The 103459-nt window shown below is 41.5% G+C and overlaps 3 protein-coding genes and 3 pseudogenes across 6 annotated transcripts; 3 read left to right on the top strand and 3 right to left on the bottom strand.

Annotated features, from left to right (window-relative positions):
* Positions 1 to 8400: 8400 nt before the first annotated feature.
* On the bottom strand, positions 8401 to 59194 carry EXD1 (exonuclease 3'-5' domain containing 1). 4 transcript variants are annotated; one of them, XM_028147499.2, is made up of 12 exons: positions 58767 to 59194; positions 55156 to 55341; positions 46034 to 46102; positions 40814 to 40871; positions 40115 to 40239; positions 34579 to 34637; positions 29719 to 29805; positions 21227 to 21331; positions 21064 to 21144; positions 17786 to 17929; positions 16830 to 17021; positions 8401 to 9740 (listed from the first exon to the last, which is right to left on the bottom strand). In XM_028147499.2, exons 2-12 carry the CDS (start codon positions 55286 to 55288, stop codon positions 9084 to 9086), a joined length of 1710 nt encoding a protein of 569 aa, XP_028003300.2. In that variant the 5' UTR covers positions 55289 to 55341; positions 58767 to 59194; the 3' UTR covers positions 8401 to 9083. The 4 variants fall into 4 exon arrangements, with proteins under 4 accessions (XP_028003300.2, XP_054572313.1, XP_054572314.1 ...); XM_054716338.1 differs by lacking the exon at positions 58767 to 59194 and adding an exon at positions 57825 to 57839; XM_054716339.1 differs by lacking the exon at positions 46034 to 46102.
* On the top strand, positions 26371 to 26486 carry LOC114232064 (U2 spliceosomal RNA; annotated as a pseudogene).
* RRP36 (ribosomal RNA processing 36) lies at positions 41640 to 42343 on the bottom strand. Its single transcript, XM_054715384.1, is given in 2 exon segments — positions 41640 to 42160; positions 42163 to 42343. Coding segments are annotated over 2 exon segments (702 nt in total).
* LOC103287331 (39S ribosomal protein L42, mitochondrial-like) lies at positions 46583 to 47013 on the top strand (annotated as a pseudogene).
* LOC114232056 (U6 spliceosomal RNA) lies at positions 49420 to 49515 on the bottom strand (annotated as a pseudogene).
* Positions 59195 to 59229: 35 nt separating the features above from the next.
* On the top strand, positions 59230 to 103239 carry CHP1 (calcineurin like EF-hand protein 1). Its single transcript, XM_008143021.3, has 7 exons — positions 59230 to 59511; positions 75541 to 75613; positions 84647 to 84727; positions 90066 to 90193; positions 98261 to 98322; positions 101284 to 101406; positions 101550 to 103239. Exons 1-7 carry the CDS (start codon positions 59445 to 59447, stop codon positions 101601 to 101603), a joined length of 588 nt encoding a protein of 195 aa, XP_008141243.1. The 5' UTR covers positions 59230 to 59444; the 3' UTR covers positions 101604 to 103239.
* Positions 103240 to 103459: the final 220 nt, after the last annotated feature.

Genomic DNA, 103459 nt, shown 5'->3' with positions numbered 1-103459 from the left:
CCACTGGGGATGTGCCCGCAACCAAGGTACATGCCCTTGACCGGAATCGAACCCGGGACCCTTCAGTCCGCAGGCCTGACGCTCTATCCACTGAGCCAAACAGGTTTTGGCTCTTCATCTACTTTTAATTTTGTTTCCATTCTTATCATTATTCAATTCACCTCCTACTTACTCCAAGTTTAATTTACTCTTCTTTTTCTACCTTAAGGTACAGGTGAGATCACTGGTTTTAGATCTTATTTTATTGTATCAGTATTTAAAGATATAAATTTCCTTCTATGCTTATCTTTTTTGTTGTTGTTGTTGAATATCACCCGAGGATATTCTTTCCACTGATTTTCAGAGAGAATGGAAGGGAGGGGAAGAGACAGACAGAAACACTTCAATTCACCAATTGGTTGCCTTCAGCATGCTCCCAGGCTGGGGTTTGTACCCTTGACTGGAATGGAACCATTGACCCTTTAGTCTGAGGGCCAATGCTCTAACCACTGACCCAAACTGCCTAGGGCCTTCTATGCTTATCTTGAGCTGATTTTACTGCAACCAACAGTAAAAGCACACATGCCCCAGGCATACAAATGAGAAGGAAAAGTTTCATAGAACAATACTTTTTCTTAATATGTGCAATGTATTCTGATATTTTCTGTTCTGTTGTTTAAGAAATGCTGTTCATGACTGATTAAATTAAAGCATAGTTTAGACTTTTTTTTTTTTTGCAATGACATGTTATTTTATTTTAAATGTATTTTTATTGATTTCAGAGAGGAAGGGAGAGGAAGAGAGAGATAGAAACATCAATGATGAAAAGGAATCATTGATTGGCTGCCTCCTGCACGCCCCCCAGTGGGGACCGAGCCCACAACCTGGGCATGTGCCCCTGATGGGAATCAAGCCCAGGACCCTTGAGTTCACTCTACACTGAGCCAAACCAGCTATAGCGACATGTTATTTTAATTTGGTTGCTCATTATGACCTCATTACAATTTAACAGCACTTCCTGTTTGAAGAGGTCTATTAAATTGTAGAGCCAAAAGCTCAAATCCTATGAATATGTAGAATAAAATATATATTAAACTTTATCTTAGAGTGAACCTAGCAATTTAGCTAAGATTCTTATTTTATATAACAATATAATTTTCTATGCTATTCCTGATGAGAGCTCTGAAGATATTTATCATGAGTATATTAGACTTTGGTTTTATTTTAGTGTTTCTATGGTTAAATATGTTACCCATAGAATTGTCCTTAACTTAGATATCAAATATTTTACCCATAGTATTGTCCTTAACTTAGATATCAAAGATTCAAATGTTCCCAATATTTATATTCTTATTAATCACCATAGTATTCAATGCAGGTAAGCTACAGAAAATGATAAGAAATCTTCAGATTTATGGATGAAGATTTTTGAAAGTCAAAAAAGCATGCCATCACGCGCCCCTGGGTCCGGGTGAGGCCATGTGTCCCTGGATCCAGGTGAGGCCTTGCGCACCTAGGTCCGGGTGAGGCCACGCGCCCCTGGGTCTGGGAGAGGCCACGTGCCCCTGGGTCCGGGTGAGGCCACGCGCCCCTGGGTCTAGGTGAGGCCTTGCTCCCCTGGTCCCGGGTGAGGCTGGGTCCCTGGGCCCAGGTAAGGCCACGCGCCCCTGGGTCCGGGTGAGGCCATGTGTCCCTGGATCCAGGTGAGGCTGGGTCCCGGGTCCGGGTGAGGCCTCGCGCACCCAGGTCCGGGTGAGGCCACGCGCCCCTGGGTCTGGGAGAGGCCACGCGCCCCTGGGTCCGGGTGAGGCCATGTGTCCCTGGATCCGGGTGAGACCTCGCGCACCTAGGCCCGAGTGAGGCCACGCGCCCCTGGGTCTGGGAGAGGCCACTCGCCCCCGGGTCCGGGTGAGGCCATGTGTCCCTGGATCCGGGTGAGGCTGGGTCCCAGGTCCGGGTGAGGCCACGCGCCCCTGGGTCTGGGAGAGGCCACGCGCCCCTGGGTCTGGGTGAGGCCATGTGTCCCTGGATCCGGGTGAGGCCTCGCGCACCTAGGTCCTGGTGAGGCCACGCGCCCCTGGGTCTGGGAGAGGCCACGCGCCCCTGGGTCCGGGTGAGGCCACGCGCCTGGACCCGGGTGTGGCTGGGTCCCTGGGCCCGGGTGAGGCCACGCGCCCCTGGGTCCAGGTGAGGCCTTGCGCCCCTGGTCTCGGGTGAGGCTGGGTCCCTGGGCCCGGGTAAGGCCACGCGCCCCTGGGTCCGGGTGAGACCACGCGCCACTGGACCTGGATGAGGCTGGGTCCCTGGGCCCGGGTGAGGCCATGTGCCCCTGGGTCCGGGTGAGGCCTTGCGCCCCTGGGTACGGGTGAAGCCGGATCCTGGGTCCAGGTGAGGCCGTGTGCCCCTGGATCCATCCGGGTGAGGCTGGGTCCCGGGCCCGGGTGAGGCCACACGCCCCTTGGGTCTGGGTGAGGCCACGTTCCCCTTAGTCCGGGTGAAGCCGTGCCCCTGGGTCCGGCCGAGACCAAACCAGAGGGAGTCGGACCTCCGTTACCACCATTTGTCCACCATCCAGAGCTGAGGGGTCAGTGCTGACATGTACACATAAGGAACTGGTGGACATTGAAATTGGGTCTCAAAAGAACTGTTGGTCCAGAAAGAAACTCACTACAGACTGATTCATTTGCCTGTCAGCATAACTATTATTGCTCGTCTCACATTCAGTTCTTATAAGTATATATCTAGTGACATATGATCTCGCCCATCTAGGGGAAATGATGAACAACATAGACTAGGAACAAGAACAGAACCAGAAACAAGGAGGCATCGATCGGACTATCGGGCCTCAGAGGGAGGATAGGGGAGGTTGGGGGGAGGGGGGAGAGATCAACCAAAGGACTTGTGTGCATGCATATGAGCCTATCCAACGGTTAAGTTCAACAGGGGGTTGGGGCATCCGTGGGGAGGGGTGTGGGATGGGAATGGGGGGATGAGGACAAATATGTGACACCTTAATCAATAAAGAAATTTTAAAAAAATTAAAAAAAAAAAAGCATGCCATGCCACTCAAGAAAAAAATTTAATGCTCTCAGTGGTGCATCATTACCACAAAAATTAGTGGTAGGCATATAATTTACTAACTTTCTTGTAAAGTAACTTAGCAAGAGCTATAAAACTTTTATAGAAACCAAAACAAGAAAACTTCTTTGACCTGCTATTTCTATTTCTGGAATTTCATTCTAAGGAAATGATTTAAAACATGGGAAAAAAACTTTTAAATAAGCTTTGAAGAAAGCATAAAGTAAGGAATTGAAAACAATTTCAAAATGCCAAAATACAGTTACATAAACTGTACTGCATCCTCTAAGAAATATTTTGTAGTCGTTAAAAAATCTTTACAAAGATTGTGTAACAGTATAAGAAAATATTCATAAGGCAGGATATATACATGAATGTATGATTACAACCATGTAGGGGAAAAAGCACGTATGCATAAACACTGGAATTAACAAAATGTTACCTTTTTCTCAGGTTAGAGAAATAAAAGTAATTTTTCTTATTGTTCATATTTTCCAAATTCTACTTAATAGCATATGAATTTTAAAATAAAACATCTAGCCCTAGCTGGGTTGGCTCAGTGGACAGAGTGTCAGCCTGCAGACTGAAGGGTCCCAGGTTGGATTCTGGTCAAGGGCATGTTAACGTAAAAAAAACATTGAAACCTGTAAAGAATTTTGTGAGTTTATTTGAACCTCAATGAACTGAGATAATGCTCCGGAGAAAGGCAGGTTACATTTATATTTATACATTGTAATCAAAGGAAAGCGGGGGTGGGAGGGATGGGAGGGTGTGGGGTGTGGGGGTGGAGAGGGAGAAACCCCGGGATTGGATAAAAAGTAAAATGATGGACACATACTTAGGTGGGTGCAGGAACAATTAACATGATAATGAAGGAGTTTGTGGTATCTGTCCTGGCACCCAGCACATTAGGTTGTGCCCCAAGGGGTCCAGAAAAAGGGAAGTTACAAGTTACCCAGACATTTCAAAGGGTATGTTATCATAGATGCAAAAGGACAGATAGGCTCAGTTAAGATAAAGGTTGACCTTGTCAGTGAAGATACCGGCCTAGGATGTAGCTACCCACCATAACTGCTTTTAGTTAAAGTTTAATTTCAGACCATCCTTGGTTAGGTTTCTGAGTTTGCAAGATTGCCATGCAGGCCTCCCCTGAGCAAATGGTCCCTTTCGTCAACAGGCACATGCCTGGGTTTGGGGCTCTATTCCCAGTAAGGGGCATGCAGAAGGCAGTCAATCAATGATTCTCTCTCATCATTGATGTTTCTGTCTCTCTCTCCCTTGCCCTTCCTCTCTGAAATCAATAAAAATATATATATATTAAATCTATTAAATATGCTAAGTGTTAGGATTATAAAAAGAAAAAATACATGATATAAACAGCACTTTTAAGTGTATTTACTGTATAGTAGTGATTATATTTCAGATATGTGTTGTATGTGGAGAGAGAGAGAATGAGAAAATTGAAAGAAAATATCAAAATGCTAGGAAGGATTGTATAATGTGGGATGATAGTTAAGTCGTTTTTCTCGTTATTTTCTAAATTTTATTTTTATAACAGTACAAATGCCTTTTTTAAAAAAATATATTTTATTGATTTTTTCACAGAGAGGAAGAGAGAGGGATAGAGAGTTAGAAACATCGATGAGAGAGAAACATTGATCAGCTGCCTCTTGCACATCCCCTACTGGGGATGTGCCCGCAACCAAGGTACATGCCCTAGACCGGAATCGAACCTGGGACCCTTGAGTCCACAGGCCGACACTCTAGCCACTGAGCCAAACCGGTTTTGGCACAAATGCCTTTTAAAAATGTTTTTACGAGCTTTTGAAGCCTTCGTAATGGTATAATGACCTAACAATTAGGGGAGAAATGCACTGTTAACTCATTACATCTCATGAAAATTTTTGCTAGTAACCTGAATTATAATCTTTAATTAGAGGTATGATTAAACTATATATTTAAGGAAATTTAAAAATGTTTTTATTTCAGAGAGAGGAAGGGAGAGGAAGAGTCAGAAACATCAATGATGAGAATCATCTATCTGCTGCCTCCTACAAACCCCCTCCTAGGGATCAAACTGCAACTCAGCCAAGTGCCCTGACTAGGAATCAAATCGTGACCTCCTGGTTCATGGGTGGACGCTCAACCATTGAGCACACCAGTGGAGCTATAAATGTCTTTTTGATAAGTGTACATAGCTATAAACCCCCAAGCGCTCTAGGTTTGCCCTAGGCCTCTTCTCAGTTTGCCGTTGGCACTTACCTTGTGTCAAAACAATGAGACACCAATAGTGAGTTAAAATTCTATTGTGTTAAGATTTATCAAGCCCACAGCCAGTTTGGAGGCAAAGCTGCTGCAGTGATTTTTCTTACTATAGTTGAAAGAACATTTAATGAACCAAGTAGCAAGAAACACTGGTTCTATTCTCAGTGGTGCATTTTTGTTCAGGGAAGTCATTTATCTCTGTTTTCTAAATCCCAAACTAAAAAGGTCAGATTATTTGTAAGAATTTCTAATTGTAGTTCATGTATGGAAAGGTCAGACTTGAGTAGGATTCAGGAAAATTTTATAGACTAAAGCAAAACCCCAAGAGTTTGAGTGTGCTGTGCCAACACGGCCAAGGGTGAACCTGAGTGGGGTCGGTGAAGGAGTTAGAAAAGACAGACAAGAGAAGAAAGCTGGGTCTGGGTGGGACGCTGCGCTCTCTGATGGAGACAGACAGTGCCACAGCCTGTGAGCTGTCTCTTTATTTTATAGCCAGATTCCACAAGGCAAAGGAAGGGCGTGGTTACAACGTTCTCGTGGGTTTCGAATCTACTCAATTACATGCACCTGAACTCTTGGCTATAACTTTGGCTATAATTGTGCTGGGAGGGATTTGCCCTCCAAGCTGGGACTTGCACATGACTTTGCCATGTGAGAACCGTGCCCTCTCATTAGTCTGAGGCTTGAACCTGTCCAAACACTGTAGCCACTCTCCACATTTGAGAAAGCAAGCAGTATGGTTTATGAGCTCTCAAGTAGAAAAATACAGTCAGTAAAGAACTTGACCATGGGTTGGGATAAGAACCCAGCGTTTCCCCAAATTCTGGGCAAATTTTAGATATCTGAGTAATGGTACAGAGTATTAGCAACAGGGCTTGAACACCTAGAGAGTAGGATCTGACAGTACACATGGAATTTAGGTAGGCACTTCACACTAGATGAGGATGTGGAGAAAAATGCAATTTCAGGACTATGAGTGTTTCTCTGACAAAATACTGTAATGAAACCCAAAGATTCATTTAGTCTGGGAGTCAAAATACTGTGTTGCCTCCCGCATGAGCCCTTACTGACAACACAGGTACATGCCCTTGACTGGGAATTGAACCCATGACCCTTCGGTTTGAGGGCTGATGCCATAACTACTGACCAACACTAGCATTCCTTCATCTTAACCTTAGACTAGATCTGGGCTCTGGAGTTTGGAAGGGCACAGCTCTGCTCTCAGTGAAATGCATAATTGAATCAGCTGATGCAGACAAGGAGGTTCCTAATCATAGATTGTCCCTAAGTTTTCCCTAAGCGAAATAAATAATAGAGCCCTGTAAAAATCTAATTACATATTTCTAAACTGGACTTGGAACCTATAAATCCAGACATATCCCAATTTATTTACCCTGACCCAATTAAGAAATGTAAGAGATAACTTAATGTAAAAACAGGTTTACTGGTTATTGTACACAAAAGAATGTGAGCAACTTGCAAGTATCCTATATAATAAAGAGCTAATATGCTAATGGTCGTGACGCCCTCATGCCGTAATGACCACTCAGCAGGAGGCTGCATGCACAGTGGGGTGGAGCCACCGTGTTGCTCTGGAGACAGGGCAGAAGCTGGGAGGCACCCAGAGGAGGCGGGACCATCCGTGGCGGGGAGGGTGGAGGTGAGAGCCCATAGCACCCTCCTCACTAGTCCTTCTCCACCCATCGCTTGCACTCAAGAGTGCTCCACCACCCACCTGCCAGGGGAAGGAGTGCAGCATGCGCGCCGCCAGGAAGCGGGCACTCCAAACTCTGCAGCAGGCGCGAGGCTTCCATGCTCTCCTCTGGCGCCATGATGGGGCAGAGCCGCCATGTTGCTCTGGAGACGGAGAGGAACTGGAAGGTGCCTGGAGGAGGCAGGACCAGCCCGAGGCAACTCGCAGGACCAGCCCGCCGAGGTGACTCGCAGGACCGAGGGCAGGGCTTGAAGCGGCCAGAGAAGGCCGGAGGGGTTGGGGGCGGGGCCAGGCACACACAAGCTCTGGGTGAAGAGGTTAGGGTGTCAAGGCGGGGCGGCAGGTGGGTGGGCAGGGTGTGCACGGGTGGGCGGGGTGGTGCAATTTCGCACGCTGGGCCTCTAGTCTATATAATAAAAGCCTAAGTAACTGTTATGGTGGAACAAGCAGAACGACTGGTCACTATGATGCACACTGACCACCAGGGGGCAGATGCTCAACGCAGGAGCTGACCCCTGGTGGTCAGTGCGCTCCCACAGAGGGAGTGCCACTCAGCCAGAAGCCAGGCTCATGGTTGGCTGGCGAGTGCAGCGGCGGTGATGGGAGCCTCTCCCGCCTCCACGGCAGCACTAAGGAGCAGCGAGCTAACCGGTAAGAAGCCTGCCGCTGCCAAAGCCGGTTTGGCTCAGTGGATGGAGCATCAGTCTGCGGACTGAGGGGTCCCAGGTTCGATTCCGGTCAGGGGCATGTACATTGGTTGTGGGCGCATCCCCAGTGGGGGGGGGGGTTGCAGGAGGCGGCTGGTCGATGTTTCTCTCTCATCGATGTTTCTGGCTCTCTATCTCTCTCCCTTCCTCTCTGTAAAAAATCAATAAAATATATTTTAAAAAAACAAAAAAGAAGCCTGCTGCTAAGGAGCAGCAAGCCGAGCAGTAAGGAGTGAGCAGGCAGGCGGTAAGGAGCGAGGGATCCCAGATTGAAAGAGGGATGTCCGACTGCCCCCCAGGGGGATCGGGCCTAAGCCAGCAGTCAGACATCCCCCGAGGGGTCCTGGACTTCGAGAGGGCACAGGTAGGGCTGAGGGGTCCCCCACCCCAAGTGTATGAATTTCATGCACTGGGCCTCTAGTCAATATAATAAAAAGCTGCCTTCCTTTTAGCCTAGAAAGTATACCAATTCCAAGCTAATAGAGTAGAACCAAACTTCAAGTTTACATAACAGACATACGAAGCCCTAGCTTTATTAGAAAATAGACAAAATCTTCTAAAAGTAAATGGGCCGAAATTAAAACTGGAATAGTGCTTCCGATAATAACATTAACTATTGTTTGTTTATGACATAAAGACAGACAAAACTTTCAAAATTCAAAAACAGTTAATATTTTTTCATCTTTATTGACGTATAATTGACAACGTAAATATTTTGAAAAGGTAAAAAGAGCCCTGGCCAGGTAGGTAGCTCAGTTGGTTAGAGCGTTGTCCTGATATACCAAGGTCTAGGGTTCAATCCCTCATCAGGGCACATACAGGAATCAACCGATGCATGCGTAAATTTGAATAACAAAATGATGTTTTTCTCTCTCTAAAATAAATTAATAATTTTTAAAAAGAATTATGAGGCATAAAAAAAAAAGGCAAAAAGAACTAATAAAGTTGTCAGGTACCAATTATTTTTAAACTTATAGCTAAGAGTTTTACCAACACTCTTCAAACCAAAAAACACAACAAAATTTTAAAAGTGTAGATTCTTCAAGATATTAAGCCCAAGATTTTTCCCTTCTTCAAATCCTCTAAATTCAAATTGTGAGAAATAATTCACTCTAGCCACTGGGAACATTTCTTCTGCCCAGTGATATAATCAGAAAATTTACTTCTTCTATTATTTAACTTATTTACTCCCAGGAATAAGCAAGAGGATATAATTTCCCCTGAAGCCTATGAATGAGGCATAACTAAATTTATAACATGAGAAATTTAAGCACTGAGGGAAGCCCTGATGGTAGGGAGAAATGAGCCACTTTTTGGCCTAAAGAACAAACTGTAGCTCTCTAAGGCAGATTTGAAGAAGAATTTATCCAGGAATCAGTCTCCTCCAAAGCTGGACAGGGAGGAAGTGTGGGAAACACAGCTTTTCTACAAGGATGAAAGGTGCCACTTGGAGACATTCTGGCTTCCTGAGGAAGGGAAGGAGACACTGGGACACCTTGTTTTGTGCGTTTTAGATCTTCCTTGTTTTTCACCATCAGTAACTGTTCTATCTCCTCTTTCAAAGATAAACCTGCTTGAAATTCCTGTTTGGGTATCTTAAGGTGTTCTTTCTGGTTTATTCTCTTGTCCTCCAATCCCTCTGATTCAGGGCAAATGACTTTGTTACTGGAATCCTCACGGACTTCCTGCTTTATGTGAGGTAAATGTGGAGGTTCTGTTGTAATTTGTTTACTCTTAGCTGCTTCTTTCAGCAAATTTACATCCTCATGAGATGTAAAACTTTGAGCTTTATCTAGCCTAGCTTTTTCACAAAGTAAGACACCTCTTAATTTTTCCTCTTTCTTCGTTGTCTCTGTCACGGATTTCTTTGGATGTAGCAGTGTCCTTATAAGGAGTCCCTGTGCATTCATCCTGTATTCTTTTGTGGCTTTCTCTCTGCGCTGTTTCTGGAAGTCCCTGAGTTGAAGCAGTTCCTCTGGAAGTTCCATACATGTAGGCTAAGAAAAGAAATTAAACACAAATCTCCTATAATTAAACTTCTGATCTTGCCTTAAAATCACTTCTGCTATACTGAACAGTATTTGGCAAGAGAAGTTCTATTCAAATGTATTCTTATAGTACCCTCTAGTGTCTTTAACTGTAGTAGTACTACTTTTCAAGTAACATATTTTGAATCCAGTTTTGTGTGTGTCTTTGTGTGTGTATGTATCAAGATTATACAGTGAGCCCGGCTGGTGTGGCTCATCGACATATGAACCAGGTGGTCAAGGTTTGATTCTCGGTCAGGGCACATACCTGGGTTGCGGGCTTGATCCCCAGTAAGGAGTGTGCAGGAGGCAACCAATCAATGATTCTCTCTCATCATTGATGTCTCTCTCTCTCTCTCTCTCAATCCCTCCTCCTTCTGCTCTCTGAAATAAATAAAAATATATTTTTTTAAAAGAAAAAGAAAATGCCCTCTTTGTTGCAGGAGGTAAATAATTTTCCCAGGTTGCCTGCCTTTGCTTTTGTTCACTATCTTTTTGCCATACAAAAAAAAAAATTTAAGTCTAATTTATTAATTTTTTAAGAACTCTTGAGTATTTCTTTGTTGCATAGAAAAACACATACACCTATAACTCCATAGCAAAAGAGCAAATAATCCAAATAAAAAATGAGCAAAGACCCTAGCCAGGTGGCTCAGTTGGTTGGGGCATCGTCCCGTACACCAGAAGGTTGTAGGTTTCATTCCAGGTCAGGGCACATACCTTGGTTTCAGGTTCAATCCCAGTCAGGGAGTGTATGGGAAGCAACAGATCAATGTCTTTCTCTCACATCTCTCTCTCTCTCTCTCTCATCAACAAAACAATAAAACATATCCTTGGATGAGGATTAAAAAAAAAAAAGAACAAAAGACCTGAATTGACATTTTCCCAAAGAAGGCATTCAAATGGCCAGTAAGTATATGAAAAGATGCTCTGATAACACTAATCATCAGGAAAATGCAAATCAAAACCACAATAAGATATCACCTCATACCAACTGAGCCACGTGGCCAGGGTTTTTGCTCATTTTTAATTTGGATTATTTGTTCTTTTGCTATGGAGTTGTAGGTGTATGTGTTTTTCTATGCAACAAAGAAATACTCAGAACTCTTAAAAGATAAGAAATAATAGTGCTTGGGGGGCGAGTATGTGGAGAAAAGGGAACTCTCATATAGTGTTCATGGGAATGTAAATTGGTATAGCCATGATCAAAAGCAGTATGGCAGTTCCTCAAAAAATTAAAACTAAAACTACCATATGGTCCAGCAAGCCCATATCCGGTATATATCTAAAGGAAATAAAATCACTGTCTTGAAGAGATATCAGCAATCTTGTTTACAATGCATTATTCACAATAGCTAAGAGTCTATCAAGGGATGAATGAATTAAGATGATGTGTCTATATGTACATACAATGAAAAGAAGGAAATCCTGCCGTTTGTGACAATATGGATGAACATGGAGGGTATTATGCTAAGTAAAATAAGCCAGACAGAGAAAGACAAATATTGTATGCTATTACTTATATGTGTGGAATCTTTAAAAAAAGCTAAATTTTATAGAAACAGAGGATAGAATGGTGGTTGCCAGGAGTTGGGGGAAATGGAGAGATATAGTTCAAAGGGTACAACTTTCAGTTATAAGTAATTTCTAATTAATGGATAGCATGGTTATTTATTATAGTTAATAATTCGGTATTGTATACTTGAAATTTGCTGAGAGTAGATCTTAAGCATTCTCAGCATACACACACACTAAGTAACAATGTGAAATGAAGGATGTGTTAATTATCTTGGTCTCAGAAACATTCAACCAATGTATATGTATACTTTAAATATATACAATTAATTTTTTCAATTATTCCTCAGTAAAATTGAGGGGAAAGAAAGAAAAGCATTCCCTACTGTGAGATCATTTTTTAAATTGTTTCCCCCCCGCACTAATTTTATAATTCCATTTTTTACAAAAATACTTGATCCATGGAGTTTGTTTCAATGTAATGAAAGAGATAGCGGGAGGATCCAAGATGGCGGCGTAGGTAAACACCTAAACTGCTGCCTTGCACAACAATTTCAAAACTACCGTATTTTCCGGCGTATAAGACGACTTTTTAACCCAGAAAAATCTTCTATACGCACAGTCATCTTATATGCCGGAAAATACGGTACAACTAAAAGACAAAACGTCTATCACCCAGAACCACGGGAAAGCTGGCTGAGTGGAAGTTCTACAACTAGAAGGAAAGAGAAAAGAGCATTCAGTGCACAAGCGCTGAAAAGCTGAGGTACGGAGGCGCGCGCGATCCGGGCTGGCGGCAGGTGTTGCTTTCTTCAACCCGAAGGGAGACAAGCTCCAGATTTCTCTGAAATCCACTTTCTAGGGAGACGGGGGGGACCCAAAATCCTATGGGAAGAAGCTGGACTGTCTGCCATTGGGTCGGAAAGTGAAGGTGGCTTGCTTGCAGAGCTGCGCGCAGGAATAATTGCTTGCTGCGCTGGGGCATGGGACACGGGGACGAGGTCTAAGGCGCGGGGACGGCTGGCTGGCAGCCATCGCAGTTTGCCACGCCCTAGCCTGGTGACGCCCTGAGACCCCACCCCACACAACCTACAAACCAACCTAAGCTCCAAGCAGCAGCTTTTGCATATGAATGGCCTTCCCTATCGCAGCTTAACCTAGCAAACTTGCAACCCGGTTCAGACAGCTCCAAAACCTCCAAACCCCAAGCAAAGAGGAGAAAACTGTAGTTCTCGCTGTATCTCCTGCAGGGTGGCCTCAGACAGTAGCTGACCTGCACCCCATTGGAGATCCAGAAGCCAGTGTACCTAGTGGCCAGTGTGAGACACAAGATTTCAACTCCTCACATCCATAAGTGACACATTCAAGAGGCAGACACAGTGAGCACCAAACCCCACTGAAACAAGTCCTGGACCATAAGAGTGTCTCCAGCGCAGCAGTTCTTCCATTATAAACATAGCGGGTCCTCACAGCCAATTGGCCTGGAGGAAAATTCCTCCCAGTGTACCAACAGCAATCAAGGCTTAACTACACCAAGACTTTGCACTCAGCCCACAAAGGGGTGTACCAAGAGCGTCCACCTCAGGTGATTGGGGAGGCTGAGCTACTGGCCCCTATAGGTCACCTACCACACAAAGCCACTCCATCAACACAGGAAAGCAGCCAAAATGCGGAGACAAAGAAACATGTCACGAATGAAAGAAATGGAGGAAAGCAAACTACTGGACAACATAGAGTTCAAAACCACATTTATAAGGTTACTCAAGAATCTTCTAAAAACTGCTGAAAAACTTGACGAGACCTTCAAGGACCTTAATGAGAATGCCAAAAAAAATGGAAAAGGACCAGTCAGAAATTAAGCATACATTGTTGAAATAAAGAATATACAGAAACTCAACTGTAGATCAACGTACCCCAAGAATAAAACCAAAGATCTGAAATATGAGGAAACAAAAAACACCCAATCAAAAAAAAAAAAGAAAAAAGAATCCAAAAATATGAAGATAGTGTAAGGAACCTCTGGGACTACTTTAGGCGTACCAACATCCAAATTTTTGGGGTGCCAGAAGAAGAGAGAGAGCAGAATATTGAAAACCTATTAGAAGAAATAATGACAGAAAACTTTCCCTACCTGGTGAAAGAAATAGACTTACAAGTTCAGGAAGCATACAGAACCCCAAACAAGAGGAATCCAAAGAGGACCACACCAGGACACATCATAATTAAAATGACAAGGGCAAAAGACAAAGAGAGAATCTTGAAAGCAGCAAGAGAAAAAGTTAGTTACCTACAAGGGAGTACCCATTCGACTGTCAGCTGATTTCTCAACAGAAACTATGCAGGCCAGAAGGGAGTGGCAAGAAATATTCAAAGTGATGAACAGCAAGAACCTACAACCAAGATTACTCTACCCAGCAAAGCTATCATTCAGAAGTGAAGGTCAGATAAAGAGCTTCACAGACAAGAAAAAGCTAAAGGAGTTCATCACCACCAAACCAGGATTGCATGAAATGCTGAAGGGTATTCTTTAAGAAGAGCAAGAAGAAGAAAAAGGTAAAGAAAAAAATTATGAACAACAAAAAGACATCAAACACATACCTACCAACAAGTGAATCTAAAAATCAAGTGAATAAAAAATCTGAAGAACAGAATGGACTGGTGAATATAATAGAATCAGGGACATAGAAAGGGAGTGGACTGACAATTCTCAGGGGGAAGGGGGTCTGAGGGGTGCAGGAAGAGATTGGACAAAAATCTTACACCTATGGATGAAGACAGTGGTTGGGGGTAAGGGCATGGGGTAGGGTGGGGTGGGGAATCAGGTGGAGGGGGGCTATGGGGGGGAAAAAAGAGGAACACCTATAATAATCTGAACAATAAAGATTTATTTAAAAAAAAAAAGAGATAGCAATTCAACTCTGAATTCTCCTCCCCCACAATGGTTAATCAATTGCCTAAGGTCATTTTTGGAATCATTATCTTTTATCTCATGGATTGAAAAGTCTACCTTTATTACAACCATCTTGGCAAATATATATTGGATCTATTTTTGGGTTTTCTACTCTTTTTCATTGGTCTTCCTACACTGGTACCAGTCGCAAACTGTTTTATTTATTGTAGACCTATATGTTTTACTATGGTTATTGATCTCTATAAACTCTATAATCACAGTTTGCCTAAATAATGCTGGTGTTAATATTTTTATTGGAATAGAGTTAAATTTATAAGTTAATTTAGATAGCTAAAAATATTTAGTGTCCCCGTTGAAGTTCTCTTTTATGTCATTCAGTAATATTTTAACATTTTCTTCATCTCTATATTCCATATTTCTTGTTAGACTTATTTCTAGGTAATCTTTTTTTGTTACAATTACAAATTGATGTTTTCTTTCATTTTCTATGGGTATAGGAAAGCTATTAATTTTTATGTATATTTTTCCCCACTTTACTAAATTCTCTTTTTGTTTGGGGTATTGATTCTCTTCAGTTTTCCTATGTAACATAGGCATGTCATAATTCTAATTCCTCCTATTCAATTTTTATAGTTCATCTTTTTTTAAAAATTCAATTGCCTAATAACTTCAAAAAATATTAAAGTAGTCTTGCTGGCGTAGCTCAGGGTTGAGCATCAACCTATGAACCTGGAGGTCATTGTTTAATTCACGGTTTGATTCCTGGTCAGGGCACATGCCCGGGTTTAGGGCTCAATCCCCAGTAGGGGGCATTCAGGAGGCATCCAATCAAAGACACTTCTCATTATTGATATTTCTCTCTCTCTCTCTCTCTTCTCTCTCTCTCTCTCTCTCTCCCTTCCTCTAAAATCAATAAAAAAATGTATTTTAAAAAAGCTTTAAAAAATATTAAAGTAGTGGTAATATTCACCATTTAAATTTTTTCTTTATATTAATGTGAATGCTTTTAGTGTTCTTAAACATTATGTAGTCTTCTTGCTTGAGAAATATTTTATCATGTTGACATATCTATTCAAACTTTGATTAATATTGTATGTAAAATAATATGTTTCTAGCATTGCCCTAACCGGTTTGGCTCAGTGGATAGAGCGTCAGCCTGCGGACTGAAAGGTCCCAGGTTCAGTTCTGGTCAAGGGCAAATGCCTGGGTTGTGGGCTCGATCTCCAGTGGGGGGCATGCAGAAGGCAGCCGATCAATGATTCTCTCTCATCATTGATGTTTCTATCTCTTTATCCCTCTCTCTTCCTCTCTGAAATCAATAAAAATATATTAAAAATAAATAAATAAATAAATAAATAAATGTTTCTAGCATTAAACAGTGAGAGCAAAATACAAAAAAGTTATAAAACTGTCATTGGTTTTACAATGATAAATAAAAAAACATTAAAATTCTCTAGTCAAATAAGGTATGCAAGGATTTTTATGTTTTGTTGCTGTTGTTGTTGCTGTTAAACAGTGAGAGCAAAATACAAAAAAGTTATAATTTTTTTTTTTTACATTTATGAGATAAACATGAGAGTTTCTTGGCTCTAGTAAAATGGAGACTTTCCTAACATTAAACTATGCTTGCAAATAGAATACTGCAACACATTAGAAGAAAAGTGAAATACATCTAGTGGGGTTCGTACCCAAAATGATAATATTGTATTTAAGATTCTGCATCAGAATTTCTAATTGAGAATCCAACAACCTGCAAACTTTTTATGTAAGGAGCCAAATAATAAATATTTTAGCCTTTCTAAGCCACAAACCACCAAACCATCTCCACTGCATACTTTTTTTTTTTTTTTTTTATATAATCCCTTAAAACTGTAAAAACCATCCTTAGTTTGTGAGCTATACCAAAATAGGCCAGGGGACAGGTTAGGCCTTAAGGACAATAGTTTCATTTTTTTTTTTTTTTTTAATGTGGGAATGGGGTAGGGTTGGTCCTGTGTGGATGGGTTTTTTTGTGTGTATGTTTTTATTTTTATTTTTATTGATTTTTTACAGAGAGGAAAGGAGAGGGACAGAAACATCGATGAGAGAGAAACATCGACCAGCTGCCTCCTGCACACCCCCTACCGGGGATGTGCCCGCAATCAAGGCACATGCCCTTGACCGGAATCGAACCTGGGACCCCTCAGTCCACAGACCGACGCTCTATCCACTGAGCCAAACCGGTCCTGGTGTGGGGCAATAGTTTCTTAACTCCTGGTCTATAATTTTTCTTATATTGTACTGGCATCATAAAAATAACTAATGAGCCCTAGCCAGTTTGGCTCAGTGGATCGAGCATTGGCCTGCGGACTGACTAGTCTCAGGTTCAATTCTGGTCAAGGGCACATGCCCAGGTTGCGGGCTCAATCCCCAGTGTGGGGCATGCAGGAAGTAGCTGATCAGTGACTCTCTCTCATCATTGATGTTTCTATCTCTCTCTCCCTTCCTTTCTGAAATCAATAAAAATATATTTTAAAAAAATATTTATCACCAAGTCTGCCTCCTGAAATTTGCTGTGGCTGTGGATATCACTCCATGAGGAATAAGGCAGAAGCATAAGTCCTCAAGACACAGCCACAGACAGCTGCACCTACCTCCATGCCTCCCAGCCAGTCTGCAGACCCTTCTCGGTAGGTGTTTAGGTACCCATCCACCAGGGTGGTTAGGTCAGACATCATCTCATCCAGGAGTACCAAGCGAAGGGGTAGCAGGTAGGTGGCTTCTAGGGCCAAAATTTTCAGCAAGGAGGGTGAAAGAGGTCGTGTGAACCACACTTCTGTATTTTCCTATAGACACCAAAACAATTTTCTCTGAATAGTAAGCAAAACATTAAAGGAAATAACTGTAAAAAAGAAAATAACTGTTTATGTAAGTGCTGTTTAACTTAAAACACTATTACTGTCATTTTCCTCAATTATTATTACCTTCTACTTTCACACTATGGCTAGCCTTCTGAGAAAACACACACATACATACACACTTTATGATTCAGGGAAGACAGGGAAAAGGAGGGAGAGGGAGAGAGGAAAGAAGGGTGAGAAAGAAAGAGAGAGGAGAGAGGAGAGAGGAGAGAAGAAGGAAGAGAAGACAAGAAGGAAGGAGGGAGGGGGAGAGAAAGATAAATCAGGATTTATTTAAAACTGAAGGCAGCAGATTTGGTTATATGACCAAAATTATAGCCAAATGATCTAGATCCCAGTTTATCATGAGAGACTATCAGGAGCTAAATAAAATCTACCTTACTTTGGGATAAATAATTGGAATTATTTTTGTTCTATCGCTTAGTCCAAATTTCCAACCTAATCACCCTCTTGTCCCCACTTAACAATGTATTTCAGAATGCTTTTAAATTGACAGACAACAAATCTGGATTCTGGCTCTTATCCACTTGAGCCCACAAACAAACTGTTGCCATTTGGAACAACTAAGATTTTAGCAATGCTCAAATGCTTACATGGCATCTGTCACTTCTCTATAGAATATGCTAATAACCTCACTCAGAAAGCACTTGAAAAAAACTAATATCATATGGGACATCCTTTATACTCACCTGAATCAGTTTTTGTTTCTCTTCCAGAAAGGAGAGATATTTAGGGGCTACTTTAAGGTGTCTGATTAAACTCTCCTGTAAAGTACTGATGCAGTTTGGAAGAAAGCCGCCTGTTTCCATGGAAAATTGAAGGACATCTGCCACCTATGGCATTAAAAAAAGACACACAGACCAGTCTGTAGAATATATACACAGAGCTATCACCTGGCAGAAATAGCAGAAGTATATTTAGATAATGTCTTTAAATACCATTTTCCCCAATGACCCATATGAAAACTTAAAAGTTGTACAATCAACTTATTCTGAAAAATAGGAAAAAAGAAATAGAAAAATGATCACCCAATTTTAATGTGTACTTGTCTACTTTCTTTTCTACTTCTTTTATTTGCCTGCCTTATGGTTATTATTTTTTGGTGCCTTTAGGAAATGGGGAAAGGAAGATAAAATTCAAGAATTATTTTGCCAGGCCACAGTGGCTCAGTTGGTTGAATGTCCTCCTATGCACCAAAAAGTTGCTGGTTCTATTCCTGATCAGGGCATATACCTGGGTTGCGGGTTTGGTCCCATGTTGGGGAACATATGGAAGGCAATCTCTTGGTAACCTCTCTCTCTCTCTCTCTCTCTCTCTCTCTCTCTCTCTCTCTCTCTCTTCTCTCTCTCTCTCTCTCTATCTCCCTCTCTCCCTACCTCCCTCTCTCTAAGCATGTCCTCAGGTGAGGATTTCAAAAAACAGAATTATTTTTATTACATAATAGAGGCCTGGTGCACGGATTCGTGCACTGGTGGGGTCCTTCGGCCTGGCCTGTGGGATTGGGCCAAAACCAGCTCTCTAACATCCCCCAAGGGGTCCTGGATTACGAGAGGGTGATTCTCAGGTGATGCACCCCGGAATTGGGCTCCCTCCTCTCTGGTTCCAGGTGCATAACCCAAGAACTGCAGCTGCCAAGTCACCGCAGCTTGGCAGCTCCTGTGTTGAGTGTCTGCTCCCTGGTGATCATTGCGCATTTTAGCTACCAGTTGGTGAGTCAAACGGTCAGATGGTCACTTAGGCTTTTATATATATATATAGATTAGCAACTGTGGTAAAGTTTTGGTAAGGAAAGCTAATAAAATTAAGAATTAAGCCCTGCCGGTGTGACTCAGTGGTTGAGCGTCAACTCATGAACCAGTAGGTCACAGTTCAATGCCTAGTCAGGGCACATGCCTGGGCGTGCAGGCGGCAGCCAATAGATGATTCTCTCTCATTATTGATGCTTCTAATTCTCTCTCCCTCTCTCTGAAATCAAGTAAAAAAAAACCCATATTTTTTAAAATGTGAAATAATTATTTACCTATATGTGATAGACTAGATAATGGCCACCTAAGATATCTACATCCTAATTCCTGGAACATATGAATGTTATTTTATAGAACAAATGGACTTTGAAGCTGTAATAAGTTAAGGATCTTGAGATGGGAATATTATCTTGAATTATCAGGATGGGCTCTAAATGTAATCACATGTTCTTATGAGAGGGAAGCTGAGGGAGATTTTACTATGGCAGCAGACTTTGGAGTGATGCACTTTGAAGATGGAATAAGAATAATCCAAAGAATATAAGTGAAAACTGAAAAAGCAAGAAATCAGACTCTTTTCCCATCAGTCTTCCGAAGAAACCAGCCGTGCTGACACCTTGACTTATAGCCCAATAAAATGATTTCAGACGTCTAACCTCCAGAATTGTAAGAGAGAAAATTAATGTTGTTGTGTTTTTTCAAGATTTTAAAAAATTGATTTTTAAAGAGAGAAAGGGAGAGGGAGAGAAACAATGTGAGAGCATAACATCTATCTACTGCCTCCCGAATGCCCCCCCACTGGGGACCTAACCCTAATCCTAAACTCTAACCCACAACCCAGGCATGTGCCCTGACTGGGAATCAAACTGGCAACTCTTCATGCAAGGGACAACACCCATCCAATTGAGCCACACTGGCCAGGGCAAATTAATGTTGTTTTAAGCCACTAAATTTGTGATTTCTTACAACGGCAACAGGAAACTAATACATTGTGCTAGTGCTAAGGAAAACAAATTAGAAAACTCTCAATACCTGCTTCTTTCACTATGAAAATCTGAGGAGAAAAAATGGAAAGATATGCCAGTGTCTTCATTACACAATACATAATCAAGAATCCTGATGGCCTCAAGGGAACAATGAGCAATTCTCTTATGTTTTGGAATAAGCACAAAAGCAATCTCTCTAGAGTGAAAGATCCTGAAAGAAGGCCCAGAGGACATGTAAATGGGGAGATAAATACAGGGCAAACTGAATCACACAAATATAATAATAAAAATAAACTTTTAGGAATTTGTTAAGAAGTAATTGGCCAGCTCATTAGTTTCACCCCTATCCAAAGGCTCTAGGACTTATATATTCAATATTTTACTTTCACTGGCATAAACCTAGAAGAACCTAAGAAAGCATAATGAGCCCTGACCGGTTTGGCTCAGTGGATAGAGCGTCGGCCTGCGGACTGGGGGGTCCCAGGTTCGATTCCGGTTAAGGGCATGTACATTGGTTGCGGGCACATCCCCAGTGGGGAGTGTGCAGGAGGCAGCTGATCGATGTTTCTCTCTCATCGATGTCTCTAGCTCTCTGTCCCTCTCCCTTCCTCTCTGTAAAAATCAATAAAATATATTTAAAAAAAAAAAAAAAGAAAGGACTTTAAAAAAAAAAGAAAGCATAATGAAAACTAATGGTTTTCTTGCTCTCACAGCCAAACCAACTCTAAGAGGTAGTATTGCCTAACAATTTCTCATTTCTCTAGGGTCCTTTACAGCAGAGAAAAATCATATATCTTCAGGTTATGTTGGGCCAAAAGAGGCTTTTTGGACATATCTAGGATGACCTGCATCCCTGAGCTAGATGCCAACTAGCCACTAGCCTTAACTGGTACATATGTGGGTAAAGGCAGAGATGTGATTGTTCACCTCATAATAAGGTCTCATTTCAGACTTCTGAATGACCCCCAAATTGTTTGTTTCTGAATATTATATACTAGAGTACAGAGCAAATTCTGGAGCAGAATGAGAGGAAAATACTAAATACTTTTAAGTAACTTTTTTGCAGTGATTTTACAGTTCACCAAACGATCTCACATATTGTACAAACATCTTACATGAGAAATGAGCAGGAATGGGGCACACACACATAAAGACTTTCAGCAACTCATCAGACAAGGCCTATTTTCTACAGGAGCTATGTACAGTAGATTAAACCCAATATTTCCCTTCATGTACCTGTGTGTCAAAGACATTATTCAGCAAAATTCCATACTGATGAGAGAGGCAATCAGAAAGCCAACGACAATCATGGATAACCTAAGGCATCAGAAGACAGGGACAGAGTAATTAGAACCGGGCTACTAGTTTTATTAGCAGAGGAATCAGCTTACACACTCACCTTCAAAATTTTCTTGTCTTCTAATACCATCTGGAGTCCATTGTTGAAAGCACGATTTCCGAGAAGGAAAATGTCAAATAAGTAGACACGGCTGTTTGTGGCCACCTATAATAAATCATCCAGTCACACATGTTACAGAATAAGGAAGAACTAGGGAAAGGGATCTGAAGATCAAGAAAGACGTGATAAAATATTTAACATCCTCACTTTTAAAGTAAACAATAGGCATTCAATATTCTTAGAGAAAAATGGGTTTACATTGATCTTAAGTTAAAAAAAAAAGAAGACACTACAACTGTGATTTTTCAAAAGAAAAGAAACAGACTATCTGGTAATTTAGCTTTTCACTTTTTACTGTCCCAACTTCAATTTTTACCAGTCTCACCTATGGCATTCTAATATCCCAGGGATTCCAGGTTTAAGGGGAATATGAACAATATATTTTGTTGTTAACAACACAAAATGTATTTTATTTTTTTAGTTCCATAGTAAGCATGAATGTGTTAGGTATCACATGAAATTACTCATAAGAGGATCCCTGTTCCTCATCAGTATAAAACAGGCAATAAATACACTGGCACAAATGGCAGGATATGAAACACTGTTTTATAGATCAATTTTATACAATCATAAGAATTCTAGATAGTTTTTGTTCATAAAAGCCACAAAAGCTGTACAGCTGGATAATCTACTGAGTCAGAGAGTACAAGGCCAAAAAGGATCTAAGGAGATCTAGAGAGGCAGCCACGTGACATTCTGATGCCATCTTTGTCATTTCAGGAGCTAACGGTTGTTACGGCTACAATTGTCAGGCCTACCTGTACCCATTCTCAGATCCTTCATGATTATTTGCTAGAATTTGACACATAAATAATCAATCCCTGCTCTTTCCCCCTACATCTTTAAACATAAAAATTGAATAGACACTAAAAGTTTGGAAAATAATTCTCTGCTAGACTTTAAGCTCTATGAGAGAAGAGATTAGGTCAAATTCAACACTATACATGCAGCTAGAACAGAGTCAGGCACATGGATGGCTGTTACACATTTCTTCAGCGAATCAACGCATGCCATACAATTCTCCTTTCCATTTTTTTCATATGCAAAATATGTACATGGCTCCAATAATATGCATTCAAATCTATATCCTGCTTTTTCCATTTATGAACTTCAAATATTTTTCTATATTGCATTTGTCATCAGTTTCTGGCATCCATAAAGGAGTTATAAAATATACTGTAACTTCTATTATTAACTATTTAAGTAGTTTCTGACTTTTCTTTTAATATATTTTATTGATTTTTCACAGAGAGCAAGAGAGAGGGACAGAGAGTCAGAAACACCGATGTGAGAGAAACATCGATCAGCTGCCTCCTGCACACCCCCCACTGGGGACGTGCCCGCAACCAAGGCACATGCCCCCGACCGGAATCGAACCTGGGACCCTTGAGTCCGCAGGCTGACGCTCCATCCACTGAGCCAAACCGGTTCCGGCAGTTTCTGACTTTTCATTGTCATAAATGATGCCAGGATGAACAGATCCTCACATATTTTTTCTTCATATTTTGAAGATAGATTCCTAGAAGTGGCCCTGAGAAGTAGGCCAAAGGATATAAATAATCTTTGCATCTCAACAAAGATTTGCTACTTTCATCTTATTATTTTTTAAATTTTAAATAAATTTATATTTTCAATTACAGTTGATATATATTAATTTCACATGTACAACTCAGTGATTAGACATTTATATAACTTATGAAGTGATTACCCTGATAAAACTAGTACCCATCTGACAACATACATAGCTATTACTTGACTAGTATATTCTCTATACTATACTTTACATCCCCATAGTTACTATTCTGTAACTATTTTGTACATATTTTTTTATTGATTGATTTTTAGAGAGAGAGAAGAGAAATATTGATTTGTTGTTCCACTTATTTATATATTCATTATTGTATGTGCCCTGACCAGGTAGGTACCTACCCGCAACATTGGCATATTAGGATGACGCTCTAACCAACTGAACTACCTAGTCAGGGCCCAATTTGTACTTCTTAATCCCTTCACCTTTTTCACCCATTCCCTCAACCCCTCTCCCATCTGACAGCTGTCAAAATGTTCTCTTTATGAGTCTATTTCTATTTTGCTTGTTCATTTCTTTTGTTTTTTAGATTCCACATATAAATAAAATCATAGGCATTTGTCTTTCTCTGACTTATTTCACTCAGCACAATACCCTCCATGTTGTTGCAATATCCATGTTGTTGCAGATGGCAGATGGCAAGATTTTTTGTTTTGTTTTGTTTTGCTAATCCTTACCCAAGGATATTTTTCCATTGATCTTTTAGAGAGAGTTGATGAGAGAGGGGAAGACAGAGAGAAACATCGATGGGACAGAAACACATCAATTGGTTGCCCCCTGCACACACCCTGACCAGGGCCTGGGCTAGGGAGGAGCCTGTAAACAAGGTATGTGCGCTTGAACAGAATTGAACCCAGCACCCTTTGGTCCACAAGCCAACCCTCTATCCAGAGCCAAACCAGCTAGGGCTATATTTTTTTTAATGGATGAGTTATATCACATTGTATATATGTACCACTTCTTTTTTATCCATTCAATTATTGATGGACACTTCAAGTTGGTTCCATATCTTGGCTATCCTCTATAATAAAACCCTAATATGCAAATTGACCGAACGGAGGAATAACAGGCTGCTATGATGCACACTGACCACCAGGGGGCAAACGCTCAATGCAGGAACAGCCCCCTAGTGGTCAGTGCACTCCCACAGGGGGAGTGCCACTCAGTCAGAAGCCGGGCTCACGGCTGGTGAGAGCAGCGGTGGTGGCAGGAGCCTCTCCCACCTCCAAGGCAGCCCTAAGGACCCCTTAGGGGATGTCCGACTGCTGGCTTAGGCCCATGGGGAGCAGACCTAAGTCAGCAGTCAGAGATACCCCAAGGGGTCCCAGACTACGAGAGGGTGCAGGCCGGGCGGAGGGGACCCCCCCCCCTCAGTGCATGAATGTCGTGCACCGGGCCTCTAGTTGTAAATAATGCTACAATGAGCATATGGATGCATATGTCTTTTCGTTTTAGTGTTTTGGGTTTCTTCAGTAAACACCCTGAAGTGGGATGGTTGGGTCCTTCTTTGTCTCTTGTTGTAGGCTTTGTTTAAAAGTCTATTTTGTCTGGTATAAGTATTGCTACCCCAGCTTTTTTTTTTTTCCATGAAATATTTTTCCATCCCTTTACTTTCAGTCTCTGTATGTCTTCATTCTGAAGTAAGTCTCTTGTAGACAGTATATGTAAGGATTTTGTTTTCTTTTCCATGTGGCCACCCTATGTATTTTGATTGGAGCATTTAATCCATTTGCATTTACAGTAATTGTTGTACTAGCCAGTTTGGGAAGAATGGACAAATACAATGAGAATTTTAGCAAAAAGATGGGAGATATAAGAAAGTACTAAATAGCAACAACAACAAAAAAGGAAGTACCAAATAGGTCCTGGCCAGATAACTCAGTTGGTTAGAGTGTCATCCCAAACACCAAGGGTGCGGGTTCAATCCCCAGTCAGGGCACATACAAGAATCAACCAATGAATGCTTAAATAAGTGAAACAACAAATCTCTCTCTCTTTCTTTCCTCTCTCTGTCTAAAATCAATAAATAAAAACAAGAAAGAAAAATAACCCTGCCGAAACCGGTTTGGCTCAGTGGATGGAGCGTCGGTCTGCGGACTGGGGGGTCCCGGGTTCGATTCCGGTCGGGGGCATGTGCATTGGTTGCGGGCACATCCCGGGTGGAGGGTGTGCAGGAGGCAGCTGGTAGATGTTTCTCTCTCATCGATGTTTCTAGCTCTCTATCCCTCTCCCTTCCTCTCTGTGAAAAAATCAATAAAATATATTTTAAAAAAGAAAGAAAGAAAGAAAGAAAAATAGCCCTAGCTGGTTAGGCTCAGTGGATAGAGCATCGGCTTGTGGACTGAAGGGTCCCAGGTTCAATTCCGGTCAAGGATACATGCCCAGGTTGCGGGCTCAATCCCAGTAGGGGGTATGCAGGAGGCAGCTGATCAATGATTCTCTCTCATTGATGTTTCTATCTCTTCCTCCCTCTCCCTTCTTCTCTGAAATCAATAAACAAGTATTTATTTAAAAAAACAAGAAAGGAAAATATACTAGTAAGTTTAGTAATAACAGACAAGATGAAGCAGAAGAAAGGAACAGTCAGGCAATGGAACAGGCAATGGAACTCAACCAATCACAGCAGCAAAAAGAAAAAAGTATGAAAAAAAGTAAAGATAACTTAATGGTCTTATGAGACAATATCAAACAGACTAACATTTGCATAAAAGACACTCTGAAGAAGAATGAAATTAAAAATGTAAATGTTTGTCAAATTGCTTTGTAAACTGTACAGAGCTATATAAATGTACTTTGTTTTAATAAGCCTGTTACTAGATTCTAAAAAAAACAAAACAAACAAAAACAGCCCACATCTCTGAAGTAGCAGGTGGAATTCTCATAAGCCTTTACCATTATTTGATATTTTGCCTTTAAGATAATGTGATACTTTGATTTTAAAATTAAATACACAAAGAGGGTGTAGAAAGGATAAATGGTGATGGAAAAAATAAAAATTAAACACACAAGCTCAAGGACTTGGTTAGAGAAAATGTGCCTAATTTGCCTTCAGAGGACAATTTAACTAATTGGATGGTCCCTTCTAATACCTAGACAACCAAAGGGGGCAAATTAAGAAATAACCTATAGCTTCCCAGGCCCCTGTTACCATGAAGTCCACCCTTTTATTTTGGTAGAGAGGTTTTGGGTTGGTTTCTTCCTACTAACACCCCCAGCTTTATTGAGATTAAATCTTATATAATAAAAGCCTAACATGCAAATCGACCAAACGGTGAAATGACTGGTCGCTATGACATGCACAGACCACCAGAGGGCAGATGCTCAATGCAGGAGCTGACCCCAGCCCACAGGCCCCAGGCCAGCCAAGGCAGGTGCCAGCAGGGACCCCCCCAATCACCCCACCAGTAGCCCTACAGATCGGCCCTGATTGCTGGCCAGGCCTAGGGACCCTACCCGTGCATGAATTTTGTGCACCAGGCCTCTAGTTAACATATATATTGCTTTTCAGCCTTTTGGTTAAGATCAAATGTAGTATCTGTTCTTATCAGTTTAATATCTGATATATCCTCTATCTAAGGATATAAAAAAATAACATAACTTTGTGTAAGTTTAAAGTATACAATGTGATGATTTGATGTAAGTATACTGTGAAATGATTACATAAGCTCACAGTTAACTGTGTGTGTGTGTGTTGAGAACTTTTAAGATCTACTCTCTTAACAACTTCCAAGTATTCAAAACAGTATTATCTATAATCACCATTATGTACATTAGATTCCCAGAATTTTTTATTTTTATTTTAAAAAAAATATTTTTATTGATTTCAGAGAGGAAGAGAGAGATAGAAACACCAATGATGAGAGAGAATCATTGATCAATTGCCTCCTACTAGGGGTCAAACCCACAACCTGGGCATGTGCCCTGACTGGGAATTGAACCATGACCTCCTGGTTCATAGATTGACACTCAACCACTGAGCCACGGTGACTGGGCTTCCAGAATTTATCTTATAACTGGAAGTTTGTACCTTTTGACCATCTTCATACATTGTCCCCATTCCCCCAATTCCTAGCAACCACCAATCTACTCTGTTTCTGTTAGTTCCATTTTTTTTAGGTTCCACATATATGTATTTTTTCTCTCTGTCTGATTTCTCTTACCATAATGCCCTCCAGGTTCATTCATGTTGTCACAAATGGCAGGATTTCATTCTTTTTATGGCTGAATAATATTCCACTTATACATTTACCACATTTTCCTTATCTATTCATCCATCTATAAATCGTTTATTTCCACATCTTGGCTATTGAAAATAATGCTGTAATATGAACATGGGGAGGCAGGTATCTCTTTGAGAGCCTGTTTTTGATTCCTTCAGAAATATAACCAGAAGTGAAATTGCTGGATTATAGGGTAGTTCAATTGTTAATTTTTTTTGAGAAATCACCATACTGCTTTCCATAGTAGATCCACCAATTTACATTCCCAGAAACAGTGCAAAGAATTTCCTTTTTTCCATATCCTCTCCAGTACTTGCTATTTTTTGTCTTTTTTATAACAGCCATCCTAACAGGTGTGAGGTCATATGGTAGTTTTGATTTGCATTTCCCTGATGATTATTGATGCTGAGAATCTTTTAATGTATCTGTTGGCATTTTGTATACCTTCTTTGGGAAAATTTCTATTCAGGCCCTTTGCCCAATATTAAATTGGAATTTTTTTTTTTTGCTATTAAATTGTATGAATTCCTTATATATTGTGGATATTAACCCCTTATCACATATATAGCTTGCAAATATTTTCTCTCATTCCATGAGTTGCCTTTTCATTTTGTTGATCTTTTCTTTTGCTGTGCAGAAGCTTTTTAGTTTGATATAGTCCCCTTTGTTTATTTTTGGTTTTGTTGCTTATGTAATTTTATTTTAAGAAATTTGGATTTGTGCCCCAGGTGGTTTGGCTCAGTGGATAGAGAGTTGGCCTGCGAACTGAAGGTCCCGGGTTTGATTCTGATCCAGGGCACATGCCTGGGTTATGGGCTCAATCCCCAGTAGGGGTCATGCTGAGATTTTCTCTCATCATTGATGTTTCTATCTTTCTCTCCTTCTCCCTTTCTCTCTGAAATCAATAAAAATATATGTAGCCCGCCGAGACCGGTTTGGCTCAGTGGATAGAGCGTCGGCCTGTGGACTCAAGGGTCCCAGGTTCGATTCCGGTCAAGGGCATGTGCCTTGGTTGTGGGCACATCCCCAGTGGGGGGTGTGCAAGAGGCAGCTGATCGATGTTTCTCTCTCATCGATGTTTCTAACTCTCTATCCCTCTCTCTTCTTCTCTGTAGAAAATCAATAAAATATATTTAAAAATATATATATAAATATATATATATATATATATATATATGTAGCCCTAGCCGGTTTGACTCGGTTGATAGAGCGTCACCCTGCGGACTGAAGGGTCCCTGGTTCAATTCTGGTCAAGGGCATGTACCTTGGTTGTGGGCACATCCCCAGTGGGGGGGGTGTAGGAAGCAGCTGATTGATGTTTCTCTCTCATCGATGTTTCTAACTCTCTATCCCTCTCCCTTCCTCTCTGTAAAAAATCAATAAAATATATTAAAAAATATATATTTGTAAAAAAAGAAAGAAATTTGCATTTGTGCGGCTAACTCAAACTTAGTCGCCTAAAAACTAAGGTTTGCCATGAAAGTGCATGAAATGAGAGAGGCAATCTGATCCCAGAGCAAAACTGGGCTTGATATCTCCATTTCTTTTCCTTTGAGAAGATGAATACTTCAGAGAGAGAAGTTCAAGACAGCAGACTGCCAATCCTAATAAAAAATATCTTTTCAGTAGCTGGAGGTAGGTGTCTACTCAAAGGATAGAAGACATTGTTTGGGTATTCAGCCCTTTAAATGCTGATGCTGCTGAGTGTGATCCAAAGGTGGCTACCCAACCTAGCTATGCAAAGCTCATTATAAAGTTCTTTGGATATAGTGGGGACCCTCACCTGACATCTCTCAGGTCTAGGAAAATAAAAATGATATGGTAGAAACCTGCTGTGGAAAGCTAGCAAACAATAGGAAAGATGAGAAACTCTTCATAGAGCTAAGGCAAGAAAATAGAGCTGGGAAAGAAGACCTCAAGCAGAATCTGTAAGACAGCAGTCTGTAATAATAAAAGCATAATATGTTAATTAGACCAGACAGCTGAAAGACCTTCCGGACGAAGCCACAGCAGCGGGGGCCAAGGCAGAGGCGGTTAGGGGTGATCAGACAGGCAGGCAAGTAGTTAGGGGCAATCAGGCAGGCAGGCAAGTAGTTAGGGGCGATCAGGCAGGCAGGGGAGCAGTTAGGGGTGATCAGGCAGGCAGACAGAGTGGTTAGGGGTGATCAGGCAAGCAGGCGAGCTGTTAGGGGCAATCAGGCAGGAAGGCGAGCAGTTAGGGGTGATCAGGCAGGCAGGGGAGTGGTTAGGGGCCATCAGGCAGGCAGGCAGAGTGGTTAGGGGTGATCAGGCAGGCAGGCGAGTGGTTTAGGGGAGATCAGGCAGGCAGGCAGGCCAGTGGTTAGGAGCCAGCGGTCCTGGATTGCGAGAGGGTGCAGGCCAGGCTGAGGCCCAGTGAATTTCATGCACTGGGCCTCTAGTAATGATTATAAAAGTGAATCTATAAAGAGACAGAAGCTCTTTTCTTTTGAAAATAATAAACTGAGTAGTAAAGAGAATGAAAGACATTCCAAACAAGTTCTAGTACAGTGACACTTGGGTGATACAATGACGACAATTATTATAAATTTCCAAGTGATCTATAATTATTTTCAAAATAAAAAGTTTTTATAACTATGTTTTACCTGAAGCCAACATAGTTTCCCGTGACGACACACATTAGCTCCTTCTGCAGCCACACTCAAAACACTCTGCTTCTTGATGTGGAGCATCTGGTAACAAAAGAAGAAAACAGAATTCTCCAGGGAGTTAATTTTGCAATTATAACCTCATGAATGACACAAGTAAAATAGCTAACAGTGAACAAAGTGGATCATATTTTTTAAACTCATAAAATCTGACTGATCCAAAACAGGTGTCTGCTACACACACACACACACACACACACACACACACACACACACCATCACTGAACACTTCTGATCCTCTTTTTAGCTTTCACAAAATTATTCCACAATTGGAAAATAAATCACTCATTTGCCAAATACTAGTAAGAATTAAAAACTCAGATACCTTATGTTACCAATGATGTTACAGAGAAATATTTCTAGTCTTTATGGCCAAACTCCACATCAAAGAATAGCACCCTAACACAGAGCAATTTATTGTTCCTGACGGAAATTCACATGGTGGCTGAGTTTCACAGTACCTACTGTTCAGAATCAGAGAAACAAGGACTCAACAGGTCCCTTTAAGTTCTGGATTCATTAATTTCTCAAAATTGAAAAGTGGCATGTCTGGTACATATGCTAGTCCTTTGACTATCTATAATATTACCCTATTCCAAAACATTACATAATTCTAAGATACTTAATCCACAATATGAAAATATCTACATGATACAACATTCTCTCCATTTTATAGGTAGGTAAATTACTCAAGAATACAAGGGCATTGGTAACTACTATACACTAAGCACAATATCTTCCTTTAGAGAGCATAGTGTTCTACATGCTGAGTATCTTTTATCACTGATGAAAAAAGGGGAATGAAGGTTAATTCCATCCTCAAACAACAAGAAGGCTGCAGAACTGAGAACAAAAACTGTATTTCCCTATTGATAAGAATTTCCAACTACCTCTTCAAATCTCCAAAGCAAAAGTTCTTATCCCATTTTTGTTGTTGTCATAGACCCTTTAAAGAATCTTTTGACTATAAAGAATTCTTATAATTAATTTAAAAGTGGGCAAGAGGCCGAAACCGGTTTGGCTCAGTGGATAGAGTGTCAGCCTGCGGACTCAAAGGTCCCAGGTTCGATTCCGGTCAAGGGCATGTACCTTGGTTGCAGGCACATCCCCAGTGGGGGGCGTGCAGGAGGCAGCTGATCGATGTTTCTCTCTCATCGATGTTTCTAACTCTCTATCCCTCTCCCTTCCTCTCTGTAAAAAATCAATAAAATATATTTAAAAAAAAAAGTGGGCAAGAGAATAGATACTTCTCTGAAGAAGATATACAAGTAGCCAAAAAGGACCTGAAAACGCAGTCAACATTATTAGCTATCAGAGAAATGTAAATCAAAACCACCGGATACCATTTTATACTACTAGGATGGCTATACAGGCAGTCCTTGGGCTATGTCGGACTCGAAGTACCTCGTTTCATGGTTACATCACCATCTCCCATTTATTTATTTAAAAAAAAAGTTCCGTCATTTTGAGGTATGTACGTATGTACATATGTGCTTTATGTTTTTTATCATTTATTTACCATAAGTAAAGGTCAGGAATTGTTGTCTTTCTTTTAAATTTTTTTTACTGTTTCACTTCATAACTGCTATGCATGTGCTCCATGTGAGTGACCTAGGTGCTTATGTGCTTGGGTTCCGGAAAATCGCTGTAAGTCGCACCATAAGAAGGATCTCTGACGTAACCCGAGGACCTACTGTAATTAAAGTGACAAATAACATAGTCTCAAGGCTTTAAATATCATTAGAAGCTAACTTGAATTTATATCTCCATCTCAAACCTTTCTCCTCATCTCTAGACTTAGGTTGACAGAAACTAAACTCCTAATTATCTCCCCCAATACTTTTCTACCCATAGTCTTTCCCATCTCAGTTTAATAGCCACACCACATTTCAGTGGAGAATGTGGAGAAATTGGAACCCTCATATCCTGTCGGTGGGAATATAACTTTGGAAAACAGTATGATCAATCAAAAATTAAACATAGAGCCCGGCTGTTGTGGCTCAGTGGTTGAGAGTCAATCCATGCACCAAGAGGTCACCAGTTCGATTCCCAAGCAGTGCACATGCTCTGGTTGTGGCTTGATCCCCAGAAGGGGGCATGCAGGAAGCAGCCATTCGATGTTGATGTTTCTCTTTCATCAATGTTTCTATCTTTCTCTCCCTTCCTCTCTCTCTAAAATCAATAAAAACATATTTAAAAAGAAAATTAAACATAGTTACAATATGACCCATCAATTCCACTCCCAAGAAAAATGAAAACGTATGTCCACACAAAAACCTGTATGTGAATGTTCATAGCATTATTTATAATAGCCAAAAAGTAGAAACAACCCAAATGCCCATCAAATATCTAAAGGATAAATGAAATGTGGTATATCCACACAAAGGAATATTTGGCAATAAAAATAAGTGAAATACTGATACAAGCTATTACATAGATGAAAATATTATGCTAAGCAAAATAAACCAGTCACAAATGTCAATATAATGTGTAATCCCATTTATATGAAATGTTCTAAACAGGTAAAACCACAGAGGCAGGAAATAGATTAGTGGTTTCCAAGGGCTAGTGAGGGGTTAAAGGTGATGGCTAAGGAGTATGGGGTTTCTTTTGGGGGTACTGAAAATGTTCTAAAATTATTTCTGGTGATAGATGTGCAATTCTGTGAATATGCTAAAAGCCAGGGAATTGTACATTTTAAATAGGTAAATTTTTTGGCATGTGGATTAGATCTCAATAAAGCTGTGTGTTTTTTTTTAAAAAAAGAGAATTTGTTGAAAGTTTATGCTCCCTCTCTGGCCAATAATGGCTGTTGGTTGGAGTGTCGTCCCTTACACCCAAAAGTCATGGGCTCAATTACTGGTCAGGGAACATACCCAGAATACAGGTTTGATCCTCTCCTCAGTCAGGGTACGAGCAGGAGGCAACCGATCGATATTTCTCTTTCTCACATGGATGTTTCTCTCTATTACTCTCTCTCCCTCTCCCTTCCTCTCTCTAAAATCAATAAAAAAAACATACCCGTGCAGGAGACAGCTGATCAATGATTCTCTCTCATCACTGATGTTTCTGTCTCTCTCTTCCCTCTCCCATACTCTCTGAAATCAATAAAAATATATTTAAAAACAAACAAACATATCCTCGGGTGAGGATTAAAAAAATATATATATATATATATAATAGCATATATATATATATATGAAAGCTAACTCTTCCTTAAAAAATGCATCCATGCAGATAAAAGCATAACCTTACACCTAAATAGAAAGTGTAACCCTGGAAGTCCATCTGAGAACAGTATCCTCAGCTAAATAATTAGTTACTGCCATGTCTCAAATTAATAAGTGCTTATAGAGAAATTGCCTAAACAGACCATCTAGAATTGTCTTTTTAAAATATGAGTAAAAACGAATTTCTTATTCTCTTCTAAAAGTGCCAATGGTGCCCAGGCACAATAGCTCAGTCAGAGCGTCATCCAACACACCAAGGCTGCAGGTTTGATCCCCAACCAGTCAGGACACATACAAGTAGCAACCAATGAATGCATAAATAAATGGAACAACAAATAGATGTCTCTGTCTCCCTTCCTCTCTCTAAAATCAGTAAATAAAATGTAAATCCTACCTAATAAAATAGTAATATGCAAATTGACCACACCTTCGCTACGCCCAAGCCACGCCCACCCGCCAATCCGGGCGAGTATGCAAATTACCCAACAAAGATGGCGGTTAATTTGCATACGCGGAGGGAGGAAGGAGTGAAGACTGAAGACAACTTAGAAGGAAGACGGAGGAAAAGCGGAAAGCAAGATGGCTGCTAGAGGGAAAGTCCGGGCAGGGCGGGGCAGGGCAGAGTGGGGTGGAGCGGAGCGGGGCGGGTGGCAGAGGCGCGCGGGTGCAGGCACGGCAGCCGCAACAGCGGTGGCAGCGGCCGCTTGCAGGATTTTTCCTGCAAATGGGCTACTAGTAAGTAAATAATTAAATGTACAAATGGCCCTGGCTGGTTTGGCTCAGTAGATAGAGCATCAGCCTGTGGACTGAAGGGTCCCAGGTTCAATTCCCAGTCAGGGCACAAGCCTGGGGTTGCGGGCTCAATCCCCAGTTGGGGGTGTGCAGGAGGCGACCATTCCATGATTCTCTCTCATCATTGATGTTTCTATCTCTCTCTCCCTCTCCATTCCTGAAATCAATAAAAAATATTAAGAAAAAAGTATGAATGGCTATCCATCTCACTCAAGTCAAACTTAAAATTCTTATAATGTCTATAAAAGCCCTAACTGATATACTTCCTGTCTTCTCTCATTTCCTATCACTCTTCTTCATTGTGATTCCTGCTGTTTCTTCACACAAGCCAAGTGTGCCTTAGTCTCAGTGTCTTGGCACTTGCTAATTACACCTTTTTTAAGTTTCTTACCTAGATAGCCACATCACTGGCTCCCGTCTTTCAGGTCTGTGTCCCCAACTCACCTCTTCATAGAGATTTTCTCTGTCTAAAACTAGGAATTGCCTGTCATTCTATTTACTACATTACATGTTATTTTTCTTCATAAAACTTATCACCAGATTATATACAATTATTTGTTTATTTCCTTACACTAAAATGTAAGCTTCTTGAGGGCTGGGAATTGAAGACTGTTTTACCCCACACTTCAGAACAGTGCCTGGCATACAGCAGGAACTCAAATATTTTGTTGAATTATTAGAGAAAACATCAATGATCTTATAAGAGAAAAATTTATGAGACACAGACATGATACTCTTATGGAGACAATACTGGGAATGATTGAAGGCAACTTACTGCAGCACCAAACTTCTGCTGGAATTGATCAATGACTGTGTATGTCACCTCTTCTTCCTCTACAGGGAAATGATGGTATTAGATATATTTGTCTTTCTTGGAAATAAAATAGTTCTCCCACTAATTTTAGCCATATTAATAGAATCCTACTCTATTGCAACTCAAATGTTTAATGTTATTTCATTATCACCTGTGGCATCAGCCCATCACACAGTGAGCACTATTAGCATCCTGTTTATCAACTGAGAATAAACAAAAGCCTCACTAGTGATAATCTTATTAATTGGACAATTTAGTCACTTTTTGTAATAACCCAGTAATGTTTCCCTCCTCATAGGTTTATGTCTTAAATACTTAAAGACACACACTTTTTAAAAGCATGTTCATAATTTTAAAAAATAACAGTTTAAATAAATTAGTCCTGGAGATGGGCCAATGTCCACACTTTTGGGATTCTCTGGGTTCTGAAAGTTAATTACTTTTTAATTATGTAATTTAAAAGATTATTTGGATAGCCCAGCCAGTGTGGCTCAGTGGTTGAGTGTTGACTTATGAACCAGGAGGTCAGGGTTGGATTCCTGGTCAGTGTACATGCTCGGGTTGTGGGCTCCATCCCCAGGAGGGGGCATGCAGGAGGCAGCCGATCAATGATTCTCTCATCATTGATGTTTCTATCTCTCTCTCCCTCTCCCTTCCTCTCTGAATTCAATAAAAATCTATTTTAAAAATGTTTAAAATATTATAGGTATAGTATAACATATAGTTCTTCATCTCTCAGCCTCTGAATCTTTGGGGTGACATAGGATACAGTCCATGCATCTCTTTCTTTTTTCTATCTATACTCACTCCCTTGGTGACTTATCTCATCTAGTCTCAAGGCTTTAAATATCATTTATAGGCTAACTCTTAAATATGTACCTCCATCTCAGACCTTCCTCCTCATCTCTAGACTTATATTCAAACTTAGGTAAACAGAAACTAAACTCTTAATTATTTTCCCCAAACCTTTTCCATCCAGTCTTTCCCATCTCAGTTTCAGCAATACCATACTTTAGGATACTCAGGCCCAAACCCCTGAAATCATCCTTGATTCTTCCCTTTCTTTCACATCCATATCTGATCTACCAGTAAATCGTGTATGCTTCACCTCAACATACACCCAGAATTCCACCACTTCTTACCAATCATACTGCCACCACTAGGATCCAAGTTTCACCATACTCACTCATTATAAAATTATTTCAATAGCCTCCTAAGGGGTATTCATGCTTTCACCCTTGTCTTCCTTTTAGTATCTATCCTACATAATAAAAGCCTAATATGCAAATAGACCAAATGGCGGGAACGATTGGTGTTTCAACTGGTCAATATGACACGCAATGACCACCAGGGGGCAGATGCTCAACACAGGAGCTGCCCCCAGCCACAGGCCCCAGGCCAGCCAAGGCAGGTGCAGTGAGCACGCCCCCACCACCACCATCGATTGCCCCGCCAGTTGCCCCACAGATCGACCCTGATTACCAGCCAGGCCTAGGGACTCTACCCATGCACGAATTTCATGCATTGGGCCTCTAGTATATATATAAAAGACTAATATGCTAAGTGTCCTTCCCACCATCCAACCTGTCGCTATGATGTGCACTGACCATCAGGGGACAGACGCTCAATGCAGGAGCTGCAGTGACTTGGCAGTTGTGGTTCTCGGGTGACACACCCCAAAACCAGAGAGGAGGGAGCCCAATTTCTCAAAGGGCCACATGGTTCCACCTTTGGCCATGGGTTATGTTGTTGCTGGAGCACTGTCAGCCCCGAATCTGGTTTACTGCACACTTGTGTTTTCGTTCCACACCCTGTACGACAGCAACTTTGCAGAGTGCCCTCTTGCACTCCAGGACCCCTCAGGGGATGCTAGAGAGAGCTGGTTTTGGCCCAATCTCCACAGGCCAGGCTGGGGAACCACACCTCCGCTCACTCCACAGACACTGGGGAGAGACTGCAGGAGGTTGGCTCCAGGGCGTGTCCAGCTCATCCCGCCCAGTCCCGCCCTGCCAGCCACCTTCTAATTAATTTCCTTTCAATGTGCACTAATCTGTGCACTGGGACACTAGTCTCTCTATAAAGCATTTAGACTGATCTTGTTAAAAGAGAACTCAGATCATGTTACTTTTCTGCTCAAAACTCTCCAATGGGGCCCTGCTAGTGTTGCTCAGTGGTTAAGCGTTGAGCTATGAACCAGAAGGTCATGGTTCGATTCCTGGTCAGAACATATCCCAGGATACGGGCTCAATCCCCAGTGTGGGTTGTGCAGGAGGCAGTCGATCAATGATTCTCTCTCATTATTGATGTTTCTATCTCTCTTGCCCTCTCCCTTCATCTCTGAAATCAATAAAAATATACATTTTTTTAAAAAAAACATAAACCACACACAAAAAAACTCTCCAATGGAAAATAAAAGCTTTAAAATAGTAACAACAGTATAAAAACATGAAATACTTAGGGATAATTATGGCTAAAGATATGTAAGACATACTGAGAACTACAAAACTTTGCTGAGAAATTAAAGATCTAAATAAATGGAAAGATATACTAGGTTAATAGATTGGAATATTCAATATTGTTAAGATGCCAATATTCTCCAATCTAGCAATTCAATGTAATCCCAATAAAAATTCTAGCAAGAGTTGTTTTTGGAGTGTGGTGGTTCTTTTTTTTTGGTAGAAATTAACAAGCTGATTCTAAAGTTCATAGGGAAATGTAAAAGACATAAAATAGCCAAAACAACTTTGAAAAAGAACTAATACCACCTTATTTCAAGAATAAATCAATAGTAAACAAAACAGTCTATTATTGGTATAAAGATAGAAAATTAAATCAATGAAACAAAATTGAGTGTCAAGAAAAAAACCTACACATTTATAGACAACTGATACTTGACAAAAGTACAAAAGTAACTGAGTGGAGAATATAGTCTTTTCAACAAACGGTTATTCACATGCAAAAAAAAAAAAAAGAACTTTGATCCATACCTCAATCTTATATAAAAATTAACTGAAAATGAACCATAGACCTAAATGTAAACCTAAAACTATGAAACATCAAGGAGAAAACATGTGACTTTGAGTTGGGATAAAATTTCTTAGGTATAATATCAAAAAGCATAATCCATAAAAGAAAATATGGAAAAATTGTAGTTCATCAAAATTTTTAGTCTGCTCTTTGAAAGTTACTTTAAGAGAATGAAAAGCCAATCCATAGTCTTAAAGGAAATACTTGCAAAGCATTTATCTAAGAAAAAACTTGTATTCAGAATATACAAAGAACTTCTAACATTGAAAAATAAAATTCTATATAATAAAAGGCTAATATGCAAATAGACCGAACGGCGGAACAACCGAACAACCAGTCACTATGACTTGCGCTGACCAGCAGGGGGCGTGTGCAGAACATGGGGGCATTGGCTGCAGCGGGATGGTGGAGCAGGTGAGCGAGGGCGCCAGACCAAGGTGGGGCGCTGGTTGCTGTCATCAGGGCCAACCTCTGGTGGTTACTGAAAATTCTTTGCTCTTGCTCACTGCACTCCCACCCAGCGCTTGCACCTGCTGCTGGCGCTGGCCCCACTTGCACCTACAGCCGGCACCAGAGCTGCTGCTCGCACCCGCTGCCGTTGCCTGGCACCAGTCCCAATCGCTTGGCACCATTAGCAGGTGCGAGCAGCAGCTGCCAGCCCTGATCGCCCTTGAGGGCTTCTCCACCTCCTCCTGCTCCTGAGGGGCGAGTGGGGCAGCAGCTGCCGCTCGCACCTGCTGACGGTGCTAGCCCAGTTCGCACCCGCTGCTGGTGCTGACCCCAATCACTCCATGCCATCAGCGGGTACGAGCGGGGCCGGCACTGTCAGCTTGTGGGAGCAGCAGGCAGCGCAGATAGGGGACCAGGGGCCATGGTGCAAGAGGCCGGGCGGAGGCACAGAGGATGGGCTGAGACCTGCCCCTGTGTCCATTGCAGCCTCACGGCCCACAGTTCCTTTCAAGGTACACAAATTCGTGCACTGAAGCCCTAGTACTTCAATAAGAAGATGAGCAAAAGATATGAACATACATTTTACCAAAGATATTCAATGGCAAATAAGCATATTAAAAATCCTCTACATCCTTACTCATTAGGGAAATGATAAATTTAAGAAATCCTTCAGTGGCTTCTCACTTCAGAGTACAAGTCCCTCCAGTGACCTACAACTTCCTCCATGATCCACTGACCCTACTTCATCTCCTACTACTCTCCTTGCTCCAGCTAGACTGATCTCTGCTGTTAATATCCTGCCATGTTTTTTTCTCAGGGCCTTTGTATTTGTTCTTTATTCTGCCTAAAAAATATTTTCTATAGATATCTATACAGCTCCATCCCTCACCTCCAGGCCATTACTCAAATGTCACCATTTCGATAAGGCCTGTTCTGGACACCCTAAATTGTAAAACCACCCTCTCCACAGACTCTTTTTTTTTTTAAAAAATATATTTAATTGATTTTTTACAGAGAGGAAGGGAGAGGGATAGAGAGTTAGAAACATTGATGGGAGAGAAACATCGATCAGCTACCTCTTGCACACCTCCTACTGGGAATGTGCCCACAAACAAGGTAATGTGCTTGACTGGAATCGAACCTGGGACCCTTCAGTCCGCAAGCAGACGCTCTATCCACTGAGCCAAACCAGTCAGGGCTACTCTCTTTTTTTAAAATATATTTTTATTGATCTCAGAGATGAAGAAGGGGAGAGAGAGAGAGAGAGAAACATCAATGATGAAAGAGAGTCATTGATCAGCTGCCTCCTGCACACTCCACACTGAGGACTGAGCCTGCAAGTCAGGCATATGCCCTAACCAGGAATCGAACCGTGACCTCGTGTTTCATAGGTCGATGCTCAACCACTGAGCCACACTGGCCAGGCCAGACTTCTACTCTTTCTTCTGTTTTTTCTCTCTATCATTTGGCACTGGCATACTATACATTAAACTATTTATCTTAATTATTTAGTGTCTATTTCCTCCACCAGGGTTCAATGAGGTAACAGTATACCCAATGTCTGAATATAATGTGCACTCCAATATTAAATAAACAACTGAATCATGATATTTTATCTTAATTCAGGACCAAGAACCAATGGCTTAGCTGAGCATTCCATATGGAACCCTGACTTAGGATTATGCCAACTCTGAAGAGTGCTGAACCACAATAAAGAAAGCCCAGCCCTGGCCAGTTTTGCTCAGTGTTTAGAGCATCGGCCCTGGGACCAAAAGGTCTTAGGTTTGATTCCTGGTCAAGGGCATGTACCTGCGTTGCAGGTATGATCCCTGGCCCCGGTCTGGGCATGTTCAGGAGGCAACCAATCCATGTGTCTCTCTCACAGCGGTGTTTTTCTCTCTCTTTCTCTCTTTTCCCCTTCCCTCATTACCTCCCTCCACTCTCTCTAAAAAATCAATGGAAAAAATATTCTTGGGGGAAGATTAACAAAAAGCAAACAAATAGAAAGCCCAGTACTCACCTGATGGGCTGTACTTGAGGTCACTCAGAAGAGAGGTGGTTGGTGCCTCAGGGGCAGGAGGAGGCTCACATACATTTAAGTCTTCATCTTTCATTTTATCCAAACTGGTTCTTTCTGTATTTAGACTATGCTTACAAAAAACAATACTCAGGTGAATTGTTCTTCGTTGCTAATGCCATACACAGATTTTGCCACACTTCAATGATAAGAACTCTAGATCTCCATTTCATAGAGGCCCCATTCATCCACTGCTTACACTGATTTGAATGGAAGAAGCCCTAGCCAGCATTGCTCGGTGGTTAGAACGTCAGCCTGGGCACCGGAGGGTTGCCGGTTCTATTCTCAATCAAGGGCATGTACCTGGCTGGGTAACAACAGGTCCCATCCCCACCCCTGGATGTGGTGTGTGCAGGAGGCAACCAATCAATGTGACACATCGACGTTCGTCTCTCTTTCTCTCTCTTCCTCTTCCTCTCCCCACTCCCTTCCACTCTCTCTCTTAAAAAAAAAATCAATGGAAAAAATATCCTCACTCCTTAGGTGAGTATTTAAAAAAAAAGATTTTAAAAATAATAAAATACATATGGAAGAAAATATCCATCTATTTTTTTCTCATTTCTATTACCCAACTAGTGAATTAGAGTCAAGGCATTCTACTCTAATGTGTACATAATAATTAAGAAAAGTATTCCATCATACCTAACAGAGGATGCTTTTTCTCCCACTGTACCTTGTTCCACTTCATCCAGTAGTTCCACTGTAAAAGAAACAAATGGCTTCCAACCGTTTCCAATCTAAAAGCAATTAACACCCCCATCTGCACTTGTCCACAGTTTGTCCGTGTACCACAAACAGTAATTGGAAATGAAATATTAGTCCCCAGAGGCCTTTATATACTAGCAACAGAGTAGAAAAGACTATCCAAAGTACTGATGACTCCTAATATTTTTATTTTTCAATTACAGTTGACATTCAATATTACATTAGTTTCAGATGTACAATATAGTGGTTAGATATTTATATCTTATGAAGTGTTTACCCCAATTAGTCTAGTACCCACCTAGTACCATACATAATCCTATATAATAAAAGGCTAATATGCAAATTGTCCCTGTGGGAGTTCAACCAACCAGGAGTTTGACTGCCCACTATGACATGCACTGACCACCAGGGGGCAGTGAGGAATAAAGGAAGGCCCTGGCTGGCAGCTGGCAGCCAGCAGCCAGGGGAAGGAAGACCCCGATAGGCCCTGATCACCGGCCAGGCCTAGGGACCCTACCCATGCACAAACTTCACGCACCGGGCCTCTAGTTATTACAATATTATTGACTATATTTTATATGCTGTAATTTACATCCCCATGACTATTTTGTAACTGCCCTTGAACTAGATTGGCTCTGCTCGCCTGCCTGCCTTCCTGATCCTTGTCCTTGAATGGGAAAGATCCAGAACAGGCCAAGCCCAAGTCTGTCCCCACAGATCCATTTCCCACTGGGGCAGTGGCAGAGTTGAGGTCAGTGTCTTACTAGTCTTTATTTAAAGGAAGATGTCGCCTGTCTTTGCCTGCGTTTCGGCGCCTTTTTCGACTCAAGAAGCTGTCTAGCTTCTTGCTGCATTTCAGCTCCTTGAACTTCTAGGCTAGGACCAACTGGTGCTGTTCAGATTCCTTCAGGAAGTATGGACGATGGCCCTGCTGGGCCTGAGCCTGCCGCTCCTGCTTCAGAGCCAGGTGCAGCTCCTGCTGCCACTTTCGTTCCTGCTGTGCCATTTCTTGCTGCTCCATTCGCTGAAGCAGCTGCTGCAGCTTCTCATGCTTCTCCCCTGAACGGTGCTTCTTCAACTGCTTTTTCACAAGCTCTTTCTCTTTAACTCGGATGTCATTCAGGAATTGATACGTTTTGTCAAACACTTCAGGATTATATTCCCCTGACAAATCGTCAAAGCGGGGGTCCCGGGCTACCTTCTTACTGATGGGGACAACTTGACGCAAAAATGGCACTCAGACCTTGGCTGGCATTTCCAGAGGCCTGTGCTTATCTGCAACAATGCATTTTGGACAGGTGGTCTAGAGCCTTGCTTCTTAGTGCTGCTTCCAGCTACCAATTGTTTGTATGTCTTAGTCCCCACTTGGCTCTGCAATTCCAACAGCTCCTCAAATGACATGTTAGATGTGTCCTTCCGCAGGCCCCCACCGTCATCGCCGCTATCCCCAGCCCTCACTCTCGGCATCAGCTCGCATGGCACAGACCAACGGCGTGGTTCCTGTTTGGGGTTTTCTATGAAATCACTTACAAACTCTCACAGGCTAGTACATTAATATTTCAGTGACATGAAAAGTAATAAAAGCTAGATTCAAAATAAAAAAATATATATGAGAAAAAACATTCCATGAGATTCTGAAACCACTTATTTTTAACCTAGCAGTGCAGGAACGTAGGGAAATATTATAGACTAGAGGCCCAGTGCACAAAATTCGCGCACGGGGGCAGGGGGTGTCCCTCAGCCCAGCCTGCACCCTCTCCAATCTCCTGGTGGAATCGGGCCTAAACGGGCAGTCGGACATCCCTCTTACAATCCAGGACTGCAGGCTCCCAACTGCTCGCCTGCCTGCCTTCCTGATTGCCCCTAACCGCTTCTGCATGCCAGCCTGATCACCCCCTAACCACTCCCCTGCCAGCCTGACTGATGTCTAACTGCTCCCCTGCCAGCCTGTTTGCCCCCAACTTCCCTCCTCTGCCGGCCTGGTCACCCCTAACTGCCCTCCCCTGCAGGCTTGATCGCCCCCAACTGCCCTCCCTTGCAGGCCTGGTCCCTACCAACTGCCCTCCCCTGCTGGCCTGATCGCCCACAACTGCCCTCCCTTGCAGGCCTGGTCCCTCCTAACTGCCCTCCCCTGCTGGCCATCTTGTGTCCACATGGAGCAGGAACTTTGACCACATGGGGGCAGCCATCTTGTGTGTTGGAGTGATGGTCAATCTGCATATTACTCTTTTATTAGATAGGAATCCAGAGGCCTGGTGCTTGGGTGGGGGCCAGCTGGTTTGCCCTGAAGGGTGTCCCGGATTAGGGTGGGGGTTCCCTTGGGGCGTGGGGTGGCCTGGGCGAGGGGCCTGTGGTGGTTTGCAGGCTGGCCACGCCCCCTGGCTACCCAAGTGGAGGTCCTGGTATCTGGGATTTATTTATCTTCTACAACTGAAACTTTGTAGCCTGGAGCAGAGCCAAGCCTTCTGCTCGCTCTGGGTAGGCAGCTATTTCTGTTGGGATCTATTTATCTTCTATAATTGAAACTTTGTAGCCTTAAACAGAGGCCTGGGCCGGCCAGGGTGTGCCGAAAGCGTGGCTTCCTCCATCGCCGGGGAAACCCAAGCCTCTCTCCTGCTCTCTCCGTGGCCACAGCCATCTTGGGTGGGTTAATTTGCATACTTGCTCCTGATTGGCTGGTGGGTGTGGCAGAGTGATGGTTAATTTGCATATTACTCTTTTATTAGATAGGATCATTGATTCTAAGATGCACATTTTAAACAGCTCTGAAATTGGATATGACTGACAATTGAAAGCCTTTATTTTTTTTTCTTAGGGTGGGAAAATAATAGTGTACCTTACAATTAATGGCATCTTAGATTCAATTGTGTATACTTAGTTACTTTTGAGGGACAAAGGCTCTCAAGGGCCACTCTCAAATGTCTCTTTCCCCTAAACTACCTACAAGTGTGGAGTCTTGGGCAGAGAAAGTGCAATTCACTAAAAACACTGAAATCAATTATTATCCTTCATCATGACAATTTCTATTCAAGGTTCTTTTCAGGGAGACCCCTTCATGTCTGATTGAGCTACAGGACAAAGAAGGAGAAGGCCAGCTTTTGCATTTAAAAGTTATGAACAAAGACTAAGTCCTGAGAAAGAATTTAGGAGGAGATGAAATCCATGTGTACAGATCACAAAGTTGATCAGTGGTTAGTATTCTCCTGAGTTAGGAGATGGTAGTAGTGATTCCTTCACTTCCCTTTATAAACCCATCCATAGCCTAGCTTTGTGCCAGATCAGAGCTCTGCTTTTCTTCAAAGGCTAATACTTAAAACACACTTAAGAAGCCCAGCTGGTGTGGCTCAGTGATTGAGCATTGACCTATGAACCAGGAGTTCACAGTTAGATTCCCAGTCAGGGCACATGCCCGGGGTTGTGGGTTTGGTCTCCAGTGTAGGGCAATCCATCAATCATTCTCTCTCATCATCAATGTTTCTACCTCTCCCTTCCTCTCTGAAATCAATTATATTAAAAAAAAAATTTTTTTTTCAGAAACCCACTATTGCCCTAGTCAGTTTGTCTCAGTGGTTACAGCATCAGCCCATGGACTGAAAGATCATGGGCTCAATTCCAGTGAAGGGCATATATAGGAGGCAACCAATTGATGTGTCTCTCTCACATCAAAGTTTCTCTCTGTCCTTATCCCTCCCTTCCACTCTCTAAAATTCAATGGAAAAAATATCCCTGGGTGAGGATTAACAAAAAAAAAAAAAAAAAGAAAAGAAAAGAAAGAATCCCACTACTGCCACCACCATCACTGACACTGTAAAAAGTTGTTCAAGGGACAGAGTTTTACAGTAGCATACTCAGTGACAAAGGACAGTTAGATAGCTGGCTAGAAATGGATCTGGATTGGCAGTCATTGGATTGGTGAGATTTTCATCTCTCCCTAAATTCTACTTCTCTCACAAAACAAAGTAAATTTTCAAGCAGCAGCAATTTCTCATTTACAAAAGTCCTTTCCTTGCCCTAACTGGTTTGGCTCAGTGGATAGAGCGTTGGCCTGCGGACTCAAGGGTCCCAGGTTCGATTCCAGTCAAGGGCATGTACCTTGGTTGCGGGCACATACCCAGTAGGGAGTGTGCAGGAGGCAGCTGATTGATGTTTCTCTCTCATCAATGTTTCTAACTCTCTATCCCTCTCCCTTCCTCTCTGTAAAAAATCAATAAAATATATTTTTTTAAAAAGTCCTTTCCTTTACTCATATTTGCCCCAATGGTAAGAAATGCAGAGCTCTGTGCAGTCCCAGATCTCCAACTCCACCACCTTCTCTTCCCTGCACTGAACTTTATTCCTCCTTGGAGGGATTTCTGCTTTTGAGTTCTTGAAAGCAAAAACAGTTCTTGCTCCCAGCCCTTTTCTTAGCCCATATTGCTTGTTTGAGACACACTGACCAGATGAGCTTCTATACTATTTTAGGCAAACAATTGGACCTACTCTTGCTAAATGGCTTTTGTTGGCAGAAATAAAGAACAGAGCTGCTTCCTGTGATTCCAAAACCCAAAAAGCTCTGAAAAATTTTTTTCTGTGATTCTTTTGGCAGCAAAACATAAACTGACATACTACTTATAGTCCTATTTTATTCCACTTAGTATGATTATCCACCCATTTCTCTGTAGAAATGTGTTTTATTACAGAGTGCTGCCTAGATCCGTTTGAAGTGCTATGTAATATGAACAGTATATACTCTGTGTTAGGTTTTCCAAATGCCCAGTACAATTCTGGATTCTGAAAAATTTGGCCCCAAGGTTTCAGAAAAGAGACTGTGAATGTACTGTGTGAACCTGTAGTGTTAAACTCGCTTGCAGAGCAAGACAATTCCTTTCTGTTCAGATTCCTAACTCTGCCTCTGGCTGAGTTTCTAGTAATGAGCACTAGCAATCCTCACATTATAAAAACCAGGATAACTAAAATTCTCTAAGACTATTTTTGCTCATAATATCCATTGAAACAGTAAGGTAAGGATCAATTCTCAAATACTAACTTTAAGAGTTCATAAATACAATCTTAAAGGCAAGATAACAATCATTTTTTTCAAATATTGGAATGCTGCAGTGCAGTGAGTTTACCCCTGCAAATCCCAATACCAGCATTCAAGGACAATGAAGCTCTCACCATTCACAATCTCATGTCCAAAAAACATCTTCACTCCTGGGACACTTCGACCAGTCTCCACATTCTTCACTGTTATAGAAAATAATTCAAATGGTTAATAAAAAATAATACTCCCTAAAACTGTAAGAAAATATGATACCTCTCAAAAGTGCTCAATCTGAGTTTTATAAAAATCCCCAAGTTATTTTCCCCCAAAGTATGAAGAGTCAGTAACAAATTGCAAAGCTATAGCCTTGAAACAAGCAGAATAAAGAACAAGGGGAACCCCAGAGAAACTAAAAGGGCCACGGTAGTACACTGAATTTAAACTTCTCCAAAGAAGCCCTGACTAGGTAGCTCAGTTGGTTAGAGCATCATCCTGACACACCAAGGTTCTGGGTTCAATCTCCCGTCGGGGCACATACAAGAATCAAACAGTGGGAGGCAAGATGGCAGGCTTGTAGTGAGCAGCTGTCAAGGGATCAAAATAGGTATGCTTAGAAGCAAATTTTAAAAGCATTTCCTCTTCAAATCTTTTTCCATACCACCTGATAAGCATCTTGATTCACTATGGCCATATCAGCAGTGAAATGGGCAGTATCAAGCAGAACTATCTTGAAATATTTATTTCCAATTCAAAATGGAGCTTTATACTGTGTTTGTCATGAATCCACATACTCTTCTCTTCCAGATGACTATAATTGCCAAATAGAACTTGCTTTGACATCTGATGGCAGGACGATAGTTTGCTACCATCCTTCTGTGGATATTCCATATGAACACACCAAGCCTATCCCTCAGCCAGATCCTGTGCATATAACTATGAAGAAACACAGGATCAAATACTGAAAACCAGATTAGAAGAAAAAGATAAACACTTTGAGCAAGGACCCATGATAGAACAACTTAGCAAAATGTTCTTTACTACTAAGCACCGTTGGTATCCTCATGGACAGTATCATACATGTCATAAGAAACTGAATCCTCCAAAAGACAGATGATATTGAGGTTTTCAGTATTCAAAGAGAAATGCTGTCATGTGTCTCATTTGCCATTTGAGAAAATGCAATCAGGTATATTCACTACTATGTTATACAGTAAAATAATAATGTCTTTTCATCTAAAAAAAAAAAAGAAACAATGAATGCATAAATAAGTGGAACAACAAATCGATGTTTCTCTCTCCCCTTTCCCTTCTCTCTCTAAAAATCAATAATAAGCCCTGGCTGGTTTGGCTCAATGGATAGAGCGTCTGCCTGCGGACTGAGGGGTTCTGGGTTTGATTCCGGCCAAGGGCACATCCCTGGGTTGCAGGCTCCATCCCCAGTAGGGGGCATGAGGGAGGCAGCTGATCAATGATTCTCTCTCATCATTGATGTTTCTATCTCTCTCTCCCTCTCTAAAATCAATAAAATATTAAAAAAATAAATATCAATAATAAGTAAAAACTTAAACTTGTACCAAGAATACGCAAGGGCCTTTAGGGTTAAGAATTATATCTATTTACTATATTTCCATTGAATTTTAGTCCACCTAACTCCAGAAAAATTTTCAGGTAGCTATTTCTAGAGTCCACACTCTGTTTCATGCTACATGCTCAAAAATACTAATTGTCAGGGATAACAATAAAATTCCTGGCCCAAATACAGGGCTCTTCTCTGAGCAGATAAGGGAATTAGGAGAAGAGATCTCATGTCTACAGTATGGTGTTATTTTTCTAGAAGGAAGTGCTCACAGCAGTTGTATATTTCCACATTTCTCAGCAATCCAAAATAATTGAGTTTCACCCTCATGATTCCACTGAATATATTTTTACTGAGGTCAAAGATCACCAGCTGCCTATTTCTCAAATCCAAAAAAAAAGTTTACAGTATTAACATGCTTGGCTGCCACACATCCTTTGATACTGTTCTCTCCTTTCTTCTTGGCCTTACAGGACACTCTTTGTTTAGTTCTTTCCTACTAGTGACCTAGAACTACCATACTGAGCACCCACTCCACGCCAGGCACCATGCTAATTATTTGCCTACATTTAATTATCCAGTAACATAATAAGACAGGCATTTCATTATCTCTATTATGGAGGAATCTAAGGCTCAGAAAGGTTGAATAATTTGCTTCAAGTCACACTGCTAGTAAGAGACAGAGTCAGAATTCAAACCCAGGTCTCAATGATTTTAATATGCATCTCATAACCAGTGTTGCACTGTCACCCTGGTTTGCTTCCAGTCTCCTTAGCTGCCTCTACCATCTCTGCTTGCATGTTATAGTCTCCAGGGTTATGTGCTTCATCCTTTCTCCTTCTCCTTGAATGATCACATCAACTTCCTAGCTGTAGCTGTCCTCACATGCATTATTTCTCCAATATGGAATATTTCTCTGAATTCCACTCACATTTTCAACTGACTAATAATAGTTACTTAAGATTTTCAAACTGAATCGTATTTTCTCCTAGTAACCAATAAACCTGCTCTTCTTCCCATTTCTATCAATTAATAACTACTATACACCTAATTTTCTGTGTCATAAAAGTAGGAGTCATTTTCCATTGCTCTTTACCTAATGATCACTCGGCATTTATAGAATTTGTCTTCTCTTTTCCATTCCTTGCCAAGCCCCATCATTTCTCCTGCATTGGGTCCCTTGATTGTCTGAATAGTTCCTGTCTATTCCCTTTGTGTCTAGTTTCTCCCTGCTTCAATCATTCCTTCACACTGCTGACACAGTGATGTCACATGCTAACTTTGTTCAAATAGTACATAAAATCAGGAAACAAGTGTAAAGAAATATGTTCAACCTCTCTAGAAATATTTTAAAACATGCCAAAATGAAATATCACTTGTCTATAAAACTAGCAAAAATCAAGGAAAGATACACGAGCATTTTTTAAAAACCCAATGCTAGATTATTTACTGTAATTTACTCATACGTTACTAGAAGCAAAATAATACACAACCCTTTTGAAAAACTATTTGGAAATATGCATCAAAAACATTTAAACTGCCCTAGCTGGTTTGGCTCAATGGATAGAGCATCAGCCTGCAGACTAAAGGGTCCCAGGTTTAATTCCGGTCAACGGCACATGTTCAGGATGTGGGCTCGATACCCAGTATGGGGTGTGCAGGAGGCAACCCATCAATGATTCTCTCTCATCATTGATGTTTCCATCTCTCTCTCCCTCTCGCTTCCTCTCTGAAATCAATAAAAAAAAAAATTTAATCTCAAAAAAAAAAATTTAAACTCTCCCCGGCCAGTGTGGCTCAATGGTTGAGCTTCGACTTATGAACCAGGATGTCATGGTTCCATTTCCGTTCAGGGTACATGCCCAGGTTGTGGACTCAGTCCCCAGTGTGGGGTGTGCAGGAGACAGCCAGTCAATGACTCTTACTCATCTTTTTTCTTTTTTTTAAAATATGGAACGCTTCATGTTATCCTTGTGCAGGGGCATGCTAATCTTCTCTGTATTGTTCCCATTTTAGTATATGTGCTGCCGAAGGGAGCACTCTTTCTCATCATTGATGTTTCTATCACTCTTTCCTTCTCCCTTCCTCTCTGAAATCAATAAAAAATATACTTTAAAAAAACCATTTAAAATATCCATAATTTTCACCCAGTAATTTCACTTCTACAACTATTCCTAAGAAAATGATTATGAAACATATTAAATTTTATTTTATAAAGTGTAATAATATGTAACTATAAAATGTCCAAATGTAAAATTGTATAAGTAAAATTTATTATAATTATAAAATATAACAAATATTTTGAAAGTTTTTAAGCTTTTTGCTTTAAAATATTTAGCCTTATTAAATGGAAATTTTAAAACATGAGAAAATGCTTGTTAGTGTTAACTAAAAAATTGTATATGTGATATGCTACAAGATTTATGTCACCTATATAAATCTGTGTTATTAAAGACTAGAAAAAAAAAAACCCAAAATATATCATCAGGACTGAAGGCTTTATTGAACAAGCATGAAACATTTACTGATAGTTGTCTATTCAATGCCATTTATTCAGGCTAGAAACGTGCTCAATCTCCCCACAGAGAGTGGTGATCTACTGGGCTTCCAGGGCATTTCTTTAAGGGGGGTGATTCAGCTGGATAGAACACCGGTTTCCCCATCTTCCCTCTTCCTCCTGTCTGTAACTCCAATTATTCTGAGATTTGAAGCCATGTGCTAAAAAGATGGCAGAGCAGAAAAATGAAAAACCCTGGGTCCTTGCCAACTTTGGACAGTATGCCTGGGATGTCTACCTTCTTTAATATGAGAATAAACTCGTAATGTATTTAAGCCCCTGGAAACAAATCTGTTTCTAGCACCTGGTCAAGGTTCCTAATAACACAGCATTAAAAATTTCAAGCAACTAATTTGAAAACTTATATGCCTTCCACTTAAAATTCTTTAAGATTGTTCCTCATTGCTTTCAGAAGTGTCCAAATGCTATAACATGTAAGGTCCTTCTCATCTGTCTATGCCTATTTCTCCAGCCTTATTTCTCACATCTTCATACTGAAATTTACTTAGGTATTCCAAATGCACCAAATTTTCATGTCTATATTTTTGTACATACTGCATGTTCTGCTTAAAACAATAGTTCTCTCCATGTTCTCCAGCATCAGCATCACCTGGAAATGTCAGAAATGCAAATTCTTGATCCCCACCCCAGACCTAAGAATTGGAAACTCTTGGAGGGGGGTCAAGCAATCTGTGTTTTAACAAGTCTTCCATGTGATCCTGATGCACAGATAAAGTTTGAGAACCACCAACTTAAAACAGCCTCCCTTTCTTCCCATCCAGTTAATCCCTATTCACCTGAATGAAGTTCTGCATCAATTCTGCCATTAGGGAAGCCTTCCCCACTGTACTAATCCCACCACCCTCAGATCTAAGTTAGCTGAACTTTTGTTTTTCCATAGCATCTTACATTTCTCTCTATAAGAAAGGATATAACACTACATTACTGTATATTTTTCTACTTGTTTATGTCTCCTTACCAGACTAAGTTTTTTGAGAATAGAGGCTATGTCATTCTTTTTTTTTTTTTTTTTTTGGTGATTTTTTTACCAAGAGGAAGGGAGAGGGATAGAGAGTTAGAAACATCGATGAGAGAGAAACACCCATCAGCTGCCTCCTGCACACCGACTACTGGGGATATATCCGCAACCAAGGTACATGCCCTTGACAAGAATTGAACCTGGGACCCTTCAGTCCACAGGGCGATGCTCTATCCACTGAGCCAAACTGGTCAGGGCAGGACTACGTCATTCTTATCTATATCCCTGGTACCTTGCACAGTGCCTGGGATATACAATTATCAATAAACTAGAGGCCCGGTACACGAAATTCGTGCACAGGGGAGAGGGGTGTGTCCCTCAGCCCAGCCTACACCTTATCCAATATGGGACCCCTCTGGGACATCTCTCTCACAATCCAGGACTGTTGGCTCCCAACCACTCGCCTGCCTGCCTGCCTGATTGCCTCTAACCGCTTCTGCCTGCCAGCCTGATCACCCCCTAACCACTCCCCTACCAGCCTGATCAACACCTAACTGCTCCCCTGCTGGCCTAATTGCCCCTAACTGTCCTCCCTTGCAGGCCTGGTTGCCCCTAACTGTCCTCCCCTGCAGGCCTGGTCGCCCCTAACTGTCCTCCCCTGCTGGTCATCTTGTGGTGGCCACCTTGTGTCCACATGGGGGTGGCCATCTTTGACCACATGGGGGTGGCCATCTTGTGTTGGAGTGATGGTCAATTTGCATATTACCTCTTTATTATATAGGATGGTTACTGAATGAATTATTCCTAGGCCACAAAAGTCATAATATGGCTTAACAATAACACTAATCTCAAATGCCGTTTATGTATTATTATTTTTTTTTAATCCTCACCTGAAGATATTTTCCATTGATTTTTAGGGAGAGTGGAAGAGAGGGAAAGATGGAGAGAAACATCCATGTGAAAGAAACACATCAATGGGTTGCCTCCTGCAGGGGCCCCGACCAGGGACCAGGCCAGGGAGGAGCCTGCAACCAAGATACATGCCACTGACCAGAATCACACCCGGGACCCTTTGGACCACAGGCCAACGCTCTATCTACTGAGCAAATGGCAAGGCCATTTATGTATGTTTTAATTATGAACTTGAAATTTAATCACGCCAGGAAAACAACTATCCTAGCAAGTCAATATTTTGTCTTAATAAAAAACATGTTGGGCCCAGCTGGTGTGGTTCAATGGTTGAGCATCACCACATGAACCAGGAGGTCAGGAATCGATTCCCTGTCAGGGCACATGCCCAGTAGGGGGTGTGCAGGAGTCAGCCAATTAATGTTCCTATCTCTCTATCCCTCTCCCTTCCTCTCTCTAAAATCAATTTAAAAAATATTTTTTTAATCTACATATTGTAGTTTCAAGGTGAACACATGGAGGAGCTAGGAGGATGGCACACCCAGAGAAGGCAGGGAAACTCTGAGCCTCTTTCATTGGCTGTTCCTGAGTTGTATCCTTTATAATAAACCAGAAATGAAGCTGGGAGAGAGAGAAGTTATTTTATGACAAAGGATAATAGATAATCACTGAGGTTGCAGAGCAGGAGCACAAGACCTCTGGTCCCTCCTGGTATCTTTGAGCCTTTGCACTATTCCTAAGCAGCCTACCTCTGACTTCTTTTTTGCATGGGAAAAATAACTGTCTTGGTGAATTTGTCTGTTAAAGCCAAAAGCAACCCACTCTCACCACTCCTGTTCGACATAGTACTGGAAGTACTAACCATTGCGATCAGACAAGAAGAAGAAAGGCATCCAAATTGGAAAAGAAGAAGTAAAACTGTCCTTATTCACAAATGACATGATACTATACAAAGAAAACCCTAAAGACTCCATCAAAAAATTATTAGACTTAATAAATGAATTCAGCAATGTAGCAGGATACAAAATTAACGCCAAGAAATCTATGGCATTTCTATACACCAATAATGAACTTACAGAAAGAGAGACTAAAAAAGCAATCCCATTTACCATCGCACCAAAAAAATTAAGATACCTAGGAATAAACTTAACCAAGGACGTAAAAGACCTATACGTGGAAAACTACAGGACACTGAAAAAAGAGATAGAGGAAGACGTAAACAGATGGAAGAACATTCCGTGTTCATGGATTGGTAGAATCAACATCATTAAAATGTCCATACTACCCAAAGCAATCTATAGATTCAATGCACTCCCCATTAAAATACCAACGGCATATTTTGCAGACCTAGAACGAACTTTCCTAAAATTCATCTGGAATAAAAAAAGACCCTGAATAGCCTCAGCAATCCTGAGAAGGAAGAACAAAGTAGGTGGGATCTCAATATAGATATCAAGCTGTATTACAAAGCCACTGTTCTCAAAACAGCCTGGTAACTGGCACAAGAACAGACATATAGATCAATGGAATAGAACAGAGAACCAAGAAGTCGACCCAAGCCACTATGCTCAATTAATATTCGGCAAAGGAGGCATGAACATACAATGGAGTCAAGACAGTGTCTTCAATAAATGGTGCTGGGAAAATTGGACAGATACATGTAAAAAAATGAAACTAGACCACCAACTTACACCTTACACAAAAATAAACACAAAATGGATAAAGGACTTAAACATAAGACGGAAAACCATAAAAATACTAGAGGAATCCACAAGCAGCAAAATCTCAGACATATGCCGAAGCAATTTCTTCACTGATACTGCTCCTAGGGCAATGGAAACTAAAGAGAAAATAAACAAATGGAACTACATCAAAATAAAAAGCTTTTTCACAGCAAAAGAAACCATCAACAAAACAACAAGAAAGCCCACTGCATGGGAGAACATATTTGCCAATGTTATCACCAATAAGGGTTTAATCTCCAACATTTACAGGGAACTCACACAACTTAACAAAAGGAAGATAAATAACCCAATCAAAAAATGGGCAACGGACCTAAATAGATACTTTTCAAAAGAAGACAGAAGGAAGGCCAAGAGGCATATGAAAACCTGCTCCAAGTCACTAATTATCCGAGAGATGCAAATCAAACAATAATGCGGTACCATCTCACACCTGTCAGAATGGCTATCATCAACAAATCAACAAAGGACAAGTGCTGGCCAGGATGCGGAGAAAAAGGAACCCTCGTGCACTGCTGGTGGGAATGCAGACTGGTGCAGCCACTGTGGAGAACAGTATGGAGTTTCCTCAAAAAACTAAAAATGGAACTCCCATTTGACCCAGTGATCCCACTTCTAGGAATATATCCCAAGAAACTAGAAACACCAATCAGAAAAGATATATGCACCCCTATGTTCATAGCAGCACAATTCACCATAGCTAAGATTTGGAAACAGCCTAAATGCCCATCAGCAGATGAGTGGATTAAATAACTGTGGTACATCTACACAATGGAATACTACGCTGTATAAAAAAGGAGTTCTTACCATTTGCAACAGCATGGATGGAACGGGAGAGCATTATGCTAAGTGAAATAAGCCAGTCAGAGAAAGATAAATATCACATGATCTCACTCATTTATGGAATATAATGAACAACATAAACTGATGAACGAAAACAGATCCAGAGACAGAGAAACATCGATCAGACCATCAAACCTCAGAATGAAGGTAGGGGAGGGTGGAGGTAAGGGGGAGAGATCAACCAAAGGACTGTATGCATGCATATAAGCCTAACCAATGGACACAGACAACAAGGGGGTGAGGGCATGAGTGTGGGGGATGAAAGGGGGGGGTAATGGGGGAATAAGGACACATATGTAACACCTTAATCAATAAAGAAATTTTAAAAAATAAAATAAAGCCAAAAGCAATTCTATCTAATAGAGCAGTTATTTTAAATTTCAAGATGCATATGGAGAAAAATTAAAAGAACTACCCAATTAAATAAATATATTAAAATTTTCTACTATCATGTCAATAAATGAACAGAAGTGGGACAAGCTAGCATATGCAGCCATGTTGCTGTTAGGGAAAATAGCATTCTAATCTTCCTACCCTTTCCTAAAATAGGAACGATGCCTAGTAATAATCCTAGTGGAGCCCAGAGTCATCATCCAAACTAAGCTATGAATTTCTTAAAAGGCAGAAGATTATGAGAAATAAAAAGAGACCTTTCTTCAAGATAACAATCTTGTTAGGGTCCACATGCTGGAGCACTCCCTCAAAGATGCCACAAACCAATGTGAGTTTCACCCTTCTCCACAAAATCTGATTGAGGTAATGGTAGTCACTGCTGGGATCCATGCTTTTTTACTCCAAAAGCAGTCTTCAAGAAATCTTCTTTAAGTATCTAAGCACTTGAAAATAAAAGAGATCTATGACTTTAAAAATATTTTGCGGGGGAGTGAGGTTATTTTTTCTTTCTCTATACCTGTAAGAGACAAGAAAAATAAAAATGTAACAGTAATTCAGTTTTGTTTATCTTTTTAGAATGATAATGAGAAAAAGATCATTGTAAGCACCAACTCTAATATATACCTGGGGAAATGAAAACCATAGGACTTAAGGCAAGGTAGGCTTGATGACTTCATCTATTAAATGGGGTAATACCACATTTCCCTCCTTAGCTAAATGAATAAGCAGAATATTTAGAAACTGTTTAATGGCAGATACATATATTTTTCTAATATCAACCATAAAAACTAAAAAAACAAATGAAAAAAATTGATATTGGCAAAACATTTGCAATACAAACTGTTTACCCAGAAATGTCTCTAATCTATCCTCTTCTAGGTTAGTAACATTTGCAGAGTTTGACGTTTCATAAAAAATCTATTTTTATTGATTTCAGAAGGAGGGGAGAGGGAGAGAGAGAGAAACATCAATGATGAGGGAGAATCATTGATTGGCTGCTTCCGGCACACCCCACACTGGGGATCGAGCCCACAGCCCAGGCATGTGCCCTAACTGGGAATCGACCCATGACCTCCTGGTTCATAGGTCAGTGCTCAACCACTGAGCCACACTTGTCAGGCCAGAGTTTAACATTTTAACCAACCAAAGTATAAGTGAGGGGGGATGAGGACAAATATGTGATACTTTAATCAATAAAGAAATTTAAAAAAAAAAGTATAAGTGATTTAAAACTATCACAATTTATTCATTACCACTCCAGCTGCCATTTCACTGCAAGGGCCATTCGATCCCACTCTGGCCACAGCTCAGGCACTGGGCTGCTGTAGTATCACCAACCAGTCATTTGCAACCTAACAGATTAAACTGCCATATACCACACACTAGTTTTGTAAAATTCAACATTTTTTGTGAAAATGATGCATGCTCATTATAAAAAACTAGAGGCCTGATGCACGAAGATTTGTGCAAGAATGGACCTTCCTTCCCCTGGCTGCCGGCACAGCCTTCGCTCTGGCTGGAGCCGCCTTTCTGCCTTCCCATGCTGCTCAGAGGCCCGGAGCAGCCGAGGCGGTGCGGAACGCCTGCATCCCACCCCCCGCCGCTTGGAGCCTGTGTATGCAAATTAACCCACCAGCTTTGTTGGGTTAATTTGCATACTCACTCCTGATTGGCTGGTGGGTGTTGCAAAGGTATGGTCAATTTGCATCTTTCTCTTTTATTAGTGTAGAGATGATAATGCAGAAATGTACAAAAATACTTTACCAGTAAGACTGGTTACTATGATGTGCACTGACCACCAGGGGGCAGACGCTCAATGCAGGAGCTGCCCCCTGGTGGTCAGTGCACTCCCACAGCTAACCTCCTCTGGCCAGCCCGGATCAGCCCCCATCGGCCCTGATCTCCGGCCAGGCCGAGGAGTCCCACCCATGTATGAATTTGTGCACCAGGCCTCTAGTCTCTCTATAGAAAAGCCTAATATCCAAACTGTCCCCTCAAGAGTTAAACTGGGAGTTCAATCGCTCACTATGAAATGCACTGACTACCAGGGGGCGGCATGGAACGAAGGAAGGCACTAGCTGGCAGCTGGAAGGTTCTGATTGGCCTTGATCGCCGGCCAGGCCTAGAGACCCTACCCGTGCACAAATTTCGTGCACCAGGCCTCTAGTTTAACTATAAAATAAGACATTGATGGAATTTTTAAGGCATACTTCAACTAGGAAGGAGAGAAGATACATAGAAATTTTAGTCAGATAAATTACCTATATTTTAAAATTTTAAGGTCTAGCAAGTACTTTCACAAATGTTATTTGTTGCCTACAACAAGGGTTGCCTAATTTACACATGCAGAAACTGAGGCTTAAACATTTAAAACACCTGCCCGAAGGCACACATTTAGAAGATAATGGAACCTGAACTACCAGTAAAACCAGGCCCTTAGTGAAGAGCATATGTAGGGCAAGACCAGGTGTTAAGCATCTAGAGAAAACATGTCACCAGAGTGTCTGAGAAAATCATCTTTCATTGTTCAAGTCAATCCAAAGAGGCAAAAGGGGAATTTTTACAGACACAAAAAAGGGCATGAAACTGGATAAAACAGCCCTTCATAGAGGTAAAAAATAAAAATAAAAAATTATATTTTAAAATGATACATAAGAAATAAAAGTTTGTGAAATGCTTGGAGTGTAAGGAAGCTTAAGAAACATTAAAGTAAGAAAAAAACATTAACACAAAGCAAGTTTTCACAGAGGACAGCTGCAAACGGTAGATTCAAGATTAGGAAGGAAAAACTAAGGTCAAAAATCCAGAAATGGGCTTCGGGGCAGACTCAGAAAAGGGACCTTCACTTGGCTGACAACAAGTCTTTTCTACCACACCTACACCTGCAAGACAGACCGGCATATCCGAAAGATCACACTCTGCATACCAAGGCAGACATCACTACCGACAGGAGCGAATCAGTCCTGAAAGCCATTCGGTGAGAGTAGGACCTCCCTGGGCCTCACGCTGAGCCGTCAGAGCCTCGGCTGAAGCTTAAAGCCAGGACGCCCAGCTGCCGCGGGCAGCGCGCCGAGTCCCCTCGGGCTCCGGCGCTGAGGGATGGAGGCGGAATTGGTTCCAACCGCCTCACCGGTTCCGTACGAAACCACACCGGAGGGGCGGGGAGGAGGGGCGAAGGCACGGAAGCCACGGGCAGAGCACTACACTCGTTCACCCGCGAGGGTGTACTCATTTACCGAGGGCGTCTGTTTCCAAGGAAACAAAAATACGCCGTAAGAATAAATTGCAGCCCCGGCCGACGTGGCTCAGTTGTTCGGCTCGCGGTCCCCGGCGGAAAGGTGGAGTCACAGACCCGGGCCGGGGCCGTCCCCTCAGGGCACGCACCCCGCGTTCCGCTGCAGTCCCCCGTGCGGCGCGCGCGGGAGGCGACGGATAGGTGTTTCTGTCTCTCCCTTCCTCTCTCTAAAATCAATTTAAAAAATATAATACAGGGTGTCCCCCCCCAAAAAAAAAAATGTACACACACTTTAAGAGCTGACAGCTCAATTTTGAAAATGAAAAGTACTTTAATAAACACTGCCTTTGTAATTATTCCAAATGTGCATACATTTTTTAGGATGTGTGTGTGTGTATCTTCGGGTGAGGGTTACAGACAAGAATTAAATCCAAAATTCCTCGTTTTTAAGGTAAATACGCTAGGAATTCACTCTTCTCTGTCGGTAGGGGTTTTTATCCAAAGGAAGTTTGGGAAATTCTGTCCCAATTTTCGCCAAATGGTGAGTTCCTGGAGCCTCCGTCTTGAACTGTGAGAAGGGACTGCTGTCACGGGAGAACTCCCGGCCGCTTCCCAGCCCGCGGCGCCAGTTACCTGAGGACCCGAGGCCACGACGCTGCCGGCGGCCTCCGGCCCGAGCCAACGAGAGGCCCAGCTGCTCCTCCGGAGTCCATCAGCGCGCGGCCCCGAGGCCGATTTCAGAGCGCCCCCAGCGGCCAGGAGGAGAGAGGGCCGCCCTGGAAAAGGGGGAAGTGCAACTCCCGGCAAGCCGTTCTCAGGAGACACCCTAGAGGTCCCCAAGCGCGCCTTTGTCTATCTATCTTTATTGTTTCTCTGTGCCATCCGTAGGGTGGGGATTTCTGTTAGAAACCTGTCGCGGGTTAGCTTGTCAAGTGAGTAAAATGGCGTTGCCCTTTTAATTGCAGTCACTAGAGCCAGAGTGGCATTGCCCTTTTAAGGCCCGTTGCGTCACAATTCCGGGGGCGGGTCCGTTTCCAGCGAGACGCGGCTGGGTGCTGAGGTGATTCATTCGGGGGCTGGAGCCGGCAGCGCCGACGTCGTCTCCTGCGCCCGGCGCAGCCCCGCTCCTCATTGGCCGCCCTCGGGGACGCCCTCGCCCGCGCACCACCCTCGGGTACCTTTCCCCAGTCCGCTGTGGAAACACTGCCCTCTTCCTTCTTGACCCCTGGCCCTGCCTCTCTTCCCTCTTTCCCTCCCGCTTCCGCCGTCGCTTCAGGAGCTCCTGCTCGCGGAGGAGCTTCCGGCTCGGCGATGGGGTCTCGGGCTTCCACGTTACTGCGGGACGAAGAGCTGGAAGAGATTAAGAAGGAGACTGGCTGTGAGTTGGGGCAGCGGGTGGGGACGCGGCCGGGCGCCTCCGGCTGGCTTCGGGACGACCGAGGGCAGATGTCGCCGAAGTCTGGGGCTGGGGTGCCCGGAGGTTGCGGGGATCCCGGGCAGCCTCCAGCATTAGCTTGGGGCTCGGTAGCTAGAGGACCTGTTCTTCCAGCCACGGCTCCCCGGTCGGGGTCCTGGCTCTTGGGGGGACTGTTCTTCGCCTCAAAGGCGGGAGTCGCGATTACCGAAGAACACAGACACCGCTCGTTTCTCCTCTCCCTGCTAAGGAGAGCTCCCGAACTCCTTTATCTTTTCTCTCATCAGCCTCAAGTTCAGGAACTCTGGGTAGATAGACCCTGTAGAAGATATAATCCCTTACCGTGACGTTTCTGGGCAAGGACTTTAAAACCACTTACATCTTTGGGAAATCACAAATACTTGCCACAACTGGAAAAAGAAACGCAGAAAGCCAAATTATATAGTAAGACTTTGAAATACGTGAACTGGTGATAGGAGACCATGAAATAATCAGGGGTCTGAGGGTGTAAGACTTATTCTGAACTTGTGGAGGAAAAGCATGGGTACTGTGACCACCAGTTTTTACTTACACTGGGGATGCTTGCAATCCCGATTTCAGATGTATTGATTTCTACTGTGCTGGTACACTTCATGCAGTCACTGTGGAAACTGGATGTGCTCCCAAAATCTCAGTGTGAATTTGAATTAAGAACTGATTTTTTATAGTCCAGTCTCTTCTTCATTAACCTGAACAAAGGGCAATAGGCCTTTGGAGATTCAGAAGCTCTGTAAAACACCATCACATACATTTATATAGTCCTTAATAATACATATACTATTTTCTCTTCTCAGTAATGCATTATGACTCGTATTTTACACGAGTTATATAAGCATCTGAGTGTTGTCTCTTCTTGCTACTTGTTTTTGATAGACGTGGCCAGTAAGTAATTCAGTGGCCTATATGCAGGTAATATTGGAGCATGCTGGGGGAAACTACAGAATTTCTCAGGCAGTGGTGACCTGAGGTAAATTAAATGCTGTCCAGTGCTTTCTGACAAATTCAACTTTCTAGAACCTTCAATTTGGAAGGAATGTTACATGGTCCCAGCCCTTGTCTGAGTGGTTTACTGCTTTCATTGTCCCCTAATACACTGAGTGGCCAGATTATTATGATCTCTGAATGCATAGTAATCTGGCCACTCATTGTCTATCCTATATAATAAAAGGCTGATATGCAAATTGTCCCTTCGACCAGCAGGCAGGCCGGCCAACCGCCCATGTTCCCTCCCCCTGGCCAGGCTGGCTGGATCCCACCCATCACGAATTCATGCACCGGGCCTCTAATATATCTACACACACACACACACACACACACACACACACACACACATACACATACATATATATACATACACATTGAGTGGCCAGATTATTATGTGTTCAGATATCATCATAATCTGGCCACTCAGTGTATATTGGCCATTATGCTTCTCCATAAAGGCTAATGATGATGAGTGCTGTCCTTTTCATGATTTTGGATGAATGATGGAAAGTAGTTATTTATAATGTGCAGTATGTGTTTGGCCACTTTACCTTATAGTCTGTTTATGACACTCTTAACTTCAAGAGTAGAAATATAAGCAGTTTGTATTTAGCAAGCATTTTATTACATTTTGGGCCATGACCCCTATGTTAGGACTAAGGTGACACCAGGGTTAAAGCATTTGTGCTTAAAATAAAAAGTCACATTAGTGAGGAAGTGTAAAGCATATTGAGGATTGGAAAAAGCTAGTTTTGCCTCAAGATAAAGGGAGCAGTAATCCCATTCTGGTTTATTTGCATTTGACCAATGATAGGGGCCTGGATGCTATAGGACTCTGGGTTATTTTACTGTGTAACTTGTGAACACACAGAACTAAGTACTCCTGGAAAAGCTGTTTTCCTAGTTGACAAAAAATGAAGCAAGCTTAAAGGAGAGTCTTAACCACAACCAGTACAAATGTATGAAAGCCTAATGAAACAAGTACTTACTGAATTTTTTCAATGTCTATATTCAGTACTGTGCTAGGTACTCAAAGCAGATGGTGACAAAAGATGCCCACAACTTGGTGGTAGAGATAAATCCACAAGAGTTAGGATTATCATCAGGACATAAGGTAACTGAAATTGTGTAACACCCACCTGCAGGACTCAGCGAGCCTTGTGGGCTGGCCTTGTAGAGGACAGGAATTGGGCCTTTATACATGCATGAATAGATTACATTTGGGTAAATTAACAAGGCATTTTTGATAATTCCAGGAGCATTATTCCCCAGCTTGCTCTACAGTTATTCCTCCTCCATGGGAGTTAAGCCGTCAGTTTATTCAGTTAGTGCCCCTCAGCAGAGTTGATTTTTATTTTATTTTTTAAAATATTTTTTTAATTTTCCAATTATAGTTGACATACAATATTAGTTTCAGGTATATAACAGACTAGACAGTTATTAAGTTATGGTACAATTACCCCAATAAGTCTAGTGACACCATGCATAATTATTACAATATTATTGCAGAGTTGACTTTTAAAGCAATAATTTTAGCATGATATAAAAGTTTAGAAGAATAAAAACTGGTATCTGAGGGCGGGGTAAAGAGGTTGAATTTATCTTTTTTTCACCTGCTTCTTAGTTTGGGGAACTATCAGAAACACTTTAAGTGTAAGTGTTTTATTGTTCTCTTTGCCTATAAGAAAATGTATTATAATTGAGAAAAACTGACTTTATATATATTTTGAATATATATTTTTATTGATTTTTTTTTTTTTTTTTTTTTTTTTTTGAGAAAGAGAGAGAAACGTCTATCAATTGCCTCCTGTACTCACCATGAAAGGGGACCAAACCTGAAACCTGGGCATGTGCCCTGACCAGGAATCAAACTGGCGACACTTTGGTGCACGGGAAGACATTCAACCCCTGAGTCACACCAGCCAGGGCAAAATTGACTTTATTTTTCATATGAAAGCTTTGCGTTGCAATCATTGAAAAATTTAAACAATTTTTCCTAAGTGTAAATTGATTAGAATTCATGTATCACTAGTTTAGCCAGTGTTTGAAATTTAATCTGAGTGATTCTAGGGAAATAATTCTAGGGAAGAATTACCTGTAAGTCTTAGTTTCATCATCTGTAAATGGGAATAATAATAGCACCTATTGCCCTAACCGGTTTGGCTCAGTGGATAGAGCGTCGGCCTGTGGACTCAAGGGTCCCAGGTTCGATTCCGGTCAAGGGCATGTACCTTGGTTGCGGGCATATACCCAGTGGGGAGTGTGCAGGAGGTAGCTGATCGATGTTTTTCTCTCATCGATGTTTCTGGCTCTCTATCCCTCTCTGTAAAAAATCAATAAAATAAAAAAGAATAATAATAATAATAGCACCTACTTTATAGGAGTATTGTGAGGATTAAACTACTTAGAATAGTGCTTCGTCTATAATAAGTACCAGGTTTTAGCATGTATTATTTTGAACCATCGTATATAATAAAAGCCTAATATGGTAAGTGTCCAACTGTTTGTTCGACCAGTCGCTATGACATGCACTGACAACCAGGTGGCAGTCGCTCTGATCAGTAGCTGCTGGGGTCCCTCCGATTGGGACTAGGCTAGATGGGCCGGAAACGCCCTGGAGCCCTCCCACGGTCCCTTCCTGGCCTTTGCAATCCAGGACCCCTTGGTAGATGTCCACAGGCCACACCTAGGGACCCCACTGGTGCACGAATCCGTGCCCCAGGCCTCTAGTAGATAATAATCATCTTATAGGGAAGATACCGTTTGCATGTGCTAGTTATACAAACCATGTCTAGGACTATATAATTGGGGAAATTACAGCATTTTATACATTTCCTAATTTCAGGGGGGCATTGGATTAGGAATCAAGTACAAATGTTTTCCCAATTCTAAGGAAATGTAACTTTTAAAGGAGTAGAAATCCCAGTGTTTTTAACAGTTTAAAAAGCAGTGATAAGCCTGGCTGGTGTGGCTCAGTGGTTGAGTGTCGACATATGAACCAAGAGGTCACAGTTCGATTTCCAGTCAGGGCATATGCCTGGGTTGGGGGCTCGATCCCCAGTGTGGGCCATGCTGGAGGTAGCTGATCAGTGATTCTCTCTCATCATTGGTGTTTCCATCTCTCTCTTCCTCTCCCTCCCTGTCTGAAATCAACAAAAATATATTTAAAACAAAAAACAAAACACTTTGTGTTGGCATAAAAATTTTCTATTATCTTTTTTCTTTTACCTTTTTTCACACGTTAGCATTCCATAAATTTAAGCTCATTTGAATAAAAGTTGTCATTAGGGGAAAGGCCACAAGTGTCTTGGGAGTTTCTGTAATCTCCACCCTTCGTTCACCTAACCATAGCAATAATCTAGCTGTGAGTTATTTAAAACTTCTTTTTTAATAGCCATTTATATTATATATGAACTACTATGTTCATTGCAGCATTATTCACAACTAGAGGCCCGATTCACGAAGATTCGTGCAAGAATAGGCCTTCCTTCCTCTGGCTGCCGGCATCACCTTCACTCGGGCCGGAGCCGCCTTCCGCCTCTCGCCTTGTCATGTCAATTTGCATATTCCTTCCTTATTGGCTGTGGGTGCCACCATCTTTGTTGCGGAGTTACAGTCAATTTGCATATTCCATCTTTATTATATAGGATAGCCAAAATATGCAAACTGTGTCCATCAATTGAGCAGTGGATAAAAAAAGTTGTGGTACAGCCCTGGCTTATGTTGCTCAGTGATTAGAGTGTTGGCCTGTGCACCAAAGGGTCTCTGGTTCAATTCCCTGTCAAGGCATGTACATGGGTTGCACGTTTGATCCCTGGCCTTGGTCAGAGTACCTGCAGAGGCAATCAATCAATGTGTCTTTGTCACATCAGTGTTTCTCTCTCTTTCCCCCTCCCTCACTCCCACTCTCTCAAAAATATCAATGGAAAAAATATCCTCGGGTGAGGATTAACAACAATAAAAGTGGTGGTGGTGGTGGTGTGTGTGTGTGTCTGTGTATAAAATAAAAGCGTAATATGCTAATTAGACCAGACAGCTGAACGACCTTCTGGACAAAGTTGGGGCTGCGAGGGCCGAGCCCCTTGCATGAATTTCGTCCCTCAGCCTGGCCTGCACCCTGTCCAATCTGGGACCCCTTGGGGGATGTCCAACTGCCGGTTTAGGGCTGATCCCGCAGGATTGAGCCTAAACTGGCAGTCGGACATCCCTCTCACAATCCAGGACTGCTGGCTCTCCTAAACGCTCGCCTGCCTGCCTGTCTGCCTGATTGTCCCTAACCACTTGTGCCTGCCAGCCTGATTGCCCCCTAACCGCTCCCTGCTGGCCTGATTGACGCCTAACTGCTCCCCTGCCGGCCCGGTCACCCACAACTGCCCTCCCCTGCCGCGAGCCACCTTCTCCTCCGGGACTCGCCTCCTCTGCAGGAGGTGGCGGAGATGCTGGGACCAGCCTCCTCTGGGCTGCAGGACCCCCAGGCCTCACTGTGCGGAGCAGCTGCTTTGCCCCGCCTCTGCTGTGAGTGTGGCCATCTTGTGACGACGTCGTCGTGCGCGAGGGCCACCTAGGCTTTTATTAGTATAGATATGATGGAATATTACTCAGCCATAAAAAAAAGAATGAACTCTTACCATTTGCTCTACAGCATGGATGGACCTAGAGGGTATTATGCTGCTAAGTGAAATAAGTCAGACAGAAATACAAATACCATATGATTTCACTTATATGTGGAGTCTAAAGGGCAAAATAAATGAAAAAAAAAAAACAAATAGAAACAGAGTCATAGATACAGAGAACAGACTAATGGTTGCCAGAGAGGGAGGGGGTTATGGGGCTGGATGAAAAAGGCGAAAGGATTAAGAAATACAAATTGGTAGTTACAAAATAGTCACGGGGATATAAAGTACAGCATGGGGAACATAGTAAATAATATTGTAATAACTATGTAGGGTGCCAGTTGGGTAATTGAAATATCAAGGGGAATATTTTGTAAAGTATATGATTGTTTAATCACTATGCTATATGCCTGAAATTAATATAGCATGATATTTGATGTCAACTGTAATTGAAACAAAATAAAAAGGGAAAACAATTAGATTCAAGTAAGGAAAAATTTGAATTCCCAAATCACTTTAGACAAATTGTGTAAATAAGTAGAGGATATTTTTTTTATATAAATCTTTATTGTTCAGATTATTACAGTTGTTCCTCCTTTTTTCCCCCATAGCTCCCCTCCACCTGGTTCCCACCCAACCCTCTGCCCTTACCTCCCCCCCACTGTCCTCATCCATAGGTGTACGATTTTTGTCCAGTCTCTTCCCGCACCCCCCACACCCCTTCCCCCCTGAGAATTGTCAGTCCACTCCCTTTCTATGCCCCTGATTCTATTATATTCACCAGTTTATTCTGTTCATCACATTTTTAATTCATTTGATTTTTTAGATTCACTTGTTGATAGCTATGTATTTGTTGTTCATAATTTTTATCTTTACCTTTTTCTTCTTCTTCCTCTTCTAAAAGAATACCTTTCAGCCTTTCATATAATACTGGTTTGGTGGTGATGAACTCCTTTAGCTTTTTCTTATCTGTGAAGCTCTTTATCTGCCCTTCAATTCTGAATGATAGCTTTGCTGGGTAGAGTAATCTTGGTTGTAGGTTCTTGCTATTCATCACTTTGAATATTTCTTGCCATTCCCGTCTGGCCTGCATAGTTTCTGTTGAGAAATCAGCTGACAGTCGTATGGGTGCTCCCTTGTAGGTAATTAACTGTTTTTCTCTTGCTGCTTTTAATATTCTCTCTTTGTCTTTTGCTCTTGGCATTTTAATTATGATGTGTCTTGGTGTGGTCCTCTTTGGATTCCTTTTGTTTGGGGTTCTGTGCACTTCCTGGACTTGTAAGTCTATTTCTTTCACTAGGTGGGGGAAGTTTTCAATCATTATTTCTTCAAATAGGTTTTTAGTATCTTGCTCTCTCTCTTCTTCTGGCACCCCCATAATTCGGATGTTGGTACGCTTGAAGTTGTCCCAGAGGCTCCTTACACTATCTTCAAATTTTTGGATTCTTTTTTCTTTTTGCTTTCCCGGTTGAGTGTTTTTTGCTTCTTTGTATTTCAGATCTTTGACTTGATTCTTGCAATCCTCTAGTCTGCTCTTAGGTCTCTGTATAATTTTTTTTATTTCAGTCAGTGTATGTTTAATTTCTAGTTGGTCCTTTTTCATATCCTCAAGGGTCTCGCTAAATTTGTCGGCATTTTCTAGGAAATTTTTGAAAAACCTTATAACTGTGGTTTTGAACTCTATATCCAGTTGTTTGCTTTCCTCCATTTCTTTAGTTTGTGATCTGTTTCTTTGTCTCCGCATTTTCGCTGCTTCCCTGAGTTGGTAGAGTAACTTTGTGTGCTAGGTGTCCTATATGGCCCAGTGGCTCAGCCTCCCTAGTTACCTGAGGTGGACACTCTTGGTGCACCCCTTTGTGGACTGTATATACAGCCTTGTTGTAGTTAAGTCTTGATTGTTGTTGGTATCACTGGAAGGAATTGACCTCGAGGCCAATTGGCTATGAGGATCAGCTGTGTCTACGGTGGGAGAACTTCTGTGCTGGAGACAGCCTTATTCGACTAGACTTGCAAAATTGCAAAAGCCTCTGTGGTCAGCTTGGATGGGGCGGAGTCTCGGGGCGGAGTCTCAGGGCTGAGCAGACAGTCTTGGCTTCTTGTCAACCCTGCCCTATGAGGCCCCTGGGTCTCAGTGTCCCTCGGTAATTGCTGCAAGCACCTCTGAGAGAAATCCGCCCTCGAGTTTCGCCCACTGCCAGACAGTCCAGTTTCTCACCCAATGAATTTGAATTCCCAGATTCTCGCCCAGAACTGGGGTTCAGCGCAGTCGGGAGCTTCCGTCTCTCTCCTGCTAGAGAAAGCCAGCAGCACACTCAGCAGTCAGTCCTCTCTGCATGCACTCGCGCGCGCCTCCAGACCCCTGCCTTCCACAGCTCTCCCGAGTTTCCGTGTGCTCTCTCTCTTCCTGTCAGTCCAGACGCCCCCCATATGAGCCTGGGTCCCCAGGGTCTCGCCCGGAATTGGGGTTCGGTGTAGTCGGAACTGGGGTTCAGTACATTCGGGAGCTTCTTTCTCCCTCCAGCCAGAGAAAGCCAGCCAGGCACTCAGCCGCCCTTCCTCTCTGCACGCGTGTCTCCGTACCTCAGCCTTTTGCAGCTCTTCTGATTCTCCGTGAGCTTTTCTCTTTCCTCTAGTTGTAGAATTTTCACTCAGCCAGCTTTCATGTGGTTCTGGATGATGTCGGGTTTGTCTTTTAGTTGTAGTTTTGAAATTGTTGTGCGAGGCAGCAGTTTAGGTGTTTACGTATGCCACCATCTTGGTTTCTCCAGAAGTAGAGGATATTAATACAAAGTCTGAATATCAGAATACATACATCCACAAGAAAAAAATAGCCATTTAATCTGTGAAAATTAATTTATGCCAACTGAGTGCTAATGAAGAGTTCGATTCTTTCTTTTTGTGTATGTCTGTTCATCCTCACCCAAGGATATTTTTTCATTGATTTCTAGAGAGAGTGGAGGGAGAGAGACAGAAACATCAATGTGAGAGAGACACATCGATTGGTTGCCTCCACACTGCAACCAAGGTCCAGCCCTTGACACCAGTCTGCAGGGCCGATGCTCTATCCACTGAGCCAAACCAGTTAGGGCTCATTTTTTTTTTTAGTCCCTAGCTTCTGTTGTGTCATTGGTATGGGGAAAGTGTTGAACAGGTTTAGGAAGTAAGCTGAGGTTTGTGTATGTTTGATGGGTGTAGTGATAGAACTAGTATGGGTTTCTGGATAGTTGCAACAAAGAACACAAGCCTGGGAAAGGCAATTGTTTGAGAATGACTTCTTAGGCTAGAATATAAGTGGAAGTTCAACTTCAGGCTGCAGATGCTACTACTTTCTAATGCAAGACCCTTTCGTGGCCCTCACCTGTCATGCCATAGTCCCTGAAGGTTCTGTCACAACGGAGACTCTTCTGTCTTCTGACTTTAATAGAAATGGAAATGTAGATGGTATAACTTAGCATCTGTAGCTGGTTTGGGATTACTAGGTGTACTGGTTAATAATGGCGGATTTTGTAATCAAAGAAAACATGGTAATTTCAAGAGAAACATCAAAAGTGCTTTATTCAAAGTAATGTCCATCGCTAGCTACACATTTCCCCCATCTTTCAGGTAATTTGTGGATACCATCCCAATAGAACTTTTCTTGTTTTGAGGCAAACCATTCAGAGACCCAATTTTCCACTTCTTTGTACGTTTTGAAGTGCTGCTCAGAAAGTGTGTGTTCCATTGATCGGAACAAGTGGTAATCTGAAGGAGCAAGGTCTGGTGAATACAGTGGGTGGGTTAATACTTCCCAGGTGAGATCTTTTAACATGTCTTTAACTGGTTTTGAAGTGTGTGATGGTGCATTATCATGAAGCAAAATTACTTTGCCGTGTCTTCTTACAAATTCTGGTCGTTTCACGATCAAAGCATGGTTCAAATTGATTATTTGTTGTTGGTAGCAATCAGTATTAACGGTTTCACCTGGTTTTAGAAGCTCATAATACACCACACCTTCCTGATCCCACCAAACACAGAGCATTGTCTTCTTTCCGAAGCTATTTGGCTTTGCAGTCGATGTTGATGGTTGACCTGGATCAACCCATGTTTTTGTGCATTTGGAATTCTCAAAATAAATCCACTTTTCATTGCCAGTCACAATTGGATGCAAAAAAGACTTTCTTTTGTGCCATTAAAGCAACATTTTACTGATGACTTTTCGGTTTTCCATTTGTCTTTCGTTCAGTTGATGTGCCACCCATTTTCCTTCCTATAAAATCTTTCCCATTGCTTGTAAACAATTGGAAATTGTTTGCTGAGCAACGTTTAATCTTTCTGCAAGTTGTTTTTGAGTTTGACACGCATCTTCGTCCAATAATGCTTGTAATCGTTGGTCTTCCAACTTTTTTGGTTGACCTGGATGTTCTTTGTCTTTCACATCGAAATCATCACTTTTAAAGCATTTAAACCAGCGTTCACAAGTATCTTGAGTTGGAGCATGTTCACCATAAGCTTCCCGAAGTATATGATAGCTTTTTCTTCAAAATAAAGTAATGAATTAAAACTTCCTGCAGATATTCTTTTTTTGGCAGTGGTGATAGAAAGGTCTGGAATATTAGCAAGGTCTTCTAAGTAATCTTTCAATAATATAAAGTAATTATTTGCCCATCTTTGGAGAAAAATATAGCTTCATTAAAGACGTCCATGTGCACAGTTTTTTTTTAGAGTAATTGGCAACTTCTGAGACTTCCTTTGAGTTACCAGACTTGTGCAAGTTTGGGGTACCTGTCCTGCCTGCTGGTTTAGTGCCTCGTGGTGAGAATAGTTTACTGAAAACTTGTCCTGCCTTCATTTGTGGTAGTTCCAAGACCTTTCTGCTTCTTGAAGTTGCTCTGAGCACTATGTCTTGAAGATTGCTTTATATTCTTGGTCATGGTGGATTTCACACCTAAATTAAAGCTTTAAAGTCCTCCCTCCTTTTTTCTTCCCTCCCCTCTGTTTTTTTTCTCATTTCTCCTCCTCCTCCTCCTTTTTCCTCTCCTTCTTCTCACCCGTGCTTCTCCTCCTCTCATCCTGATGTTCTCCTCTTCCTCCTCCTCCTCCTTATAAAAGCCCTTTGTAACAATATCTTTATAACACTGAGATGTATTAAATAACATTTGGTTGTACGTTTCTCCACTGATTTCCATATAGCCCAGTTTGTCCTGGAAGAGAGCAGTTTTGTGGGGTTCTGGCTACTTATTTACATGTTTATTTTTAACACATTGGTAAATTATGAACTCTAGCAGCCATAAACTGATCTTTTAGTCTGAAATATGGGTGTAAGTGCCATAGTGGTACTTACTTAAGGGCATTTTAAAAATCATACTAAGAGGTTTCAGTGCCAGTTCTTTTTTGTTGTTGTCAGTTCTCACCCAAGAATATTTTTCATTGATTTTAGATAGAATGGGAGGGAGGGAGGGAGAGAGGGAGGGAGAGACATAGATGTGAGAAGATGTGAGAGAAACATCTATTTGTTGACCCTTTGGTGCACAGGCCTATGCTCTAACCGCTGAGTCACACCGGCCAGGGCAAGTGCCCAGTTCTTTCAGATAGTGATCTGTATTAGAAGGATATCTGATGGTTTATTTATTAGTTGAAGGGGTTGGACTAGATGATAACATTGCTTCCCATTTAAAAATTGTATAAATCATTATACAGTAATTGCTTGTATATACACATGTGGAATTTGTAGAAGGATTCACAAGTAACTGGTAATAGTGTTTGCCTCTGGCAAGGAAGACGGGGAACTGAGTAGTTACGGAGACATTTCAATTTGAATGTTTTCCTTGTTAAAGAAAAGTAACCTGAAATATATAATACTCTACTAAAAAACTGATCCAGTGGACTAAATATTATGCAATTATTAAAAAGGACTCCAAAGCAGTATAGGAAAATTATGAATTAATAAATGAAAAGTAGCCGAAACCGGTTTAGCTCAGTGGATAGAGCGTCAGCCTGCAGACTGAAAGGTCCCAGGTTCGATTCCGATTAAGGGCATGTACCTTGGTTGCGGGCACATCCCCAGTAGGGGGTGTGCAAGTGGCAGCTGATGGATGTTTCTCTCTCATCGATGTTTCTAGCTCTCTATTCCCTCTCCCTCTCTGTAAAAAATCAATAAAATATATTTTAAAATAAATAAATAAATGAAAAGTAAGCTATCAGAACTAGGTAAAGTATACAAGAAACTGATATTAGATGATATATGAAGAAATTAAAACAGTGTTGTTGAGATTGTGAACAATTTTGGCTTAAAAAATCTTTTGGGAAAGTTAGTCATTCATTAACTAATTTTGTTAAACTAAAAGGAACTTGAGTTTTAGAGCAGTCTTTGAGGCCCGAAGCCAATGCTAGGGTAAACTCCTCAGCCTCCTGAAGAATATGGCTGTGGCTGGCAGAGTCAGGAGAAAGGTGGAGATTAACTAGTGCATCAGTAAAACTGTACCTTCAGGCTCATAATGTAAGGATGATGATAAGACTTGGAGTGCTTACCATGTGCCAGACACTTTGCCAAGCACTCTCATGGACTCCGTTAATTCTGTTGTAGGCGGCTGGAACAGCACTGGCTGTTAGACCCATGGGGGTCAGACTGGACCTGGGTTCAGCAACTTCAGTACTTGGGTTCTGGCTAGGAAAGAATTGAGAGCCAAGATCCAAACTGTAAGAGAACATTTATTGGGTAAATGACAGCGGTAGAAGAAGTAATTCCTAGAAGAAATGGGCTTAGGAAACAGGTTATAAAGGTAAAGGAAGGGCCCTTGGAACTTGGGAGTGAGGAAGCTAATGGTAATGCACCTGGGAGATAGAGACAGAGACGGGGAAGGGAAAAGACTGTGCATGGCCCCAGGAGGGAAAGTGCGCTAGGTCCTCTGTGTCCTCGATCCTAAGGGTTTTAAGGGTGGAAATGTTAGGGGAGGTCCCAGGAGAAGATCTCAAAAGAGTATTCAGCAGTTTTTCAGGTGTGTCCTTTCAGGTTTGTAGTCTCCACTGATTGATTGGCTGGCACCAGGGCATGGAGTCATTATTCAATGCAGTTGGTCCTGTGGTCAGCTGTGGTTGGTTTGGTTGTTCTTTGGCCCTAGAGCTGAAATACAACTGAAGCCTAGATGTTATCTCTAGGGAGGAAAGGTCAGGGGGTCCAAACTGCATGACCAGCGATATGCTAGGGGAGGAAAGGTCACCCTGGTGGCAAGGTCCCACCCTACATTTTGTCCTTTGCTAGGCACCGACAGCCTTCCACTCGGATGACCTTTTGTACCTAGCCCATTGTCCTCGCTCTGCTCATGTCTGTCTAACTGCCTACCATAGTTCACTCCACAGCCCTCCTGTTCATGCACCCCTCACTGGTAAGCTTTGGTGCCATGAACGGAATCATTCTGTCAGCCTGCTCCTCCCAAGAGTGTACTGTTGACACCAAGCTGTTCACATCTGCCTGGTTGGCAGAAAGGTCCACAGTGCTTCCTCAGTGCCTGAAATCCCACTGGCTTTGCCCTGGCTGGGGTAGGTAATTCCGCCTCCTCTGCTCTCCTTAGAGAACAGAACAGAGCCCAGTTTGGGGATGAAACCTGATGCTGAAGCATTCACAGCTGCACCTAGTGTGTCCTCCCAGCCTAGCTCTGCACCACTCACTTCCTGCTTCTCCTGCTGTGCCCCTGTTTACTTTTGTCCTATTGTTTCTAAAACTGCAAGTAAATTTTTGTTTCTAGAGCAGAGGTGAGGAGGACAACTATCAGAACTCTTTCAGCCTCTCCTTTAAACCCTGGAAAATAGCCTGGGACAAAGTCCACACTTGCCACACCTTCTTTGGCTGCCGTCTTTTTCTTTTGATAACTTTTTTCCCTTCTACCTCCAGTCTGCCAGGAGACTATTTCCCAGAAATTCCTTTTATCATTTTTTATTACCTCATTTTACTTGTCAGTTTATGCCTGGGTTATTCCCAAATGATGAGCAAAATAGGTTCTTTGTAAATGTCAGCTGATGAGAACATGCCAGTTTTACAAATTGCCTAATTTGTTTCCTTGGAGCCCATTCCTTTGAAACTGGACAACCAATGCGTCCGGGCTGCCTGTCACACTTGAGTCAATTAGGCAGAGACAGGGTTATATCATATATGAGCGTTTATTCCAATAGTGTCAGCAGTATGGGAGAGCAGCAAGTAGGTCATCCACGAAAATCTGCTCGACCCCACCTCCCACCCTCAAGCCAGCTGCTTATATTGGGTAGGGCAAAGATTACATAGGGAAGTAGGCAAAAGGAATAAGAATGGGTATGCAACCTGGCCAGCATAGCTCAGTGGTTGAGTATCAACCTATGAACCAGGAGGTCATAGTTCGATTCCTGGTCATGGCACATGCCTGGGTTGTGGGCTCAATCCCCAGTGTGGGGCATGCAGGAGGCAGCTATCAATAATTCTCATCATTGATGTTTCTCTCCCTTTCCCTTCTCTGAAATCAGTAAAAATATATTTTAAAAAATAATGGGTATGCAAAATGGGTATTATTACAGGCATGGGGAAGTAGGCTATTTGGGCTGGGGAGGGACTCTATTGTTTGAGCAACTAGGCCAGGTCAAAGTTAACAGAGCATGATTAATGTTCCTTATAACCATAGCTAGTTCCCATTATGCTATTTCTGCCCCTAACACCTATACTGAGAACTCAGTGGAGATCATGCAATCACAGAAAAGAGGCTGATCCGAGGCTCTGGTGTTCTTTTACTGAAGGAAATGGTAAAGCCACTAATGCTTGGTGCAGGGGTGAACCAGATTTTAAAGATAAAATCTGTTTGCCCTGGCCAGTGTTGCTTATTGGTTATGTTTTAGGTGGTAGGAATGGCACCATGTGTCTGACTTGCCACAAGCAACCTCGGTACTTGGGTTCTGGTTAGGAAAGAATACAGAGCCAAGACCCAAACTGTAAGAGAACACTTATTTGGTAAATTATAGAGGTAGAAGAAGTAATTCGTAGAAGAAATGGGCTTAGAAAACAAGTTATAGAGGTAAAGAAAGGGTCCTTGGAACTTGGGAGTGAGGAAGCTAATGGTAACGTCCCTGGGGAGGAGGAAGGAAAAGGGAAATGGAGAGGGAAGGGAACAGCAGGGTGTCCTTTCAGGTTTGTGGTCTCCACTGATTGATTGGCCAGCACCAGGGCAGGGGTCATTATCAATGCAGTTGGTCCTGTGGTCAGCTGTGGCTAATTTTGTTGCTTATCTGGGCCTGGAATTGAAATACAACTGAAGCCTAGATGTTATCTCTAAGGAGGAAAGGTCAGGGTGTCCAAACCTCATGGCCAGCAATTGCTAGGGGAGAAAAAGTCACCCTGGGGACAAGGTCCTATCCTACTCCATTGCTAGGCACCTGGGGCTTTCCATCCTGGTGACCTTCTGTACCTGGCCCCTTGTCCTTGCTCTGCTCATGGCTAACTGCTGACAGCAGTTAGAGCATCGGCCCGTGCACTGAAGAGCCTTGGGTTCCATTCCTGGTCTGGGGCAAGTTAGATCCCTGCCTCCATCTGAATGAGGGAGGCAACCAACCAGTCAATGAATCTCTCTCACATCAATGTTTCTCTCTCCCTCCCTTCTACTCTCTCTAAAAATCAATGGGAAAAATATCCTCAGGTGAGGAGTAACAAAAAATAAAATCTGTTTGAGTGCCCAGCCTTAAATTCAGTACAAGTTCCCTACCCTACAGTGCCAGCCTGAAACCTCAAACTGATTAATAAGTATGTGTTTTTAATCAAAGTATGCATTTTCATAGCCTATAAGGTAGAGCAGTGGTCGGCAAACTCATTAGTCAACAGAGCCAAATATCAACAGTACAACGATTAAAATTTCTTTTGAGAGCCAAATATTTTAAACTTAAACTTCTTCTAACGCCACTTCTTCAAAATAGACTCGCCCAGGCCGTGGTATTTTGTGGAAGAGCCACACTCAAGGGGCCAAAGAGCCGTATGTGGCTTGCGAGCCGCAGTTTGCCGACCACGGAGTTAGAGGACTGAAAGGAAAATTTCACAATTTCCTTTTCAACTAAAATTGGTTTTGTGTTGTTGTAACTACCTGCCATTTAACACATAGTTTTAATTAAGCATAGACTTCATTCCCAAGAGTCTATTTTGATTGCTCTTGATTTAGTTTGCATACTAATTCCTTTCATTTTTTTAGCTGTTAAATTTTCTCCTTTGACACTCTAGAGATGAGTTAGAGTTGAGACATCTCCCCATTTTGTTCACTTTGAAGCATTCAGTGGTGGGCTCAGATCAAAGGGTCAACTGGCTTCCTAAGGCCACAGGAATGCTGTTTGAGTGGAGGGCAACTTCTCCAATTGGGACTAATTTTGTGTTCTTTAGTTTCCCACAGTCAGATCACCCGCCTCTACAGCCGGTTCACCAGCCTGGACAAAGGCGAGAATGGGACTCTCAGGTAGGCAGTTCCTTTCTTTATTTTCTGGCAGTGTCTGAATAAATGCTTTTATCCCGAGATAGGCATCTAGCATGCAGAGCAGGGACCATTTCTTCAGTTGTCTTTGAGCATCATTGATCCAAAAGGGAATTAAATAAGCAGAACACCAGCATTACATTTATCACTAGGTGCTTGCTGCTTTGCTCCAACTCCCCTTAGTTTGGGTGGCCATTGTTCTGGTCCTAAGAATGTATGTACATTTGAGAATTGCAGCTCTCTCTGCTTGAGTTTTCCCAGTCCTTTCCCAAACAATATTAGCTTTATGAGGTTGACCCATAGCAATCCAAGTTGGTCAGTTCATTTTGTATTTCCCAATACAACCCATAATGGGCAGTGATTCTCAACTGAGAGCTGTTTTGCCCTTGGGTGGCAAAATGTCTGGAGACATTTTTAATTGTCATGACTGAGAAATGCTGCTCTTGTCTAGTGAGTAGAGGCCAGGAATGCTGTTAAACATCCTACAGTGCACAAGACATCCTCCCACAACGAATAAGTATTCTGCCCTAAATGTCAAAAGTGCCACTGGTCTAGAGCAAGTATATGATCTCAGAGTAATGTAATGTGTATCATTTCATATTTGTAATTGTCTTATCAGAGTCAAATGAAAAAAAATACCTCCTTACCACCACCTCCCAACCTAACTCTCAGTACAGTACAACCTTTTGTTACTGTTGTTCCTCAGTTTTGATTGACTGTATAGAATGAAGCTGCTTGCCTTTCTGGTGGCTGGCAGAAAGCAGTTTAGTACTTCTTTGGAAGGCTTCTCGTATGGATGTGGGATATAGCATAAAAGGGGAAGGAATATAGTTGCTAAGCCTTTGTATATATCCTCAGGCAGAAGAGCTAGAGAATTCAGTAAATCCCTAGGGCTATGTTCAAGGCAAAATCTGCCTTTACTAAAAGCTGGGATTGACCAAAACCATGCTGCACAGTCATTAAAATCCATGACTATGGAATACCTACCATATGCAAAGACCACACTAGGTGCTTTTTCTTAATTTAGGCAAAATACATATAAAATTTACCATTCTAAAGTGTACAATCCAGTGGCATTAAGTATGTTCACAATGTTGTGTAACCATAACCATTATCTAGTTCTAGAACATTTTCATCACAGATGGAAACCCCTTACCTATTAAGCAGTCTCTGGACATTTTATATAATATATGGAATCATACAGTATGTGGCCTTTTGTAACTGCTTTCAATTAACATGATGTTTTTAAAGTTCTTCCATATTATAGCATGTGTCAGTACTTCATTCCTTTTTATGGCTAATATTCTATTGTATGTATATATCACATTTTGTTTATTCATTCATCAGTTGGTGGACAGGTGGGTTGTGTACACCTTTAGGCTAGCTATTGTGAGTAGTAGTAATATGAACATTTTGATGTGGGCATATGTTTTAATTCTTTTGGGCATATCCCTAGGAGTAGAATTTGCGTCTATGGTAATTTTATGCCTAATTTACTGAGGAACCGCCAAACTGTTTCCCAAGCAGCTGTATCATTTTACATTTCCACCAGCAATGTATGTGGGTTCAAACTTCCCTACATCCTCACCAATGCTTATTATGTCATTCGATTGTGTGAGTGGTATATCATTGTGGTTTTGATTTTTTTTAAATTTCTTTATTGATTAAGGTGTTACATATGTGTCCTTATCCCCCCTTTGCCCCCACCCCACCCCCACTCATGTCCTCACCCCCCTGTTGTCTGTGTCCATTGGTTAGGCTTGTATGCTTGCATATAAGTCCTTTGGTTGATCTCTCCCCCGTGGTTTTGATTTTTATTTCCCTAGTGGCTAATGATGTTGAGCATCTTTTCATGTGCTGGTTGATCATTTGTATATCTTCTTTGGAGAAATTCCTATGTATGTCCTTTGCCTATTTAATTGAATTGTTTATCTTTTTGTTGTTGAGTTGCAGGAGTTCTTTTTATAGATATTAGAACATTTTCAGATATATGATTTGCAAATATTTTCTCTGTGTAGATTATCTTTTTACTCTTTATAGTGTTCTTTGAAGCACAAAAGTTTTAAATTTTGGTGAGTCCAGTTTATCTGATTTTTCTTTTGGTGCATGTGCTTTTGGTGTCATATCTAAGTAATCATTGCAATATCTAAGGTCATAAAGATTTACCCCTCTGTGGTCTTCTAAGAGTTTTATAGTTTCAGTTCTTATATTTAACTCTGATTCATTTTGACTTATTATATATATATGTGTATATATATATATGTACATATATATACACAAAAAATGTACTTTATATATATACAATATATATATGTGTATATGTGTGTGTGTGTGTATGTATATATATATATATATATATAATGTATATATGGTGTGAGGTAAGAGTGAAACATTTTTTTGTGGTTGGATGTCCACCTGGCCCAGCACCATTTGTTGAAGAGACTATATAAATTTGCACTTGAAAAATAATCCGGACTAGAAATCTCTACTTTTTTTCCATTCAGCTCTAATACTTGAATAATTCACTTGGGATTACATCTTCCTCATAAATTTAGATTTAACCACTAAGATATAGATTCAAATTAGTTCTGAATCACCCTGGACAGCGTCGCTCAATGGTTGGAGTGTCGGCCCGAGCACCTCAGATTGGTATTTCACAGGATATAAATATACACTGTAACCTCACAAATCTTACTTTCTTCAGATGCCATTATATTGGGTGACATATACTGCTATTGAAATTGGTCTTTCTGAAAAGGCATTGGAGTCTGGTAAGAGATCCTGAAATGATCTTTTGTAGGACAGATCAAGATGAGAGCTCAGTCAGCATCTGAATATAAAGATATTTTCTTGCCATAGCCGGTTTGGCTCAGTGGATAGAGTGTTGGCCTTTGGACTGAAGGGTCCTGAGTTGAACCCTTGTTCAATATCCTCTACATTGAACAATTTTAATATTGGGTCTTTGTCAGATAATACTTTTTCTAAAATAATACGTTGATGAAAAATGTTCCTGAATATTAAAGCCTACAGGTTAAGTTGACTATAGGGGCTTCAGTATAGACCAGCTAAACTCTGCAATGAAGTTATTACTGGGAATTGCTAGTTGGCTGTGTTGTTACATATTGCTTAACGATTACCTGTAAATTTTAGGAGATAGTGTCCTGAATGGTAGCCATTTATCTGCTTACACACTAAGCCTTTTTGAGATTCATTTTCTTGTTTGACTTTATCCAGAGGACAGATGATTTCAACATTTTGGACAAGCACAAGCACAGTGGTATCACAGATGAGAACCATGATGCCAATCTAATTCTTTTGGTAGATAGTCTTTTTTTTTTTCTTCTCAAAGCTTCAGATATCTCCTGTTGATGTTTTAAAATTTCACAGTGATGCACCTTTTTGTGGGTTATTTTCTGTTATTCATTGCTCAGTATTAGGAGAACCTTCACAATCTAAAAATATGTTCTTTCCTGGGAAGTTTTCGTCTTTTCTGGGAAGTTTTCTTCTAGTGTCTTTGAGTATTTCCATTCCTCTCCTTTTTTTTTCTTTTTATTAAATTAATCTTTATGGCATTTCTCTTTATTGAACTGCGATGACTTGGCTTTTCTCTCATGTTTTCTGGTTGTTTGACTTTTTCCTTTGCTTCCTGAAAGATATCCTTGAATCTATTTTTTAGTCCTTTTATGAACTTTTATAGTCCACAATCATGTTTTTAATTTCTAAGAATCTTTTTGTTCTCTGCCCTCTGCTCTTTCACAGTAGTCTATTTCTGTTTTACCATTGCAAAAGTTATCAAATGTCTATTGGGTTACTTATTAGAATCTTTCATTCTAGTAATTCTTTCATTCCCTGAATTATTATTTCTATTCATCTTAATTCTACTCTTTTGTGCTAGTAATTTTCCTAAGGTACCTGGTGAGCCTGGTTATCCATTCAGATTTATGAAAAGGCCTGGCTGGATTACTGTAGAAAACTGTTATGGGTTTGTTTCTCTACAGGTCTTTCCCTTCTGTACTCTGAGAAGGACCCTTAAGTTGATAGGCCTCACTCTACGGCAGGGGTCCTCAAACTTTTTAAACAGGGGGCCAGTTCACTGTCCCTCAGACAGTTGGAGGGCCGGACTACAGTTTAAAAAAAACTATGAACAAGTTCTTATGCACACTGCACATTTCTTATTTTGAAGTAAAAAAACAAAACGGCAAAAACACCCGCATGTGGCCTGCGGGCCGTAGTTTGAGGATGCCTGCTCTGTGGTATGTGGTCAGGGAGTAAGGGGACAGATTTGCAACCCACTTCCCCAAATAAAAGGATTGTGTTTCTGGGTGGCCAATCTCCCATACGTGGTTGAACTTTTGCCCAGGTAGATCGTTCAGTTTCTTTCCATAGCAGTGCTCTGTTTGTGTATTTTATTTGGAGAAATACCTATTCAAGTCCTTTGCCCATTTTTTTAATTTTAATTTTTATTACAGTTTAAAATTTTATTTAGCCTTATCAAAACTTGTTTTTTCAACTTAAATTGAGGTGGTATCAGTGTGTGTTTGTTAAGATAATTTTTAAATTTTCAGTTATAGTTGATATACAATATTATATTAGTTTCAGATGTACAACCCAGTGATTAGACATTTATATAACTTACAAAGTGATTATTCCAATAAATCTAGTATCCATCTGACACCATATATAGTTATCACAATATTATTGACTATATTCCCTATGATGTAGTTTATAACCCAGGACTATTCTGTAACAATTTGTACTTCTTAATTTGTATGTCAAAAAGTTTTCTGTATCTATGAATCTATTTCTCTTCTGCTTGTTTATTTTGCTTTTTATTTATTTATTTTAAATAAATCTTTATTGTTCAGATTATTACAGGTGTTCCTCTTTCCCCCCCCCCCATACTTCCCCTCCACCTGATTCCCCACCCCACCCATGCCCTCACCCCCCACCACTCTTTATCCATCGGTGTAAGACCTTTGTCCAATCTCTTCTCACACCCTTCAGACCCCCTTCCCCCTAAGAGTTGTCAGTCCACTCCCTTTCTATGTCCCTGATTCCATTATATTCACCAGTCCATTCTGTTCTTCAGACTTTTTATTCACTTGCTTTTTAGATTCACTCATTGGTAGGTATGTATTTGATGTCTTTTTGTTGTTCATAATTTTTATCTTTACCCCCTTCCTCTTCTTGCTCTTCTTAAAGAATACCATTCAGCATTTCATGCAATCCTGGTTTGGTGGTGATGAACTCCTTTAGCTTTTTCTTATCTGTGAAGCTCTTTATCTGACCTTCAATTCTGAATGATAGCTTTGCTGGGTAGAGTAATCTTGATTGTAGGTTCTTGCTGTTCATCACTTTGAATATTTCTTGCCACTCCCTTCTGGTCTGCATAGTTTCTGTTGAGAAATCAGCTGATAGTCGTATGGGTACTCCCTTGTAGGTAACTAACTTTTTCTCTTGCTGCTTTCAAGATTCTCTCTTTGTCTTTTGCCCTTGGCATTTTAATTATGATGTGTCTTGGTGTGGTCCTCTTTGGATTCCTCTTGTTTGAGGTTCTATGCGCTTCCTGAACCTGTAAGTCTATTTCTTTCACCAGGTGGGGAAAGTTTTCTGTCATTATTTCTTCTAATAGGTTTTCAATATTCTGCTTCTCTCTTCTTCTGGCACCCCAAAAATTCGGATGTTGGTACGCTTAAAGTGTTCCCAGAGGCTCCTTACATTATCTTCATATTTTTGGATCTTTTTTCTTTTTGGTTGGGTGTTTTTGGTTTCCTCATATTTTTTGTTTCCTCTGGTTGGGTGTTTTTTGTTTCCTCATATTTCAGATCTTTGGTTTGTTTCTTGGGGTACGTTGATCTACAGTTGAGTTTCTGTATATTCTTTATTTCAGACAGTGTATGCTTAATTTCTGACTGGTCCTTTTCCATTATTTTGACATTCTCATTGAGGTCCTTGAAGTCCTCATCAAGTTTCTCCACAGTTTTTAGAAGATTCTTGAGTAACCTTATAAATGTGGTTTTGAACTCTATATCATCCCATAGTTTACTTTCCTCCATTTCTTTCATTCGTGACATGTTTCTGTGCCTCTGCATTTTGGCTGCTTCCCTGTGTTGATGGAGCGGCTTTGTGTGGTAGGTGACCTATAGAGGCCGGTAGCTCAGCCTCCCCAATCACCTGAAGTGGACGGTCTTGGTGCACCCCTTTATGAGCTGAGTGCAAAGTCTTGGTGTAGTTAAGCCTTGGTTGCTATTGGTACCCTGGAAGGAATTGTCCTCCAGGCCAATTGGCTGTAGGGACCTGCTGTGTTTATAACTGCTGCGCTGGAGACATGCTTCTGGTGCAGGACTTGTTTCACTGGGGCTTTGGTGCTCTCTGAGTCCGCCTCCTGACTGTGTCACTTATGGATGTGAGGAGTTGAGGTCTGTGTCTCACACTGACCACAAGGTTCACTGGCTTTTGGATCTCCAATGGGGTGCAGGTCAGCTACTGTCTGAGGCCACCCTGTAGGAGCTACAGGAGAATTCCAGTCTTCTCCTCCCTGCTTGGGATTTGGAGATTTTGGAGCTGTCTGAACTGGTTGCTAGGTTAGGCGGCACTCCATTCATATGCAAAAGCCGCTGCTTGGAGCTTGGGTGAGTTTGTAGGTTGTGCGGGGCAGGGTCTCAGGGCGTCACTAGGCTAGGGCATTGCAAACAGCAATGGCTGGGAGCCAGCCTTCCCACGTCTCTGACCGCGACCCCGCATCTCGCGCCCCAGCGCCGCAAACAACCACTCCTCCGCACAGCTCTGCAAGCAAGCCACCCTCATTTTCCGACCCGATGGCAAACAGTCCAGAGACAGAGAGGCATCGAGGATGCTTCTCCCCGTAGGAGTCTGGGTCCCAAGCGCTTCCCCTTTGGTTTGAAGAAAGCAATGCCCGCTGCCAGCTGGGATCTGCCTCCAGCCCCTATCTCGTGCGCACGCGCCCGGTACCTCAGTTTTTCAGCGTTTGTGTCCTGAACGCTCCTCTCCTTTTCCGTCTAGTTGTGGTGCCTCCTTTCAGCCAGCCCTCCCGTGGCTCTGGGTGATAGAGGCTCTGTTCTTTAGTTGTAGCTCTGAAATTGTTGGGCACGGCCGCAGATTAGGTGTTCACCTACGCCGCCATTTTGGGTTCTCGCCTCTATTTTGCTTTTTAGATTCCACGTATAAGTAAAATCATATGGCATTTGTCTTTCTCTGTCTGACTTATTTTATTCAGCACACTACCCTGTAGGTCCATCTTAAGCACCAAGTTATATTATGAATGACTTCTTTGGGTTCATTCATTGCTATAAAAAATATTATCCTAAGTGGTCAAGGAAGATTAGAATCCAGATTATTGTTCCAAAGAGCTTTGTGCTCAATTTCCTTTTCTACCTTTGTCACCATCAGATGTGCTGGAGATGAGCTTGTTGAATTAAGCACTGTAAATGTTAAACCACAAGAGGAACAACGTATTAAAGGCTCCTGGGTAAACAGAAACACTAGCATTTAGTACAGAGAAGGTGGAAGAGTAACTTTTATCTCTTCTGTTAGTAAACATCTTAAAGGCAGGAATCAGATTTCTTGAGTTTATATTTCTTTATATACTTATTACCCAGATTTACCAGTTAACATTTTGCCACATAATTTGGTGTTTATTTCCTATAACAAGGACCTTCCCATACCAAAATCAAGAAATTTAGCATTTTGATACAGTACCATTTTATAATATTTTATATTCTGTATGGTCATATTTCATTTTTACCTATTGGTTCCGTAATGTCCTTCATAGCAATTTTTCTTCTAGTCTAGGATCATGCATTGAGTTTAGTTATATGGCTCATTAGTCTCCTTGGATCTGAAACAATCATGACTTTCTCTGTCCTTCATGACATTGGTAATTTTGAAAAGTATAGCACAGTTATATTGTAGACAACTTTACATTGGCACAGAATATCAAGAAGTTTTCTTTTTGAAATACTTATTGAACATTTTTGGGAGAAAACCTTGCTTTCAAAATGTTTAATATTGGAGCCCTGGCTGGTTTGGCTTAGTGGATAGAGCATCAGTCTGCGGACTGAAGGTTCCCAGGTTTGACTCCGGTCAAGGGCACATGCCTGGGTTGCAGGCTCAATCCTCAGTAGGAGGAGTGTAGGAGGCAGCGAATCAGTGATTCTCTCTCATCATTGATGTTTTTATCTCTCTTTCCCTCCCTTCCTCTCTGAAATCAATAAAGATTTTTTTTTAAAGTTTAATATTGGAAATAAATGTGCTTTTAGAAAAAGACATGCTTTGACTTACAGACTTAGATTTAAATCACAGTTCTGCTACTCAGTAGCTTTGTAGCATTGGGCAAGTTACTTTATCTCACTGACTCAACTTCCTCAGTTCTAGAAGGATATAGGTAAAATGTTAGAATTAAGAAATGAGATAATGTATATAAACAGAGCAGCATATAATGTGTATAAAGTGAGAGGTAATTAATAATACTCCAATATAACTTCCAAGTTGTGAGTAGATAGCTACTCTTGCCATGTTTGAAGGTTAAATAGACCTCTAACTCTAGTCTGTAGAAGATAATGGAGAAAAAAACAGACTCAGAGCAAGGAAGTCTGGAAATCAGTTTGTTACATTTTATTCTTTCCTTGGACTTAAGCATTGCCTAAGAGTTATTTGTATGTCATAGTGCTGTAGATCTTCCTGTTCATTCTCCAAACTTAATAACTAAGTACAAAATGGTAATGTTCAAGGAATCATTTACAGGGACAACTGAGTATTTGCTCGTTGGTGGTTTATTGACGTAACCTGTGTGCTGAATTCACTGGAATGTGGCAAAGTTAAATCTGGCTTCTTCCACTCCTAACTTGGTGCAAGAAACACTTGGCAGCTATTAAAGTGCTATTCTTTGCAGTTATTTAATATAATTTGCCACAGAAGTAAATTCCAGAAGGTAATATCCTTGCTAGGAGTTCATGCCAAGGGCTAATGGTCTCTAACTCAAGGTGATTCTCTTGGCAGCCGGGAAGATTTCCAGCGGATTCCAGAACTTGCCATCAACCCATTGGGGGACCGGATCATCAATGCCTTCTTTCCAGAGGGGTGAGTCCCTGCAGTTATTTGGCTTACTTTCTGAGGTTGATCTGGAATAATGATGTTGGTTGTGTCATCTCAGACCACAATCCTCCTGATTATATTGAACATCCCTAATTTGGTCATATCTAGAATATGCCTTTTCTTCTACCCTCCTCCCTTTTTAAACTTTAAACAGGTATATGGGCCCATCTTTAAAATTCTGTTTTTAATCCCTGTTTATATATTTTTTAAATTATTTTTTAAATCCTCACCTGAGGATGTTTGCTTTTTATTGATTTTTAGAGAGAGATGAAAGGGGAGAAAGAGAAACATTGATGTGAGAGAAACATTGATCAGTTGCCTCCCATACATGCCCCAACCGAGGATCAAACCAGAAACCTATGTATGTGCCCTGACTTGGAATCAAACCTCCAACCTTTTTAGTATACAGGACAACACTCCAACCAACTGAGCCACCCTGCCAGGACTAATCCTGTTTATCTTCGATATAAAACTAAACTCTTTAAAAATGTTATTTGGAAATTATTTCAAATATACAGAAAAGTTGCAAAAATTGAAAATAGTGCAAAGGACACCTGATCTTTTACCCAGACACATCTATTGTTATATTGTTGTTAACATGTTGCCTCATTTGCATGTACTTTCCGTCTTTCAGTCCAAACCAATAAAAATATAATCAAGCTGAAACCGGTTTGGCTCAGTGGATAGAGCGTTGGCCTGCGGACTGAAGGGTCCCGGGTTCGATTCTGGTCAAGGGCATGTACCTTGGTTGTGGGCACATCCCCTTTGGGGGGGGTGCAGGAGGCAGCTGATCGATGTTTCTCTCTCATCGATGTTTCTAGCTCTCTATCCCTCTTCCTTCCTCTCTGTAAAAAATCAATAAAATTTATTTTAAAAAATATATATATATATGTATATAAAACCAAGACACAGACATAATTATGCGTTTTCTAGTAGCCACATTTAAAAAATAAAAATTAACAAGTTAAATGAACTTCAGCAATATATATTTTATTTAATGTAATATATTCAGAGTATCATTCAATATGTAATTAGTATTTTAAAATTATTAATATATTTTAACAATCTTTTTTAAAATATGTTTTTCAAATTCAGTGTGTAATTTACACTTACAGCACCTACCAAATGCTATCTATAATAATAAAAGCGTAATATGCCAATTAGACCGAACAGCCAAACGACCTTCCGGATGTCATTTCAGACGAATCTGCCACGGCGGGGGCCGAAGCAGAGGTGGTTAGGGGCAATCAGGCAGGCAGGCGAGCAGTTAGGGGCGATAAGGCAGGCAGGCAGAGTGGTTAGGAACAATCAGGCAGGCAGGCAAGCAATTGGGGCAATCAGGCAGGCAGGCGAGCAGTTAGGAGCCAGTGGTCCTGGATTGCGAGAGGGATGTCTGACTGCCGGTTAAGGCCCAATCCCACAGGTATCCCTGAGGGATTGGGCCTAAACCGGCAGTCAGACATCCCCTGAGTGGTCCCAGATTGCGAGAGGGTGCAGGCCGGGCTGAGGGAACCCCACCACCACCACCACTACCCCTCCATCCATGAATTTCGTGCACCAGGCCTCTAGTTTTAATGTATTATTTATATTCCAATTTTATCAGTTCATCCAATAATCTCCTTTATAGCACTTTTCCCCCCTTTAATAACAGAATGCAGTCTGGGTCAGTTGTCATGTATCTTTAACCTTCTTTAATTTGGATCATTTGCACAACCTTTGTTTCTTTTTGTGGGTTTTATTTTGTTTTGTTAGTATTTTTTTACAACTAAGAATTCAGTCTTTGACTAAGAATACAGTCGTCCCCACCACATACGCACTTACTTTCTCAAATAGATTTGGGTTTGTTTAATGTAAAACTAGGCTGTTGATATGCTTCACTACTAATAGACTGCCTTCAAAGTACTGAGTCAATATTTATTGATTTGATTAGGTACCTTTTCATGAATAAAGTTAATCACATAATCTTGTTTTAGGTAATCGTTAACAGTCTCTTCCTGGTTCCTTGTGGCTTGTCTATATGACCCAAAGGACTTTAAGAAGTTATATGAAAAAAAAAAAAAAAGAAGTTTTATGGTTGCCAGTTCTTAGTCTCATACTTAATGAGACTAAGTATCAGTGAGGACACTATCACATAAAATGCCTGGAGAAATTTTAGAACTCTGAATTGAGAGTAAAGGAATTTGCAAAAGTTGAGAAGTTGGATACTCAGTAAATCTAGTAAATAGAGGAACACTAGCAGCCAATTTACATGAAGGCAGGAATATGAAGACAGACCTGCTCTTTCAGATTCATGTTGACCGTGAGTAATCTGCTACCCTTCCTCATTTCCCCCCATTTCTCTCCCTGAACTGCCCTGTTTGTTTTAGGTGTGGTTTTTCCACTTCTTCTTTTAGCTCTTGCAGAGCAATGAACTTCTCCAGAGAGAGCTTTCACAGCTATGTTTCATATTCAGATATTTTGCAATGAAAAGTAAACCCTATAGAGTCATTTTGCCAACTTTTTTTCAGAGTTCCTCAGTCACCCTTGATTATTTGAAGAAGCAGCTTGTGGAAAGCTGTTTTGTAAGGCCAAATCACCTTTGTTGTAACTACAGTATCGCCCGCCATCCTACCCAGGGATCTACTGCTAAGGACAATAGGCAGATGTACATGAGGAAGCTGAGGCCCACACTGGGGTGCACTGCTAAGCTGTTAGCAAGCTGCACCTCTGCTTCTTGCTCTTTCTAGTAAGATATAAATATCTGGCTTACAAGGTATGTTTTTTGTCTAGTCTTTTGCATGTTTTATTGATTTTTAGAGAGAGGGGAAGGGATGGGGGAGAGAGAGAAACATTGATGCAAGAGAGACATCAATCGGTTGCCTCCCATTACACACCCCACCCAGGGATCTAACCTGCAACCCAGGTATGTGCCCTGACTGGGAATCAGTGTACAGGATTATGCTCCAACCAACTGAGCCACACCAGCCAGGGCTGGAATCCTTTTTTTTAAACTATGAGATTTGAGCTCTGGCTGGTGTGGCTCAGTTGGTTGAGCGTCATCCTGTGCACTGAAAAGTCACCAGGTCAATTGGTCAGGGCACATGTCTGGGTTACAGGTTGGAGACCTGGTCAGGGTATGTGTAAGAGGCATTTGATAGATGTTTCTCTCTTTTCCTCTCTCAAAAAATATCAATTAAAAAATTGTATTTAAAGAATGAGATTTGCCCCATCGGTGTGGCTCAGTTGGTTGAATGTCATCCAATGCACACACCGGGAGGTCACTGGTTTGATTCCCGGTCAGGGCACATACCAGGGTTGCGGATTTGATCCCCAGAGGGAGCCATATAGGAGGCAGCAAATCAGTGTTTCTGTTTGAAAGTGGAACATTGGTATATAGTCAATGTTTTATTGTTGTTATTAATCTTCACCTGAGGATATTTTTCCATTGATTTTTAGAGAAAGTGGAAGGGATGGGGAGAGACAGAGAGAAAGAAACATCGATGTGAGAGAGACACATTGATTGGTTGCCTCCTGCATGCGCCCCAACCAGGGCCAGGGATGGAGCCTGCAACCAAGGTAGGTACCCTTGACCAGAATCAAACCCAAGACTCTTCAGTCTGAGAGCCGACACTCTATCCACTGAGCCTAACTGGCTATGGTCATATTTAGTTACTTTTAACTCAGAGACATTATGGCAGTAAAATATGTACTTATTAACCTGTTTGTTCTGGCATATAACTCAAATCTTTATTTCATATTTCTTGATTTCTCAGATCTTATTTTTTTAAATATATTTTTTATTGATTTTAGAGAGGAAGGAAGAGGGGAGGGAGAGAGAGAAACATCAATGAGAGAAAATCATTGATTGGCTGCCTCATGCAAGCCCTCCACTGGGGATCAAGCCCAAAACTCCAGCATGTACCCTTGAATGGAATCGAACCCAGGACCCTTCAGTCTGCATGCTGATGCTCTATCCACTGAGCCAAACTAGTTAGGGCAGATCTTACATTTTTTACAAGATACTGCTCCATTAGTAGTATAGCTACCTTTAAGAACTAAAGGTTATTCTTTAGAACAGTGGTCGCCAATCGGTGGTCTATGAGGTCCAAAAGGTTGGCGACCGCTGCTTTAGAAGGTTGTACCTTTAGAAGGTCTATAAAGACCTGCCATACTTCATCTGATCAATGAGACACACAAAGACTGGGATTTTTTCTTAGGAACGAGGCAACTGTTCTTTCCAGTACTGCCCTAGACCCGTGGTCGGCAAACTGCGGCTCGCGAGCCACATGCGGCTCTTTGGGCCCTTGAGTGTGGCTCTTCCACAAAATACCATGGCCTGGGCGAGTCTATTTTGAAGAAGTGGCGTTAGAAGAAGTTCAAGTTTAAAAAATTTGGCTCTCAAAAGAAATTTTAATCCTTGTACTGTTGATATTTGGCTCTGTTGACTAATGAGTTTGCCGACCACTGCCCTAGATAAATAACTATGTCACATGGAACATTCTTTTATTTATTTATTTATTTTTATTGATTTTGTACAGAGAGGAAGGGAGAGGAATAGAGAGTTAGAAACATCGATGAGAGAGACACTGATTCACCTGCCTCCTGCACACCTCCTACTGGGGATGTGCCCGCAACCAAGGTACATGCCCCTGACCAGAATCGAACCTGGGACCTTTCAGTCCGCAGGCCGACGCTCTATCCACTGAGCCAAACCGGTTAGGGCTCTTTTTTAATATTAAAGAACATTCTTTATTTATTCAAATTTTAGAATTATTTCTTAAAGGATTATTGAGTGGCCTGCAGTACATTAAAAATTTTTTTCTCAGCCGAAACCGGTTTGGCTCAGTGGATAGAGTGTCGGCCTGTGGACTGAAAGGTCCCAGGTTCGATTCCGGTCAGGGGCATGTACCTTAAAAAATATTATTAAGAAAAAGATTTTCCATAGTATGCTTTAACCTTAAAATATTACTAGGTATATGTGACTGCAGGGGAGACATAGGTGATGGTTGGAATTCATTCAGTTGAAATGATTACCTTGCTGCTGCTGCTGCTGCTGCTGCTGCAGATTCCAAAGCAGTGAGTTTGTTTTTAAAAATACTTTTTTTAAAATTGATTTCAGAGAGGAAGAGTGAGGGAGTGAGAGATAGAAACATCAATGCTTACCTCACAAGGTTGAGGTGAGGTTTAAATGTAGATATTTATGAAAACTGAAGTACTAGTACTGTGCATATTGTTGGATGGACTTCCATGCCATTTTAGCTTAAGCTATTGCTAATAAATTGAATTCATAAGAAATTATCACCCTGTTTGACATGGTGTTCTGTTTGTTATATTTCCCAATCAGAGAGGACCAGGTAAACTTTCGTGGATTCATGAGAACTTTGGCTCATTTCCGACCCATTGAGGATAATGAAAAGAGTAAAGATGTGAATGGACCAGAACCACTCAACAGCCGAAGCAACAAACTACACTGTAAGGAGCTAAAGTCTTCTGGTTTAAAACATTTGCTTTTCATTTCTTACAGATTACTTACTCATTCATTTATTCAACAAACAAGAGTATGGTGGTTAAGAGCTCAGACCCTGGAGCTAAACTGGCTGGGTTTGAATCCCAGCTCTGCCATTTTGGACCATGTGACTTTGGGCAAATTATTCAAACTCTTTGGGCCTCGGTTTCCTCTTTTGTAAAGTGGAAGATTAAAGGATTTCACCTAGTGATGTTTGTGAGGATTAAATGAGTTAACATATGTCAGGTACTTCAAATAGTGCCTGGCAATGAGTTGGCTACTAATATTACTCATAAGTCATAGAATGCCTACTGTGTACCAGGAACTGTAGTAAGTGCTAGAATGACAGCAATGAAAAAGATCCAGCCCCGTCTACGGCCATACCACCGTGAACATATCCGATCTCTGATCTTGGAAGCTAAGCAGTGTCAAGCCTGGCTAGTGCTTGGATGGGAAAAAGACCCAGGCCCACCTGTAAGGAATGACAATCCTCAGCTCATCTTAGAATTTGATAGGTATTAGATATGACTCAAGTGGGAGTGGACAGCTGGGTTTGTGCAAGATTAAATTTTGTCCCCATGCCTTTTGCCTCCTTTCCTTGGATGTTTGTTAGATTTCCCTCTGTCCTTGTTGGTTCATGTATAATATTGCCCAATCTCTTACAAAACTTCTCTAAGAAATTAAAATGTAATTTCTCTTTTCATTTAACACAGTCACAGTTGGGATTGAAATTATGTTGAATTGATTGAATTCAAGCTTCTCTTCAAGGATTCACAGTGGTATACAGAGAGGTCTGTGAAAAGACTTTTTAATATTGAAACAAATATAGATGAATTATAGACTATTGTAGACTATCATGCCAAATGTACATATATTTCTTAAATGGTGCATAAGACTTAAAATAAACTTTTTATTTGTGGCCCTTGGCCCATACCCCGGTTTCCCTGTCTATAGGATAGGAGTATGAGTTCACTCCTTTATTCAGGAAAAGGGTTTAAGAAGCACTGAAATAAGTATTGTTGTGTAGGGTAGGGAAGATTTTTTAACCAAAATAATGAAATACTTCTCTTCTCTGTACATAAGATCTTGTACCTAAATGAAGAGCAGAGCACTTAAATATAAACAAACCTAGATATAGAAGAAAATAGAACTCTAATGATTTGTGATCAAATTCACTAGATGCTATATTGGTGAATTCTAATTGCTTCTTTCAAGACTAAATACTGTTTGAGACAAAATGAAGCCCCCATGCACTGCAACTGTCTGGCCTGTAGCACCCCTACCCGCCTCCCCAAACCTCCAACCCCCACCGTCAAAGTAATATAATATTAGGCTTTGAGTAGAGAAATGTATCATAATGGGACTAGTGATAATCCCACTGTTTGCTAAAGAGAACACATCTTGGGAACCATATTTTAGTTTGGATTCTGGAGATATACTAAAGCCGTGGTCGGCAAACTGTGGCTCACGAGCCACATGCGGCTCTTTGGCCCCTTGAGTGTGGCTCTTCCACAAAATACCACGGCCTGGGAGAGTCTATTTTGAAGAAGTGGTGTTAGAAGAAGTTTAAGTTTAAAAAATTTGGCTCTCAAAAGAAATTTCAGTCGTTGTACTGTTGATATTTGGCTCTGTTGACTACTGAGTTTGCCGACCACTGTACTAGAGGATATATATAGAAAGCAACTAGAAGTTTGAAGGCACTGACGACCACATGAATCATTATCATAAGGAAGAGTTCTTTTATTGTGGTAAAAAACACATGACATAAAATTTACCATCTTAAATATTTTTAAGTGTACAGCTTAGTAATGTTAAGAATACTCACATTATTGTGAAACTTATCTCCAGAACTTTTCATTTTGCAAAGCTGAAATTCTGTGCTCACTAAATTCCCCTTTTCCCCCCATAAAAAGATTTTGAAAGAAGTGGGCATAAAGTCAGAAGAAGATAAGACTGGGTTAGAGATTTTTCTTCAAATATATGAAAGTTTATGGTGTGGAGAAGAACTTATGCAATGAGGACATGGATATATTTCAGTTCAACAGAAGGAAGAATTTTTAAGAGAGATACTCATGTAAGGATAGGACTGTCTCAGAAAAAGTAGTAATTCCCTGTTCAAGGAAAAAAGGGAATGGCCCTATCTGGGTAGCTCAGTTGGTTAGAACATCATCCAGATAAGCCAAGGTTGTGGGTTCCCTGGTCAGGGCATACATAAGAATCAACCAGTGAATGCATAAATAAGTGGAACAACACACCAGTCTCTCTCTCTGCCCCTTTCTCTCTCTCAAATCTTACCTAATAATAGACAAACATGTAAATTGACTGTACCTCTGCTACACCCACAGCCAATCAGGCGTGAGTATGCAAATTAACCCGACAAAGATGGTGGGTTAATTTGCATATGCAGGCGCAGAGTGGTTGGGCCCGGCGGGACGCCTGCTATGAAGGGGAGAGAGGGGGGCAGAGGGAGCTACAGGAGCGGTGCTTTAAAAATTAAAATAAGCCAGACACTAAAGGATAAATATTGTTTGAATACTCTTATATGAGGTTCCTAGAATAGTCAAATCCATAGAGAGAAAGTGGCCAGGGGCTGGGGGGTTGGGGGAGATGGGAGTCATAGTTTAATGGGTCAGAGTTTCAGTTGGGAGAGCTGAAAAAGTTCTAGAGATGGATCATGGTGATGGTTATACCAAAATGTGAAAATACTTAACTAATCTTACAAAGGGTCAAAATGGTAAATTTTATGTATATTTTATTTAAAAGAATAAACAGTGATTAAAAGGTAAAGGTTTGACTGAGATCATTAGTTTGGTCTCTCATTAAGCAAATGTATGAGTAATTACTAGGTACAAAGCACTATTTTAGGCCCAGGATATAATGATGCATAAATCAGATTAGGTTTTTGCTTTCATAGAGCTTATGATCTAATATGGGAGACAGACTATGGAAAAAGACAAATGAATAAACAAGATTAAGAGCATGGCAAGTTCTATGAAGGAACTGAATAAGGTGAGATTAGAAAGAGTTAGGAGGCTGTCAAATTTAGAATGAGTGGTCAGTGAACTCTATTAGGAATTGAAATATGAGTTAAGAATGAGCCTATCATGTGAAGGACAGGAGAGCTCTAGGCAAAGGGAACAACTGGTTTAAAGGCCTTTGGGTGTAATTAGTACTTGGTGTATTCAGAGAACAAAGAAGCATTATCAAGAAAGAAGTGAGTGGTATGGGAGGAGGGTAGAGAGGTGATGGCAAGTAAATGGCATTGATTGAGCTCTTATTGTGTGCCAGACACTAGTTAAAGTGTCTTTCATGGCTCTCCTCCCAGGAGCTCACGCCTTTCCCTTTCCTCTCCCCTTCCTGCCCCAGGCACATTACGCTAGCTAAACAACAACAATAAAGTGCCTTTCATATGCTAACTCTTCAGTCCTCAGAACCCTATGAGGTGGATTCTGTTCTTACTTTGCACCCTTCAGGCAACTGAGTCACAATGCTAGTAAGCTTCAGAGCCAGGATTCAGCAGAGCCAGACAGAGTCTTAACCTCTGGATTGTATTGGGCTGAGGAGCTCAAGCAAGAGGTCTGAGCTGGAGCTACATGTTTGGTGGGAGTATTCAGAATTAGGTGGCATTTGAAGCCATGGAACTGGAAATTCCAGAAGGCTGCTTTGGAGACGAAAGTCCAAGTCATAGGACGAAGAATCAGGAAAGGGAGAGTAGAAAAGGAAAGAGAAGACCTCACAAAATGGCTCAGTCATTTGTGCATTTGACCGTTCATTATCTTGGGAAAAGTGTTTCTTCTGGTTCAGGGCCAGAGCTGACTGACAGGAATCCAAGTCAGTTGAAAAATAACTACTGTTGCTGCAGTTTTTTCTAAAATGTCCTGCTGAGTGATCTCTTCAGTTACTCTGCTGGTGTCTTAGTCTGCTCAGGCTGCTGTAACAAGACACCATTGCTGGGTGACAAAAATAACAGACATTTCTCACAGTTCTGGAGTTTGGGAAGTCTGAGATCAGGGTGCCACATGGTCAGTTTCCCGATGAAGGCCCTCTACTGGTTCACAAACAGTCATCATCTTACTGTATCCTCACATGGAGAGGGTGGTAGAGACAGAGGGAGAAAGAGATCTCCTGTCTCCTTCCATCATGAGGGCTCCACCCTCATGACATAATCTAACCCTAATTACCCCCAAAGGCTCTACTCCTAATAGGATTGCATTGGAGGTTAAGACTTCAACATGAATTTGGGGACACACAAATCTTCACTCCATGGCACCTGGGTTTCAGAATAAGCAGTTCAATACAAAAACCAACAGATTTATAAAATCTGCTCAACCTGCCTGACTGGTGTGGCTCAGAGATTGAGCGTCGACCCATAAGCCAGGAGGTCAAGGTTCAATTACCAGTCAGGGCACATGCCCTGATTGTGGGCTCTATCCCCAATAGGGGTCATGCAGGAGGCCGCCAATCAGTGATTCTCCCTCATCATTGATGTTTCTGTCTCTCTCCCTCTCTCTTCCTCTCTCTGAAAGCAATAAAAACATTTTTAAAAGATGCTCAACTTCACTGGCTATAAGGGAAATGCAAACAAAACTACAAGATACCATCTCATACTTGTTAGAATGGTTGTTATCAATAAGACAAGAAATAACAAGTGTTAGGTCGTGGAGAAGGGGAACCCTCATACACTGCTGGTGGGAAAGTAAACTGGTACAGCCACTATGGAAAACAGTTTGAAGGTTCCTCAAAAAAATAAGAATAGACCACATAGGTGTCCTTTGATGGATCATTGGATAAAGATGTACATATATACAATGGAATACTACTCAGCTATAAGAAAGGATGAAATACTACCATTTGCAACAACATGAATGGATATTGAAAGTATGCTAAGCAAATTAAAGTCAGATGGAAAAGGATAAGAACCACATGAGTTCACTCATATGTGGGATATAAAACAGAAAGCAATAAGCAAACAAACAATTCATAGATACAGGCAGCAATATGGTGGTTACCAGAAAAGGAGAAGGATGGGGAAGAATGAAGAGAGTCAAGTAAATGGTCACAGAAGGAGACTAGGCTTTGGGTGGTAAGCACATAATGCAATATGCAGATGATATAGTACAGAATTGCATGCCTGAAACTTATGTAATGTTATTAATCAGTCATCCTGATTATTTTTAAAAAGAATTAGCAGTTCAGTCTTCTGTAAATACTTCAACAGAAAGGCATGTGTATTCCAGTTACCTAATTAAGAAATGCAGAAATAGATATTAACGGGTTATATAGCAAACAGATTTCCATCCCAAAATCATCCTGAAGATAGCTTAGTAGATAACACATTTTATCCTATTTCTGAAATGTGACAACATATGCAGAATTGTGTGTGTGTGTTCAGTTTAGGGAATATATTAAACATATATTCCTGCAGGAACACTTATGATCTTTGTCTCTTTTCCCTTAAACTCTAAACCATCTAAGCATATATATTTTCAAATTTGGTAAAGGTAGTTACTCAACTAACCAAATTAAGAACAGAAAACATTAGAGAAAATCTTCCCCCTCCAGAATTCTAATATGTACCTTACAAAGAGTAAATTAGATTTTTTTTTTAAATTTTTACTTTTTTTATTTTTAAATTTTATTTTTATTGATTTCTGAGGGAGAGATAGAAACATCAGTGATGAGAGAGAATCATTGATCAGCTGCCTCCTGCACTGCACCCACCAGGAATCGATCCCACAACCCAGGCATGTGCCCTGACTGGGAATTGAACTGTGACCTACTGGTTCACAGGTCGACGCTCAACCACTGAGCAACACTGGCCGGAGTACTTTGACTTTTAGAAAACGCACTCCTTTAGGGGTGTGTGATATTTAACTTTTTAAAACATATTTTTTATTGATTTCAGAGAGTGGAAGGGAGAGGGAGAAAGAGATAGAAACATCAATGGGAGGGAATCACCTCCTGCATGCCCCTACGGGATCGAGCCCACAACCCTTGGAATTGAACTGTGACTGCATGGTTCATGGGTCAGTGCTCAACCATGTGCTCATGTATTTGTACCTAGTGCTAGCTCTGCCTGGAATGCCACTCTTTGTCAGACTTGTTCAAATGTTATTGAATCAGAAAGACATATCTGCTACTTGCTTTGTCTCCCTGAATTTCAGATATATGATAGCACTTAGCATATATTAAAGTAAGTAATGTGGCCCCGCCTGTGTGGCTCAGTGCTTGAGCAGCCACCTTTGAACCGGGAGGTCACAGTTTGATTCCCCGTCAGGGCATATGCAGGCTCAATCCCCAGTAGGGGGTGTGCAGGATCAATGATTCTCTTTCATCATTGATGTTTCATCTCTCCCTCTCCTTCACCCTTCCTCTCTGAAATCAATAAAAATATATTTTTAAAAAATAAAGTAAGAAATGCATGTTGCTCTCCACTACATCATGAGCTCCTAAAGACAAACTCTACCTTAATGACTGGAGCATTGGATTTTGGCCTTTTAGTATTCACAGCACTGTATTGAAAACCAAAAATCTTAGTGGCATACTTGAAGTGATTCAAAGCCTCAAAACGGAGGCAGTCACTTCCTCAGTGTGAGGATTTCTCACAGTGCCTATGAAATCATCCACTGTTGGCACTCTCCCTCCCAGGAGCATGCCCTTGGCTTTCCCTGCCCCTCCCCCCCTCACATTACCGTTAGCTTCCACACTTCCAATCTCCAAGTGCCATTCCTTTACCTCTATAAATTTGTTTCCTAACCCATTTCTTCTAGGAACCCAATAAATGTTCTCTTTTGGTAAAAACAAACAAAAAAATCCATCATTATCACACTACTAGAGGCCTGATGCACAAAAATTCGTTCAAGAGTAGACCTTCCTTCCCTCCTCTGGCCGCTGGCAGGCACCCAAGACCCGGGCTGCCTCCCTCCAATATTCACTTGGTAGCCCTTCAGCACTATGGCTGAATGATTTTTGCTCTTCTGAATTCTCTTATATAGCCTACTTTCTAGAATACTTATATATTATTAAAAAGAAACATGATAAGGTCAGAAGACCATCAAATTCTTGGCATTTCTATTTGAAACTGAAGCTCTTTACCTACAGAACTCCCAAGTAGTAGAAAATTATTTGAAACTTGCTCAAATTTACCAAAGTGACCATTTTCCCAGGGCAGTACTTGGTGTAGTCAGCCATTTGGTAGCTCTATGGCTCTGATTGTTGGCTTCCCCTGAGCAGTGCACAGTAGACTTGATGGATTGTGTGAGATGACCTAATTTACAGAAGCACTTATGGGTGGTGGTTTGTTTTATGTGTTTTTTAAAATATTTTTATTGATTTCCAAGAGGAAGGGTGAAGGAGAGAGAGATAGAAACATCAATGATGAGAGAGAATCATCAATCCTGCACTCTCCCTACTGGGGATTGAGCCTGCAACCCAGGGCATGTGCCCTGACCAGGAATGGAACCGTGATCTCCTGCTTCATAGGTGGACGCTCAGCCACTGAGCCACACTGGCCAGGCTGGGTGGTGGTTTTTGTTTTTTTAATTCTAAGATAAGAAAAAGGACATTTGCCCCTGGCCGGTAGCTCAGTGGTTAGAGTGTCAACCCTCGCACCTAAGGGTTGTAGGTTTAATCGGTGCATGTGGGAGGCAACCAATCAACGTGTGTCTCTCACATTGATGTTTCTCTCTCGCCCTCCCTCCCTCCCACTCTCTTTAAAAAGCGATGGAAAACATATTTTCCAGTGAGGATTAACAACAAAAGAAAAAGGACATTGGACTTTTTATTAAGTTTTCTGTTTTGTTCCAGGAGGGTCCCATATTTCATCAAAGCTAAGATGCCATCAATTATGAGATGTATCTCAATTTCTTAAGTGTTACAATTTCTTTAAAAGCTCTACAAGTAATGGCAATGGTTCTTGGAAAAACTATTAATTCACTTTTAGTTTTCTGTCTAGTGTCCTTTACATATTTAGTTTCTTGAGAAGGGGCAAAACACTACTGAATTTCCACTAACTTCTTATTTTTCCCTACCAGTTGCTTTTCGACTATATGATTTGGATAAAGATGACAAGATCTCCCGAGATGAGCTGTTACAGGTATGTGGAGAGCTCCCATGCACATGGAGAACTTGTATTTGGGCCCTGCCTGCTTATTCATGTGGGCAGGAACTGTACTTTCCTTCAAGAAGCATTTACTTAACTCCTGCTGTGTGCAGAGTTCTATCCCATATATAAGGAAGAGCACATAATTTGGGGAAACTTGAAATGGCTCATTAATTTCTCAAAGACAAATGTCTCTATTTAAAAGGTAACCCAGTTTGCCCTGGCCACTGTTGCTCAGTGGTGGAATGTAGCCCCACACCTAAGGTTCTCGGGTTCGATTCCCTGTCAAGGGCCTGCACCTGGGTGGCAGGTTCGATCCCTGGCCCCAATCGATGTGTCTCTCTCATATTGATGTTCTCTCTTTCTCTCTCTCTCTCCCCCTCTCTTTTCCCTCTCCCTCCCTTCTCCCTCCTCCCTCCTCCTTGCTCTAAAAATCAATGAAAAAAAATATCACCGGATGAGGATTATCTCCCTCCCTCACCCCCACCCTCCAAAAAAGGGTAAACTAAATGTCTTTTAGGTGCTGACTGGCAGAACTAAAATATGTGAGATGATTAAATTAAAATGTTCTGTTAGTGTCCAGTCAGTTCATTGGCAGCTGGGTAATTCTGATGACACTGGGTAATTACCACTGTTTCGTCTGTCCTTGGGCTTGACATAAGAGTCAAGGACCTGCTGCTGAGCTGGTTACACCAAGCTGATTGCTCATTGTCCTTTGTTGCTCCCCTGTCCTTTACCAGCAGTGACTGGCATTTCATCCTATTAGTCATTGCCCTTCTATTCTTACCCTCTCCCTTTCTCGAAATACGTACAAGTTTAGAAGGGGAGAAAATTCTTCCCTTTTTCATTTTTATTTATTTATTTTTAATATATTTTTATTGATTTCAAAGAGGAAGGGAGAGGGAGAGATAGAAACATCAGTGATGAGAGAGGATCATTGATTGGCTGCCTCCTGCACGCCCCACACTGGGGATCAAGCCTGCAGCCTAGGCATGTGCCCTTGACTGAGATCTGATCTGTTAGAGAGGTTTGAGGATAGATTGATTTGTCTAGTCAGCCATACACAATCAGGAAAGATGGCAAATGGATTGGCTATTTTTTGTTTGCTAGCATTGCCTCTTGTTATTAATCCTTCAATTTGTGTACATTTATCCCCAAAATGTACAACTTCTAATTTTCTACAGTTGATTTGCTGGGGGGCAGGGGGTAGAATGACTAGTGTTGATACACATCATTATTTTAACTCTTCAGAGAAACTGTAATTTACTTTTTAAAAATCATTTCATGAGATAGGAGAAGGTTGTAAAGGAGTGGGGAAAGGAAGGCCTGTGAACAGCTGGGCTAGAAGGCCTTGCTTTCTTGTAGAAAAGCTATGCTCTTACCTTTTAAAGACAGAATGGCTGACTACAGTGATGTGAGGCATCACAAACATCCTTTCCCCCATTTCATACTAAGGTTCATATGATTAAAGTTGTTTATTTTGCTTAAGGTAGCAATTTTCAAAGTATATTCACATCTAAAAATGTTAGCAGAATTGGGAGGGGGTGGATTTTTTTTTGTTTGAGACAAATTTTGTGAAATAGTGTTAAATTTACTTTACTGCACTTCTCATAGCACTTAGAATGTTATTTTTCTAAAAGGGGGGATTTAGGCCAGGCCAGCATGGCTCAGTGGTTGAGTGTCAACCTATGAACCAGGAGGTCAAGGTTCAATATGCCTGGATGCCTGGATCGTGGCTCGAGTCCCTTCCCCAGTGTGGGGCTTGCAGGAGGCAGCCGATCAATGATTCTCTCCCATCATTGATGTCTCTTTCTCTTTCTCTCTTTCTCTTCTCTCTCTCTCTCTCTCTCTCTCTCTCTCTCCCCCTTCCTCTCTGAAATCAGTAAAAAAAAAAAAAGTTTTTAAAAAGGGGAGGGGTTGGATTTAGTATTTAACCCTTCAAGGATCTTTATGTTTCTTGGCCATACTTTAGGGATAGTGGGTCAGCGCACCACCTCAAAGAGGACTGCATTTGGGTGGGATTCCAGAAAGCCCTTTCAAACTTAATAAATCCAATAAGAATCTAGTTTGCTCCCTGGCTGAGCTGAAACACTGATGATGTCTCGCCGGAGTATAGCAGAACAGCACAGTGCAACACAGACCAGCATGGTGCAGAGCCAAGCAGACCATGGAGGAGCAGAGCAGAGCTGTCTGGCTGGAGAGGGCCTGGCCCCAGGGCTCCCTCACAGCTGTGCTATATCATAATTGAGCTGTTTTGTAGCTAATAAAGTTTTCTCCTTCACTGCAAAAAAGAAATTAGTTTGCCTCATGAAGTAAGAAGTCTGGGCATAGATTGTCCAGGTTGATACAGCAACTAAATGATGTCCAGGAACCAGGCTTCTTCTGTATTACTCTGGCATTCACAGCACATATGACTTTTCACCTCATGGTCCCAGGATGGCTGCTACAGCACCAGGCATCATCTCTATGTTCCAGGCAGCAAGAATGGGCAAAGCAAAATGCAAAGGGCTCTCCCTCAGTGAGGTTTGCTTTCCTATTCTGTGAACTTGCCGGAGAGTTCTGTTCATGTCATTGTCTAGGATGGCCTAAATGATCCAGGCCCATGTCACTCAGTGTTCAGTGGTTGAACGATGACCTATGAACCAGGAGGTCACAGTTCGATTTCCCATCAGGGATTGATCCCCTATAGGGGGTTTGCAGGAGGCAGCCAATAGACGATTCTCACTCATCATTGATGTTTCTTACCTCTCTCTCTCCCCCTTCCTCTCTGAAGTCAATAAAAATGTATTTTTTAAAAATAGAATGGCCTACATAAGAAGATAAGGGTTTCAGCTTTCTGGCTGTTACATTTAAGGACATCAGAGGAAAAGAAGGTTGGGGTGGTTTTATCTTTAATCTTGGTAAAGTGTCCCCCTGACCCCAAGTCTCCTGTAAGCGTGGCTCTTGGTCCTGCAGGTGCTACGCATGATGGTCGGAGTGAATATCTCAGATGAACAGCTGGGCAGCATCGCAGACAGGACCATCCAGGAGGCTGATCAAGATGGGGACAGCGCTATATCTTTCACAGAATTTGTTAAGGTCAGTTAGTCATCTCATGGTTTGAAAACTTAAATCCTGTGCAGGAGGGAGGGAGAAAAACATTGAGATAAGAGCATGGGACAGTGTCTCCTGTTGTGACCTTCATAATAACTGTAATTGCTTCCCCCACCCCCACCCCCCAGGTTTTGGAGAAAGTGGACGTAGAACAGAAAATGAGCATCCGATTTCTTCACTAAAGGACTGAGACTACTAAACGGTTCCTTGCTTTCTAGTATTTAAGAACTGGAACTTGGGAGTCCTCCTGTCCACCAGCCCCACCTCCACCCCATCATTCGTCTTCTCCCAAAGTACTACTACTGTTGCATGACAACCCCCAATATGTCTGCCAACATAAACCTGCCTGTGGTGTATAAACAGGGCATTACAGAATGGTACACCCGGTCTATATTTGTTCCATAACATTTGCCGATTATCTCCATTTCTCAATATTCTCCCCACTCCCCTTCGACTGCTGAATGCCACATGTGCATCTCGTCTGACAGAGAAGGAATCATGTCAAGAACCAGCCAGCATAGCTCTTTCATTGGATGTAGACTATAGCCATGCTGTCTTCCCTCCCACAAGGCTTTGGCATGCTCCTCCATCCTTTTTTATATGTCGTTTGCTTTCTACTTGTTGTTTTTACCCAACACATCATTAATCTTTCAGTCTCCCTGCTTTTTATTAAGTTTCAATCTCTTCTGTTCTACGTAGCATCCCAAGCTATGCCTGTTCAATGTATTTCTGACTTGGCAGGATAGTTCAGTGGTCTGGCAGTTTTGAACTACCTTTGCTCTTAAATAGGTCTCTAGGATGTTGCCTCCCTAGGAGCTTTTCAATACTGAACACTTCTCTCAGAAGAATGTGATCCCCTCTTGGTTCCCTGTACTCTGCTTTGTCGCCAAAGGGCTGTGTATTAGAGATGTTCTTCTTGAGAGGTGGTGGCCGTGGTGAGGTGTAGAGCAAAGTCTTTCAGGTGACTTGCCCAGGTCACTCTACCTCTGGTCTCTGATTCTCAACATGCATGCATGCCTATGTAGCTGTTCCTGTTAGTACAGTGTTGACTTTCAGAAAACAGCCATATGCTGGCAGGTTTGCTTAGTTTTGGGACACTGTCACCACCAGAATGGCTGCTCTGACAATATGCTTGGGGACTTTCCCATGGCTTTTTGAGCAAGGAGGCTGGCACCCTAAAAGCCACATGTAGCCCCACTGATGCAGCATGGTTTGTTTATGCCATTGTTTTTCACTTCACACTTCCAAATAGAAAGGTTAGTGTTACAGAAGTGCCTATTTATTCCCATCCAAGATATTTAAAAATTGTCCTCAGTGTCTTGAAGTTTTGCACAAAATTCTCTATGAATTTTACGCTTGGCAAATGTTAATGCTGGAAGCCATAGTCAGCTCCTAATAAAGGTCCAAAGTTTTGAGTGTATTGTATCATAAGCAGCCTGCTTACATTTATTTCCCAGCTCCTCTCTTAGACCATTGCTAATCCCTTAGAAACAAGGGGTCTGGTACTGGTGGCAAACCTGAGGTGGTATTACAGCCCTTTGCATAAGCCAGAGCAACTTTTCTGCCTAAGTCAGCTTAGTATAGACCTCATTGAATCAGCCTGTTATCATCCTAACATCTCTCTTAACAGTCTATCTGTCTGCTCATCCTTATAACTGCCCTTGGCTGATTTTGTCTGACTCATTGCATGCTTGTTTCCTTGCTTTGGAAGTCTATCCAAGATGGGTACATAATACTTTAGGAAGGAAATTGCTTTAAAAAAAAAAAAATGCAAAGAGATTGGGCAGAGTGGGGAACAGGAGTGTCCAGGCTGAATAACTCAAGTATAAATGACTGAGAAATACTTGGTGAAGTATCAGTCTGACTTTGTGATCAAGTGAGGTAGTTACAGGAATCATATAAAAGGGAAGGACAGACACTGATCTGTTAAAGAGGTACTTCAAAGGCTCCTTGATTTGCATATTTAAAGTTCCTAAGATTATGGCTTTTTCCTCCCTTTGGCTGTATAGCAAACTGTTTTCATCCACAGCTGTGCCTT

This window comes from Eptesicus fuscus, chromosome 5 (assembly GCF_027574615.1).
Source record: "Eptesicus fuscus isolate TK198812 chromosome 5, DD_ASM_mEF_20220401, whole genome shotgun sequence".
NCBI classification, from domain to species: Eukaryota; Metazoa; Chordata; class Mammalia; order Chiroptera; family Vespertilionidae; genus Eptesicus; species Eptesicus fuscus.
The sequence above is the reverse complement of the archived record's forward strand: the minus strand, read 5'-3'. Positions and strand labels throughout refer to the sequence as shown.

What these genes read in the sequence shown, in the direction of transcription:
- EXD1 (XM_028147499.2), bottom strand. Translation starts at nt 55,288, where the DNA reads ATGGATCCCAGCAGTGACTACCATTACCTCAATCAGATTTTGTGGAGA. An exon ending in CCTCAAGTACAGCCCATCAG is followed by an intron (nt 34,638 to 40,114) that starts GTGAGTACTGGG and finishes ATTTCCCTGTAG; the next exon opens with AGGAAGAAGAGGTGACATAC. An exon ending in AGCAGAAGTTTGGTGCTGCA is followed by an intron (nt 29,806 to 34,578) that starts GTAAGTTGCCTT and finishes TTTTGTTACCAG; the next exon opens with ATGCTCCACATCAAGAAGCA.
- CHP1 (XM_008143021.3), top strand. Translation starts at nt 59,445, where the DNA reads ATGGGGTCTCGGGCTTCCACGTTACTGCGGGACGAAGAGCTGGAAGAG. An exon ending in GATTAAGAAGGAGACTGGCT is followed by an intron (nt 59,512 to 75,540) that starts GTGAGTTGGGGC and finishes TGTGTTCTTTAG; the next exon opens with TTTCCCACAGTCAGATCACC. An exon ending in CTTTCACAGAATTTGTTAAG is followed by an intron (nt 101,407 to 101,549) that starts GTCAGTTAGTCA and finishes CCCACCCCCCAG; the next exon opens with GTTTTGGAGAAAGTGGACGT.